General features: G+C 44.5%; 10 protein-coding genes across 14 annotated transcripts; 6 read left to right on the top strand and 4 right to left on the bottom strand.

Moving 5' to 3' along the window:
• Window positions 1–38,434: 38,434 nt before the first annotated feature.
• On the bottom strand, window positions 38,435–39,613 carry LOC115208753 (uncharacterized). Its single transcript, NM_001371228.1, has one exon. It carries the CDS (start codon window positions 39,445–39,447, stop codon window positions 38,725–38,727), a length of 723 nt encoding a protein of 240 aa, NP_001358157.1. The 5' UTR covers window positions 39,448–39,613; the 3' UTR covers window positions 38,435–38,724.
• A 928-nt stretch (window positions 39,614–40,541) lies between these two features.
• Window positions 40,542–43,670, bottom strand: LOC606423 (adenosine 5'-phosphosulfate reductase-like 8). The gene is made up of 4 exons (NM_001112298.2): window positions 43,411–43,670; window positions 42,044–42,225; window positions 41,838–41,962; window positions 40,542–41,300 (listed from the first exon to the last, which is right to left on the bottom strand). Exons 1-4 carry the CDS (start codon window positions 43,585–43,587, stop codon window positions 40,885–40,887), a joined length of 900 nt encoding a protein of 299 aa, NP_001105768.1. The 5' UTR covers window positions 43,588–43,670; the 3' UTR covers window positions 40,542–40,884.
• Window positions 43,671–43,990: 320 nt separating this feature from the next.
• LOC100282703 (elongation factor P) lies at window positions 43,991–55,294 on the top strand. The gene is made up of 11 exons (NM_001155610.2): window positions 43,991–44,260; window positions 44,760–44,790; window positions 44,882–44,895; window positions 45,011–45,061; window positions 45,185–45,254; window positions 46,033–46,099; window positions 46,205–46,272; window positions 46,629–46,752; window positions 51,336–51,375; window positions 51,891–51,958; window positions 54,955–55,294. Exons 1-11 carry the CDS (start codon window positions 44,060–44,062, stop codon window positions 54,959–54,961), a joined length of 741 nt encoding a protein of 246 aa, NP_001149082.2. The 5' UTR covers window positions 43,991–44,059; the 3' UTR covers window positions 54,962–55,294.
• Window positions 55,295–56,109: 815 nt separating this feature from the next.
• Window positions 56,110–58,947, bottom strand: LOC100281213 (uncharacterized). 2 transcript variants are annotated; one of them, XM_008676088.4, is made up of 6 exons: window positions 58,112–58,947; window positions 57,873–57,971; window positions 57,306–57,450; window positions 56,977–57,162; window positions 56,653–56,840; window positions 56,110–56,548 (listed from the first exon to the last, which is right to left on the bottom strand). In XM_008676088.4, the coding sequence occupies exons 1-6, from the start codon at window positions 58,804–58,806 to the stop codon at window positions 56,290–56,292; spliced, it is 1,572 nt and encodes a 523-aa protein (XP_008674310.1). In that variant the 5' UTR covers window positions 58,807–58,947; the 3' UTR covers window positions 56,110–56,289. The 2 variants fall into 2 exon arrangements, with proteins under 2 accessions (XP_008674310.1, NP_001147604.2); NM_001154132.3 differs by having other exon boundaries at window positions 56,126–56,548; window positions 56,977–57,168; window positions 58,112–58,906.
• Window positions 58,948–59,255: 308 nt separating this feature from the next.
• LOC100272252 (USP6-like protein) lies at window positions 59,256–64,060 on the top strand. The gene is made up of 9 exons (NM_001146747.1): window positions 59,256–59,418; window positions 60,095–60,285; window positions 60,712–60,907; window positions 61,348–61,518; window positions 61,606–61,722; window positions 61,987–62,184; window positions 62,879–62,938; window positions 63,027–63,125; window positions 63,802–64,060. Exons 2-9 carry the CDS (start codon window positions 60,143–60,145, stop codon window positions 63,961–63,963), a joined length of 1,146 nt encoding a protein of 381 aa, NP_001140219.1. The 5' UTR covers window positions 59,256–59,418; window positions 60,095–60,142; the 3' UTR covers window positions 63,964–64,060.
• Window positions 64,061–64,360: 300 nt separating this feature from the next.
• On the top strand, window positions 64,361–66,925 carry LOC100281867 (uncharacterized). Of its 4 annotated transcripts, none has more exons than NR_174937.1 (4): window positions 64,361–64,549; window positions 64,994–66,358; window positions 66,431–66,566; window positions 66,707–66,925. NR_174937.1 is itself a non-coding variant. In NM_001154787.2 (4 exons), the coding sequence occupies exons 1-4, from the start codon at window positions 64,454–64,456 to the stop codon at window positions 66,750–66,752; spliced, it is 333 nt and encodes a 110-aa protein (NP_001148259.1). In that variant the 5' UTR covers window positions 64,361–64,453; the 3' UTR covers window positions 66,753–66,925. The 4 variants fall into 4 exon arrangements, 2 of the variants coding, with proteins under 2 accessions (NP_001148259.1, NP_001388258.1); NR_174936.1 differs by having other exon boundaries at window positions 64,361–64,576; NM_001154787.2 differs by having other exon boundaries at window positions 66,304–66,358.
• Window positions 66,926–67,588: 663 nt separating this feature from the next.
• LOC542696 (uncharacterized protein) lies at window positions 67,589–69,709 on the top strand. Its single transcript, NM_001112212.2, has 5 exons — window positions 67,589–67,715; window positions 67,849–67,971; window positions 69,001–69,055; window positions 69,140–69,275; window positions 69,452–69,709. The coding sequence occupies exons 2-5, from the start codon at window positions 67,876–67,878 to the stop codon at window positions 69,486–69,488; spliced, it is 324 nt and encodes a 107-aa protein (NP_001105682.2). The 5' UTR covers window positions 67,589–67,715; window positions 67,849–67,875; the 3' UTR covers window positions 69,489–69,709.
• Window positions 69,710–73,587: 3,878 nt separating this feature from the next.
• LOC100194266 (putative acyl-activating enzyme 18 peroxisomal) lies at window positions 73,588–81,174 on the top strand. The gene is made up of 14 exons (NM_001359438.1): window positions 73,588–74,043; window positions 74,326–74,455; window positions 74,651–74,910; window positions 75,009–75,210; window positions 75,294–75,334; window positions 75,607–75,729; window positions 75,888–75,961; window positions 76,064–76,284; window positions 76,642–76,736; window positions 76,812–77,028; window positions 77,102–77,227; window positions 77,515–77,613; window positions 80,513–80,722; window positions 80,834–81,174. The coding sequence occupies exons 1-14, from the start codon at window positions 73,766–73,768 to the stop codon at window positions 80,945–80,947; spliced, it is 2,190 nt and encodes a 729-aa protein (NP_001346367.1). The 5' UTR covers window positions 73,588–73,765; the 3' UTR covers window positions 80,948–81,174.
• A 1,888-nt stretch (window positions 81,175–83,062) lies between these two features.
• LOC100217309 (uncharacterized) lies at window positions 83,063–86,054 on the top strand. Its single transcript, NM_001152891.2, has 8 exons — window positions 83,063–83,679; window positions 84,080–84,175; window positions 84,292–84,366; window positions 84,449–84,579; window positions 84,668–84,768; window positions 84,864–84,992; window positions 85,110–85,225; window positions 85,373–86,054. The coding sequence occupies exons 1-8, from the start codon at window positions 83,482–83,484 to the stop codon at window positions 85,784–85,786; spliced, it is 1,260 nt and encodes a 419-aa protein (NP_001146363.1). The 5' UTR covers window positions 83,063–83,481; the 3' UTR covers window positions 85,787–86,054.
• Window positions 86,055–86,653: 599 nt separating this feature from the next.
• On the bottom strand, window positions 86,654–91,088 carry LOC100381284 (putative serine/threonine protein phosphatase superfamily protein). Its single transcript, NM_001174183.1, has 11 exons — window positions 90,968–91,088; window positions 90,399–90,455; window positions 89,829–89,912; window positions 89,674–89,745; window positions 89,393–89,464; window positions 89,247–89,287; window positions 88,615–88,681; window positions 88,344–88,535; window positions 88,164–88,253; window positions 87,976–88,083; window positions 86,654–87,282 (listed from the first exon to the last, which is right to left on the bottom strand). The coding sequence occupies exons 1-11, from the start codon at window positions 91,040–91,042 to the stop codon at window positions 87,217–87,219; spliced, it is 924 nt and encodes a 307-aa protein (NP_001167654.1). The 5' UTR covers window positions 91,043–91,088; the 3' UTR covers window positions 86,654–87,216.
• Between the last annotated feature and the right edge of the window lie 18,749 nt (window positions 91,089–109,837).

Raw genomic sequence — 109,837 nt, 5'->3', positions numbered from 1 at the left:
GTTGTGCCCAAGTCTGGACAATTTATTGGTAAAGGCTATGATTGCGGAGGCTTGTTCCGCTTTTCTTTGTTAGATTTCAATAATAAGTCTATGAACCATATTTGTGCTAATGTTGATGATCTTGCGAGTATTTGGCATTCTCGTTTGTGTCATATTAATTTTGGCTCTATGTCTCGGCTTGCAACCATGAGTTTAATTCCGAATATCACCATAGTCAAAGGTTCTAAGTGCCATAGTTATGTGCAGTCGAAGCAACCTCGAAAGCCTCATAAGGCTGCTGAGGAGAGACACCTGGCACCGCTAGAACTCATACATTCTGATCTTTGTGAGATGAATGGTGTGTTGACAAAAGGTGGTAAGAGATACTTCATGACATTGATTGATGATGCGTCTAGATTTTGCTATGTATACTTGCTAAAAACTAAAGATGAGGCTTTAGACTACTTTAAAATCTATAAGGCTGAAGTTGAAAACCAACTAGAGAGAAAGATCAAACGTCTTAGATCAGATCGTGGTGGCGAGTTCTTTCCCAAAGTCTTTGATGATTTCTGTGCAGAATATGGCATTATTCATGAGAGGACTCCTTCCTATTCACCCGAGTCAAACGGGATTGCCGAAAGGAAAAACCGTACGTTGACTGACCTGGTGAATGCCATGTTAGACACTTGTGGTTTATCTAAGGCATGGTGGGGGGAGGCAGTCCTGACTTCATGTCATGTTCTGAATAGAATTCCTATGGGCAAAGAAGAGAAAACCCCTTATGAGAAGTGGGTTGGGAGAAAACCATCACTTTCATACTTGCGCACTTGGGGGTGCATGGCGAAAGTCAATGTACCAATTAATAAAAAGCGCAAGCTTGGTCCAAGGACAGTGGATTGTGTCTTTCTTGGATATGCTTCGTGTAGCATAGCATATAGATTTTTAGTAGTTAAATCTGAAGTTCCTGATGTGTATGTTGATATTATTATGGAATCACGTGATGCTACTTTCTTTGAACATATATTTCCAATGAAAGACATTCATAGCAATTCTAGATACTCTTCTGAGATAACTCCTGAACATAGTACACCTATTGAGAGTTTTGAACAACCACATGAAATTATCCTAGAGGAGGATGACAATGATGCTCCTAAAAGGAGCAAGGGACAAAGGGTTGAAAAATCCTTTGGTGATGATTTCATTGTGTACCTTGTGGACGATACTCCTACTACCATTGCAGAAGCATTTGCATCTCCAGATGTAGATGATTGGAAAGAAGCAGTTCATAATGAGATGGACTCTATTCTTTCAAATGGTACGTGGGAAGTCACTGATCGACCCTATGGATGCAAACCTGTGGGTTGTAAGTGGGTGTTTAAAAAGAAGCTCAAGCCTGATGGTACAATTGAAAAGTACAAGGCTAGGCTTGTGGCTAAAGGCTATACTCAGAAAGAAGGAGAAGACTTCTTTGATATACTTACTCACCTGTTGCTAGAATGACACTATTCGAGTACTACTTTCTTTGGCTGCCTCGTATGGTCTCCTTGTTCATCAGATGGATGTAAAGACAACTTTTCTTAATGGAGAGCTGGACGAGGAAATCTATATGGAACAGTCTGATGGATTTGTAGTAAAGGGTCAAGAAAGCAAGGTGTGCAAGTTATTGAAATCTTTGTATGGTCTGAAGCAAGCACCAAAGCAGTGGCATGAGAAGTTTGACACGACTCTAACGTCTGCAGGCTTTGCCATTAGTGAGACAGACAGGTGTGTATATTATCGCTGTGGTGGGGGCGAAGGAGTTATATTGTGCTTATATGTTGATGATATATTGATATTTGGCACAAACATTGATGTGATCAATGAAGTCAAGTTTTTTCTATCAAAGAGTTTTGATATGAAAGATCTAGGAGAAGCTGATGTGATTCTAAACATCAAGCTGATTAAGGCAGATGGTGGGATTACTCTCTCGCAATCTCACTATGTTGAAAAGGTTTTGAAGCGATTTGGCTTCTCTGAGTGCAAACCTTCTCCAACACCTTATGATCCCAGTGTGACACTGCGAAAGAACAAGAGAATTGGTCTAGACCAATTGAGATACTCTCAGATTGTCGGTTCACTCATGTATCTTGCTGGTGCAACAAGGCCCGATATCTCGTTTGTTGTGAGCAAATTGAGTAGGTTCATGTCAAACCCCGGGACGGATCATTGGCATGCACTTGAGCGGGTTATGCGCTACCTACAAGGTACAATGAGTTATGGAATTCACTATTCTAGTCAGCATGCAGTACTTGAAGGATATAGTGATTCGAACTGGATATCTGATGCAGACGAGCTTTATGCCACCAGTGGTTATGTATTTACTATTGGTGGAGGTGCGGTATCACGGAGGTCATGCAAGCAGACCATTTTGACGAGGTCAACCATGGAAGCCGAGCTAGCTGCACTTGACACAGCAACCGTTGAGGCAGAATGGTTGCGTGAACTCTTGATGGACTTGCCGGTGGTTGAGAAACCAATACCAGCTATCCTTATGAACTGTGACAATCAGACAGTGATTGCTAAAGTGACGAGTTCTAAGGATAATGGAAAGTCATCAAGACATGTCAAAAGACGTTTGAAGTCTGTCAGAAAGTTGAGAAACTCCGGAGTTATAAGTGTGACTTATATTTCAACAGATAAAAATCTGGCAGATCCTTTTACCAAGGGACTACCACGTAATGTGATAGAAATCGCATCGAGAGAGATGGGTATGAGACCCGAATAAAGTTGCCATGGTGGAAACCCAGTCTATGTGATCGGAGATCCCATGAATTAGGTCCTTGGAAGAACAAGCCATTGGTGAACTGAGGAGAGTAACCTTTGACCCTCTCTAAGTAAAGATGCAATACTCTCAAATGCTGTAAGGCAGGTTGGCTTTGTGCCTTAATGTGTTTAGTTGGCTTGTATTAGCGAAGATGTTGTCCTGCAGAACATTCTTTGAAAGAACACACCTATATGAGTTAGACTGTCTAACGTCGCAGTCTATGAGATTCGGGTGATCTCTAGTAAACTCATGAAGAGACTTTGGAGTACGACGTATATGCTCTGAAAGGGAATTAGCCTTACACCTAGTCCCTAATTAATTTTTGGTGGTTGAATTGCCCAACACAAATAATTGGACTAACTAGTTTGCTCAAGTGTATAGATTATACAGGTGTAAAAGGTTCACACTCAGCCAATAAAAAGATCAAGTTTTGGATTCAACAAAGGAGCAAAGGGGCAACCGAAGGCACCTCTGGTCTGCGGGCACCGGACTGTCCGGTGTACACCGGACAGTGTCCGGTGCACCACCGGACAGTGTTCGGTGCACCAGAGGACTCCAACTCGAACTCACTACCTTTGGGAATTTCTCAGGCCGGCGCGCTATAATTCACCGGACTGTCCGGTGTACACCGGACAGTGTCTGGTGCTCCAAGGAAGCGCGGCCTCCGGAACTCGCCAGCCTCGGGAACGCGCAGCAGCCGCTCCTCTATAATTCACTGGACATGTCCGGTGTGCACCGGACTGTCCGGTGCATCCTCGGGGCAACGGCTATTTCGGCGCCAACGGCTACCTGCGATGCATTTAATGCGCGCGCAGCGCGCGCAGAAGGCAGGCGCGCCCATACTGGCGCACCGGACATGGAACAGTACATGTCCGGTGTGCACCGGACATCCAGGCGGGCCCACAAGTCAGGAGCTCCAACGGTCAGAATCCAACGGCATTGGTGACGTGGCTGGGGCACCGGACATGTCCGGTGTGCACCAGACTGTCCGGTGCGCCATCGAACAGACAGCCTCCACCAACGGTCAAGTTTGGTGGTTGGGGCTATAAATACCCCAACCACCCCCACATTCATTGCATCCAAGTTTTCCACTTCTTAACCACTTACAAGAGCTAGGCATTCAATTCTAGACACACCAAAGAGATCAAATCCTCTCCAATTCCACAAAAGGCTTTAGTGATTAGCGAGAGAGATTTGCCGTGTTCTTTTGAGCTCTTGCGCTTGGATTGCTTCTTTTCTTTCTCACTTGCTCTTGTGATCAACACTCAATTGTAATCAAGGCAAGAGGCACCAATTGTGTGGTGGCCCTTGCGGGGAAGTTTTATTCCCGGCTTTAATTTGAGAAGAGAAGCTCACTCGGTCCGAGGGATCGTTTGAGAGAGGGAAGGGTTGAAAGAGACCCGGCCTTTGTGGCCTCCTCAACGGGGAGTAGGTTTGCGAGAACCGAACCTCGGTAAAACAAATCCGCGTGTCACACTCTTCATTTGCTCGCGATTTGTTTTGCGCCCTCTCTCGCGGACTCGTTTACATTTCTAACGCTAACCCGGCTTGTAGTTGTGTTTATATTTGTAAATTTCAGTTTCGCCCTATTCACCCCCCCTCTAGGCGACTATCAATTGGTATCAGAGCCCGGTGCTTCATTAGAGCCTAACCGCTCGAAGTGATGTCGGGAGATCACGCCAAGAAGGAGATGGAGACCGGCGAAAAGCCCACTACAAGCCACGGGAGCACTTCATCGGAAGAGTCCCGCACCAAGAGGAAGGAGAAGAAGAAGAGCTCCTCCAACAAAGGGAAGGAGAAGAGATCTTCTTCTCACCACAAAGAGAAGAAGGAAAAATCTTCTTCCCACAAGCCGCATCGGAGTGGGGACAAGCACAAGAGGATGAGAAAAGTGCTCTACTACGAGACCGACACTTCATCAACATCGACCTCCGGCTCCGATGCGCCCTCCGTAACTTCTAAACGCCAAGAGCGTAAGAAGTTTAGTAAGATCCCCTTACACTATCCTCGTACATCTAGACATACTCCATTACTTTCCATTCCATTAGGCAAACCGCCAACCTTTGACGGTGAAGATTATGCTAGGTGGAGTGATTTAATGAAATTTCATCTAACCTCACTCCACAAAAGTATATGGAATGTTGTTGAGTTTGGAGCACAGGTACCATCCGTAGGGGATGAGGATTATGATGAGGACGAGGTGGCCCAAATCGAGCACTTCAACTCCCAAGCCACAACCATACTCTTGGCCTCTCTAAATAGAGAGGAATACAACAAGGTGCAAGGGTTGAAGAATGCAAGGGAAATTTGGGACCTCCTCAAGACCGCACACGAGGGTGATGAACTAACAAAGATCACCAAGCGGGAAACGATCGAGGGGGAGCTCGGTCGCTTTCGACTTCGCCAAGGGGAAGAGCCACAAGACATGTACAACCGGCTCAAGACCTTGGTGAACCAAGTGCGCAACCTCGGGAGCAAGAAGTGGGATGACCACGAGGTGGTTAAGGTTATTCTTAGATCACTCATTTTCCTTAACCCCACTCAAGTTCAATTAATTCGTGGTAATCCTAGATATACTCAAATGACCCCCGAGGAAGTAATCGGGAATTTTGTGAGCTTTGAATGTATGATTAAAGGCTCAAAGAAGATCAACGAGCTTGAGGAGCCCTCCACGTCCGAAGCACAACCGGTGGCATTTAAGGCAACGGAGGAGAAGAAGGAGGAGTCTACACCAAGTAGACAACCAATTGACGCCTCCAAGCTCGACAATGAGGAGATGGCTTTAATCATCAAAAGCTTTCGCCAAATCCTCAAGCAACGGAAGGGGAAGGATTACAAATCCCGTTCCAAGAAGGTTTGCTACAAATGTGGTAAGCCCGGTCACTTTATTGCTAAATGTCATTTATCAAGTGACAGTGACTGGGATAACGACAAGAAGGGCAAGAGGAGAGAAAAGAAGAGGTACTACAAGAAGAAGGGCGGCGATGCCCATGTTTGCCGGGAGTGGGACTCGGACGAGAGCTCCACCGACTCCTCCTCCGACGAGGACGCCGCCAACATCGCCGTCACCAAGGGACTCCTCTTCCCCAACGTCGGCCACAAGTGCCTCATGGCAAAGGACGACAAAAGGAAGAAGGTTAAATCTAAATCCTCCACTAAATATGAGTCCTCTAGTGATGATAATGCTAGTGATGAGGAAAATAATTTGCGTACCCTTTTTGCCAACCTTAACATGGAACAAAAGGAAAAATTGAATGAGCTAATTAGTGCCATCCATGAAAAGGATGATCTCTTGGACTCCCAAGAGGACTTCCTAATCAAGGAAAATAAGAAACATGTTAAGATTAAAAATGCTTATGCTCTAGAAATAGAAAAATGTCAAAGTTTGTCTAGCGAGCTAAGCACTTGCCATGAGACCATTAACAACCTTAGAAATGAAAATGCTAAATTAATTGCTAAGGTTGATTCTCATGTTTGTGATGCTTCAATTCCTAGTCTTAGAAATGATAATGGTGATTTGCTTGCTAAGATTAAGGAATTGAATGATTCTCTTGCTAGCCTTAGGATTGAAAATGAAAAATTAATTGCTAAGGCTAAAGATTTTGATGTTTGCAATGTTACTATTTCTAACCTTAAAAATGAGAATGATATACTACATGCTAAGGTTGTGGAATTAAAATCTTGCAAACCATCTACGTCTACCGTTGAGCATGTTTCTATTTGCACTAGATGTAGAGATGTTGATATCAATGCTATTTATGATCACATGGCTCTAATTAAACAACAAAATGATCATATAGCATTATTAGATGCTAAAATTGCCGAGCATAACTTAGAAAATGAAAAAATTAAATTTGCTAGAAGTATGCTCTATAATGGGAGACGCCCTGGCATCAAGGATGGCATTGGCTTCCAAAGGGGAGACAATGTCAAACTTAATGCCCCTCCTAAAAATTTGTCTAACTTTGTTAAGGGCAAGGCTCCCATGCCTCAGGATAACGAGGGTTACATTTTGTACCCTGCCGGTTATCCCGAGAGCAAAATTAGGAGAACTCATTCTAGGAAGTCTCACTCTGGCCCTAACCATGCTTTTATGTATATGGGTGAGACATCTAGCTCTAGGCAACCAACCCGTGCCAAATTGCCTAGAAAGAAAACTCCTAATGCATCAAATGATCATAGCATTTCATTTAAAACTTTTGATGCATCTTATGTGCTTACTAACAAATCCGGCAAGGTAGTTGCCAAGTTTGTTGGGGGCAAACACAAGGGCTCCAAGACTTGTGTTTGGGTACCCAAAGTTCTTGTTTCTAATGCCAAAGGACCCAAGACCGTTTGGGTACCTAAAATCAAGAACTAAAAGTGTTTTGTAGGTTTATGCATCCGGGGGCTCAAGTTGGATTCTCGACAGCGGGTGCACAAACCACATGACAGGGGAGAAGAAGATGTTCTCCTCATATGAGAAAAACCAAGATCCCCAACGAGCAATCACATTCGGGGATGGAAATCAAGGTTTGGTCAAAGGATTGGGTAAAATTGCTATATCACCTGACCATACTATTTCCAATGTTTTTCTTGTAGATTCTTTAGATTACAATTTGCTTTCTGTATCCCAATTATGTCAAATGGGCTACAACTGTCTATTTACTGATGTAGGTGTTACTGTCTTTAGAAGAAGTGATGATTCAATAGCATTTAAGGGAGTGTTAGAGGGTCAGCTATACTTGGTAGATTTTGATAGAGCTGAACTCGACACTTGCTTGGTTGCTAAGACTAACTTGGGTTGGCTCTGGCACCGCCGACTAGCCCATGTTGGAATGAAGAATCTTCATAAGCTTCTAAAGGGAGAACACATTTTGGGACTAACAAATGTTCATTTTGAGAAAGACAGGATTTGTAGCGCATGCCAAGCCGGAAAGCAAGTTGGGACTCATCATCCACACAAGAACATTATGACAAGTGACAGGCCACTGGAGCTCCTTCACATGGATCTATTCGGCCCGATCGCTTACATAAGCATCGGCGGGAGTAAGTACTGTCTAGTTATTGTGGATGATTATTCTCGTTTCACTTGGGTGTTCTTTTTGCAGGACAAATCTCATACCCAAGAGACCTTAAAGGGATTCTTGAGACGGGCTCAAAATGAGTTCGGCTTAAGGATCAAGAAAATTAGAGGCGACAATGGGACGGAGTTCAAGAACTCTCAAATCGAAGGCTTTCTTGAGGAGGAGGGCATCAAGCATGAGTTCTCTTCTCCCTACACGCCACAACAAAATGGTGTAGTGGAGAGGAAGAATCGAACTCTATTGGACATGGCTAGGACCATGCTTGATGAGTACAAGACTTCGGATCGGTTTTGGGCCGAGGCGGTCAACACCGCTTGCTATGCCATCAACCGGTTATATCTTCACCGAATCCTCAAGAAGACATCCTATGAACTCCTAACCGGTAAAAAGCCAAATATTTCATATTTTAGAGTTTTTGGTAGCAAATGTTTTATTCTTGTTAAAAGAGGTAGAAAATCTAAATTTGCTCCTAAAACTGTAGAAGGCTTTTTACTAGGATATGACTCAAACACAAGGGCATATAGAGTCTTTAACAAGTCCTCAGGACTTGTTGAAGTTTCTTGTGACGTTGTGTTTGATGAGACTAACGGCTCTCAAGTAGAGCAAGTTGATCTTGATGAGATAGGTGAAGAACAGGCTCCATGCTTAGCGCTAAGGAACATGTCCATTGGGGATGTGTGTCCTAAGGAATCCAAAGAGCCTCCACATGCACAAGATCAACCATCCTCCTCCACGCAAGCATCTCCACCAACTCAAACTGAGGATAAGGCTCAAGTTGATGAAGGGCAAGATCAAGAAGATGAGCCACCTCAAGATGATGGCAATAATCAAGGGGGAGATGCAAATGATCAAGAAAAGGAGGATGAGCAAGAACCAAGGCCGCCACACCCAAGAGTCCACCAAGCAATCCAACGAGATCACCCCGTCGACACCATTCTCGGCGACATTCATAAGGGGGTAACCACTAGATCTCGTGTTGCACATTTTTGTGAACATTACTCTTTTGTTTCCTCTATTGAGCCACACAGGATAGAGGAAGCACTTAAGATTCGGATTGGGTGGTGGCGATGCAAGAGGAGCTCAACAACTTCACTAGGAATGAGGTATGGCATTTAGTTCCACGTCCTAATCAAAATGTTGTAGGAACCAAATGGGTCTTCCGCAACAAGCAAGATGAGCATGGTGTGGTGACAAGGAACAAAGCTCGACTTGTGGCCAAAGGATACTCCCAAGTCGAATGTTTGGATTTCGGTGAAACCTATGCACCCGTAGCTAGGCTTGAGTCAATTCGTATATTATTAGCCTATGCTACTTACCATGGCTTTAAGATTTATCAAATGGACGTGAAAAGTGTCTTCCTCAATGGACCAATCAAGGAAGAGGTCTATGTTGAGCAACCTCCCGGCTTTGAAGACAGTGAGTACCCTAACCATGTCTATAAGCTCTCTAAGGCGCTTTATGGGCTCAAGCAAGCCCCAAGAGCATGGTATGAATGCCTTAGAGATTTCCTTATTACTAATGGTTTCAAAGTCAGAAAGGCCGATCCTACACTCTTTACTAAAACTCTTGAAAATGACTTATTTGTATGCCAAATTTATGTTGATGATATTATATTTGGGTCTACTAACGAGTCTACATGTGAAGAGTTTAGTAGGATTATGACACAGAAATTCGAGATGTCGATGATGGGGGAGTTGAAGTATTTTCTAGGATTCCAAGTCAAGCAACTCCAAGAGGGCACCTTCATTAGCCAAACGAAGTACACTCAAGACATTCTAAACAAAGTTTGGGATGAAGGATGCCAAGCCCATCAAGACACCCATGGGAACCAATGGGCATCTCGACCTCGATGAAAGCATCTAGGCCCCTGGTTGGTTTTAGTGATTAATGACAACGTAATATTATATGTGACTAACGTGTGTTTTGCAGAGACAAATGGTAAGTTAGGTCGCATGACAGGTAAAAGCACTACAACATCAAAACAATCCCGGAGATAAGAACTCGAAGCGACGGCTAAAACGACGAAACAAAAGGTGAAGGTCTACGGAGTCCGAGTGTCAAGGAGATGTGGACACTCGCATTTTAGTTAGGTCTTTTATTCTTTTTTAGCCGTACTATAAAGAGGGGTTGTCGATGAGTAGTTTGACCAAGAGAGTTCTAGTGTAGTGTTGGTGCACAATCACACTCATATACAGTGCTAGGTGTCACTCTAGAACTCACACACAAGTTAGAGCGAAAACCGATTTGAAAATCAGCTGAAAAACAAGAGTTAGAGTTTCTGGCTTTGGGGCACCGGACTGTCCGGTGTGCACCGGACTGTCCGGTGCACCCTCTGCCAGGTGGGGCCAGGCTGGTCCGCGACAGTGTTTTCCCTTCGCAGAAACCCGAGAGCGCAGCGTTCAGAGTTGAATTTTAGTGGCACACCGGACACCGCACCGGACTGTCCAGTGTGCACCGGACAGTGGACTGTTCACTGTCCGGTGCGCCATGAGCCCAACGGCTCTCTGTCAGAACTAGCCGTTGGAAGTGACCGTTGGTGCACCGGTGGCGCACCGTTGGCGCACCGGTGGCGCACCGGACTGTCCGGTGCGCCATCGCGCAGTAAATTGCCTGTAACGACTAGTTGGTGGGTGAGGGCTATTTATACCCCCTCCACCCACCATATTCAATGTCTTGCACTCCACATTTATTCCAGCACATTGGTAGAGCATTGCAAGCACCAAAAGGCTAGTGAGGAGATTAGAGAATCATAATCCACGCTTGTTCCTCATTAGCGCTAGTGAGAGCCACCTAGAGCACACACCACTTGCATTAGGCTTCTCTTGGTCAAGCGAAAGTCTACGTCTTGTTACTCTTGGTGATCGGCATCACCTAGACGGCTTGGTGGCGTTGGGAGCTCGGTGATCACCGTGAAGATCTTGTTGGTGACCCGACTCAAGTTTGTAAGCGGTCTCGAGGGATCCACCGCGCCGGAGTGGCAAAGGATCATCTCGTAGTGAGCACTTGGTTCTTGCGAGGACCAAGGGGGAGCGATACCCTTGCGCGGGTGCTCCAACGAGGACTAGTGGAGAGTGCCGACTCTTCGATACCTCGGGAAAAATTGGAGGAGTCTTCTAAACTTTGCTTTACATTCCGCACTTAATTCAAGCACTTTACATTGTGTATTTGTTTAGCAAGTATTTGAAGTATTATCTTAGCTTTGTTACATTTCTAGTATTATATTCTTAGTGCTAGTTGTTGGGGTGAAGTTGGGCTCTTGTTTAGCTCTTGCTTAGGTTTTAATTAGTGTTGATTTTTAGAAAAGCCCAATTCACCCCCCCTCTTGGGCATCGTGATCCTTTCAATTGGTATCAAAGCCTTGTTGCTCATAGATTAGCTTAACCGCTAGAGTTACGATGTCCGGTGGGGATGGACCTCCTCCCATTTTTGATGGTGATGATTTTCCTTATTGGAAAATTCGTATGGAAGCATACTTAGAGGCTATAGACATTGGTGTCTATAAAGCCGCCACACAAGGGTTCCCCGAACCTAGAGATCCCACAAATCTTGTAGGTGATGAGTTCAATTATGAGAAATGGAATGCTAAGGCCAAAAACACCCTTTTTAGAGGCCTTTGCAAAGATGTGTTCAATAGAGTAAGGAATCATAAAAATGCTCATGATTTGTGGATGGACATTTGTGCTCTACATGAAGGAACTAGAAGTGAACGTGAGGAAAGATATCACATAGCCATGCGAAAGTTAAATTCCTTTGAAATGCTTACTAATGAAAATGCAAATGCTATGTACTCACGACTTAATATTCTTGTAGAGGAAGTCAATGGATTGGGGCTTACTCAAATCTCACAACCGGATGTTGTGAGGAAGATTCTCAGTGTCCTCCCAATAGACAAATATGGACACATTGTCACTATGCTACATCAAATGGATCTTTCAGTTACCACACCTACACAAATTTTGGGAAAGATCAATGCCCATGAAATGTACATGCACATCAACGACAAAGAAGAATCATCTTCCAAAAGAAAGGATTTGGCTCTCAAAGCAAATCATGAAAGAAAAGGAAAAGCAAAAATACAAGTTGAGGAAGAATCCTCAAGTGATGATGACCTTGATGCAAACATTGCCTTGATGGTAAGGAAGACCACCAAGATGTTGAAGAAGCTAAATAGAGAAGGCATCAAATTTGATTCAAGAAAGAAGAAGTTCTTTTCTAACAAAAGAAAGCCCATTTCTGAGATGGACTGCTACAACTGTGGTGAGCTTGGTCATCTTGCTCATCAATGCAACAAGCCCAAGAAGAACAAGTTCAAGGGCAAGAAGGAAGATGACAACGATGATGAAAAGAAGGAAAAGAAATTCTTCAATAGGAAGGATGGGAAGCAAAAGAGGTTCCACAAGAAGAAGAATGGAAAGGCATATATTGTTGGCGACTGGCTCACCGACATCGAATCATCAAGTGGGTCTTCTTCAAGTGAGGAAGAGAATGATGAAAAAGTTGCGGCCATCGCCGGGGACTTCTCTTCACCACCACCATCGCCATCATCCACTTCTCACCTATGCCTCATGGCTAGGGGTGAACGAAAGGTACAAAATGATATTAATATTGATGATGATAGTGATAGTGATAGTGATGAAGAATTTGCTTCACCTTCATATGATGAGTTAGCTGACTTACTTAAAGAATATACTCAAATCATTAGAAAGTCAAAAGCTAAATGTGATAGGTTGAAAAATGAAAATGAATCTTTAAATGCCAAGTATGACATAGTTATAAAGGCTAGTGATGAAATAAAAGAAGAAAATAAAACTATGTCATCAACTGTAAATGAGCTCACAAACTCCCTAAAAGATGCTAAGGAAAAATATGACAAATTAAATGAAGCTAATAGGGAGTTGCAAAATAGACTAGTAAAGATCAAGGAAGACTATACTCAAATTAAATTTGATCATGACAATCTTCTTGTTGAAAATGAACTTTTATCTTGCAAAACACATGAGGCTATTAACCCTGTTGTTAAGCTTGATGTAGCAACCTCATGTGATGATTTGATTCAAGAAGAGCAAACTAGTCTACATGCTGAATTGACTGAAAAAGTTGAAGTCCTGACTTTAGACAACCAAAAATTGAAGAATTACTTGACTGATGCAACTACTAGAGGAAAAGTTGCTATTGAGAACAATGATTTCAACAATGAGTTGGCAGTGGATAATCAAAGGCTTAAGAATGAGGTCAAGAAACTAAAAAGTGAAAATGAACATCTTGCAACAAGTGTGCAAAAGTTCAACAAGGGTCAATACCTCCAAAATGAGCTGCTTATGAACACTGTTATGAAAAATAACAAGAGTGGTATTGGATACAATGCTTTTGTGCAAAAGAAAGCTATCACTCAATACAAGCCAAAGCAGACTCACAAGCCTATAAAATGCTTTGAGTGTGGAAATGAAGGTCATTTTGCCCACAACTGCAAAGCTAAACCACCAACTCCCTTGCCTAAGCACTCAAGACCATTTGCTTTCAATGCTCACTATGTTCTAAGAAAGGTGGCAAATGGAAAGATTAAGGTTACATTCCTAGGTCCACCAAATAAGAGTAGACCTAGACAAATCTGGGTGGCAAAGTCCTTAATTGAGAGAGTCACTGGTCCTATGCAATATAGGGCTCTCAAAACTCAAGCTTGAATTGTCTGTGAATTTAGGTGAACTACAAGACCGGTGGGAGCCATTGGGTTATTGATAGTGGATGCACACAACATATGACAGGCAACCCACAGATGTTCACCTCACTCGATGAGAATGTTGATGATCAAGATAAAATCACATTTGGAGACAACTCAAAAGGAAAAGTGCAAGGACTTGGCAAGGTGGCAATCTCAAATGACTTATCAATATCAAATGTTCTCTTAGTTGCACCCTTGAGCTTCAATTTATTATCAGTGGGACAACTCTGTGATCTTGGACTTCAATGCTTATTCACTCCATCAGAGGTTATTGTAACAAAAATAGATGATGAATCAATGGTATTCAAGGGATTTAGATACAACAACCTCTACTTAGTGGATTTCACTTTAGAAGATGCAGACTTAAGAACTTGCCTCTTCACCAAAGCTTCTCTTGGATGGCTTTGGCATAGGAGGCTTGCACATGTTGGAATGAGCACACTCAAGAAGGTATTGAAGAAAGATATGGTTAGAGGATTAAAGGATGTGGTGTTTGAAAAAGACAAGCCATGCAGTGCATGTCAAGCTGGAAAGCAAGTTGCTAATACACATCCCACTAAAGCTTTCATGTCAACATCAAGGCCACTGGAACTACTTCATATGGATTTATTTGGACCTACAAATTATGTCAGTGCCGGTGGCAACCTCTACTGTCTAGTGATTGTTGATGACTTCTCAAGATACACTTGGGTGTTCTTTCTCCATGACAAATCTGAAGTTGCATCTATATTCAAGAAGTTTGCCAAGAAAGCACAAAATGAATTTGATTGCAAGATCAAGAAGATTAGAAGTGACAATGGCAAAGAATTTGACAACACCAACATTCATGAGTACTGTGATGAAATTGGGATCAAGCATGAAGTATCTGCCACATATACACCTCAACAAAATGGAGTTGTTGAAAGGAAAAATAGGACCTTGATCACCCTTGCAAGAGCAATGATTGATGAGTATAACACACCGGAGAGGTTTTGGGCCGAAGCTGTCAACACTGCTTGTTATGCATCAAACAGGCTATTTCCTCACCGGCTACTTGCGAAGACTCCTTATGAACTGCTAAATGGGAAAAAGCCAGACGTCTCTTTCTTCCGGGTATTTGGGTGCAAATGCTACATCTACAAGAAACGCCATCACCTAGGGAAGTTTCAAAGACGTTGTGATATTGGTTTTCTTTTGGGTTATTCATTAAAGTCCAAAGCATATCGAGTATTCAACCATGCCACTGGCATGGTAGAAGAAACATATGATGTGGAATTTGATGAGACTAATGGCTCCCAAGGATCACTTGAAAATCTTGATGATGTAGGTGATGAGCCACTTAGGGAAGCAATGAAGAACATGCCTATTGGAGCTATCAAACCAAAAGAAGATGAAGAAGAGGTGCAAATCATTGACAGGCCTTCTTCATCAAATGTACCACAAGATGATGAAAAAATGAGAGGCATGCAAATGAAGATACATTTGTCTCTCATGAACAAGCAAGGGTACAAGCCGAAGATGTTGATGCTCCAGGATCTTCTTCCCAAGTGGTTGACAGGAGAAATTCATCACTACTTCAAGCTCATCCTCAAAACCAAATCATCGGGAGTCCTTCACAAGGGGTTATTACTCGATCACATAGACATGCTAATTTTATTGAACATCACTCTTTTGTTTCTTGTGTTGAGCCTACTTGTATAGATGAGGCGCTACAGGATCCGGACTGGGTGAATGCCATGCATGAAGAACTTAACAACTTCACCCGTAACGAAGTTTGGACCCTGGAGAAGCCCCCACAAGATGCAAGAATCATTGGAACAAAGTGGGTGTTTAGAAACAAACAAGATGATCAAGGTGTGATTGTAAGAAACAAGGCAAGACTTGTCGCAAAGGGATTCTCTCAAGTTGAAGGCTTAGATTTTGGAGAGACCTTTGCACCGGTTGCTCGACTGGAAGCCATCCGTATCCTACTTGCATATGCATCATGCTATGATATAAAACTTTATCAAATGGATGTAAAAAGTGCATTTTTAAATGGCTTCATAAATGAACTTGTATATGTTGAGCAACCGCCTGGATTTGAAGACCCTAGATATCCTAACCATGCTTACAGGTTGTCCAAGGCGCTTTATGGGCTAAAGCAAGCTCCAAGGGCTTGGTATGAGCGTCTTCGCGACTTCCTCATCGAAAAGGGCTTCAAAATCGGGACCGTCGACACAACTCTCTTCACAAAGAAACATAACGGTGATATTTTCATTTGTCAAGTATATGTTGATGATATAATCTTTGGCTCGACAAATGACTATCATTGCAAGGAATTTGGTGAGTTGATGTCGAAGGAGTTCGAGATGTCAATGATTGGTGAGCTAACATACTTCCTCGGCTTTCAAGTCAAGCAAATGAAAGATGGTAACTTTCTCTCTCAAGAGAAGTATACCAAAGACTTGTTGAAAAGATTCAACATGGAGAAGTGCAAACCAATCAAGACCCCCATGCCTACAAATGGACATCTCGACTTAGATGAGGGAGGTAACCCGGTTAATCAAACTCTCTACCGTTCTATGATTGGTAGTCTATTATACCTTACCGCATCTAGGCCCGATATTATGTTCAGTGTTTGCATGTGTGCTAGATTTCAATCTAATCCTAAGAAAGCTCATCTTCGCGCTGTTAAGAGAATTCTTAGGTATCTCAGGCACACCACAAGCGTTGGTTTGTGGTATCCCAAAGGAGCTACTTTTGATTTAATTGGCTATTCCGATTCGGATTATGCCGGTTGCAAAATTGATAGGAAAAGTACTTCTGGGGGATGCCATCTGCTTGGTAGATCACTAGTTTCATGGACATCCAAAAAGCAAAATAGTGTTGCCTTGTCAACTGCCGAAGCGGAATACATTGCCGCTGGTGCTTGTTGCACACAGATTTTATATATGAAACAAACCCTTCTAGACTATGGCGTAGTTCTAGAAAAGGTACCTTTGTTGTGTGATAATGAGAGTGCTGTTAAAATTGCTAATAATCCTGTACAACACTCTCGCACCAAGCACATTGATATCCGTCATCACTTCCTTAGAGATCATGTTGCTAAAGGAGATATCATTTTAGAAGGAGTGAGGTCGAAAGATCAATTAGCAGATATTTTCACTAAGCCTCTTGATAAGACCCGCTTTTGCATGTTGAGAAATGAACTAAATATTCTTGATCTCAGAAATTTTATGTGAAATGTCAAATGGTGTTGTCAAGCTTGCATTGCATATTTAAATTCCTTGTATTGCATCTAGGACTTGTCTAACCTAGTTGAGATAACCGCCAACAAAACGAGTGAAAAAGCTTAACTCGGGTCAAACCTGACAAGTCTTAGTTTTTAAGCTTTTAGCACTTAAATTCTTACTTTTCATGCAATTATTGGTTCTTGAAATATGCATGAGGTACTGCACTTAGGGGGGAGTATTCAAAACTCAAATCACTCTTGAAAACCCCTAATGCAAGCCAAAATGCAAATTTCACCATTTGCCTATTTTCTCTAAAAATTATCTAGCCTATGGCAAAATATTTTGAAAAGTATATGAGGGTGCCAATACCTGTCCCAACAAGTGTTATTTTGTGTGATTATAAGTTGGGATTTGGTTTGGTTAGGAGTTAGATAGAAAAATTCAAAATTTTCCAAACCCCCCTCTGTCTGGGCTCACCGGACAGTCCGGTGTGCACCGGACACTGCACTGTGCAATGTCCGGTGCACCGGCAGCCGCGCGCTAAAATCCAATTTTCCTGTGCGCTGTCCGGTGGTTCACCGGACAGCTACTGTGCGCTGTCCGATGTGCACCGGACAGGCACTGTAGACTGTCCGGTGCGCCCATCTCGCGTTTTAAAAAAAGGCCTCCAGCCCGACCGAGCCAGAGGCTCCTTTTATTTCCCAGCCAGCGCCCGCTGCTCTCTGTCTCTGGCGATTTCCCTCCCCTCACCGGCGATCTTCCCCCATCGGCGTCCCTCCGGCGTCCTGGTGCCCTTCCCTCTCCGGTGAGCAGTCCTTTCCCCCTCTCCTTTCCTCTATCTTCCCTGCTCTCAGTTTTGAAAGGCAGTGAAGCCCCTCTTTCTCTCCCTTTGTGCAAAATTCAAATTCCTGTGAAATCAAATGAATCCAATTGGTGGAATGAGTTCAAGTGTCTCTATTGTGTATCCCTGCAAGCTTTTAGCTCCTTCGGGAGGGTATCCCCACCTCAAATGGTCGTTTCACCAAAACCCTAGCTCCCCGCACGCCACATGCTCGGTGAAATGCCCAAACCAGCCAAAAATGCTCAAATTGAACCCAAATTTTTCAGGCACCTTCACAATACTTCCAGTAACCTACTTGCCAAATTTCACGCCAATCCGTGATCCTAGGCTTAAATTTCACCAAAATTCCCGTTTTGAGCGATCGTTTCCGAGCCGAGTGCCCAAATCTCTTTTTCTTCGACTAAATTCAAACCAAGCACACACTTCACTCATATTCACCTATATAAACCTATTCGTGAAGTATTGGCTCCATCCCACATCGTTTCGTGCCTCAATTCGAATTCCAAACCTTCTATGGCACTATTTATCCGTCAAACATCGTTTTCACATCATTTGACTTCTTGATCGTCCCGTATCGTGCCATATCTCTCTGTGTATGTATTTATTCACATTTCATATGCTTATGACTATGTGACTAATACGTGCTCACCTCTTCTGTCATTTCAGTGACCTTGTGTGACCGTGTGCCGTCTCCCGTCCTGCCTGGATCGTCACCTCTCGTGTGAGCTTTCCAGGTAGTCATCTCATTCTTTGCCAAATCTATCGGTCACTTTTGCTCTGTGCTTAGTCTCTCTATCTCATTTGCAGACTTTAGTTCAGGATGCCGCGCACGAAGAATGCGTCGGCGTCAGGGGGTGGCGATGATGAGGACCCTCGTCGCCCTTTCAGGCAGGTGAAGGGCAAGACTGTCTATTTGGAGCAGCAGGAAGGCCGCAAGAAGCGGCGTACGGACAGAGAGGCCCGTGCAGCGGCAGCAGCTGCCGCAGCCGCTGCGCAGGCTGCCCTTGGAGATCAGCCGCATGTTCCATCCGATCAGATTGCATTCCGTGCTCGTCGTCTCACCTCCCGGTCTCGCTCCTCCACTCATACCTCCGCTTCCACTCCGCCACCCACTCTGCCTGCTCCCGTCACTCCTATTGCTCCATCCACCTCCACAGCCATACCCACTACCTCCACTACGCCAGCTTCCACTGCTTCCCCTGCTCCCGCTCCCGCTTCAGCTCCTCCTGTCCCTCCACCCCGCTTTCGGGAGCGTGATGAGACTGAGGTCCGTCCTCTGGTTTCGGATCCTCGTCTGTTTGATCTTCAGCGTGCTACTGCAGCACGGGTACGTCGGTTCAGGTACGTACCCGTGGAGTCCTGGCTACCAGCTCAGAGAGACCCAGCAGCAGGTGTTCTTTTCAGCACACGGATTCAGGAGTCATTCTTCAGAGCTCAGATGTCTGCTGAGATAGCTCTGCGAGTGCACTGCCTTTTGGATCTCCCAGCTTTTCTGCTTGCAACCGGTGCTGAGTCTGAGGCGCATCTCACCTATCTGCCTGGCCTCCTGACCCTTCTGACTATCAGCGGCAGATATGTTGAGGAGTGGGTCCGCGTCTTCTACGCCTCTGTTTGGATTGACCCGGATCATCACTGGATGAGGTTCCGCTTTGAGCGAGAGGATGTCACGATCACTGCCAGTCAGATCCGTCAGCTTTTTGGATTCCCAGAGTCGACGACTCGCCTTCACAGCCTCTGCTACGGCTCTTCTGACCCTCCTCGTCGCCCTCACGACGGTGTGGCTCCAGGAACAGCTCACGTCGCGGCTGAAAGGGAATTAGGCTTACACCTAGTTCCTAAATATTTTTGGTGGTTGAATTGCCCAACACAAATAATTGGACTAACTAGTTTGTTCTAGTGTATAAGTTATACAGGTGCTAAAGGTTCACACTTAGCCAATAAAAAGACCAAGCGTTGGGTTCAACAAAAGAGCAAAGGGGCAACCGAAGGCACCTCTGGTCTGGCACACCGGACTGTCCGGTGTGCCACCGGACAATGTCCAGTGCACCACCGGACATGTCCGGTGCACCAGAGGACTCAGGTTTCAAACTCGTCACCTTCGGGAATTTCCAGAGGCCACTCCGCTATAATTCACCGGACTGTCCGGTGTGCACCGGACTGTCCGGTGCTCCAAGGAAGGGCGGCCTCAGGAACTCGCCAGCCTCGGGTTTTCACTCCAGCCGCTCCGCTATAATTCACCGGACTGTCCGGTGTGCACCGGACTGTCCGGTGCATCTGCGGAGCAACGGCTACCTCAGGCGCCAACGGCTACCTGCAGCGCATTAAATGCGCGCGCAGCGCGCGTAGAAGTCAGAGTCGCCCATGCCGGCGCACCGGACAATGAACAGTGCATGTCCGGTGCGCCACCGGACATCAAGGCGGGCCCAGAAGTCAGAACTCCAACGGTCAATTTCCAACGGCACTGGTGACGTGGCGGAGGCACCGGACTGTCCGGTGTGCACCGGACTGTCCGGTGCGCCATCGAACAGACAGCCCAGCCAACGGTCATGTTTGGTGGTTGGGGCTATAAATACCCCAACCACCCCACCATTCATGGCATCCAAGTCTTCCAACTTCCAACCACTATACAAGAGCTAGCATTCATTGCAAAGCACACCAAAAGAGATCAAATCCTCTCCCAACTCCACACAAAGCCCTAGTGACTAGAGAGAGTGATTTGTTGTGTTCATTTGAGCTCTTGCGCTTGGATCGCTTCTTTTTCTTTGGCATTCTTTCTTGTGATCAAACACTCACTTGTAATTGAGGCAAGAGACACCAATCGTGTGGTGGTCCTTGCGGGAAGTTTGATTCCCAAGTGATTTGAGAAAGAGAAGCTCACTCGGTCCGAGGGACCGTTTGAGAGAGGGAAGGGTTGAAAGAGACCCGGCCTTTGTGGCCTCCTCAACGGGGAGTAGGTTTGAGAGAACCGAACCTCGGTAAAACAAATCCGCGTGTCTTACCTCATTATTCGCTTGCGATTTGTTTTGCGCCCTCTCTCGCGGACTCGATTATATTTCTAACGCTAACCCGGCTTGTAGTTGTGATTGTTTGTGAGAATTTCAGTTTCGCCCTATTCACCCCCCCTCTAGGCGACTATCAATTGGTATCAGAGGCAGGTTCTTCATTAGAGCCTAACCGCTCGAAGTGATGTCGGGAGATCACGCCAAGAGGGAGATGGAGACCGGCGACAAGCCCACTACAAGCCAACGGAGCACTTCATCGGAAGAGTCCCGCACCAAGAGGAAGGAGAAAAAGAAGGACTCCTCCAAACGGAAGGAGAAAAGATCTTCTTCCTCACACCACAAAGAGAAGAAGGAAAAATCTTCTTCCCACAAGTCGCATCGGAAAGGCGACAAGCACAAGAGGATGAGGAAGGTGGTCTACTACGAGACCGACACTTCATCAACATCCACCTCCGACTCCGATGCACCCTCCGTAACTTCTAAACGCCAAGAGCGTAAGAAGTTTAGTAAGATCCCCTTACACTACCCTCGTACATCTAGACATACTCCATTACTTTCCGTTCCATTAGGCAAACCGCCAACTTTTGACGGTGAAGATTATGCTAGGTGGAGTGATTTAATGAAATTTCATCTAACCTCACTCCACAAAAGTATATGGAATGTTGTTGAGTTTGGAGCACAGGTACCATCCGTAGGGGATGAGGATTATGATGAGGACGAGGTGGCCCAAATCGAGCACTTCAACTCCCAAGCCACAACCATACTCTTGGCCTCTCTAAATAGAGAGGAATACAACAAGGTGCAAGGGTTGAAGAATGCAAAGGAAATTTGGGACCTCCTCAAGACCGCGCACGAGGGTGATGAACTAACAAAGATCACCAAGCGAGAAACGATCGAGGGGGAGCTCGGTCGCTTTCGACTTCGCCAAGGGGAAGAGCCACAAGATATGTACAACCGGCTCAAGACTTTGGTGAACCAAGTGCGCAACCTCGGGAGCAAGAAGTGGGATGACCACGAGGTGGTTAAGGTTATTCTTAGATCACTCATTTTCCTTAACCCCACTCAAGTTCAATTAATTCGTGGTAATCCTAGATATACTCAAATGACCCCCGAGGAAGTTATCGGGAATTTTGTGAGCTTTGAATGTATGATCAAGGGCTCCAAGAAGATCAACGAGCTTGATGAACTCTCCACGCCCGAAGCACAACCGGTGGCATTTAAGGCGACGGAGGAAAAGAAGGAGGTGTCTACACCAAGTAGACAACCAATTGATGCCTCCAAGCTCGACAATGAGGAGATGGCTTTAATCATCAAAAGCTTTCGCCAAATCCTCAAGCAACGGAAGGGGAAGGATTACAAATCCCGTTCAAAGAAGGTTTGCTACAAGTGTGGTAAGCCCGGTCACTTTATCGCTAAATGTCCATTATCAAGTGACAGTGACAGGGATAACGACAAGAAGGGAAAAAGGAAAGAAAAGAAGAGGTACCACAAGAAGAGGGGCGGCGATGCCCACATGTGCCGCGCATGGGACTCCGACGAGAGCTCCACCGACTCCTCCTCCGACGAGGACGCCGCCAACATCGCCGTCACCAAGGGGCTTCTCTTCCCCAACGTCGGCCACAAGTGCCTCATGGCAAAGGACGGCAAAAGGAAGAAGGTAAAATCAAGATCCTCCACTAAATATGAAACCTCTAGTGATGAGGATGATGCTAGCAATGAGGAGGATAACTTGCGCGCTCTTTTTGCCAATCTTAACATAGAACAAAAGGAAAAACTAAATGAGCTAATTAGTGCCATCCATGAAAAGGATGACCTCTTGGACTCCCAAGAGGACTTCCTAATCAAGGAAAATAAAAAGCATGTTAAGGTTAAAAATGCTTATGCTCTAGAGGTAGAAAAATGTGAAAAATTGTCTAGTGAGCTAAGCACTTTCCATGAGACCATTAACAACCTTAGAAATGAAAATGCTAGATTAATTGCTAAGGTTGATTCTCATGTTTGTATTGATTCAATTCCCGATCTTAGAAATAATAATGATGATTTGCGTACTAAGATTAAGGAATTGAATGATTCTCTTGCTAGCCTTAGAGTAGAAAATGATAATTTGATTGCTAAGGCTAAAGATTTTGATGTTTGCAAAGCTACTATTTCCGACCTTAGAACTAAAAATGATTTGTTGCATGCTAAGGTTGTTGAACTAAAATCTTGCAAACCCTCTACATCTAATGTTGAGCATGTTTCTATTTGTACTAGATGTAGAGATATTGATGTTAATGCTATTTATGATCACATGTCTTTAATTAAACAACAAAATGATCATATAGCAAAACTAGATGCTAAAATTGCCGAGCATAACTTGGAAAATGAAAAGTTTAAATTTGCTAGAAGTATGCTCTATAATGGGAGATGCCCGGGCATCAAGGATGGCATTGGCTTCCAAAGGGGAGACAATGTCAAACTTAATGCCCCTCCTAAAAATTTGTCTAACTTTGTTAAGGGCAAAACTCCCATGCCTCAGGATAACGAGGGTTACATTTTGTACCCTGCCGGTTATCCCGAGAGCAAAATTAGGAGAATTCACTCTAGGAAGTCTCACTCTGGCCCTAATCATGCTTTTATGTATAAGGGTGAGACATCTAGCTCTAGGCAACCAACCCGTGCCAAGTTGCCTAGAAAGAAAACTCCTAATGCATCAAATGATCATGCTATTTCATTCAAAACTTTTGATGCATCATATGTGCTTACTAACAAATCCGGCAAGGTAGTTGCCAAGTTTGTTGGGGGCAAACACAAGGGCTCCAAGACGTGTTTGGGTACCCAAAGTTCTTGTTTCTAATGCCAAAGGACCCAAAACCGTTTGGTACCTAAAGTCAAGAACTAAAATTGTTTTGTAGGTTTATGCATCCGGGGGCTCAAGTTGGATACTCGACAGCGGGTGCACAAACCACATGACCGGGGAGAAGAAGATGTTCTCCTCATATGAGAAAAACCAAGATCCCCAAAGAGCGATCACATTCGGGGATGGAAATCAAGGTTTGGTCAAAGGTTTGGGTAAAATTGCTATTTCACCTGACCATTCCATTTCCAATGTTTTTCTTGTTGATTCATTAGATTACAATTTGCTTTCCGTTTCTCAATTATGTCAAATGGGCTACAACTGTCTATTTACTGATGTAGGTGTTACTGTCTTTAGAAGAAGTGATGATTCAATAGCATTTAAGGGAATGTTAGAGGGTCGGCTTTACTTGGTAGATTTTGATAGAGCTGAACTCGACACTTGCTTAATTGGTAAGACTAACATGGGTTGGCTCTGGCACCGCCGACTAGCCCATGTTGGGATGAAGAATCTTCATAAACTTCTAAAGGGAGAACACATTTTAGGATTAACAAATGTTCATTTTGAGAAAGACAGGATTTGTAGCGCATGTCAAGCCGGGAAGCAAGTTGGAACCCAACATCCACACAAGAACATCATGACGACCGACAGGCCGCTTGAGCTACTCCACATGGATCTATTCGGCCCGATTGCTTACATAAGCATCGGCGGGAGTAAGTATTGTCTTGTAATAGTGGATGATTATTCTCGCTTCACTTGGGTGTTCTTTTTGCAGGAAAAATCTCAAACCCAAGAGACCTTAAAGGGATTATTGAGACGGGCTCAAAATGAGTTCGGCTTAAGGATCAAGAAAATTAGAAGCGACAACGGGACGGAGTTCAAGAACTCTCAAATTGAAGGCTTCCTTGAGGAGGAGGGCATCAAGCATGAGTTCTCTTCTCCCTACACCCCACAACAAAATGGAGTAGTGGAGAGGAAGAATCGAACTCTATTGGACATGGCAAGAACCATGCTTGATGAGTATAAGACTTCGGATCGGTTTTGGGCCGAGGCGGTCAACACCGCTTGCTACGCTATCAACCGGTTGTATCTACACCGAATTCTCAAGAAGACATCCTATGAACTCCTAACTGGTAAAAAGCCCAATATTTCATATTTTAGAGTTTTTGGTAGCAAATGCTTTATTCTTGTTAAGAGAGGTAGAAAATCTAAATTTGCTCCTAAAACGGTAGAAGGCTTTTTACTAGGATATGACTCAAACACAAGGGCATATAGAGTCTTTAACAAGTCCTCAGGACTTGTTGAAGTTTCTTGTGACATTGTGTTTGATGAGACTAACGGCTCTCAAGTAGAGCAAGTTGATCTTGATGAGATAGGTGAAGAACAGGCTCCATGCATAGCGCTAAGGAACATGTCCATTGGGGATGTGTGTCCTAAGGAATCCAAAGAGCCTCCACAAGCACAAGATCAACCATCCTCCTCCACGCTAGCATCTCCACCGACTCAAAATGAGGATGAAGCTCAAGTTGATGAAATAAAAGATCAAGCAAATGAGCCACCTCAAGATGACGGTAATGATCAAGGGGGAGATGCAAATGATCAAGACAAGGAGGATGAAGAGCAAAGGCCGCCACACCCAAGAGTCCACCAAGCAATCCAACGAGATCACCCCGTCGACACCATCCTTGGCGACATTCATAAGGGGGTAACCACTCGATCTCGAGTTGCACATTTTTGTGAACATTACTCTTTTGTTTCCTCTATTGAGCCACACAGGGTAGAGGAAGCACTACAAGATTCGGATTGGGTGGTGGCAATGCAAGAGGAGCTCAACAACTTCACTAGAAATGAGGTATGGCATTTGGTTCCACGTCCTAATCAAAATGTTGTAGGAACCAAATGGGTCTTCCGCAACAAGCAAGATGAGCATGGTGTGGTGACAAGGAATAAAGCTCGACTTGTGGCCAAGGGATACTCCCAAGTCGAAGGTTTGGATTTCGGTGAAACCTATGCACCCGTAGCTAGGCTTGAGTCAATTCGCATATTATTAGCCTATGCTACTTACCATGGCTTTAAGCTTTATCAAATGGACGTGAAAAGTGCCTTCCTCAACGGACCAATCAAGGAAGAGGTCTATGTTGAGCAACCTCCCGGCTTTGAAGACAGTGAGTATCCTAACCATGTCTATAAGCTCTCTAAGGCGCTTTATGGGCTCAAGCAAGCCCCAAGAGCATGGTATGAATGCCTTAGAGATTTTCTTATTGCTAATGGCTTCAAAGTCGGAAAAGCCGATCCTACACTCTTTACTAAAACTCTTGAAAATGACTTGTTTGTATGCCAAATTTATGTTGATGATATTATATTTGGGTCTACTAACGAGTCTACATGTGAAGAGTTTAGTAGGATTATGACACAGAAATTCGAGATGTCTATGATGGGGGAGTTGAAGTATTTCTTAGGATTCCAAGTAAAGCAACTCCAAGAGGGCACCTTCATTAGCCAAACGAAGTATACTCAAGACATTCTAAGCAAGTTTGGAATGAAGGATGCCAAGCCCATCAAGACACCCATGGGAACCAATGGGCATCTCGACCTCGACACGGGAGGTAAGTCCGTGGATCAAAAGGTATACCGGTCGATGATTGGTTCATTGCTTTATTTATGTGCATCTCGACCGGACATTATGCTTTCCGTTTGCATGTGTGCAAGATTCCAAGCCGACCCTAAGGAATCACACCTTACGGCCGTAAAACGAATCTTGAGATATTTGGCTTATACACCTAAGTTTGGGCTTTGGTACCCTCGGGGATCCACATTTGATTTGATTGGTTATTCGGATGCCGATTGGGCAGGGTGTAAGATTAATAGAAAGAGCACATCGGGGACTTGCCAGTTCTTGGGAAGATCCTTGGTGTCTTGGGCTTCAAAGAAGCAAAATTCGGTCGCTCTTTCTACCGCCGAAGCCGAATATATTGCCGCAGGCCATTGTTGCGCGCAATTGCTTTGGATGAGGCAAACCTTGCGGGACTACGGTTACAAATTAACCAAAGTCCCTTTGCTATGTGATAATGAGAGTGCAATTAAAATGGCCGGCAATCCCGTCGAGCATAGCCGCACTAAACACATAGCCATTCTGTATCATTTTCTTAGGGATCACCAACAAAAGGGGGATATCGAGATTTCATACATTAACACTAAAGATCAATTAGCCGATATCTTTACCAAGCCACTTGATGAACAAACTTTTACCAAATTTAGGCATGAGCTCAATATTCTTGATTCTAGAAATTTCTTTTGCTAGTTTGCACACATAGCACACAAGTATACCTTTGATCATATCTCTTTTGCATATGCTATGACTAATGTGTTTTCAAGAGTATTTCAAACCAAGTCATAGGTATATTGAAAGGGAATTGGAGTCTTCGGCGAAGACAAAGGCTTCCACTCTACTCCACTACTCATCCTTCGCCGTCACTCCGAGCATCTCTCCAACTTTGGTATACTCTTCATTCATTTATTTTATGACCAAAGGAGGAGAAAATACTTCGAAGGGCTCTAATGATTCCGTTTTTGGCGATTCATGCCAAAGGGGGAGAAAGGTTGAGCCCAAAGCAAAAGGACCGCACCACCACCAATTTCAAAAACTTAGTGTTTTCCAAGAGTATTTTTCAATTGGTATCCTATTGAGTTCAAAAGGGAGAGAAAATAGTTTTTCAATTTGAATCATCAAAACCCTCTTGAACAACTAAGAGGATGATTTCATTTAGGGGGAGTTTTGTTTAGTCAAAGGAAAGGCATTTGAAACAGGGGGAGAAAATTTCAATTCATTTACCTTTGACTATTTGCAAAAGAACTTTGAAAAGATTTACAAAAGATTTTTGCAAAAACAAAACATGTGGTGCAAACGTGGTCCAAAATGTTAAAAATGAAGAAACAATCCATGCATATCTTGTAAGTATTTAATATTGGCTCAATTCCAAGCAACCTTTGCACTTACATCATACAAACTAGTTCAATTATGCACTTCTATATTTGCTTTGGTTTGTGTTGGCATCAATCACCAAAAAGGGGGAGATTGAAAGGGAATTAGGCTTACACCTAGTTCCTAAATAAGTTTGGTGGTTGAATTGCCCAACACAAATAATTGGACTAACTAGTTTGTTCTAGTGTATAAGTTATACAGGTGCTAAAGGTTCACACTTAGCCAATAAAAATACCAAGCGTTGGGTTCAACAAAAGAGCAAAGGGGCAACCGAAGGCACCTCTGGTCTGGCACACCGGACTGTCCGGTGCACCACCGGACATGTCCGGTGCACCAGAGGACTCAGGTTTCAAACTCGTCACCTTCGGGAATTTCCAGAGGCCACTCCGCTATAATTCACCGGACTGTCCGGTGTGCACCGGACTGTCCGGTGCTCCAAGGAAGGGCGGCCTCAGGAACTCGCCAGCCTCGGGTTTTCACTCCAGCCGCTCCGCTATAATTCACCGGACTGTCCGGTGTGCACCGGACTGTCCGGTGCATCTGCGGAGCAACGGCTACCTCAGGCGCCAACGGCTACCTGCAGCGCAATAAATGCGCGCGCAGCGCGCGCAGAAGTCAGAGTCGCCCATGCCGGCGCACCGGACAATGAACAGTGCATGTCCGGTGCGCCACCGGACATCAAGGCAGGCCCAGAAGTCAGAACTCCAACGGTCAATTTCCAACGGCACTGGTGACGTGGCGGAGGCACCGGACTGTCCGGTGTGCACCGGACTGTCCGGTGCGCCATCGAACAGACAGCCCAGCCAACGGTCATGTTTGGTGGTTGGGGCTATAAATACCCCAACCACCCCACCATTCATGGCATCCAAGTCTTCCAACTTCCAACCACTATACAAGAGCTAGCATTCATTGCAAAGCACACCAAAAGAGATCAAATCCTCTCCCAACTCCACACAAAGCCCTAGTGACTAGAGAGAGTGATTTGTTGTGTTCATTTGAGCTCTTGCGCTTGGATCGCTTCTTTTTCTTTGGCATTCTTTCTTGTGATCAAACACTCACTTGTAATTGAGGCAAGAGACACCAATCGTGTGGTGGTCCTTGCGGGAAGTTTGATTCCCAAGTGATTTGAGAAAGAGAAGCTCACTCGGTCCGAGGGACCGTTTGAGAGAGGGAAGGGTTGAAAGAGACCCGGCCTTTGTGGCCTCCTCAACGGGGAGTAGGTTTGAGAGAACCGAACCTCGGTAAAACAAATCCGCGTGTCTTACCTCATTATTCGCTTGCGATTTGTTTTGCGCCCTCTCTCGCGGACTCGATTATATTTCTAACGCTAACCCGGCTTGTAGTTGTGATTGTTTGTGAGAATTTCAGTTTCGCCCTATTCACCCCCCCTCTAGGCGACTATCAGCGGCTCTGTTCCGCCCGCCTTTTTCAGATGGGTCGCGGCGTTCTCCAGCAGACTTTACTACAGCAGCAAAGTACTTATATGAGCTCATCAGACGGACACTCCTGCCGAGGATGGGATACAGGGAGGCTACCACTCATATTCAGCTTTGGCTCCTTGGTGCCCTGGTATCCCACTCTGAGTTTGATGTTGTGGACTTCCTGATCTGTGAGATCGAGGACACTGTTCTGGATGGGATTCGTGCTCGTCGGCAGTTACCTTATGCTCACTACTTTTGCCACATCTTTGCGCAGCTGATTCTGCCACCTCGATTTCAGAGCACCCTTGAGGCCTCTCGCCTTGTTTTTGGATCTTACCGTCCTGCTCCTGAGATTCCAGTGCCAGCTTCTGCTTCTGTGTTTGACTCTCAGGCCGAGGATGCAGCTCTTCGACAGTTTGACACTCAGGGTACAGCAGCTGATGATGATGATGATGATGATTTTGGGGTTCCTCCTCCGCCTCCTATGCCTCCACGCTCACATGATCATGAGGCTGGGAGTTCTAGTGCTGCCCCTCCTCATCCTCAGGCTATGGACCCTGCTCTTGCTTCGATTCTCCAGACTCTCACCCAGCAGCAGGCTCACCTGGCAGCCGAGCAGGCCCGTTTATCCGACAGTATGCTCTCGATGTTTCAGAGCATGCAGGACAGGCAGGATGCACTTCAGCAGCAGCTCATTCAGGATAGGGCAGAGAATAGGGCATTCATGGCTCTCATGCTTCAGCATTCTGGTATCTCAGCACCTCCGGTTCAGTCTGCTCCGCCTCCTCCGCTTCACGCTCCAGTGGTGCCTTCGATCTTGTCTGGACCCCCTGTTGGTACCTCTCCGCTCCGGCCGGTCACTTTGGCGTTCACCTCTCCGGTTCTCAGCTCTGTCTGTCCGCAGCCGCCAGTGCCACCAGCATCTGCTGTTACCACTACCGCTGTGGCAGTATCTGTGACCACTTCTGTTCCGGTAGCTCCTGCAGCGCGGCCCCCGTCCGAGTCAGTACCAGCTCCAGCTTCTACCACAGATCCTGGATCCGAGACTGACTCTGACCCTCCATCGGCGTTTGCTCTGCTACCTCGACCTCGACCGGATGCGCCCCCGCCGCCTCCTCCTGCTTCAGATGTTTAGTTTCAGGTCCCTTTTGGTGTTTGACGCCAAAGGGGGAGAGATATGAGTTGTGAGAGCTAGGGGGAGTTAGAGAGTTAGTAGAGAGTCAGAGTCAGAGTCATTTTGATGTAATATATGTGCTTGCTACTCTCTGTACTAGCTTGATGTTTTTGGCTCACAAACTCGTCATATACTCTCGTTGCGTATGATTGACTATGTGTATTATGTTTTCACCTTATATCATATCACAGGTCTTCTAGCTCTTGTTTCATTAATTTAACTTCACTTTTATATGAACAAGAATCTTATGATGTGTATGCGCTCACTCTTATTATTATGGTACACATTCTTTCTGTCAAATATTACTGAGTATAACTAACCATTCTTTCTATTGACAGAATCTTCAAAACAAACTACTCTCACAAAACTTGTAGGGTTGTCATCAATCACCAAAAAGGGGGAGATTGAAAGCATCTAGGCCCCTGGTTGGTTTTAGTGATTAATGACAACGTAATATTATATGTGACTAACATGTGTTTTGCAGAGACAAATGGTAAGTTAGGTCGCATGACAGGTAAAAGCACTACAACATGAAAACAATCCCGGAGATAAGAACTCGAAGCGACGGCTAAAACGACGAAACAAAAGGTGAAGGTCTACGGAGTCCGAGTGTCAAGGAGATGTGGACACTCGCATTTTAGTTAGGTCTTTTATTCTTTTTTAGCCGTACTATAAAGAGGGGTTGTCGATGAGTAGTTTGACCAAGAGAGTTCTAGTGTAGTGTTGGTGCACAATCACACTCATATACAGTGCTAGGTGTCACTCTAGAACTCACACACAAGTTAGAGCGAAATCCGATTTGAAAATCAGCTGAAAAACAAGAGTTAGAGTTTCTGGCTTTGGGGCACCGGACTGTCCGGTGTGCACCGGACTGTCCGGTGCACCCTCTGCCAGGTGGGGCCAGGCTGGTCCGCGGCAGTGTTTTCCCTTCGCAGAAACCCGAGAGCGCAGCGTTCAGAGTTGAATTTTAGTGGCACACCGGACACCGCACCGGACTGTCCGGTGTGCACCGGACTGTGGACTGTTCACTGTCCGGTGCGCCATGAGCCCAACGGCTCTCTATCAGAACTAGCCGTTGGAAGTGACCGTTGGCGCACCGGTGGCGCACCGTTGGCGCACCGGTGGCGCACCGGACTGTCCGGTGCGCCATCGCGCAGTAAATTGCCTGTAACGACTAGTTGGTGGGTGAGGGCTATTTATACCCCCTCCACCCACCATATTCAATGTCTTGCACTCCACATTTATTCCAGCACATTGGTAGAGCATTGCAAGCACCAAAAGGCTAGTGAGGAGATTAGAGAATCATAATCCACGCTTGTTCCTCATTAGCGCTAGTGAGAGCCACCTAGAGCACACACCACTTGCATTAGGCTTCTCTTGGTCAAGCGAAAGTCTACGGCTTGTTACTCTTGGTGATCGGCATCACCTAGACGGCTTGGTGGCGTTGGGAGCTCGGTGATCACCGTGAAGATCTTGTTGGTGACCCGACTCAAGTTTGTAAGCGGTCTCGAGGGATCCACCGCGCCGGAGTGGCAAAGGATCATCTCGTAGTGAGCACTTGGTTCTTGCGAGGACCAAGGGGGAGCGATACCCTTGCGCGGGTGCTCCAACGAGGACTAGTGGAGAGTGCCGACTCTTCGATACCTCGGGAAAAATTGGAGGAGTCTTCTAAACTTTGCTTTACATTCCGCACTTAATTCAAGCACTTTACATTGTGTATTTGTTTAGCAAGTATTTGAAGTATTATCTTAGCTTTGTTACATTTCTAGTATTATATTCTTAGTGCTAGTTGTTGGGGTGAAGTTGGGCTCTTGTTTAGCTCTTGCTTAGGTTTTAATTAGTGTTGATTTTTAGAAAAGCCCAATTCACCCCCCCTCTTGGGCATCGTGATCCTTTCACTCGACACGGGAGGTAAGTCCGTGGATCAAAAGGTATACCGGTCGATGATAGGTTCTTTACTCTATTTATGTGCATCTCGACCGGACATTATGCTTTCTGTATGCATGTGTGCAAGATTCCAAGCCGACACTAAGGGAGCTCACCTTACGGCCGTAAAACGAATCTTGATATATTTGGCTTATACTCCTAAGTTTGGGCTTTGGTATCCTAAGGGATCCACATTTGATTTGATTGGTTATTCGGATGCCGATTGGGCGGGGTGCAAACTCAATAGGAAGAGCACATCGGGGACTTGCCAGTTCTTGGGAAGATCCTTGGTGTCTTGGGCTTCAAAGAAGCAAAATTCGGTCGCTCTTTCCACCGCCGAAGCCGAGTATATTGCCGCAGGCCATTGTTGCGCGCAATTGCTTTGGATGAGGCAAACCCTGCGGGACTACGGTTACAAATTAACCAAAGTCCCTTTGCTATGTGGTAATGAGAGTGCAATCAAGATGGCGGATAATCCCGTCGAGCATAGTCGCACTAAACACATAGCCATTCGGTATCATTTTCTTAGGGATCACCAACAAAAGGGAGATATCGAGATTTCATACATTAATACTAAAGATCAATTAGCCGATATCTTTACCAAGACTCTTGATGAACAATCTTTTAACAAACTTAGGCATGAGCTCAATATTCTTGATTCTAGGAACTTCTTTTGTTAAATTGCACACATTGCTCTTCTATATACCTTTGATCATGTCTCTTTCATATGCTATGACTAATGTGTTTTTCAAGTCTATTTCAAACCAAGTCATAAGTGTATTGAAAGGGAATTGGAGTCTTCGGCGAAGACAAAGGCTTCCACTCCGTAACTCATCCTTCGCCGTCGCTCCAAGAGACTCTCCATCTTTGGGGGAGAGAGCAAAAGGACTTCGTCTTTGGTATAATATTAACTCATGTATTTATGACCAAAGGGGAAGATAGTACTTCGTGGGCTCTAATGATTCCGCTTTTGGCGATTCATGCCAAAGGGGGAGAAAGTAAGGGCCCAAAGCAAAAGGACCGCACCACCACCAATTTCAAAAACTTTGTGTTTTCCAAAGATATTATCAATTGGTTTCCTATTGTGTTCAAAAGGAGGAGAAAGTAGTATTTCAAAAATGATATATCAAAACCCTCTTGAACACTAAGAGGAGGATCTCATTTAGGGGGAGTTTTGTTTAGTCAAAGGAAAAGCATTTGAAACAGGGGGAGAAAATTTCAAATCTTGAAAATGCTTCTCAAAATCTTATTCATTTGCCTTTGACTATTTGCAAAAGAACTTTGAAAAGGATTTACAAAAGAGTTTGCAAAAACAAAACATATGGTGCAAGCGTGGTCCAAAATGTTAAATAAGAAAGAAACGATCCATGCATATCTTGTAAGTATTTAGATTGGCTCAATTCCAAGCAACATTTACACTTACATTATGCAAACTAGTTCAGTTATGCACTTCTATATTTGCTTTGGTTTGTGTTGGCATCAATCACCAAAAAGGGGGAGATTGAAAGGGAATTAGCCTTACACCTAGTCCCTAATTAATTTTTGGTGGTTGAATTGCCCAACACAAATAATTGGACTAACTAGTTTGCTCAAGTGTATAGATTATACAGGTGTAAAAGGTTCACACTCAGCCAATAAAAAGATCAAGTTTTGGATTCAACAAAGGAGCAAAGGGGCAACCGAAGGCACCTCTGGTCTGGGGGCACCGGACTGTCCGGTGCACCACCGGACAGTGTCCGGTGCACCAGAGGACTCCAACTCGAACTCACTACCTTCGGGAATTTCTCAGGCCGGCACGCTATAATTCACCGGACTGTCCGGTGTACACCGGACAGTGTCCGGTGCTCCAAGGAAGCGCGGCCTCCGGAACTCGCCAGCCTCGAGAACGCGCAACAGCCGCTCCTCTATAATTCACCGGACATGTCCGGTGTGCACCGGACTATCCGGTGCATCCTCGGAGCAACGGCTATTTCGGCGCCAACGGCTACCTGCGATGCATTTAATGCGCGCGCAGCGCACGCAGAAGGCAGGCGCGCCCATACTGGCGCACCGGACATGGAACAGTACATGTCCGGTGTGCACCGGACATCCAGGCGGGCCCACAAGTCAGGAGCTCCAACGGTCAGAATCCAACGGCATTGGTGACGTGGCTGGGGCACCGGACATGTCCGGTGTGCACCGGACTGTCCGGTGCGCCATCGAACAGACAGCCTCCACCAACGGTCAAGTTTGGTGGTTGGGGCTATAAATACCCCAACCACCCCCACATTCATTGCATCCAAGTTTTCCACTTCTCAACCACTTACAAGAGCTAGGCATTCAATTCTAGACACACCAAAGAGATCAAATCCTCTCCAATTCCACAAAAGGATTTAGTGATTAGCGAGAGAGATTTGCCGTGTTCTTTTGAGCTCTTGCGCTTGGATTGCTTCTTTTCTTTCTCACTTGCTCTTGTGATCAACACTCAATTGTAATCAAGGCAAGAGGCACCAATTGTGTGGTGGCCCTTTGCGGGGAAGTTTTATTCCCGGCTTTGATTTGAGAAGAGAAGCTCACTCGGTCCGAGGGATCGTTTGAGAGAGGGAAGGGTTGAAAGAGACCCGGCCTTTGTGGCCTCGTCAACGGGGAGTAGGTTTGCGAGAACCGAACCTCGGTAAAACAAATCCGCGTGTCAAACTCTTCATTTGCTCGCGATTTGTTTTGCGCCCTCTCTCGCGGACTCGTTTACATTTCTAACGCTAACCCGACTTGTAGTTGTGTTTATATTTGTAAATTTCAGTTTCGCCCTATTCACCCCCCCTCTAGGCGACTATCATGCTCCACCCGAGAAGGGGACTACTGGTAGCCAAGTACTGGTTATGACTTCAAGTGAAACCCATTCACGCAAAACTTGCAATTCAAGGCATAGTCCATTGTCCAAGTTGTGGGTTGGTGTAGCTTGGAGTTCTAGGCGGAAGTTCAACTTAACAGTCTGTGCTGAAAAACTAGTATATTAAACAGTAGTGAACAGTGGCGAAAACTGCAGATGGGCATTTGAGATCTGGTGGGGGATTGTTAGGATTTATGGGCTTGGCCCAGTTAAGAAATTCTAATAAATCCCAGGAAAATCTCAAAAGCCCATACAAGTGGATGGCTAGGGAATTGGTGGAACCAATAGCACCATATTGCTAGTTCTAGTGGAGTAGAGCTAGCTTAAATATGGAAGCCACACTCACTCACCAAGTCATGGATGAGAGGAGAGAGTGTGGAGAGCCACACGCGCGCGCGCTCGCTCGCCTGGCCTGGCCTGGGCTGGGCGAAGGGCGCAGGCGCACGACATGCGCGTGAATGGTCCGCCGAAATCCGGCCCCTCGCCTTGCGGGGGCGCGGCTACCTTTTGCCGTTTGATTTTTTTAGTTTCTTGGCTGTTACGTTTATCCTAACCGATCACTATAAAATCTCAACTGATCGCAAGATTTTTGTGGGCGGATAAGATCGGGGGTCGCGGACTCGGCCCTATATAAGGAGCCCGACAGCCAGCCTCCAAATCATCCCAGTTTCGCTTTCGCCTCTCTTCATAGTTGAGCCGCCTTTTAGTTCCCTTCGTCCCGACCGCAGAGGTGCATCTGCGATTAGGAGAGCAGGTCTCCGGAACCCTTCGTCTTCTAGATCTTGCACCGGGAGAGGGCGAATAAGGTTTTTGGGAAGTGTCTTCACGCGACTGCTCGTGATCTTCTGACCTCGTCGACCCTGCTGATTTCGCTGCTTCGACATCGTCGATCCTGCTGATTCCGGCGCGCGCCATCTATCAGTAAGTCTAATCAGTACACATCATCTGATTTGACTTTTTATTTCAGTTCTTCTGATTTGGTCATGATTTATATTCGGAATTTAATTTGGAATTTGTCTAATTATTCAACACCGCCTGCTGCAGCCTCGACGCGAGCAGCTCGAATTCGATCGACTCTCGTGACAGTGGTGGAGCTGCATATCAACCGTTGGGTTCAGCTAACACCAATAATATTTTTCAAAATAAGGATTAGTATGTATAGTTTATTTGTTTGTACCTAACAAAAGTTTGGTCGTGAACCCATTGAGTCCTACTTGGACTCCAAAAGCCTAAAGGCTAAGCCCACTCCGACATGCATCCATATATTTTAATAGGTTAATAGGCCACCAGTTATGCAGCCTAAGTAAATTCAGCTTGTATACAACTCTTTGTCGGAGGTCTGACCGTGACCGCACCCTCTAGCTTCTCTCCGTTTTCGTCGCTTCAGCTTCTTGGTTCTTGTTCATCGTTGCACATCGTTTATTCTTTTCGTTCCACCGCCGGACTGTTGCCACTTGCCAGTACTACCTAGGCACCTAGCTGCTTCTGATTTCCTAAAATCAGGTGTGATCCTCTTCCCCTGTTTAATTGTTTAAATCACCTTCTCTACTAATCATCTCTCATAGAATCATTCTAGATTAGGGCTTTAACTTAAGTTTAAAATTGGTCTTAGTTTGATATTCTGATTTTTCCAGGTAAACCTTGAATGATCTAGGGCATCTCATGGAACGTTATTTTTTGAAAAGAAATAGATCATTAGATTTAGATGATAATACAACAAATACTTCAGGATCGGTCCTTAGACTGAAGCAAGCAAATGTTACTGGTGGCGTTCCAAAGCCTTCTGCCCAATATCAAAGAGAAATTGATTTAGATGAATTGCCTTATGACCTAGTTGATCGGAAGAGAATTACAGAGTACACTAAAAATCCTAAGAAGCAAGATGATATTAGGAGAAGTGATAAGAAATCTCAAGCACATCTGCACGTGGTCTTATAGCATATTTTGAGGCATTTGATTTTGTGTTTTATTTGCACATGATGCTCCATATATTGGGAAGTGCAAATACTTTGTCACAATCATTACAAAGGAAGGATCAAGATATCCTCAATGCAATGACATGTGTGAGGGGAACAAGAAATGAGCTGCAAAACCTAAGAGAGAATGGATGGAACTCACTCTTGGAGAAGGTACATTTATTCTGCGATGAACATCACATTGAAAGGGAAAACATGCATGATGAATATGTCAATAGGCATGCACCACGAAACAAAACTAGTAAGACAAACTTGCAGCATTACCAAATAGAAGTTCTTAATTATGTTATTGATTGACAACTTCAAGAGTTCGATGACCGTTTCAGTGAGGTAAATTCTGCATTGTTGGGTCACATGGTTGCTTTTAACCAAAATAACTCATTTCTTGCATTTGACAAAGAAATCTTAGTAAGGCTTGCTGAGTTTTATCCAGATGATTTTGATTCAAATAAATTGGATGATCTTAGCCTTGAACTTGTTATATACATTAACAACGTGAGAGCAGATATAAGGTTTGACAATTTGGATGGGGTTGTTGGTCTAGCTTAATTAATGGTGCAAACAAATAAGCATATTACTTTTCCATTGGCCTATCAACTTCTAAAGCTAGTACTAATATTGCTGGTTGCCACAACATCAGTGGAAAGGTGTTTTCAGCTATGAATATTGTAAAGAAAAAGTTGAGAAATAAGATGGGTGATCAGTTCATGAGTGATTGCCTAATATGCTACGTGGAGAAAGATATGTTTTCAACCATTAGTAATGATGAGGTGATTGATCTTTTTAGGAAGATGAAATTTCAAAGTGGGAAACTTTAACATGTGAGTATATATAGTATTTCAATTAATTGTGCATGATCAAATGTTCAAAACTTGTGAAAGTAACATGTTTTTTTGTTTAATTATATCAGGAATGAGAAAACTACATATACATTGGACAACATCAAAGTGGTTTTTTTTGAAACATGCAAACATATGATGGCAGAATTCTATTCAGCTGGTATGTTTTCACCCTTTAATTTATATAATAGCTATAAGTGGTATTATTATGATTTATAGTTATACTATGTGTATTCATGAATCATGAACCTATTAACAAAAAATTCTAGCTCCACTCCTTTTTTGAAACATGCAAACATATGTGCTCCCTCTTTCTCACTCTCTCTCTCTCGAGATCGGTTCTCGACTTCTCGTACGCACGCAGGTCTTCAGTCTGTCGCAGGTCTTCAGTCTATTCCATCGAAGCTGTCGCCTCTCTGTCCATTTTAGCGAAGTCCAGCCTGCGATGTTTTATAATCGTAAAAATCTCCTCCCTGGACGGGTCCCAGCCCAGGCTCCCCGCTCCCCCAGCCGTTGCTGTCGCGGAGCACTGTTCCAGGATGGCTATGGGCTATGGCTTGGCTTCGCTTCGTCGTCTGGTCTGGTGGACAGGGCACATGGATGCAAGATTTTCTTTTTCTTTTACTCACATTTTTTTTCTTTTTTGACGCGTGACGGTTTCTCAGATTTTTCGATGGGATTTGCGGGAGATTGGATCGAGCGATGGAGAAGATCACTGTCATCGGTGCCATGAGCTGTGCTAACCGACCGACCGACAGACATCCAGCGATGAACACTCGGCCACGCACTGACAAAAACCCTGACAAGGGATTTGGAAAAAATCCTTTGCTATTTAATTTTAAAATAGTCGCCAAATATGATCTGAAGCCCTCGAAAGGGAAACTTGAATGCATTAGCAATATCTCAATCAAGAACATGCCTACGAGAACCTATCATATGTACAAAGGCTCACTTCGCGCACGTATACACAAATTCAATTCGGACGCTTCATCTGTAACAACCAACAGCTAACATGTTCTACGGAAAACATCTTCCACGCTCTCTTTCCCTGCACCCAGACCAAGTAACGTGTTTCACACGAGGGAAGAGAGCCACGAACCTCATCGCGGGCATACATCTGCTGGAGCTGGATCCTGCCCCTTGCGCAGCAGTTGCTGCTGCTGCTGCTGCTTGCCACCACCGCCACCAATCAGGAAGACGCAGAAGCAGAACGTGGCGGCTGCAACTGCAACCCCGAACGAGCAGAGCGCGCCACCAGCACCGTTCACTCTCAGTCTCAGGCTCCCCACGCCAAAGCCAGCCTTGCCGACGCCCTCCTCCTCCTCCTCCTCCGGAGTGCACTGACTGAGACTGACGCCGCCGCCATCAGGCGCAGCAGCTCCAACCAGCAGCGCGTCGTCGTCCTGATCGGCCTCTTCGACGGACTTAGCCATCTCCTCCTCGTCCGCTTCGTAGATCAGTACCTCGGTCGCCTCGCTCACAAGGTCCGCTCGCTCTGGTTCGTCCGGCACGGCGTCAATGGCGATGCGACGATCACCATCACATTCACACGCATAGGCGTCTTCTGACGGTGGTAGCAGGAGCGGTTTCTGCTTGGCTTCCTCGTCTAGGACGCAGTGGTCACAGGGAGGAGGGTGAGAGTGAGACGACGACGACGACGTAGGGCCGAAGTGGTCCATGTCGATCACGACCAGCTCGGCCCCGAGCCAGAGCTGGTCCTTAACACAGCCGCCGACGCCATGCCTGCACTCCGCCGCGTCCATGAGGAAGGAGCTCCTGTGGCCAGGCAGGACCTCCCAGTCGTCAAGGCTGATGGTGTCCATGGAAACGGCCGGACGCGCTCTGCTCTCGTGCTCATGTGCGAGTTGAGTTTGGATGAGGGATCTATATAGTAGGACGTTCGCTTGCAGCGATGATACCTAGAGTGGTCAAGAATGGATGCTTCATGCTTCCCAGGAATCAAAACGAGGAGTGGAAGGATACTTTGCTTCCTTCCTTCGTTTTTACTCAAACCCATCTACTGATGTACGATCCAGTCAGGCCAAAAATGTGAAAGGTTTGGCCTCATTCATATTAAGAAAGTAGTCTTATACTATTTAAATACTACTCCACGACATTTTATTACCGATTTATATACTGTGTCCAAAGGTAAAAAAAAAGACTCATCAGGTACTCCTATTTCGACTGCCTTATAATAGTCACAATTTAGGCTGCCTTAAAATACTCCACAATATTTTATTTTCCATACTACTAAAACTTACCCTCTGGTCTATCTCACTCGCTATTTTAAACTTTACTCTGCAAAAAGTAAAATTTACATTTCAAAACAGTACTTTGCACTACCGGAGATGTCATGAAAATATAATATAGTTGCATGCTCCGTGTTACTTCCTAGTCGTGGTTAAACAACACAGCAAACTCATTCAATCTTTCTCTATCAGCAGTTGTCTTGTCAAAGTTAGGGTGCCACTGTCACTTAATCCAGATTCGTGTCCATCCTTTTGTCTTGTCAGAATTAGGGTGCTACTGCCTCCCAATCCAGATCCGTGTCCATCCTTCTCAAGGTACGTGACGTACCAAGAGCGTTTCCAGAATAATTTATGCACGTCAAATAAAATTCACAGTACAGCAGATTGACAGAGGCGCGTCAAACGGGGGATAATATGGACCGAGAAAAGAACAGCATACACACCAGGAGACACCCGCACCGCGTACTGAAGCTTCGGCAAAGACGAAGTGGAGATGTGGCCATAGATAGCGAATGCGTTCGTTCAAAAATAGATAGCGAATGATAATGGTCGACAAGGAACGTGCACGCAAAGATGTAACATGACCTTGTATCTTAAAAACATTATAGTGAATGAATGACCTAAAACTAAAGACCTATTGAGTTCTGCAGTGTAGGGACTAAGCTTCAAGCTCTTCAAATTGGAGTATAATAACGAAGTGAAACCAAGTTCTTTAATGAAGATTACAGTGTAAAGTAAAACAACACCACAAACAAGAGAGAAATCCTAAAAAACCCCTACAAAGATGTTCATGATACATTGCCAAATAACTCTGGTTAATAGACAGAAAGATTAGGCACCAGCAAATGCAAAGGTATTCCTAATATACAACAGCACATGATTTCCTCAAAATTTACATGCATGCAAGGTTTCCCCCCCTTCCTGACTGCACAGAAACAGTGGGGAGCAAAGATTAAATGGTTTTGCACAGAAACATGTGAGCAGCTACCCTAACAAACATCTCTAAGATGGCTAAGCTTGTCTTGAAGATGACGGTTCACCCAGTGAAACAGAAGGAAATGAGGAAGCCCACGCTCGAGCATTATTTGCTCCCTTCCTCAAGTCTGTTGCCTTATTGCTCAGCCTCAGCTTGCTCCAAAGCCTCCTTACATCAAGAACATTCAAGGCTCGTTCCAGGAGCTGGTTTGATCCCCTACGGATCCCTAGGTTCAAGTTTTGGACACGAACAACTAAGAAAGCTCTCAGATGAGACATGACAACAGGTATGAAGTGTGCTACAACCTTCACGATAATAAAAAGAACTGCAACTAACAAATACATCTCATCTTTGGCCATTTCACGAATAGAACGATCCCATGGCATAACTGAGCTCAAGCTTCCTGTGCTCTCTTGTTCAACAACATCAATATATGCAATTGGATCGAGACCTGCAGCAGGAAATCACCCTTCAAAAATATGTTTTCAGGTAATACAAGCAAACCAATGAAATAATTATCCACAAAGCCACAAACGTATCCCAATTGCCACATTTAAGTTGTTTGGAAATTGGAGTTATTGACCATGCCCAATTGCCCCACAAACTATTACACCATGTTGCTGGTGTCCACATAAGCATCAATCATTTAAAGACCTCAAAGGGTAAAACATCATAGTAAGATTGAATTCGTGGTATGGCCACATGTGGGTCAGGAGCATCATTAGGCTTATTCATTCAAGGGTGCAGCTGATTCACCATTACACAGCAGTGATAATTTACAAATAGCAAAGTGATAACTAAAAGGCACCCAATCAATTATAAATTTACAATAGCAAAGTGATAATTCTAAAAGTTCCAGTAAAGAGAACCCAATGACTATACGCTCAATCATAGTATTTTCTTAAGTCTCAAGTAAAGCATATTTGAAAGAATTTGTGATCATTTAATAAAGCTATGTATGCATGAACAAGGTGAACAAGAATGGTACCTGTAGTTTCTTTATAGAAATCGACCAGAGAGTTAAGATCTTTTGAACCCCGATATCGAACCATCGTAGTCTCATTTACAAGAAGAATGGCTGGGAAACCACGGACTCCATATCTTGAAAACAGGCTACAGCAAGGAACAATACAATGAGCTGTAGGAATCCACTGAACAAACAGTATAACGCTAACACTTTCAACATTCACAAACCTTGGTGTAGCAGAAGATTCTTCAACAGTAAAGTGATGTATCTGAGGGTACATAGTGCTGAGAGTTCCAAATATTGGTCGCAGTTTGCTAGAAAATGGACACCATGCAGCATAAAAGAGAATGGAGTATGAAGCACCCCTCCTTCGAAGGTTCAACTCAGTATCAACAGTCTCTCCTCTCACCTTCAGTAGAAGACAAGGTATATAAGAAACCACAACTTTCCAAATTCGCAATATAAACCATCCACATTCATTGCACCAGCAAAAATTCCATTTTATTAATCGATATAAAGGAACTTTGTCAAATCAAAATATGCCCAGCAGCGGCTAAAAGTAAAGATGGTTCATTGATCTGCAGAAAATTAGCAAAATCAATAATAAACAAAAATTGCAGGGTGTCACCACAGAAGTAAATAATAATAGTTTTAGGTTGACTTTATTTCACATTTCAGTGCAACAATTAACCAAACGTTAATTACACGTAATTTACCCATTCTTCTGACAAATCCTATTAAAATAACTATCACCACCAACCAACTATTGAAACATCATAAAATATCTAAAATATATTCCTCAAGTTTGGTGGAAATTTTCAAAATCCAAGCAGCCATCCCATATCCTAAATCACTGCACGTACAAGTAGGTTTTCATTTTCCTAAAATTTACATATATCTACTATGGTCTATTGCAAATAAACAAGTTTAAATTTAGAATCTTAGATATAATATGTAAAAAAGAAACAACTAATGCTCCCGGTGCGAAGCATGCGCAGGTAAAAAAAAATCCAGAAGTCAATCAACACTCACATATTTGGATCTAAGACCTGATTTCCAAATTTCAAACTTGGTGAAGCAAAAGTTTGCCTCACATATTCTTGATGACTCTCGTTCACCAGACCAATCTACTAGGCTGTACTTTCTAGCTCCACTAGTGACTAGCCTCCTTATGTTTATTATATTGGCAAATTGCATTCGTCAACATATTTTCCACAGCAAAAAGAAGGTTTGGTCGGAGACTGAATTCCTCATTTGCCATGGTTTGTTGCATAATTGGTTTCCAAGAGGTCCCCATATTGTTTCAGATGATAAAGAGCGAGCAAGGCACAAGATTCGCAGTCGCAGGCACCATGGTGCGAATATTTGTAGCCAAAATGAAAACCACATCATCTGTCTGTCTCACACTAATACCGCGCGGCTTAGCACGCAAATCGTATCTATTGACGGCGGATTATAAAGAAAAAAACAGCGCGTTGCCACTAGTTCCCGCGTTGACATGTAACGATTTTGACAGGGAGAGGCCGCGGCCGGCGAGCGACGCCGCGGTTTAGCCACGGGCTGGTTTGGCTCGCCGATTAGGCGGTGGACCTACCTCGAGAGGCGGGGACGGGTCGATCCGGACGAAGGGGCAGCGGGATCCGACGGCGTCGAGGAACGGCGGCGCGCCCCTCCGCGCGCACGTGCCCGCGGCCGGCGACCCCGCAGCGGTTGCGGCGGCAACGGCAGCGATGAGGGCGACCGCAAGCGCGGCGGCGGCGCAGCGCATCATAGTTTCTCGCGTTCTCTCCCCTCCCCTCCCCTCCCCTCCCGTCCCCTCTCTCTCTCTCGCTGTCGGAACTTCTTCCGCTTCGGAATTTTCTCCGCGTGTCGGTGTGTGGAGACCGGATTTGACGAAACCAAAAAAATCCGCTAGGTTATTTTGGGTGCGGGCGCGGGTAGTGGTTGCCGGTGGGGACGCGTGCGTGCTGCCGCGGTGCCGCCTGGTTGGCTTGGGCGCTGCAGCTGGGGGCCTGGCGGCTCACCTCGGGCAGGAGACAGCGGGACCCATGATGGCAGCGCTGCAGCGGCATCTTTCTGAGTTTCCGGGACCACCCAATCAGAAAAAACTAAAAAGTGGCTAACCAGACCCAGTTCGGTGGGCCTGAATCCGACCGAAATGTTGGGCTCGGCCCAGATGGTGTGCTGCTGGGTTCCTCTTCGCGAAGGCGCAAGAGCAAGCGGAAGCAACGCCGACTTTTGCGATGCAGATCCTCGGGCGGAAGGTTCTGGAGGTTTCCCGCCGCCTACCTCTCTTCTACGCTGCGCACAGCGGCCGCGCCCATGCGATCGCCACGCTTGCGGGCGCCGCCGCGCGATGGGCTCCGCCCGCTACCTCGGGCTCGCTTGCCACCGCGCCGTGGGCTGCCACCCAGCGCCGCGGCGCCAAGATGCTCGGCTCCGACGTACGCTCTGAATACTCTGCGACACCTTCCTCTCCTTTCCGCGGTCATTCTCGTTTGGTCTGTGTCGTGGGTTTAGCTAGGGTTTTATAATAGCTTTCGTTCAGAGGTGTTTTGGTTACACCTGTCCTGTTTAGTTCGTCAGATATGGTAAAGATGACTTGCTCATCATTTGTATGCGGATTGCAGGGTATAGCTGCGAGTTTATTACGGTACTCATCATCATACATCTCTATCGAGTTCATGCCATGGGTTGAAATGTGCGAATTGTGTAGATACACGGCACAGTAAAGTGCTGTGCCTCTGAAGTAAATTCACTACAGCTAGAGCTAGCTGTCAGTAGGAAGTCTTACAGCCTTACCTATGGGCAAAAAACGCATGTCAATGAATGATCGTTTTATGTAATACTAACATATGATGTCCTAATGCTTTGTTCAGTTCTTTTCTCTTTTCTGAAGCATTATGCGCTGATTAACTTTGGGGCTGTCTTCATATCTTGTAGGTGAAACTTGGAAATGTAATACAAAGAAGAGGTGTGAGCTTACATCTCTTGTGTTTTAATTTTTCTTTCCAGTATCATTGACTATTACTCATTTGTCTCTTTGGCCAACCTTAAAATTCAAGGCCACATTTATCAGGTACAAAGTTCTTCCTGTATTCATTGGTAGTCACTGTTTTGGTAGTTTGTACATACCTGTGTTCATTACCAGAAGAACCCTGTATGGTTTGCTGACTTGATTGTTTTCTGTTCAGGTAATAAAAGCACAACATTCACATCAAGGAAGAGGAGGGGCCACAATACAGGTCTGTCATTTTATTTGTTTTATCGTTATTTGCCGCAGGCAGTTGGCGCCTCATTCTTCAGTATCATAATTTCAAGTAGTCAATATTTATTTTGTTTTATTTCGAACACTTCGACTGTTTCAGGTCGAACTGAGGGATGTTGACACTGGAAACAAAATAACAGAAAGATTTCGTACTGATGAGGCCCTTGAGAGTATGATTTCTTTTTCTTACTTAAAACACAACTTTAACAGCTAAGATGTACCCATGCAAGCCTTCGTATTGTAGCCTACTTGCCCCCATGCATGTAGCCCCCCCCCCCCCCCCCCCCCCCCGCGCCCGCCCGAAATGTGCTTGATTATCTCATGTGATAGCCGTGACCAGTAACCTCTCAAGAATGCTGCAATTAGTTTGATGCAATAATTGTGTTATGTTTGCACATAAGTACACTATATTAATAGTATTGGAGAAAATATAAAAATAATCCAGTACTATATCTAATTGTTTTTTATGATGCCATCCAAAACTATCCGGTTTCACTACTACCTGAATCCTGGCTAAGTTTCAGCCTTCTTGTTTTGCCAACTTCCCTACACAGAGCCTGAGCTGATAGCCTTGTGTTGGCCTGACCACCATTGGCATTGGGAAAGGGGATAAGGCTGTGTCCAGCAGATCGTGCATATGGCCGTGCAAAACACTGTTTTGTACTGTGGATAGCACTGTTTACAAAGTGAAGTTTGAAATAGGAGGTGTGATAGGGAATGAGATAGAAAAGTTGTTGGAGATAGCCTAATAAACCCTGACTGACAACACAAGTGTCAGTTTAAGAGAATGAGATAGAAAAGTTGTTGGAGATAGCCTAATAAACCCTGACTGACAACACAAGTGTCAGTTTAAATCTTTGATAACATGTTTTCAGTTTTTTCTGTTTTAAATTAAATAATCATGTTTACAATGCTAGTCCAATTATTTAATACTCTGTCTGAACACAGGAGTTTTTGTTGAGGAGAAGTCATTCACATATCTGTATCAGGAAGGAGATACTGTGACTCTTATGGAGTAGGTTTCATTTTTTTTGTCATTATATATTCACATACTAAGTTATGATGATGTCGATATTCATTTTTATTCGTGATCTATAATCTGGTGTCTTTTATTTGCTAGGCCTGAAACGTTTGAGCAACTTGAAGTTTCGAAGGAACTGTTTGGCAAAGCTGCTGCATACCTAAAAGGTCCAGCTGACTACTAACTAACAACAAGAAGAAATTCAATGGTTTAAAAAATGTGCTTATGTTTTTGTATTCGTACAAGAAGCTTTTCATATGACTCCTTTTCTCATATCTGAAAGCTGGTGGTGCTGTAGCAGCATCATAAGGAGGATTTATTTACTAATGTAGAACTGTTTACTGTTTTTGTAGTTGCATTGTAATATTTGTCTTAATTTTTCGTAGTTTCCAGCCTTAGCGGCTCATTAACTTATGAAGATTTGCAATGTCCATGTTAATTTCGTCTTCTCAGTTTGGAAGTTATATTAGAATAATGCATTTGTTAAAATCCTTACACACTACTTTTTTCTTGTTCATAACAGATGAAATGAAAGTGAATCTACAATACTTTGATGGCCGGCCAATGTCTGGGACAGTTCCTCAACGAGTGACTTGCACTGTTGTTGAAGCACAACCAAATACAAAAGGGCTAACTGCTCAACCACAGTAAGCTTTTATATTATTTCATCATCCATTTGTTCTTATTAAGTTAACACTGTCTAATGTGAAGTGGTCATTGTTAGATTCTGAGGTGTCCAGGATCGATTCCTAAGCCCCTAGAATACCAATCCGTAACTGCAAATCCTCGATGACGAGTAGATCTGTTCTACTGAGAGGAATATGGTAACATACCTTCGTTGTTGTGTTGACGCGTCCTGGCGAGGTGGTGGTGGAGCATGGTCGTCGTCGCCGGCATCACATCCATTGCCCTTGCAGGGGAACAGCAGGCACCGAGATCTGAGCCGTCGTTGGTTGTTGCTCTTCTAGTCACTCCGACGCCTAGGTGATGGGTCATGTCTATGGATTAGGGTTTTGGGCGAGGTACTGGCGTTGGCTTTTCCTGCGACCCCTTAATCCTTTGTTTGGCCATGCTTCTGGTCTAAGAACTAACCTCAATAAGAGCTCTGCATTTCCAATTCAGTGCTCGGTGGAGGCAGTGCTCTCACTGAGGACATTCTGTCATGTGCTTCGAAGGAGTTTCCGTGGACCTATCTTGGCCTCCCGCTATCTGTTCGGAAGCCAACCAGGGAGTAGTTTTTGCCACTTATTGACAAGGTAGCTAATCATCTGTCGGGTTGGAAGGCATCATTGATGAATAGGGCGGGAAGACTAATTATGGTTCGATCAGTTTTAACAGCCACTGCCATTCATCATCTGATTGCTATCGATCTTCCAAAATGGGTCATCAACGCTATTGATAAGAAAAGGAGGGGCTTCCTTTGGAAAGGACAGGAACAAGCTAATGGAGGGAATTGTCTTATGTCATGGGAGAAGGTTCAACGATCTCTAGAGCTTGGGGGTTTGGGAATTCATAACCTAGAAATCCTTGGATGGGCTTTGTGGATCCGTTGGCTTTGGCCGCGTAGAACTGATCCCAACAGGCTTTGGGCAGGCCTCCCCATATCTGTGCCATCTAAAGCTAGGGCCATGTTCGATTCTTTTTTTTTCTCGAACGCGCAGGAGGACTGCACGTCATTATATTAAGAGAGGAAAAAGGTCCAAGAGGACCAAAGTACAATGCCCATAGGCCAAACCGAACACTTGACCACAATCTAGACCGTACTCATAATAGCAGGAAGACCAAAACTTGCTAGCTGCTTAGCTCCAGCCCTAACCCAGCAACTTAACTCATTCAGAAACAAATTTTTTACAGAGCTTAGGGAAGGGTTCACACCATCAAAAACAGCTCTGTTTCTAGTTAGCCATAAGCACCATGACCCCAAAATAATGAGACTGTTGAAGCCTTTCTTTCTGCTTTTGTGCACCTTCTTAATCACCTTCCTCCACCAATCAGCAAAGGAGATTTCATCAACAGCAGGAGTAAGAGCCCCTAGACTCAAGGGAAAAAGGACAGCATGCCAAAACTGCCTGGCAAAACTGCAAGTACACAGAAGATGTTGCACTGTTTCCTGCTCTTGGTCACATAGAACACAAACAACCGGGTGTTGCAACCCTCTCCTTCTTAGTCTATCAGCAGTCCAACACTTATTCCTTATCGCCAACCAGAGGAAGAACTTGCATTTTGGGGGAGCCCAGGATTTCCACAAACGTTTCCATGGCTCAAATGAAATGGATCCCATGAAAAAAGCCTTATAGCAAGACTTCGAGGAGAACATCCCAGAAGAAGAGTGCATCCAAACATGTTTGTCAGCATCTTTAGAAAGCAAAACTTCTCCCACAGTATCCCATAACAACAGATATTGCTGCAACCCTCTCAAGGAAAGAGGACCACGAATGTCACTGACCCAATGCCAATTGTCCAGAGCCTGTGCCACCGTTCTGGAAGAATACGCCTTGCGGCCAACCATACCCACCACCTCAGGGGCAATGTCCTGGATAGTATTCCCATGAATCCATCTATCCGACCAGAAGAGAGTAGTAGTCCCATTCCCTAAAATGGTAAAAACCGACAAGTCAAAAAACTGTCTAACTTGTCGCTGCACTGGGAGGGACAACCCACGCCAGGGTCTGCTCAGATCCGTCTTTTCCAACCATAACCATTTTGCCTGCAATGCCCAACTTTTGAATTTAAGGTTAGGGATCCCAAGCCCGCCAAGCTTCAGGGGCCTCGTGACAACTTCCCATGGAACAAGACAACTACTACCATTAACCTCATTTCTTCCTCTCCAAAGAAATCCTCGCCGAATTTTATCAATTGATTTAATAACCCACTGAGGGACATTGATTGCAATAAGAAGATAGGTCAGAATGGCCGATAGAACAAACTTCACCAGCGCAGTCCGCCCAGCCAGGTTGAGCAGTCGAGCCTTCCAGTTAGGCAGACGGTCTGCAATCTTCTCAATCTATAACTTAAGGTCACACTTCCTCAATTTTTTATCAGAGATGGGCAGCCCCAGATACATGCAAGGAAACGAAGCGGGACTGCATTGCAACACACTGCAGCCAGCAAGCACCTGCTGAACATCACATCTAATTGGAATAGCACTGCTCTTGAGCATATTGGTTACCAGACCGGAAGCTGAACCAAAACAGTTTAGTATCATCTTAGCACAATTCAGATCTGCATCAATTGGCTTTATGAAAAGAACCACATCATCCGCATAAATGGAGACTCTACTGCGGATATCAGCTCCCCCAAGGCTCTGCAGCAAACCTCTATTTTCAGCAGCCATGAACATGCTGCTAAGAATCCATAACCAGCACAAATAACATGGGAGAAAGAGGATCTCCCTGGCGAAGACCTCTCCGATGAAAAATATGATTACCAGGCGAGCCATTCAGGAGCACCTGAGTAGAAGAAGTGAATAACAAGTTGGAGATCAGATTACGCCAAACAGGTCCAAAGCCCAAATGAGTCAAAATTTCCAACAAAAACGCCCACGAGACTGAGTCGAAAGCCTTGGAAATATCCAGTTTCAGCAGTAAACTAGAGATCCTCCTCTTATGAAGGAACTTAATCGATTGTTGCACTAGCATGAAATTGTCGTGGATTGACCTTCCTCTAATAAAAGCACTCTGTTTAGCTGCCACCAGGTCTTAAAGATATGGCCCCAATCGATTAGCGAGGATCTTAGTGACCAACTTAGCAAAACTTTGAATCAAGCTAATTGGCCGAAAATCTCCAGCTGAAGAAGCATTGCCCTTGTGTCTGTTGTAGGGGATGGGCAATCTACCTTCTTCTGGACAGATAGGTGGTTGAATGGTAATAATATTGCTGAATTGGCCCCTTACCCTGTTCAAATCAGTCCCGAGGAGAATAACCAAGGTTCGAACTGTGGCTCATGCCCTCCTTAACAGAGGTTGGGTCTCTGATATTATAGGGGCTCTAACTGTCCAACTACTGATTGCTTTTCTTCCGATCTGGGATTTGGTGGATGGGATGGTTCTGCAGCCGGATGTTCCTGATCAGCATAGGTGGAAGCTTACCCAGTCTGGGAATTACATCAGCAAGTCTGCTTATTCGGCCTTTTTTGAGGGTTCTATTAAATTTGGACCATGGAGGAAATTATGGAAAAGTAGGGCTCCGTTGCAGTGTAAATTCTTCTTATGTCTGGCCAAAAACAACTGCTGTTGGACAGCGGATCGTCTCGCTAAGTGTGGCCTCCATCACCCGGAAACTATTCAACATATCTTGATATGTTAACCACATTCGGCCTTTGTGTGATCAAGCAGCTGAAACTATTCAACATATCTTGATATGTTGTTTTTTTCCAAACAAATCTGATTTTCCATTTTTCAGCCCTTAGGCCTGGCTGTCATTACACCTACAGTTCAGGACACTATGTTTTTTTATCTGGTGGACACGATCGGTCAAGAGAGTGCAGAAGGAGGCTAGAAAAGGACTCGATACGCTGATCATTTTGGTAGCCTGGGAGATTTGGAAGTTTAGGAATTCCTGTGTGTTTGAAGGATCTAAGGCAGACGTCCAGCTTCTCTTGTAGAAAATATGGGACGAGTCTCGTTTGTGGTGTATGGCTGGAGTTGCTGATATGCAGCAGCTCTTGACTGGGCTTCGAACATAGCCAGTTAGTTGCTAGGGGTCTGGTCTGTTTTTCTTTTTTGTTTTTCTGGTTGGTCCTATAGTGTTTTGATCTGTACTTGGGAGGACCTCTTGGTCTTCCTCGTTGGTTCCTCTCATTTTGGTTGCTTGGGAGATTTGGAAACACCGAAATGCTTGTGTCTTTAAGTGTATTGTCCCCTGCCCCCAGCAAGTTATGCGTGCTGTGATTGAGTGCTGTGATTGAGGAGTGTAGTGCTTGGTGCTTGGCTGGCGCATCAGCTCTGCAAGACCTACTCCTGTGCTAGCTCCCTAGGGGTCCTTAGCAGTTTGGCTGCTGTTTGTCGTTTTGGTCGTGGTGTTGCTCTGTGTGAGTGGCACGTTGTGTTATAGTGGAGGGGGTATTGGCTTATGGGCCTTTGTATTAGGTTTGATAAGTCTTGTCTCTTCTATGTTTTTTCTTCTTAATATAATGATGCGCAGCTCTCTTGCGTTTGTTCAAAAAAAAGATCCAACCCTCAGCAAATCAGCATTATACAATTAAATAAGCACATGCTTGTTATAAATGCAGGTATAAAAGGGTCTTGCTGGATAATGGTCTTACAGTGCTTGTAAGTTGCTGGCCACCATTCTGTAGTGTTCCTTACCTACAATTTTTGTCATTATGCACACTTTGTTGATATTGATCTAGTGTTGTTCTCTTTGTGGAACTGTGGGCAGAGTGCAGTATGCATGTTATTTGTAGATCATTTATATGTACAGAAACAGAAATGATTTGTAGTTGATTAATTGGCACAGCTTCCTACTTTTCTATATTTCTGTTTAAAGTTTAGTCATGTAAGCCTTATTCTCATGATTCATTCACCTCTCTGCGTCAAAAAAATCTTTCACCTCTTGCATTTTTTTCATACCTTTGTCGAGTAAATTTTGTTGCCACCATAATCTTTCACCTGGTCGGCTCGCTTGCTTGTTTTCATTAATGTGGTGACTAAAGTTACTTCTGTCCTGAAATTCATTTGGATGTTTAACCTAATTGTAATGATTGAAATTTTTTGAACATGGACCTTTATAGAGCTATTAGATTTGAACTGTCTCTTTCTAACATCACCTTTTGCCTTTATCTTAGGCACCACCTTTTATTGAAGCGGGTGAGAATATTGTAATCAGTACAGCCGATGATTCTTATATGACGAGGTACGTCATGGAAAGTCCGACCATTTCCTTATTTTTTTAACGATATATTGCTCTGCTTTTAAGAAAGCATATAACGTTCTGGTACATTCAAGTCACACACTCTACTGGGGTTCCCAGTTTACAGATGTATCAGCACATACTGAGCTAGAATAGCAACATGGAACAGAAATGGTCAAGCACAAAAGGACCACCTCCGACGAAACAGAAATCACCCAGAGTCTCGCCTCCTCTCTCACAAGACAATGACTGAAAAAACAGCAGCAGAAATGACTGAAAAAACATACACTCAGAGCACTACGATGTCTATCCCCTTCCCCACTGTTGGCTGAAATTTTTGCAACCAGCGTTTCACCAGCTCCATGATCTTCTCCAGCCTGCTTAGTTCCTCTAGCTTAAGAAGCACACCCCAACTCTGCATAAAAGATATAGCATCATACATAATCACATATGTACTGCTAGGGAATCTCTTTTCAATCGCCATCTAGTTTGATTTCGCCATAAAGCCCAAACCAGGCCTGCTAACAAAAATAGGCGAATAGATTGAGACATATCAGACTTATTCATATCCCTCGTAGCTTGCTCCCAGTCAAGGATATGACTCGTGCAGCTCCACATAAACTTCGTCCAAGTGTACTTGAGAGCACCCATGGAGACCTCTCTCAATTTGAATCTCATAATAAAACTGTTGAACAAATCCATAAGCCTCTGATCATATTGTGAAGAGTTTTTCTCGTTCACATTTCTGATGAGATTGAAATCATCCCCTATAATGATGGAAGAATTTCTTCCTCACTGTTAGACTGTGTGTGTGAGTGTGTGGGTCGGCACCACTGTTGGGTTGCCGGCCCATTAGGGTTAGGGCCCATTAGGGTTAGGTTAAGTCTATATATTGTACCCATTCTCTATGCAATACAACAGTTCACTCTTCAACATGGTATCAGACTAGGTTCGGTTAGGTTTTCTTTTCTCCCACAGCAGCCGGCTGCTCTATCCCAGCAGCCGCCACCCACACCAGCCGTCGCCGCCCCCGGGAGGCTCATCCTTCCCTCCCGGGGGCGGCCACATCTCCAGTCGCTGCCTCCTCCCCTTCCTCCCCCACATTCGGCCCCGGCGGCGTTGGCCCTGGCGCAGGCGCGCGCTACCCAACGCGGGGCGGCCACGGCGCAGGCTGGCTCGACGGCGAGCGGCTGCCCGGCACGCGGCCTTGGCCAGGCACGGCGGTGCGGGCAGCCCCGCGTGCGGCCCGACTTTCCTTGCGGCGGTGCGGCCCCCCGGCGCTCGGGCGCGGCCGGCCCTAGCCACAGCATGGCGGCCCGACCACGACGGCGCTTGGTCTCGGGCGGCCCCTGGTGGTGCGCGGGCGGCCCGGCTGCGCACAACCACACCGGCGCACGTCACTGTCGCCCCCATCCGGCGTGCACACGGGTCAGCCGCCGGCCCAGTGCGCGGTCTCCTCTCTCTCCTTGGCGGCGGTTCTCGACGGGACCTCCACCCGCACTGCCTGCGCGCCCTCCGATGGTGCTGCGGCGGCTCGGCTCGCCTGCCTGCGCGCCCTCCGGTGGAGCAGCGACGGCCGCGGTGGCTGGGCTAACCTGCCTGTGGCCCTCGTCCGCCCTCCAGCGCCGCAGCCCTCCACCGTCGAGGCAGCCCGAGCTGTTCCCCGCCCCTCTCCCCTGTGTCGGCGTCTTTGCCCGTGCAGCCCCTTGTCATCGCGCTAGCCACCTCCTAATTGCTCGCGTTGACGCCCCAGCAGCGCCTCCCACTTAGAGCTTCTCCCGTCGCCGGCGCCGTCATCACCCCTTGCCAGGTCCGGCACAGGCCCCTGTCCGGCTGGACCCGCCCCGCCGCCCACCCCCTTCATCGCCTTCGTTGGATCCGTCGCTGCCGCGGCCTTCCCCACCGGATCCACGTTGCTGCGGCCTTCTCGGCTAGATCCGCCATCCCTTTGGCCGGATCGCCGTCTTCATGGCTGGATTCGTCGCTGCCGTGGCCTTCCCGGCCGGATCCACCGATACCCCTTCTACTCTGCAGCGGGCGCGGACACCCTGACCGGCGCAGACGCGTGCGCTGCTGTCGGCCTCCCTGGCGAGGCTCCTTGACGCCTGGACGATCGAAGAAGCAGGAAGGTCGGCCTGCTGGTGCCCTTTTTTTTGTTGTGTCGCCCTGCCGATCGTTGACGCTGGAACGTCGACCCCTCCCGAAGATCAGGCTTTTGCTGCGCGTCTTCCGACCGCGACCACATCGACTTCGGCTACCTCGACATCTAGGGGCTATCCAGCCGCAACGGTCTCTACTCCAGCCGCAACATTCGCACCATCACGATGCTGCGACTGCGGGGGGATTTCAACCCGTCGGCTCCTACCTTCGGCCTCTACTCCAGTCTCATCGTGTGTGGTGCCCCCGTTGCGACTGCGGGGGGATGTTAGACTGTGTGTGTGAGTGTGTGGGTCGGCACCACTGTTGGGTTGCCGGCCCATTAGGGTTAGGGCCCATTAGGGTTAGGTTGAGTCTATATATTGTACCCATTCTCTATGCAATAACAGTTCACTCTTCAACACTCACAAATACCGGAGAGTTCCTCCATAAAGTCTCCGGAATGTTGATGATTAACGGGACCATACACTATAACCACAACCCATCGAAAGCTCAAACGTCTGTCTCTTATCACAGCTTTAATTGCGAAAGCATACAGATCCCAACTTTCCCTTGACTCCTAACAAAATCCCACCAGAATGGCCTTTACCAGGTAGCCACTGCCATTGAAACTTATTTCCCCCTACCAGCATTTGTAACTCTTTGTTCGTGAACTCTTGTTTAATTGTTTCTTGAATCCTGACAATATCTATCTTTTCCCTTATTATTATATCATTAAAAGAATCAAGAATACTTCTTAACTTTTATGATCTGCGCTGATTTGTGATTGCCATGTGCCTGCCTGTCTTTTGATATCTAAATTCTTGATGACTGATTAAAGCGTTTTATTTTTTTCATTTCAGAGCGTAAGGGGTATCGTGGATGACGTTTTGTTCTACCAAATGGGGATCGATTACAATGTGGCTACCAGAATAATTTTATTTACACTCAGTTGTGGAGTTGCCGTAAACAGTGAGCCTTGGCGGACACCAACCAAGAACTTTTAGTTCTTCGCTAATAACCCACACATTTTGTACTCACATGTCTTTTCGTTTTGTTCCTCACTTCAAATATTTATGCAACAGAATCCATTCATGGCAAACCGTGGAATCTTTTTTGGGGAAGGTGTAGGCTCTGTTTGTTTCGGCTTTTTGCAGCTTTTGGCCACCAAAAGCTGTTGCGGACTGCCAAACACTCAGTTTTTCAGCCAATTTCTATAAAATTCGTTTGAGTAAAAAGCATTCAAAATCAACATAAACATGGTTGAGACGTCGCAATAGTACTAATCCGTCACTTTATAGATCCTGAGCCTCATGGACAACTTTATCTTCTTCTGTACTTAATCCTAATGATACTCAGATTCTCTACACAGCCAGATTCTCTCTACAGCTAGAATCTCAAAAAAGCTGGTTAGAAAAAAGCTGAACCAAACAGACCCGTAGAACTATAGATACACTGAAATTATTTGTATTCTCTTGCATGGCCTGCTGTTTCGCAGAACCATGGGATTTGATTGTCTGGATTTCATGAAAAATAAATAAACACGAAGTTTGAATATGTTGGTTCGTATCTTACATATGAAATCCATCCGCCAGCCGACACGGCAAGAACACACATATACAATTGCTACCGTATAAAAAACTCTGTGCTTCCTACAAGTATCCAACTCCACGACCGACAAGAAGCTCAATCGAAGCTTTGACTGAGAAATGTCATAAAAGTTGATTCCTATGCTGCATGAGGATCCATACTCTATAGTTTGTATTTTTACTCGTGCTTTGAGCCCTCTCAACTTTTACACAAGAATCTGTCTTTATAGGTCAGACCATCTCATGTGCACATAATTACTGAAACCAACAAATGACTTTTTTTAACCTTAGTTTGAAATTCGTTTCCACTAGGATTCGAACTCAGGATTTAAAAAGTGATACTCATTCTATCTAACCAATTCAGGTAAAGACCATCTAACCAACTCGGCTAGAGTCGCCTTCCTAAGCGTTTCTAATTTACAGTTCCAGTAAACACAACTGAAGCCGCGTGTCTTCCGTTTTATTATCGATTATATGCATTATTATATACAAGTTAATGCAGTATAGATACTGCTTTCTACCCACCCAATTCTCCTAATAATATGCATTCACAGTAAAAACAACAATCTCCTAGCAACAAAAACCTTTAAAAACGTATTCATGAGCGTGTCACTTGTAGGCGTGGATGTAGTCTTGAAAGTAGAAGTTCTTCTGGATGAAGTTGGCAAGCCAACGGGAGGCAGCGAAGCACAGCACGGTCGCCGACACGACTGCGGCCCTCTGAACAGTTGACGTGAGGACCGTTCCCTTAGCGACGGCAAGGAACCCGACGACGGCGACCGAGGCCACCTGCAGGGCAGCCTCGAGCGCCTTCATGGCCTTGAGCGCCGCGTTGCAGCTCCTGCACTGCACCACGTGCGACCAGTACCTGCCATGGGAGTCCACAGTTACAGATGCGTGTTGCTGAATCCTTTGGCAGCCGTGCAATGGATGATTCACGACAGTGCGGAGATCACTGGCTGGCTTGTTTACCTCTCCATGAGCTGGTCCTTGGTACGCGTTGGTGGCAGCTGGTCGACTTGTAAGGTTGCCCAGCCGACCTGGTTCTTGCAGAATTTTCTGAACCAGTTCCTGAAGGCGACCACCATGGCGTCCGACGACGTCGGCACGTAACAAGCTCTCTGCCAGTTATCCAGCCCTGCCGCAGCAAATTTACGCTCCTGACAAAAGAAACTCAGCAAACAAGAGTTAGCATTAGCAAAAGCCTGGATCGCTAATCTTTGGGTATGGGTTAGAGCAGAGTATAATCTGGATGTTTGTCGTGTGCCTGACACTGACAGAACTTGAGCTATGTACCTCAACGTGGAGGAGGAAAATGTCTGAATCCAATATAAGGTTCTGGCCGACGTGGTACAGCCACCGTGGCGTGATATGGTGGAGCCAGACCCCGACGTTCCTCGGGAACGCCCAGATCACCCTGCTCCTGCCAGGACCGACCGGGATGCAGAAGAACACCAGCATGACCCGAGGCGCCTTCTTCTTCTGGCCCTGGTCACCAACCCACCAAGAGCAGTGAACGGTGCGCGTTCAAAAGAACAGTGAATGGCGCTTGTAAGTTAAGATGGTTCGACGGATTCATTCCGGTATTCACTTGCATTGACAGAGAGGGAGGGGGACTCACACACCTCCTGCACAAACGGCGTGCCGAAGAACGTGCAGGGCGCGACGAACTGGAAGTAGCCCCGCTCTTGCGGTGACACAAACCCTTCTATGTTTGCCTGCTCGATCTTCATCTTGACTGGACCGCCGCCCTCTTTATCGTAGTCGACTGTGAGGAAGATAAACAACTCCCAATCAGCTATGCAGAATGACAAGCAACAAGCATTGTCGTCCACTCCTTGGAGCAAGAGGCCAGAGTAATCCCAACTCTAACTAAGGGTCTGCTTGGATACATATGGCTTAGTTACTAGTTGGAGCTAAAAATCACGTCAAATTAACTATGGTTAGCTAGCTTGTTGGTTAACAACAACAATAGTTAAATACTTGTCTGAAAATTAGTCTACCTATTAGTCCTCTTGTTTGGGTGCGCTAGATCTAATTTAGGCTTATTTTTTAGCTAGCTAGCAAGCAGCAACTAGTCCTTGTATCCAAAGAGGCCCTAATTCTATGATATAGACTGAAACTCTGAAAGAACAACTTCATTAACAGTGATAAACATGAGAGATGATACTCATGTAAGATCAGGGACATATCTTCCAGGATCTTCCTTCTTGCGAATGCCACGCATGATCCCCTTGTGTGCATACGGGACATGAGCAGGGTCCATGAGGTTCTCAACCAAAATATCATACCTGCAATGCAACGCAAGAGTGCCACGAATCATGACTGAACTGCGAATGTCCAAATGCGCACTGCAGGCATGCAGCTGGATAGTGAATGGATCACAGATTCGGAAATCAAAACTCAGAGAAAAAAAACCTGGGTCCTTTACCCGTAAGGGAGGTCTCTGATGCCATAGACGGTGACGAAGTCCGGGTCGTCAATCTCAGGGATGAGCGGCGGGCGCTTCCTCTGCAGCACGTCGCTATGCTCGGGGTCAGCCCTCGGGTAGAACCACAGGATGTTGTTCTGCACCACGCAGGGGTACGACGCCACGCACGCCCTGCTGCTCGTGTGCACCGGCGGGCCGAGGGCGGGTGCCTGGGGGATGAACTTGCAGGCGCCGGCGCCGTCGAAGCACCAGCCGTGGTACACGCACTGGAGGCGCCCCCTGTCGTCGATCCGGCCCTCGGAGAGCGGCGCGAGGCGGTGCGGGCAGGCGTCGTCGAAGACGCGCCACTCGCCGGCGCCGCGGTCGTACCAGGCCACGACGCTGAGCCCCAGCACCGTCTTGCCGTGCGGCGCGCGCGGGTCGAGGTCGCACACGGGCGCCAGCGGGTACCACTGGTCCAGCCAGTCGAACCGCTCCTCCCCGGACGGCGACGGCTGCTGCTCCTCGGTCCGCGGCGTCTCGGTCGCCACGGCGAACACCGACAGCCCAGCGGCGCGGCGCCGTCGCCGCCTCCGAACGGAGCGCGCGCCGCCGCTTACGCTTAGCCTCGCGGAGACCAATGGCGCGGCGGCCGCGGCCAGGGGCATCGGTGGGCGCGAGGCGCGAGGGAGCTGCAGGAGGGAGAGGGGATCCATCGCGTGATGGCGGCCGGCGGCAGAAACCCGGGACAGGATTGGCGGGGTAGCGGGGGCCGGGGGAGCAGGGAACTCGTGGCTATGGTTTGGCGGGAGTCGTGGCGTCGCGGGGACGCCCGCTCCTGTGGGCCGGTAGCTGTTGGATCAGGTGATCAGCACTCGTCGCTTGGCAATGGTAGAAATTTTTTGCAGCCAATGATGCACACAGCACACAATTCTGAATTGCATTTCCACGGTAATTGCTCTTTTTGACGGCCTAAAAAGGTCAACAAAAAAGCCCGAGAGAACAAACAATCACACAACACAACCCGTTAACGGCCCAAAAAGGTCAAAACTGAACTCAGCACAAGCTCGTTAGTGACGGTCCAAAAAGGCTCTCATTTTGTGCAAAACTGCAGCAACAAGACGCAGGATCCCCGTCCCCCGTAACGGGCCACGTCACGTCACAAGCTCGCGAAGCACGGCACGGCCGCGGACACGACCGGGTCCCTTCCGCGTCCGGGTCGCGGTCGCCGAAGAACCCTCGCTCGAGACCGAAGAAGACAAAATCGCATCTCCTCGCCTCCTCCCCTCCTCCCGAGATCCGGGCAAAGCGCGCCGCGCGAGAACCAGGTCGGTCATCCCACCTCTCCTCTCCTGAGATTGGAAAAATGCACTGCTCGAGCTTCGTTTTTACCGGGCGGGGCTCCCGCGGGAAGGGAGGGCGATCGGTACGGCCGGGTGCTGGCGGCGCCCGATCCGAATGCTGCCGATGGCTTGTCGCGTTCTCGTCGGGGGCGTCGGGTCTCGGGGATTCTGTGTTGTCATGGTCCTTGTGGATTCCTAGGGTTGGGGTGGTTATTCGGCTGTGGGCGGGAGGCGCCCCTTCGCTTGCAAATTTTTTGGAATCCATGCTTGCAGGGAGGAGGGCTGAGGAGCGTAGGGCCGAGGGGGCATCGGGTAGGCAAATTGAGTAGCTATGGATTGTCAAGAGGATTGCGCTTGCGCGATCGGACTATCGGAGTATGCTTTGTTTAACATGTTCCTTTAGCTGATCCTTCCGGTCTTGGGGAAGGTGGGTTCCATTCATCTGTCGTCCTAAATCCGTGGTCTGTATATCCAGTGATAGCATGTGACACTAAAAAGAAATGTGATGCTGTTCTTCGATATCAGAAATTAGGCAAGGCTGTTTGTTCTATTTCCACTTCTTTTGTCTTCTAGTATCATTCTGCTTTATTCCGTGCTAAGTTCTTGTGGTAAGAAGCTAAGCACTTTAAATCAGTTGACGGTTTCTCGAAATAATTGGCAGGATATCGATTTAGGTATATGGACAAGGTGTCTGAAGGTACTAAGTGAGATGGATAAGAAGAAAGGGACCGATGGCACCGAACCAGGACCAGCTCCATCTCGTGCCGTCGACAGATTTGGTTTTATAAAGCCAGAACAAGGCAATTCACCTGATGGAATTCCAAAAGGCAAGTCTATACATGAGCGTGAAAGGTATGACCTGCCATACAAGATATGTATTATCGGAATGCAGTGGGCTGTATGATATATTAGGGTCGTTGTATCTTGTTTCTACCGATTTGATATGTTAGTCGATTCCAATAGGTGGTTGTTAAGACCATCCTAGATTCCATTTTCTTCTTTCTAGCAGCTCTTACTACATTTCTACGCATAAGATTGGATCTTAGCTTTGCCAGCACTTACTGGTGGAATGGTTCTAATACATTAGACTGCTTCACTGATAAACACACCTTTTTATTACTACCTTACTCATGCCTCCGACACCATATTACCATTCTTTCCCCCGTATCAGACTATTTACTTGTGTAAATCAGTTATTGTCTTACTTCACCTTCCTATTTCTCTAAATAAACTACCTTACAAGTGCTTTTATTCTATTTCTTTTTTATGTTGCTATAGGGAGGAAAGAAGGATAAGAAAATGGAGGAAGATGATAGGTGTTGGTGGTAATGACTGGAAGCATTATGTTAGAAGGAACCCTCATGTGGTTAAAAGGCGAATAAGGAAAGGAATTCCTGATTGTCTCAGAGGACTTGTTTGGCAGTTGATTTCAGGCAGTCGGGACCTCTTACTAATGAACCCAGGGGTTTACGAGGTACCCACAAGGATCCTTTTTTCTTCCAACTTCCGGCATTATATGATTGTGATTTGCCTAGTTATACCTGTTACTAGATTGAGAAACAGGGGAACAAGTGAACAGCACATGAAGTAGCATACATGTATTGTTGTTAAATAAATTATTGTAACTCTTTAAGGATTATATATACTTACATCAACATTGGACCTTATTGAATCTCATTCTTGAAGTGCAAGTTTGTACAATAACTCCACCATGCTTTATTGACTGCACTGAAGTTTGTGGCTAGTCTCTTAAGTCCTGACAGTTTTGAAGGAACTAATGTCCTATTTTTTATAGTTTTTTTATCTATTACAGTTTGCATTTATATTTCTTAATAAACAGAGTTCTATGTAGACTAGTGTTCTCGTTATTGATATATTAACCTTATTTGTATCATTGTGCTCTACTTTGGGCAGACACTGGTGATATATGAGACATCGGCCTCTGAATTGGAAATTATTCGTGACATATCACGCACATTTCCATCTCATATATTCTTTCAACAAAGGCATGGTCCAGGCCAAAGATCATTGTATAACATTTTGAAAGCATATTCTGTCTATGACAGGGATGTTGGATATGTGCAGGTTTGTTTTGAGTTCGGTGACCTATTTTTTCAGATAGAAAGATCTCTCTGGAATAATATTCTATTGTTTACACAATTCATTTTGCAGGGAATGGGATTTTTAGCTGGGCTGCTGCTTCTTTATATGAGTGAGGAGGATGCATTCTGGTTATTAGTCGCGTTGCTAAAGGGAGCTGTCCATGCACCAATGGAAGGCTTGTATCAGGTAATGGCTATTATCTTAGGATTGCATTGGGATTTCCAGTTATAATTCGATGGCTATATTATGGCTGTCTTTATTGTCTATCCTTATCTGACGTATATAAATTTTAAACTAGTAAGTAAAATGTTTTCCTGGCTACTCGTATTTCATCTGTATTCATCTTCAGTTTTGAGTGATTAGTAATGCTGGAGATGCAAAATTTCTTCTTTTCTTGCGTAAACATACATACTATAAATTTATACTGATCTGTTTTTACCCTTGGAACAGGCTGGTTTGCCGCTTGTGCAGCAATATTTGTCTCAGTTTGAGAAATTAGTTATTGAGCTCATGCCAAAATTGGGACAACACTTTGTTGAAGAAATGATAAACCCAAGCATGTATGCAAGTCAATGGTTTATCACAGTTTTCTCATATTCCTTCCCATTTCATCTAACTCTTAGAGTTTGGGATGTGTTTCTTTATGAGGTTAGAATCTTATCCTGCCATATGTGCATTTTGTGTTTAGATTGCACCTTGGGTTATTTGACTTTTCTTTATGCACTATTGCTTCATAAATGGTATAGTCTCTTATATTTATACAACTCGTTTCGTTATGAAGGTTTACATAAAGAGTTTTGACTCAAGATGTACTGCCTCTGTCCACAAAAGAATGCAATTCTAGGTGCAAATATTGGTTTACGTGTCTAAAGTTTGAACAAATATATAGGTAAAAATATTAATGTTTATGTCATATTAGTATAGCATGAAAATATATCTCACGGCAACCCTAATGGTACTTATTTATTATTATAGTATTGATTTTTTTCATTTATAGTTAGTCAAACTCAATATACTTCAACTTGTTACTGTGCTAGAATTGTATTCTTTTGTGGACGAAGGGAGTATATGAAACAGATTGTTGTGCTACTCTTAAATGGTCTTCTAACAACAAGCTGCTTGTTCCTTTTCTCGGTACCCTTTTCATAGCAACCAAAACCTTTTGGCTTGAAAGTTTATTTCATTTGATCAGGTTATTGTCTGATGTGTTTATTAATTTGCATTTTTAGGTGCTAATCTACCAATCTGTAATTGATGTAATAGTAATACCAAATAACATACTGATTATATTGTGCACTTTCTGATCTGGTTGCTATTCTTATTGCTGGTTGATACCTAACAGGGTATTAAGGTTGTATTCCAAGTTGGATTGGCTCTATTGAGACTCTGTCACGATGATTTAGTAAGTATTTTGTATTTTCTGTCACTTCCGCTTGAAACCATGTTTGAAACAAATATTGAGAAATACTGAATTTTTATCCTACCGTCAGGTCAAATTACCTTTTGAGAAACTGCTCTATGCCTTGAGAAATTTCCCTGAGGAAGCGACAGATCCAGATGTATTATTGCCGCTTGCCTTTTCATTTAAGGTAATTCACTTCTTATTTCGCAGAACTTGTGTTTACATGAGCGCTTGCTTTTGGATAAATTTGCTTTTACATGCGTTTTATTATGTGTTCCTTTTAATTTTCCCATCATCGCAAGAACAAAAGGTTGGCACGTGCTGTTTTCTGAAACCTTTTCCATTTTTGATTTTTGGTTTTGGGTTAGAAGGTTACCCCCCCCCCCCCCCCCACACACACACATTGTAGTAAGGCAGTAGTATGGTATAAATTAAAGGTACGATACTACTAGTATATGAATTCTCTTTGTTATAAAGTATTCTTTTAGCCTACAAGTTTGAGTAGTCTTCTTTATGTGGCTTTAATGTCGACGCATCTGTTTGCTAGCTAATATTCCCAATACTGTGGTGCTCGATTAGCTTGCAATATAGCATGCTGCATTGTCACCTTTGTATTTCGTATTTCGCTTTCTGTCACAATAGGCATTGAAGTGGCGAATTTAGGTAGTGTTTGGTTCCAGGGCCAGTTGGGATGTTGTGGCTCCGTACAGAAGATTTTGGGAGCCGGATGGTTCGGCATTGGACCAGCATGTTACCAGTATCAGTTCGTTACATTCAGACGTGAAGGAAATCTAGCAATAGATTCCATGGCATCTGCTTGATCTGGGTTTCATCTAAGTATCTAACAGTATTTTTTTTTTCAGGTATCGAGTCGTCTCGAGGAGCTTCAGAAGGAGTATCAGAAGCGACAGGAGGGCACCAGTGAAACTTCAAGCGGCGAGCGGCTACAGCCCCTCGTATCGAAGACGATGAGCAGGGTCGGTAGCCGTGTTGTGTCGAACTTAACGACCGCTGACAGAAAATGACAGACACGTTCTCTTGTTTGTTTGTAACTCGCATGTACACTGTACAGAAAGAACGGCCTTATAATCCATCCATCTAACAGTATTTGTTTTGCGTTTCTGTCACCATTGCATTTGCTTTTATAATCCTGGATCGCAGGAACAAAAAAGGAACGTATTTGAATTGACTAGCCACAGAGCAACGAATTCCATGATCCTAATCTCTTCAGTCAGCACGACGTCGACCGTATGATTAACCTATTTGCTTCCCAAAGCCGCCGGACCACCGGACGGCAATGTAAACTAGTTCAAGCCAGTAGTGAAAGCCGCCGGGCAGGGCGGCAGTATAAACTAGTGATAGCCACTAGTGGTAGTGGCGTCTGGGTCTCTATATATGTACGTCTGCCATCATCCCATCCCTATCCCCCCGATCACTCTTTCACTCTACTCCAACCACTCCGCGGAATCGTACCTTACCCAGCCTTCTTCCTCGTCGCCGGGCTCGCCGCCAGCCATGTCGGCGGCGTTCAAGGCGTTCCTGAATAGCCCAGTGGGCCCCAAGACGACCCACTTCTGGGGACCCGTCTCCAACTGGGGCATCATCCTCGCGGTACGTGCTCCTGTCGACTCCATCGGGGTTAGTTCATCTCATTCTTTGCCGGGCGTGCTTTTTGTTCTTACGACTTTGGCCTCTCCACTCGCTGCGACTCGAGAGAATTCTAGCTCCAGATCGTGAACCGTCTCCCTTCAGGCATGAGCGTCTCGGTCTGTCTCAGTCGCACTTGCTGAGTTGCTGGTGTGTTTTGAATCGAACAGTAAGTTCGGAAATGGATGCTGAGCATGCATGCCCCCTCCCCTCTATATACGGATCGAATCGAGTCCTGCTGGTCGGAATCCCACTCGGTCTGATTGGTTGCCTGCTTCTCGCCAACCTGGTTCTGCGCATGCGTTGACTATGCCATAGCTTTTGATTGAATGCTTGCATGAGAATAGTTGAGCCTGCATGTGTGGATGCATCTTATACCAAATCAGACTATTTTTGTTGCATGCGCAGGAACACAGAAAAATGAAGTCCGGCACAAACTAGGCCCGTGCGCGCCATGCGTGAGTTGCTGAGGCAACCAATCACGTAGACTGTGAATGAACGCTCACTACAGAGTACAGACGCACCATACAATAGCTCCACAAAACTCTGCAGCCCACTGTTGACACTTGACAGCGCCGACAGAATCTCTTCTTTTATTTTAATCCTTTTATTTTAATTCATCATCTCCTTTAATTTGCCTTCTTCAACAAGCGTCTTTTGGACTTCCATTATTACGTACCGTTTGATTTACATATTGGTAACGTAATGGATAATCTATCGACGAAACCAATTGTATATTATTTGATGAAATCACTCTCTTATCAAGGAACGAATTATTTGCTCATCCGGTCTGAAAGTATCTGACATCCAATCCAAAAAAGAAAAAGAAATAAAATGTTGTCCCATGCTAGGATGCAAGTTGCAACCCAAATAATAGAACTCCAATCATTGATACTCAGTCTGATAGCTCATATGTGTCTTACCTCTACGCTCTGTAAGTTGTTTTAGGGGTGGAACATGAAACAGGACATTTCTCCCCCCAAACCGTCCTCTTATCCCATGTAGATTGGATGAGATTGAAATAGATTATAAATGATTTTGACTTGGCTAGGATTTAAACATACTAAATCTCACCCAATCCATATGGATTGGGAGGAAAACGAACAAACCCTACAAAGGGCACTACCCCAAGTGTCTTTTAAACATCTTGTTTGATTTTAAACATACAAATGTAATATCCTGCATTGTTTTTAAATGTTATCTGGATTTAAATAAAATGAAATGGCTTTGCTAACTTTTCACTAAAGCTTCTAACTATGAAATAATTTTAAAAGCACAATATCTGATTCACACTTGTTTCCGTTCACTATTAGGTGTGTTTGATTCTCCTCACTAAAGTTTAGTCAATGTCAAATCAGGCATTTGAATGACGATTACAAATATTAAATATAGCCTAATCATAAAACTAAATATATAGATACAAGGTTAAATGATGAGATAAATTTGTTAACCATAGTTAATTCATGATTAGTAAATATTTACCAATTAGGCTTAATAGATTCATTTTACAGTTTAGTTCTTATCTATATAATTAGTTTTGTAATTAGAATATATTTAATATTTCTATCTAGCATCAAAACATCTAATGTGTCGTGGACTAAAATTTAGTGGAGTATCCAAACACCACCTCAGGATTTAACGCTTGGCGTTGCATTACAATTACACAACTAATGAACCCTGAGGATTTCTTTTAATATACATACATATATATTTTGCAGAGCGTGGCAGACACGAAAAAGCCTCCTGAGATGATATCCGGCAACATGACAGGAGGTATGTGAAAACACTTGGGGGGATGTCTCCTAGCTCTTCCATCGCTGGATGTTCATGCATGTTTCCGTGCAGTGTTGTGCGTGTACTCTGCGCTCTTCGTCAGGTTCGCGTGGATGGTGCGACCTCGGAACTATTTCCTCATGGTAACCCACAGCTGCAACGAGTGCGTTCAGCTCTACCAGCTGTCGCGCTGGGCTAGGGCGCAGGGGTGAGTGAGGCTTTTCTGGTAGCTTCTTCCATTCATAGCCTTTTCAAGCTCTTTACAACCTCGCAACAGCTAGCTCAACGTAACGAACATATTGTTTGCACTGCAATCCTCCATGTTTGGATATGCATGGTTCTGTGCAGGTTCTTTGAGAAGAAAGAAGAGGAGAGGCCCAAGAGCGAAGATTGACCGACGGCCCGGCCCTAAACCATACAATACTACAATGTGCTCGGTTGTACCACAAAGGCAATATTTGATGCATGTATTGTAACGTGAAAAAAAGCCTCGGTTATACATGTTGTAGGTTCATCTGCGGATATTGAACTATGAATTTCCGAGCATAAAGCATCAATTTCCACTGCCGTCGTTTCTCCCACATTTAAATTATATAAAAAACTAAAATTATACATAAATGAGGATTTGAATTATGACTATTGATTCTAAATCGTTCCTCCCACATTCAAGTTATAAAAAAACTAAAATTAGACATAAATGATGATTTGAATTATGATTATTGATTCTAAATCGACATTCATACAAACCTAGCCAGCATAACGTATATGTTTTTGTATTTTATATTTAAGCATAAATGAACTTTGCTAGTCAGAATGTATGTGCATCTAATGAAACCTTCAATGTTACATCAAATCTTAAATCTAAAATATTCGGTTCAGGACAAAGCTAATGCGCCCTACTCCCTCTGCCCCCCTGATTTAGTCGTTTTGGATTTGTCGTAAGTCAATCACTATCAATTTTGATCGATTATACCAGACTTAAAGTTAATAGATTTATCATAACATAAACTACCATAATATGCAATTCTTTTAGTTTAAAACAATTTAATTATATATATATTGTTGTTCAAAGTTAAAATAGTTTAAATTAGATTAAACTAAAGCGACTAAATTATGTGGACGGATAGAGTCGTGGGTAGAATAAATAAATTATGCAAGAATTTCCAAAAGATTGTTCGAATTTGTGTATGTTGTCCTCTCTCTCTCCACCGTTGGATGGCAACATACCGCCTATCCACCTGCGCTCTTCCCGTTCCCCAACTGCAACATCCTCTATCTCTCTCTCTCTCTCTCTCCCTCTCTACCTGCCCCGTTCCTCACCAGTCTCTTCCGCCGGCGTCGACGAGAGCTGCGCTAGGTATCCCTCCCCCTACGGGTTGGCGGATCTTGCTACGGCTGGTCACACGTCCTGTCGAGATCGCCCCCTCCCCGATTTCGCTGCTACCGTTGTTGAATTCGATGTGGTGATTCGGTATGCGTGGCATGTGCAGGTGATCTCGACTGCTTCCTCGCCCCCCATGGCGACGGCGCTCAAATCGTTCCTGAACAGCCCCGTCGGCCCCAAGACCACCCACTTCTGGGGCCCTGTCGCCAACTGGGGCTTCGTCATCGCGGTACGCCTCTGCGGATCATGCTTGGGCTCTTACGCAAACCTGTGCGATTCGTTGACTTAAACAACGCGCCGAACATAGTTTCACAATTATATCGATGCTGGCGGCGCTGGAGTTCTGTCAGCTTGAAAATTGATTCAATCTGTTTATAGGGTTTAGGGTGAGGGATTCGGAGCACCCGTTTTCTGTGTGATAAACGTTGTTAGGATTTTATTCTGGGAGCTAAGATGCTAAGGCACAAGGTTCCTGTTTTCTGTGTATTTCTCTTCTATGTGATTGGGCCTTCATTGGACTGACAACTTAATGGTTTGTTTGGGAGAAGGGGCTCAAGGGATTTTAGCCCACTCAATCCCCTTGCTCCAAACAAGCCCTAATTCAATAAGTGCACAATTACAGACGTACAGTCTTAGATGTCTTGTTCTAGGTATATTCCAAGGTGCCTGCGAATTGTATTCAGCTGAACTTACCAGATGGGTTAATATCGGCGTTCAAGCTATTGGGTACTAGGTTGCGTGGTGTAATCTGTTCTAACTGTTAATATTTTAAAGGGCCATCTTCCTTTTGTGTGTTAATACTTTGATAATGTTTGACTGTACCTTGGGTTACTCTAAATTGTTTCTTCTGGTGGTAGGGGTAAGCTAGCATAAAAATGCAGTGATAGCTATCATTCTGAGTTACTCCATGTTCAGCAACTATCTATCATCAGATTGTTTTCTCACGGGTGCTAAGTAACGAATGTTTGACCTGACCATTTCTCTTGTTCTAACTAAACCACCCTAAATTTCAATTAGTAAACTTGTTCACCCTAGCCTGCAAAAGTAATTAGATTTCTAGGTAAATTCCTGTGATGGACACATTAACTAAATAACCATACAATTATGTATATATTTATTACAGTTGGCATTTTACATTTAGATTCCATTACCCTCTAAGTTGTGTGTGCTTTCATTGAACTCTCTCTCTCTCTATATATATACATATCTTTTGCTTCAACTAAACTAGATCTCTTTTGATTCTGTATTTGGTTTGCAGGGTTTGGTTGACATGAACAAGCCTCCTGAAATGATATCTGGCAATATGACAGCAGGTAGGTGAATTACTAGGGATTGTCTCACAGTGCCTATTTGATGGGTCACATCAAACTGCTGTTGATACTTAAGTTTTTATGCAGCCATGTGTGTGTATTCTGGACTCTTTATGAGGTTTGCATGGATGGTACAGCCCCGAAATTATTTGCTTCTGGCATGCCATGCTTCCAATGAAAGCGTCCAGCTCTATCAGTTATCTCGCTGGGCTAGGTCTCAGGGGTAAGGCTTGTAATGTGAATTTGTTCCTTCACCATAATAGTTCAATGCCAAGTTTACTGGGCTAACTGTTTTCCTTCGAAAGCTTTTTTTTAGTTCTGATTCTTGTCCTATTTATCTTTTTGATAATAATGAAGCTAGCACATAAAAAAATTGATGTCAGAGTTTGATTTTCGCAGGTACCTGGAGAAGAAAGAACCAGAGGCCAAACAGTAAAGAGGGTATCCAACACTGCAGTCATTTGTTCAATAAAGAAAATATGCTGTGGAAAACATTCATTCTGTTGCCAATGCAGTTTTTTTTGTATGTTTGCAAAATATGCTGAGGAAATTTCATGATACCTAGCGCAGTTACAAGTGTCTGCTTACTTTTATGTGCATTTGTCAAGACACATTTGTTTTTTACATTGCTGCCTTCCTACTATTTGGCACTATTTATTTTACCTGGCTCATCCGCTCATGTGCCCAAAATGCTTAGTAAAATAAATTCATGTTCACTTATACAACACAATTCCAGATTTTATTCAAGTCAAGGAATATTTTGACGTTCTGTTCCTAGACCGAACGAAATACTTAGAATATAATATTCTAATTAATTCCTATTATACAAAAAGTCCAGATAGACTGAACAAAAAGGGCTTCATTTCTATTTTCCAATTTGGCAAATCACATATTTGTTTCCTTCGTATGAACAGAAAAATACAATGACTCAAAGAAGTTCCTACCACGAAGATCAGTCATTGCGAAATTTTGCTCCGGTCGCTCGGCAATGTCATCCTGGATTCGAATATATGTAAATATTGATTGAAAAAAAATCCATCTTTGGTCACAATGTACCTTTTAGACTTAGATAAAATTACAAAATTCAAGATAGAAATTGACAATAAGATGTTTGGTTCACCCCCTCCCCCCAGCACAAATGCTTGGTTTCTTCGGTTCTAAACTGTGTTGAGTTTTCTTTATACATAGTTTGTGTACAATTATGCCTAGGTATTAATTAAAAACTATGCTTTTAGACAAAAGCTTGGAATGAATAGAGTATAAAGGGCCCCAGGCTTGCGCTAGAGGTTGTGCTCTACCGATGACGGTTATTATGGGATTGTTCGAGTGGACAGTGGATCTCCAAAAAGGTTAGAGTGATCTTCCATATATTTCACGAACATTTAGATCCGAAAACCCCGGGTAGCTGTACTTTTCTCTTACAGGATGTTTGATCCCTTCATTTTATAGAAATTGAAATTTACTTAATAAAGTAACTTATTTAATTTTGAATTTGATATTCCACCGTTTTCCAAAGTTCAGATATAAGACTATCAAATTCATTGGGTTGGAGGATGAGAAATAATTTTACGCATTAGTAGAATTTGTTTCTATTCTGTAACTTACATGACATTCTTTGTACCACTCCTTTATATTAAAAATATATAACACATAAATATCTTCGAAATCTTGCTAATAATAGTATACACATATTTTACATAAAACTGAATTAGCTTAATTGATATATGCCTAAATTACTATTATTAGAATGAAATTTAATTGAACGATCCAAACGGGTTGTTAGGCTATTCTTAAAGCAAGTATAATAACATGTTGCAAACGAGCAAAATAGTGACATGGAGGCAGGCTAAATGCTAATGTAGGGAAGAGAAAAGAGAAGCAGATAATAAATTTATAGTTGGTGTAGACAGAAGAACCAAAAAACTTTATAAGTGGACCATATGTTAATAATTAAGAGCTAATACATGTGGGCTAAGTGGTTAGCTACAAAAAATCTTATAATCAGTAGTTGGTTGTATTATTAACCTTGCTTTTAGTGAGAGTTCCATACTTACTCCCTCTATCCTATAATATAAGGCATAACTATTTTTTTGCCTAGCAATATAGGTGCTCTCTACGTACATCAATGCAATAGCACTAGTGTTGATAAATAGAATTAAATACATTTTTTGTTCTTTAAATCTGATGTGGTTACGTTTTATATACTTAGATGAAAGAAGTATTAAACAACATGTCATATAAGCAAATAAGATGACGTATCGAAGAGATATGAAAGAGTTTTAGGCCTCCTTTGCAATACGTTTTTTTTTCATTTCTTTTTTTCTGAAAATAAATTGATTTTTATGAAATTCATGCATTCTAAAGAGGCCTTTATAGAAGATAAGAGAGTTTTATTATGAAGATGAAATACACTATTTTCTAGATAGATGTTTGACGTGGTAGCCTCGAAAACAGTACTGTACAAGAATCTATTTGTTGCGAATGTTCTTAGGGCATGTACAGTGGTATTTAATGTAGAAGCTTTTGAGGTATCTAAAGGGTTATTTACAAATCGTGGAACCATCTCTCCGTCTGAAGATATGTCTCTAACTCGTAATCCAAATAGCAACAGGCGCCCCACTTTCCACTGTAAGAATTAGTCGTCCATTTTATCGATCTGATGTTGTACAAGCGCATTTACTTCTGTATTTATTAATAGACTACATTTATACACTCTATTGTATAATAGAGTCTTTTAGTTGTCTCTTGTGCTTAGAAACACATAGGGCATGTATAATGGAGAGACACCAAAACGGTTCTCCAAGCACAAAAAACAATTAAGAGACTATTATACAATGAAGTATCTATAAATATAGTCTATTAACAAATATAGAAGTAAATGCGCTTGTACAACACTGGATCGATAGAACAGACGATTATTTCGTACAGTGGGAAGCGAGTCGTCTGTTGCTACTTGGGTTAAGAGTCAGAGACGCTTCTTCACAACGGAGATACAGTTCCACGTTTTTTTTTCTACAAATACCCTTTAAACACTTCATAAACCTCTACATTAAACACCATTGTACATGCCCTTGTGAAACTCAAAAGACTATCCAAGCTTGTCAGTTGAGCACCGATACCTACGTAGGGATGATAATGGATCACGATCTAAATGCTTCTTCATAAAATTGTAGAATTCTAAATAATTTTTTAGTTTTAAAAAAAGACTCAATTCTAATATAATATGATACTTAGATTTTATAGCGTAAAATTTAAAGCGTATTGTCACCTCTATCCCTACGTCTCTATAGTGGGGCCAGGCGGAATGGCGGATTGAACATGGCGGTAGCACAACTGTGTTGCTGCTCCATGCGATAGTGGCCGCCCGTACAGCCCTAGTAGGCAATAGCCACCACCATCTTGCGCCGAGATCGATTAGTTAGCACTTTTCTACTGAGTACTCGTCGGGTCTGTACGTGTGCCGGGAATGCTGGAATGGAGTTTGCTGGCTGCAACGATATATAAATAAAAGCATTAACGTCCTGTGCACGTGATGGCGCAGGGCCTGAGCCTCACTGTTTTCATCTCGCAGCAGCCAGCAGGCACAGGCGCGCCGCAGTCCGCTTGTCGCCTTTGCGCAGAGATGCCGCTGCCGCCTGCCGGGCAAATCTCCTGTCCATGCGGAGGAAACCAGGGCCGGCAGCCGCGGCCTCGCAGGGAGATCCCGAAAAGGCTCTCGCGTGATTCCTGAAACGAAAAGTCATGTCTCCTGATCCTGAATGGCTTGCTCGCTTGGAGATCGCTCGACGCTTGACAGCCAACGGCCATCGCTTTTAAACTTCTTTCGGCCCCAGGCAGCTGGACAGCACGGAGCGGCAATGGCGTCTCCTTTCCACCGGTCAAATATCGGTGCTACAATCTATGACGCTGAGTTCGGTGACACGTAGGCGCCACGGCGTCCGGGTTGTACCAGCACAACATATACCTCGGCGTCATAATTTATGGCGACGAACTGTGTTACTTTGGTGTTATATGCTATGAGGTCAAACAAAAAAAATCTAAAAATGACATTAAATTTTCATAAATCCAAACATGATTTTTTTCTCTAAAAAATGGCCAAGATGTAAAAAATTCGGCCACCATTTCCTTCTGCACGTCGTCAACGGGCGTGTTTGTTTCCGATTATAATCTGATCATCGATAAGAAAAGTGTGTGCCGACAAGAAAAGCCCGGCAAACGTCGAACACGTTTATTCTCATTGCGAAAGGCAAAGAAACGTATGTCAGAATCTTAAAACACCAGCGCCGGCTCGCTTCTTCAACAACGCGCGTTCGTTCAAATCAGAATTGAACCAACCAGCACCTGCAGTATCAGAACTTCAGAATGGTTGTAAATCAACAACTTTTTTATATAAGCTGAGTGATTGAGTAGTTTAAAACAACCTTTTATTTTGTTTTATGCATCCAATGGCGCCACGTAGTCAGCTCCGCACGCGAGCTCTACCGAACGGCACTCGGCCGCACGCGCCGGAGCTCATCTCCCAGTCCCAGACCGCACCTCCTACCTACTCGAACCCAGCCACCCACCCAACTGCCCGAGCCTGCGACTGCTCGGCTTCCGCGCGGCGCGCACAGAAACGGACGCTACAGGGGGGCAGCAGCGCAGGCGGCAGTCCGGCTGCAGAGCGAGAAACCCGCAAGAGGCGATCGCTAGCCGCGAGCGCGGGCGGCCACCATGGCGGCGAGCGCGAGGGGGAGCGTGTGGGAGATCCAGCCGCGCGACGTGGAGGCCGCGGGGCTCGCCGCAGCCGACGCGGCCGCGTTCCACGCCGCGCTCCGCTCCGCCGCGGGCTCGGCAGCCGCCTCCGGGGACGCCGTGTGGGCGGCCGTGGCCGCGGCGGGGGTGCTGCGGCCGGAGCACCCGCACGCGCTCCACCAGCTCGTCTACTACTCCGCCTACGCCGGGTGGGACCGCGCCGCCCGGGGCCCGCCGCCGTACTGGTTCCCGTCACCGTAAGTCGGTCGCCGGTCGCCCTCTTTAGTGATTTCGTGACGTGGACAAGGCAGCTTGATTTCTAGTAGCTTAGCTTGCAGTTGCACCCATCTGTTTGCCAAATTCGCCCAGCTTTACTGTTTGTGCGATGTGACTATGACATGCACTGCAAATCTCAAGCAGTACCAACTACCAAGCAGCTAGCTAGGCTGTCGATGCTTTTTTTTTCCAGTTTTTTTCTGTATCTAATATCGAGTATGCTGCATGTAATTAGTGGCATAAGTGTTTCTCGATTCTCGCAGAACTGACTGTAAGCAAACGAACCTGGGGAGATTGATGGAAGTAAATGGACCAAAGCTGTTAGGATCATCATACAGGGATCCTATATCAAGTTTTAACCACTTTTACAGGTTTTCCGTAGAGAACCAAGAGGTCAGTTTCTCTAAATCAGACAAATATGTATAAGTAAAAGCCAAAAAACACTTCAAGGATATTCTCTTTCTTTCTCTTTTTTTTTTGTTCTTTATTAGTACATCATAAAGTGATTATCTGGACTTAGTTTTCCTTTCTTATTTTATTCTGCATTCAACAGTGTGATCCTAGCCTCCTAGGTGATTTCCTTTTCAGGTCTACTGGTCAATGGTGCTAAAGCAACTCGCAGTCAAGTTTAAACAAGAACCAATGTCAATTCTAAGTACGTCAGATAGATCAAAGAAAGGGGGGACATGGCTTCAAGGTGCAGTGCTCAACATCGCTGAGTGCTGTCTGTTGCCTTGTCCTTCCCTGAAGAGGACAGATGACAGTACAGCTATCATTTGGAGGGATGAAGGCCTTGATGATTATCCAGTGAACCGAATGTCACTGAAGGAGCTTCGCAGTCAAGTGATGTGTGTTTGTCATTTCCAAACAAAGAGTTGAAGTACACTCTTTTTTCTGTAAATTATTCTTCATTGTGTCTTTCTGTGTTGCTATTTCCTTTCTTCAGAACTGTCGCACATGCCTTAGATGCCATATTTGAGAAGGGGGACCCGATTGCAATAGACACGCCTATGACATGCAATGCAGTCATCATATATTTGGCGATCATCCTTGGTGGTTTTGTTGTTGTATCTATAGCAGATAGTTTTGCACCTCAGGAGATTGGTAGTCGTATGGGTGTCTCCAAAGCAAAGGCAATTTTTACCCAGGTGAGAGATTAACAAAGACTTTCATGGTATATCTGTTTAGTATACTATATATGTGGGCTCATTCTGAAGTACACAAACTTCAGGATTTCATTGTTAGAGGAGGGAAGAAAGTTCCATTGTACAGGTATGACTGATCAGTTAGTTCAAATTCATGCTCTGGTAAATTAATCTGCCCATTTTTTTTTAAAAAAAGGAGAACTTGTGTTTTCCTATACAATTTTGTAGCTAATATGTAATTTTTACAGTTTGTAGTTAAATAAGATCTAGTCCTATGGAACCATCTGCTTACATTAGTTGGACATCTTTATATATACCTTATCCTTAACTGAACTAACGTACTTTGCATAATAATCATCACCACACATCTGAGCAGTTCATAATAATTCCATTCTTCAGCCGTGTCATACAAGGGACTTCATCTAAAGCTGTTGTGATTCCTGCAATTGGAGATTCTCTTGGAATTATGCTAAGGGATGGTGATATGTCCTGGAAAGATTTTCTTTCTCACGCTGCTGGAAGGTAGGTGCTCAATTTTCTGTCTCTTTGTCACACATGAATAGATGGATATTTGAGCTTTGGCGATCCTGAAATTCTTATTTCATAAAATTGAGCACAATTTCATTGCAAAATAAAGGCGATCTCTTCATATAAGGTACATATATCTATTGGGTTTGCAGGTCATCTTCATATTCTCCAGTTTATCAATCTGTGGATGCACTAACTAATATACTATTTTCTTCAGGAACAACCGGTATGTCCTAGAACCCTCTTCCTTTTCCCTTTTCTGCTTGCCGGCTTGCTCGCTTTTGAGGTTCACATTTGATATTTTATGTTCCATTTTTTCCTTGTGAAGGGGAGCCAAAAGCAATACCGTGGACACAACTTTCTCCCATAAGATGTGCATCCGATACCTGGGCACATTTGGATGTTCGTCCGTGTGACATAGGTTGCTGGCCTACTAATCTGGGCTGGGTTATGGGACCAATAATCATCTACTCATGCTTTCTGACTGGGGCAACTTTGGCTTTATACCATGGATCTCCACTTGGACGCGATTTCTGCAAATTTGTACAGGTATGTTTGGCATAGTGTGCACCATCATCTGTTTTTCAGCTGCTAAAAGGATCCACCCTTGCCAATGCCACTTGCATATATTGTAGTTCTGTAAGTTTTGAGGTTCAATATGTTATGTTCCATTAGTCACCTTGCACGTAGCATGGACATATCTTACTTCACATTTGTTTGTTGACAGATCTAGCATACCTCTACTGGATAACCACCCAACCTTAAACCTTGACACACTACTATGTTTTTTTTAAAAAAACTTGACATGCCTGAAAATTCTTTTTTCTTCAATGCTATATGCTGTTTTTTTTTTAGGATGGCTTTTAGCAAATGCTGAGCGATGAATTCCTCCAAAATATTTTGCAGGATGCTGGTGTGACTGTATTAGGAAGTGTGCCTAGCTTGGTGAAGTCATGGAAAGCTGGGAACTGCGCTGAAGGGCTTGACTGGACCAAAATCAGGTGAGTGGCCCAATCAGAATATATCCATCTTCATCACAACCTGGTAGAAGGACAGGTAAATTATTATTCTTGCAGAGTACTAGGCACAACGGGGGAGGCTTCTGATATTGATGACAACCTGTGGCTAACTTCGCGTGCCTCATACAAGCCCATTGTTGAGTGCTGTGGAGGCACAGAGTTGGCATCCTCATACATTCAAGGGAGTCTTCTGCGACCGCAGGCCTTTGGAGCTTTTAGTGGCGCATCAATGTCCACTGGGTTTGTCATACTTGATGAACAGGGAACTCCGTATGTAAGTATTGTCCCTTAAATTTCCGTTTTGTTTAATGCGTTCGAGGCATAACCAGCTAAATTGACTATGATAGCCTGATGATATACCTTGCTCTGGAGAAGTGGGTCTCTTCCCTTTGTATTTTGGTGCTACTGATCGGCTTCTCAACGCTGATCATGACAAGGTTTACTTCGATGGAATGCCCATTTATAAAGGAAGGGTATGGACTTGCATATCTTCTTGTTTGTATATTTATTAAGTAAGTGTTTCCTATTTGATTTTATTACAAAAACTGTGGATATGATGCTACTTGCCTACTTGGCTATCTAGTATATACTACAGTCTGTCATGAATTTTCTTTCACAGAACGTATACAATATCAGCATTGTTCACTTGTATATTTGTTTGCTGGACTAAATTGAAGTACTAAATTCAATGCATCCCATTGAAAGGTATTAGTTATGAAACAAACTGGTGAAATAATCTTTCTTTCCAATTGTGTTATAGCAACTCAGACGACATGGAGATATAATCCAGAGGACAGTAGGCGGGTACTATATTGTACAGGGAAGGGCGGATGACACCATGAACCTCGGTGGAATTAAGGTTGGAGGCCCCTCTTCCAAAGTGTTCAATCATTTAATATCATCCTTGTGTTACATGAAGGAAACCATAACCTGCCAACATATACCATTACAAATTAGTGGTTCTTTACCGAAAGGCATTTGAATAATTATCTCTACTTCTCTTCTCTACTACATACAAAACATCAGTTTCCACTGTTCCTAAACGGTAAAAAGCTAAAATTATACATAAATGAGGAATTGATGGCTCCAAACCATATTGACATCCACATATCCAATATAACACATATGTCTTTATATTTTATACTCTATACTTATAATATTTTGCTAGTATTTTATTTATTTCTAGTTTTCGGAAGAAAGGTAAGAGAAATGTCTTCTTTGCTCTTGTCGTCAACCTGTGGCACCGAACACCATTGGCCTCCCCTCTGCGCAGCTAACGGCTTCCCTTGGCCTTCACCTCACCCCTGCACTCCGCCGGCCACCGGTGCATCCATCTTCTCCGCGCTTGCCACGCCATGTTCTATACCCTCGTCGTCGCCTGCGGCCAGCAGGCACTGGTGTTGCCCCTGGTCCGACTGCGGCACGCGGAGATGCAGTTCGGCGCCAACAGGCAGCGAGGGCAGCCAATGACCTGCGCCCCTGTTGCGGCCCTGCACCGGTGGCTATAGGTGTACATTCGGGCCGCCCAGCAAGCCCGAAAAGACACGTATTGTTTGAATTTCGGAGCGTCCCGGCCCGTTTGAATTTCGGGCCGTGCTGGACCGTCCCACGGGCCTAGCCCTCGGCCTACGACCCGACACGTAATTGCTTAAATGTGTCGGGTTCATTTTGGGCGGCCCGAAATTCACATTAGGGTCTGAAATTCATTTTTTTGCCCGAAATTCACATCAGGGTCCGGAATTCACATCAAAGCCCTAAATTCAAAACAAATTTAATAAAACAAATAAAAGATAAGCCAAATAAATTTGAACAAAACAAACTTAATATTTGTATTAAAGTTACCAGAGCTATGCAATGACTAACTCGTTTACAAATCATTTTGTTAGAAGGAAAAAGAGTATAATCAGCTCTATACAAAGTTTGTAAGTTCAGTTTATTATCTAATATTCATAACAAAAGTAAAATTACATCACATACTCTAATTAAAAGCTACAAAAAACATCTAACTAGCATTATCTTTAGCTTTGTGTTCTTTATCAAGTACATGAAAGTGTGGTTTTAATAAATACTAGTCGGTTGCCCGTTCGTTGCAACGGTTTACAATAATACTCACGTAAACTATCCACCAAAAAAATCTCAAGATTTTTTATTGATTGTCTCCGCTCTCCGTATAATATTTTTTTGATTTGGCTAACTAATGTTATTGTTTACTCCATCCAATATGTCTTGGTACAACACGACCAATGAAGTGGGCGATTAGAAGAGAGTTCACAACGACTGACTGAACGAAAATAGATTATAGAATGACATAATTCCACCATACAGAGACCAAATAAAAGAAAGTTTGTGAGCTCAAGTTTCTAAAATAAGTCACATGAACTCAAACTTATAAAAAAGATAGATCAAAATATGGAGTGGTTGCTAAAGTCAGGCATCAATAAAAATTGGATGCGCTCCATATAAATTATGCTAATTCGTAGCAATTACTAACGTTTAAAACCAACAAATAACCTTCCATTTTACGGTTAGTGTGACAAATCATTGTTGCTCCATCCAATCCAGCAACCTCAAACACCATGGAGTCAATTGCGCCAATGTGGTATCAGAAACGACATAATGCTTGCAAGAGCCAAGAACGTCGTGTCGTGCTTGAGCTGTAGCCTCGGTCCATAATGCTGGTCAGGCCCGACACGATTATATATTTTTTATTTTACAAAAAACATATATACATATATACAATTTATATTCAATATTAAAAACATTTGAGCATGATGTTCTACTGGTTAGACAACTTCACCCAGTATCTCCCGCCCTTCTTCCATCAGGGCATAAGTTCAAACTTCACCTCCTACGCCGTTTTTTAACATTTTACGCTGATTTAATCAAATGGACCGACGGCCTAACGGGTCGGGCCGGCACAGTCAGCAAGTCGGCATGACGTGCCTGGGCCAGAGCTGTGGTCCGCGGGCATCTGGTCCATGCTGGGTTGCCGTTTAGCCATCTATATGTGGAGGTGTGTTTTGGGACGTGGATGTTGGTTGCGCGGACCGGACGCGCGTGTAACGGGTTAATTTGAAATAGCTATGAGGGGTTATTTATAAAAAGATGACGCGAGATGACCGTTGAAACTGTTGATTTAAGTATATTAGAGATATATGCCATTTCGTGCCTCTATATGGGTCATTTCGTGCCTACCTTAAATGGGCCATGCTCGTGCCCGCCCATGAGCCGCGATCTCGGTCCAAACTCGGTCCGAGATATATCGGGCCGTGCAAGCACGACACTAAAATATTTTGGGTCGTGTCATGCCTGGCCGTGCTTTTTTTACGTGCTTCGGGCTGACCCATCAGGTCCGGCCCAAATGTACACCTATACGGGTGGTCTCACGCCTCGTGGGGCCCCGCACCATATGCTATGTGGCCCCTTGTGGCCCTGTGCTGGTGGCCTCGCATGGCCCTGCACCCACCGATGCCTCCGGGCTCCGGCCGCCGGAGCCAGGCTTGCCCCGGTGTCAGTCGGCTGTCCAAACCAATGGAGAAGAGAGGTGGAAGAGGGTTGCACGGGCAACATGATCTATTCACGTGTCTTTCTTTCTCCTAAGCCACGAGAATGATTATTTTAATAAACAGTGTCCAGCGGCAAAGAGAAAACACGAATTTTATAATGGTACTCGACAAATTATCGGTTTAGTGGTGTGTTTCGGTCAATTACAAGTTCTTCAGCAAATTCTGCCTAACATGTATCTCCTGCATATGCAGACCAGTTCAGTAGAGATAGAACGGGTGTGCAACAGAGCTGACGAGTGTCTGCTAGAAACAGCAGCAGTTAGCATCAAACCTTCCGGTGGGGGACCAGAACATCTAGCCATCTTGGCGGTGCTAAAAGATAGATCGGCCCAGTACGACGTGAATCTTCTCAAGAGGAAGTTCCAGACTGCCATTCAGAAGAACCTCAATCCTCTCTTCAAGGTATACATACGACCTTCTTCCCCTTTCTGCCCCCCCCCCCCCCCCACTGACGTCAAATGATCTGACGAACATGTGTACCACTGGAACCATCAATTGATCCTTTACATACAGGTGAGCTATGTCAAAGTCGTCGCTGAGTTCCCGAGAACGGCTTCGAACAAGCTGCTGAGAAGGGTTCTGAGGGATCAGCTCGCGCAGGAACTCTCAAATCGCAGCAAGCTATGACCTTTGAGACTGTTCTGCCTTTGTTTCAGCATCAAAGCTATCGATTTTCTTGTTCCATTTCAATAAAGCACTGCTTCAATGAAGGAAGCATACCAAGATGATCCTACAAATTCCCCCCGCCCCTGTAAAACTTCAAATCTGGTTGTCCTTTTGAAAAGGGAACCGTAGTCCAGAGAACGTTTGTAAAGGTCTGTACATTTTATCTGATCGTTACAGTGCTGATGAACAAACTAGGCGCATGCATAGTTGTGTCACTTAGTATGTACCAATCGGTGGTAATTGCATCGAATCATTTGCTGCGATTTTTTTTTATCTTGCGAGACAAGTGGGAGTCAGTGCTTCGTTGTATCGTACTGTTTGAACGTCTATCACCTAGTTAACCTCGTTTGTGACATGTGAGAGGATATAGGTTCTGGAATGCAGAGCTGCTGTGAGCCCTTCTTCTCTAACATGTTTATCAGAACACGCATGGCGTGTCCAAGGAGCAACTCGTAGCTACTGTCTTGGAAGATGCAGGATTAAGTGACTATCAAACAACTGTCACTGTCAGCCAGGCAACCATCCTAGCTGTAGGAAGCGTTGGGTGGGGCAGGTAGCTAGCCAACCAACGCAGAAAGCCCCGTCCGTAATGTTAGGGAGAGGGTTCGGCTGCCGCTGGTATCATTCACAGTGGCTGCTCATTTCCATAGGCATAAAACACTGATGATACAGTAGATAGGATTGTTTTGGTCAGTGTTTTTCTTTCACTAACTAGTGATCTTCAAACATATCGTATTTCTTGAAAAAAAAAGAAAAAAATGCATGTCCAATTACTTATTTGCTACCCATACTTATCCTGCAGTTATTTTGGTCAGTCTCAGTGGACGTCGTGTGTAAATTTCATTTGTACTAAATAAATCATGTAAATTCTATTTGTGCTGAATAAATTGTTGTGTATGCATTTTTTATGATATAACAGTGTATTTAAGAAGAGAATGAAGGAGAATGAGCTTCATTTAGATGAAACATTCGTGACATGGTTACCAACCACGTGTGAGTCATAAATTTAAATGTCTATAAAACTATATAATGAAACTTTATGTCATAATAGTCTTAGAAGCAACGTCATGAAACTAAAATGTAATAAAACTGTAGGGACTAAGAATTAGTCAACCAAGCACCCGGGTACGCGGGCAATTTCTTCTCTAGACCTCTAGTCCTGCAGCGTACTCCTACGTACACCCAAACGAAAATGGCATTTGCATCCCTTACGTCATCACAAAATCATAACGCCCGCCCGACCCTTTCCAGCAAAAGAAGTAGTACTGGCCCGTATACTCTTCTTCTACAAAGAAATGCGCATCTGCATCTACCTACGCCATCCAAAATCCATAACAACCAGTCATTCTCGTGACCGGGAGTCAAGCAAACTTAACACGCAAATGGCCAGGCAATTTTCCCCCTACTAGCAGCACGCCTCAATTGACGAATGGGAGACTTGACAGAAATTCTTCGGCATGTACATCAGAGAGACGACGGAGTCAACATTACTGCACAAGACGCACACAGCGCACTGTTTTTTTTTTCATTTTCCATTTTTTTTCTTGTGCAAAACTAAGCCCGGAAAAAGAGCTTGAGACTCGCAAGCCGCCTCTCAGGCTTACCTTGAAGAGGCTCACAAGCCTGCGACAAGCCTAGTTTTGTAACTCGCTCAAATAACGAGCTGAGCCAGCTCGCGTGCCTACTATATCATGTAGTGTCATATTATAACACTATTACATTATTATTACATTATTATGTTATTTATTTATTTTCTTATTTTTTTATAAATTTAATGCTATATATAGTTTAAAATATATTTCTAATTTTCTGTACATATTTTTATTTTATATATAATAAAAATATACAATTTTATATTTTGAATTGGATTTGGTGTGACAACTCGCGAGCAGGCATGCGAGCCTGAACAACCTTGAGCCGAGTCTAGTCTCCGAGCTTACTATATGACCCAGCCGGCGGCTCCAGCCCTATGCAGAACAGTATCTGAACCTCTCAATCAAGCTTCTAAATTGCAAACATGTGCAGGTTTTGAAGTGCAACAGATTCACATATACAGTTCAATTCTTGCCAATTTCTGGGAGCGAAAATCTGGCACTCGAATGCCGAACGCACAAGCGTGTTTTCTTTTCCTCAAACAATAAGCGAGCGCAACAACGAAACCGAAACTACCACGGATCAAGAAGAAAGAAAGTCCCCGAGACCCAGAGCCGCGGTCCAGAGCGGGCGGCGGCCGGCAACAACGAAACGGGCCAACGCCACCACCTCCACCTCGTCCTCCTCGGCACCTCCCCCGTCGCGTCCAGCGTTCCAGGTCCAGCTCCCCCCGCGATCCCGACGACCCCGTCCGCCTCGGCCTGCGCCTCCCCGCTACAAGGGTCCGCCCGCGGGCGCCGCGGTACCAGCGAGCCCCTCCTCCTCCACACTCTGCGGCGCGGAGATCCTGTCCCTGTGCCCCGGACCGAGAGGAGCCAGACGCCGGCGTCTGGAATTCGGACATGGAAGCGGCGGCGGCGGTCGTAGGCTTCGGCGCTGGCGCGGGCCTGACCAGGTGGCAGGCGGCGGCGCTGTCGGCGGTGGCCGGCTGGGTGTGGGCGGCCTCCTTCTACGACCTCACGCGCCGGGCGCGCGCGCTCGTCCAGCCGTGGGTCACGCGCCGGGTGCACGCCGAGACGGCGGCCATTCTCAGGTTCCAGGTCCGTCCCCTCCGCGTCAATCTCTCCCCTCCTCTACGGACTACGGTTACGTACTTTCTACTCATTTCTATTTTCTCCGACGAACAAATTAACTGCATTACAATGCTTCGAATTGTTGAATCTATACCTGCTGTAATCGCATGATTGATGCCAGCCTTTTTGCTTGGCCGTCGCGTCCTTGGTGTCTATAGGACCGGCAGCTTTGTAGCAAGGGCCGGTCGATTAATTTAAGATGAACTCGGCTTCGGTTCCATTCTCTTACATCTAACTTGAATGGATTATCAATTAGCCTTAGCCAGTAAAACCAATATAAAAGTTTTGGTCTCCTGTAAATACTCCGGTGTCTTAGTTTTGTAGATTTACGTATCTCCGGTGTTTCTCAAGTGTTGAACCATTGCAGAGGCTGGAGCACAAGTTGCTGGACAATATCTTCTCTGTGCTGTCATGCGTTGTCTCCGTGCCCTTCTACACGGGATTCCTCCCTCTCCTCTTCTGGGTATGTCTTCTGTCCCGTGGCCCATGGCCACTGATTTGATTGCCTTGCTTTCTTTATTTTCTGTAACAATTCTATTTGATTCTGATTTTTTTTTTTTAAAAAACAATACTGTGTAGAGTGGACACGGCAGGCTGGCTAGGCAGATGACCCTCCTCATGGCTTTCTGTGACTACCTCGGCAACTCTGTCAAGGTTTGTCATCTGTTTCATAACAACAAATTGAAGAGATTGGCTTTAGTTTAACCGCCGACACTCTCAATCTTTCTGAGTGCAGGATATAGTGTCAGCCGCTCGGCCGTGCTCTCCTCCTGTAAGACGAGTGACGGCTACAGAAGACGAGAAGGAAAATGCCATGGAATATGGGCTTCCATCATCGCATGCTCTCAATACCGTTTGTTTGACGGGGTATGTGTGTTCCTGCTCTTATCTCGACAGGGGGAAGCTCCAAAGGAATTGCCGGCTAAACGCTCCTTCTAATCAATGTTCAATGCAGATATTTACTACACTACATCCTCACGTTTGGAGAACATGGTAGTGTTACAGTTGCTGCGGGTTTATCTCTAGCTTTCTTGCTTGTCATGCTAGTTGGCATCGGTGAGTTAGAGTTCTCAAGGCAACTGTTTTTTTTCTCTCTCTTTCTCTCGAGTTACCGAAACATACTGACGGTTTGGTTTACCTTAAATTGGCAGCGAGGATATATCTGGGTATGCACAGCTTGACCGACGTTGTTGCTGGAATTGGTTTTGGCGTCGTCATCCTTGCGTTCTGGTTGGCTGTTCATGACCGTGTCGATGCCTTCGTTGTCTCCGGGGAAAATGGTACCTCCGTAAACCTCAGCGCTTTGGGTGCTTCAAATTTTGTGGAGGAACACGACCACGAGGTGTGGCGTTGGAAATCGATCAAGTATCATCCTAACAGCTTTCCCCGCCTTGCAGTTGCGACCTTCTGGGCAGGCCTTTCTCTGTTGCTGTGCTTTGCGTACCCGAAGCCGGAGTTCCCTACTCCTAGCTTCGAATACCACACAGCATTCAACGGGGTTGCTTTCGGAATCGTAAGAGCTCTGTTTTCTGATTAGCGTTGCTTAATCCTGTACTTGGTTCTAGTCAAACTGAAGATACTGATGCACACATGGGTCTCTGCTAACCTTAGACTAGACTGACATCTCTTTCTGACTGACTAACAAGCAAACATGATTCAGGTGTACGGCATCCAGCAAACATACTTCCACTTCCACACCCCTGACGCCCCGGTCGTCTTCAGCGCCGAGCTGCCCCTGCTCACGTTCGCCGGGCGCGTCCTCGTCGGGATCCCGACCATCCTGGCCGTGAAATTCTGCAGCAAGGCGCTGTCCAAGTGGCTGCTGCCCGTGGTGTGCAGCACCCTGGGCATCCCCACCGTGTCGTCCTGCTACGTCCCGGCCCTGAGAGCCGACAGCGGCAGCGGCAGCGGCAAGAACAGGCAGGGCCCCGGGCACCTGCAGCGGCTGCTGTTCTCCCACTTCCCCCGGAAGGCGTACGACGTGGACACGGGCATCAGGTTCGTCCAGTACGCCAGCCTCGCGTGGTCCGTGGTTGACTTGGTACCGGCCATGTTCGCCCATCTGAATCTGTAGCCAGCTGCGTAGAATTTCTGCTTCTCTTTTCGATGAGCTCCCAATGCGGCCCCCTCCTGCTCGTAAGACATGGATCAGCTTACGAGGCTGTAAATCCGATTGTCTGGCTGGCTGGCTTCTCCTTCTCGTATCGTATGTACCTAGCTGTTCTCACCAGGGGTGTTGTTTCTATGCAAGTTTGTGTGTGTAGTAAGTAGCAACCAGTAGTATTGATTGATGATGGATAGCTGAGACATTCTTGACGTCAAAGGGATGCCTTTTCTTGCCTTGTGTGTCCTAGCACCAACGTCGGGTAGATGATGGATGCGATGCGAGCGCTCTTCGCCTCTTGCATGCACAGGGTGGCAGAATATACGTCGTCGTAGACTCATAGTGGTGGGATTGGGTGTGAGAAAACGATGTGTGACGATGCATTCTTGACCATCGCTTTTCGACGCCGAAGCCAGTAGCCCGGCATTAGCTGGTGGCGGCGACGTCGACGGCGACGCGAGAATAGCGCCCAAGCCCAACGAATCCCTGTTGTCCCGTGCGGCTGTTGCCCGCCTGTTGTTCCGTGGGCACGCAGACAGCCACGGCATTCGAGAAGCTGTATCCTGCTTTTTTTTTTCTTTTCAAAAAGGCAACAGTAAAATACTGGCACAGACCACAGGCTGTACAGACGCCGGCCTCAGACGGGCAAGGGCAACCAGGTAACACGAAAGCCAATCACGGATCACAGCTTCCATCCAGGTCACATGGACAACGTCAAAACATTCTAGCGTGGGCGTTAGTGCCAAACGCTAGTAAACCCACAAAAGATCCTTTCCAATTAGCAAATACGAGTAGTACACCAAGAGCACATCAGACCTCAGGGACACGACCAGGGCTCAGTTCAAAACTTCAAATGCTGATGACAGAAAATGCTACAGGTTGGCTAGTTGCGCTTAGAAATGTAATTCTATACGGCAAATCGAGGCAGTCAGAGAAAGAGAGTTAAAAAAAACTAATGGCCCAACATAGAACCATACAAGTGCTGAACTCTACAAGAATCACAGAGAAGGAAGAAATAAAAAAAAGAGAAGAAAATCAGATGAGGAAGAAAGGGGAACAAAATGAATACAACGGGAACACTTTCCTCCCATAATACAGATGGCTGCCTGATGCTTGAACCCCCCCACACACACACACACCACCGCAGCCCACCCTAAGCCAATCAACCAGTTAGAGACAGGTAAGAGCACGATCCAGTCCTTCCAGCTGTAGTAGGGTATACACTTGAACCACGATGCAGCAAAGCAGCCGGCGACAGCCAAGAGCGCCATGGGCGAGAAATAATATAAGAATAGCACGCGGAGGAACTCCAGCCAATATATATAGATATATATATATCTGCAACCAGGAAACTGCGCCTATCTATCAAACCTTTGCTGCAGATCCACGTCACTTTTGCATCACAGAAAATAGTCAGGTGTCCTACGGGTTACATCTGGCTCTCCCCTTCTCGGGGCTGGCTCGAACTGCAAGAATCACACACCAGAACCCATTAAAGACGCCACAGTAACCATGAAGCAAGATAGCAGACGAAGGAACAAAAATACGAAATCAATGTGCACACTGTCCCACGAGCTCTCAATGGCCCGGACAGAAAGACAGACTGTCAAAGGACTAATCTCAAGGGACTAGAGATCAAGACATGATATGAAAAGATGATAATACCTTAAGGGCTTGTTCGGTTAGCTCTCAATCCATGTGGATTGGGTGGGATTGGATGGGTTTGAATTCCCAACAAGTCAAACTTCTTCCTAATTTTTTACAATCCTATCCAATCCATGTGTATTGGGAATAACCGAACAAGCCCTAAGGTGTAAATAAACAGGAAATCCAGGATCTTGGCTAGAATTCGTAACAAAATAGCGAAACCAAAAACTTATATGTACTTTATTTGTACCAAACAAGTAGAGAGCACCGGTCGAAATAGAGTGTCATTTATACACGAATAAGTTTGGACTTGATTTCCTGATTTTGTTCTCATGTATCCTCTGAACGATCTTTTCAATGCCATTCAATCTTATCGATTTGATTATTTTGTCCCGCTTGAAGTGATGGTAACATTTTCTTTTCTTTTAGACAGTTTCTCGTGCAATTGGATACAAATATCACTGAGTTATAAATTATCACAACAAACAAGCTGATATAGCCAAGAACTTTACCTGGATGAAAGTATGTTCCCTGCAATCATCCACTTCTAGGATTGATGCCATGTTCCCACAGCGGTAGCAATAATTAGGTGCACTAAATATAGTCACGACCTTTTGCTCCTGTTTAATGAATAAAGGTATTGATCAAACTGGGCATGGGAACCCCAAAAAAGCTGCATGCTTCCAGAAGAAACACTTACATGAGCCCAATTGAAACCCTCCATAACCAATTGGTGAGCTCTAGCAATAAGCCTTAGGCTATTGGTATGGTTGAACTGCTCTGATATATCCTGGAACAACAATATTTGGTTGTGTCAATACAAACGGTGATACATGGCACACATCACTAAAATCTGTGGTGGACAAAATGGCTTATGTACCTGTCCAAAGGTATACCCAGCACCACGTGGAGAAATACCCCAACCACATCGATCATCTGGATCAGACCACAGAAGATCACACATTGGACCTTCATGAGGAACTTCTTGGACACGGTCGAAGTTGCGGATGTTGTCGAGGGTCTCAATGGATGGCGATAATCCACCATGCAAACAAAATATTTCTGACTCGACCTATGAAAAGAACAAACAAACTGAATGTAGTTTCACTAGATACGCATGCAAATCATCCTAGATAAGGGACAATACTCACCAATGCAGTCAAGGGGAAGTAATCAAATAGATCTGTAAATGTTTTCCAGACATTTGCGTTTCCATACCTACAAAATGGCCACATGACATATCTTGTAAACATATATGTTTCATGAAAAGAGGGTGGTATGGTCAATTTTGTTTGAACATAGGGCAAGCACAAAACAATAAGTTTCATAAACTATCACACAGAATAGACCATGGGCAGTACGAATCATGAAATAGCTTACATGGTAACTGGAAAATTAGATTTTTGTTTAAAAAACTATCCTTGCAATTGATCGATACTTTGGATCATCATAACAATATAGCAATCGTGACAAATGTAGCATTTCCCACAGCATTTGTCACAAGATAAAACTTTGAATACCCTCGTATCTTAAGACATACATAAGCTGCAGGCATGCAATGTAGGATATGGATGTCTTTAAATACTAGCTGGTCCTAGCAGAAATATTAACCTTAGGTATGCTCTGACCAACAATTTTCAAGGACAAAACGTGGTAATTTCTAATTTGGCAGTGAAGCAATTATTAAGCCCCTTACTAGTACTTCCAAAATCCTGCTTAGTGACATCAGTTTTTTTATAAAAAAATCCACACTATATACAGTGACCTAAGAGAAGACACTCACTTCCTTAAGCATTCGTCATAGAACCCATAAACTTGAGTAATCTGCAAAAAATTCAGTAAAAAAATTTAGTTTGTACAACTGATAACAGAGAATGGAGTAATGCAGCAAGAAAACATGAACAATTTGTCAAACAAGAAATTGTGTACCTGTCGGCTTTCATGGTTTCCTCTGAGAATGGTGATCCTCTGAGGATATCGAACTTTTAAAGACACCAAAAGCTGTTTGTTTGCAGTGGATAAAATTAGTGCCAATAATTAGTAAAGTTCTGCAATTTAGAGATTTGAAGTAGGAACAACAAAAGGCATGTATGATCAGGTTTTCAGTAGAGTGCAGTAGTGCACACTACACACCTATACTGCTCATGACCACTATGGGTAGATGAATATGCTGATGGTACTAACATAAAGCCATGTGAGTTTACACTTACTGTGACAGTTTCGACAGAGTAGTAACCACGGTCAACATAATCTCCCATAAACAGGTAGTTCGTATCTGGACACTGGTAAAATATCAAAATTTTAACATTTTCTTTATTAAATCAGAAAAGTGACAGAAGCAAATGAACAGAAAATAGTGAGGTACCTTTCCACCAATTCGGAAGAGTTCAGCAAGATCATGAAATTGTCCATGAATATCACCGCATATAGTAACAGGACTCTTTACAGGCTGCAACAATGATGACAAAACAAATCGTCTTAAGTCAAATAACATGACCAAAATAAGAGCTGCATCTGTGAATCCAGCATCTAAACGGCATAAATTGTCCGAAAGCGTCCATCTTATCTTATGGTATTTAAATGTTGGTTAAAGCTATACGGTTTGCAAGGTTCAGAGGGTGTTTCTTTCCCATCACCACTACGTTTTTTTATTAAAAAAACTTCAAAAAAGGTGGGTTCAGGAACCTTGAAGATGATGTGTGGGAATGAAGATGCAGTATAAGGTGTCATAAATTCACGCATTTAGTTAGCAAACACAAATTTAACTTGTGCAAGGTGGCATGGAGTGTCAGCTGGGGACTTGAAGCATTTTTTATTGCTAACTGGGTCAGGTCAAAACTTACGGTAGACATGAAGAAATGTTAAGCGAATCCAAACAAGACAATATCTCAATTCATAAAATGAAGTTGCTGATAATTTTAAGCAAACAACGAACCTGAACATTGCTTTCCTCCATCAGAATCTCCTTTGCCTTCTCACACAGAGCCCTTACCTGTACCATAAATTGCAATGGATCAAAACCTCCCTTCCCAACAGATCAAATCAAATGTGGATATTAATTCAACAGATCCATTAATCACAGGGTAGGATTTGTACACATCGAAGCAGGTCTAGGCCCCCTAGCATTATCCTTTTAGGATAAAATAAGGGGAGAAAAAAAGTTATGTGGCTACCAAAAATCATGGTGAAATGAGAAGATACAATTGTTTTCAGTTGACGCAGAGAAATTAACTCAACGTCGAAACGCCAGAGGAGGCTAAAAATTCTGTTTTTATCAAGTTTCTTCAGCCTAAAAAAAAGAGCAGAATCCCCAGCTTCCAAACGCCGAGGCCCAGCACCCGCCCGAGCAAACCAAACGCTCCCGCCAGCCATTTCCGCGCCAACCAGCATCAAAGAGCGTCCGGAAACCCGATCTCCCCGGGACCCGTCCCCGGCCCCGCAATTCCGCCAGATCTGGTGAAAAGGCACCTCGAACCGAGAAGAGGGCGACGGAGAAGGCGTTACCTCGGGCTCAGCGAGCGGCTTGCACTGCATGAGCCGCTCGATCTGGTCGTCGAGGCCGCCATGGGGGCTGCTCATCTTGCCCGCGGATGGAACCCTAGATCTGGGCGGGCGGGCGCTCGTGAGAGGGTGCAGGCGGAGGAAGCAGGGGGGCAAAAGGTCTGGAAAGTTGCAAGGGACGGTAGTTATATAATTGCGAGTTTGGAGGCTAGCTCTGAGGAGCGAGCGGATGGTCGGACGGGATGCTCGCCGTGCTGCCGAACTGGTCGTAGACTCGTAGCTGGAAGAAGAATGGGCAGTTTGTAAAAAACAAACTAAAATAACGTTTATTTATTTTATGGTCCAGCCGTGAGATTTAAAAAAAAGGTTATTGTGAGCTACGGGACGTGAAAAACCTTAGGATAAATGTTGTACAGCAAAAATATATATACTGTTCAGTTTAAATGGATATAAAACCGAGTCAAAAATATAGTTGGTTTGAGGTGTTCTCAAAGTGTCGCTAAAGTTTCTCAGAAAAATATACAAAAAAAGGCACGTCTATTGGGATTAGAACCATAATATATGAGAATAAAGCACTTGCGTTACAACTCACTAGTCGGTTACCGTGTATTGCAACGGCTCACAATAATACCCACATAAATTATCCATAAAAAAATCTTAAGATTTTTATTGATTGTCTTCACTCTTCGTATAATATTTTTTATGAACACACAGGTACCATAGACAACAAATTAGAGACACACATCCTTTGTCTCCCCCACTTCCAAGGTTTCGTAGAGCAATGGGGAAGGAAAGAGGCGGGCATACATGTTTGTTGCCGGAGAAGGACATGACGAAAACCTAGGCATCTAGAGGCGACATAGGTAGTATACAACTAGATATATAGGGAGAGAGCACGCAGGCGAAGAAAGAAGCCCAGCCGGAGCAGCTCCAGACCAAGAGGCACCCGCACCAGGCGTCAGTCCGAGAAGGGCGAGAGAATGCGAGTGTCCTTTCAGCCCTGGACTCGCCGAAGCGACACAATAACACCACCAACTCCGTAGCATATGTCGACTGCTGCCACGCTACGACCCTTACTTGTCCAATATCTCAGACCTAGACTCCTTGTCGCTAAGATAACCTAAGTGTGGCAGGCGCCACCATATCCTCCTCAACGACACACATAGAAAAAGGCCAGGAGCATGACCGACTCGCCCCGTACCCGCGTCGACGAGCGTCAGTCGACTCGCGACTGCGACCGTGGGCGGGGCAGCAGGTTGTGGAGGAAGAACATGGCGAAGGCCGGGAAGACGAACGGGATGTTCGATGATGGCGAACACGATGGTGCACGCATGATGTGAAACGTCCTCATGGACATGCAATAATCACTGCGCGAGTCGGTGTCGGGGTTGGTGTCAGACGAATACGGGGAGGAGGTGCTTGCTCTTACGCCCTCTGCCGAGAATAGGATGGCACGGAGGTGGAGGCATGAGGGGAGAGAGAAAAGAAGTAGGAATGGCGAACGAGGTGGTGGTAACTGAGGTGAAGACCATAATTATCGTGCGGAGGTATAGATGGTCAAATGGGTCGTGTCTAGCGGGCCGGTCCGAGGCACGACCCATTTAATAGTGCCTGGGCCAACCCGACACGAGCGTCGTGCGGTCCTTGGGTCGTAGCCTCGGTCCGTAGTGCTGGCCCGGCCCGGCACGATTATTTTTTATTTATGTACAATTTATATTCAATATTATAAACACCTGACCATGATGTTCTACTGGTTAGACAGCTTCGCCCAATGTCTTCCACCTTTCTTTCATCAGGGTGTGGGTTAAAACCTCACCTCTTGCACGCTTTTAAACATACCCCACCTGCTGCACCGCTTTTTAATATTTTACGCTGAGTTGATTTGGAAGAAATGTAAGATTTTTTGTAAAAAAATGACGCGGGACGACCGTTGAAACTGGTGCTTTAAGTATACTAGAGATAGAGATGTTAATTTATGTTATACAAATAAAATCATATATGATATATAGAAATCATAGCGATGCATGGATAACTAACTATTACTTTTTTAAAAAATGCAAGTTAGTGAATGGACGGTTGTAGGCCACCAGACCTAACGACAGCGAAAGAGCATGTTCGTCTAGATTGGGTGTAGCAGGGGCGAACCCAAGTAGAGCCGAGTGAGGGCATATGCCCTCCCTTATTTTTTGTTTCAAGTACTAGAGTCTTAATTTTTAGATGAGGTCCCATACTCAGTCTAATTTAGATGCCTCTGATCTAGAATTTTGGTGTTCGTTCTTACAAGCATGCCCTCAGTCATATTTTGTATTGGGTCCGCTCTTGGGGTGTTGCATTGTCTCTAGCAGCTACCTTCAAATTCGTCTTCTATTTCAATCTCTATTTTGTAAATGTACACTAGATAATGCAAACAAGTGTTTTGTATAATCATATAGATGGTCTGGTGAATACATCTAGTGTTGACGAAATTAAATCTCGACGAGCAAGCCAACCGTCGAGATGCCTACACCTAACACCTATCATTCGGTGGAGCCACGATATGGTGTGGGTGACTCTGAGCCTTTGTCAAAAATCCGTAGGTGTTAAACTTTGATATTATTGTAAATGGCCGTTCATGTTATTTTTGAAAAAATGGGGTTGTATGGTCATTGATCGTTGACCAGAGGCTCGCACACCTCACCCCACATATGTTTTATTGCCATAGATCACATTCTAGGATACCGGGTGGAGACCATTTCTTGGTCAATAATCCGTAGGTGTTAGCCTTCAATATTATTGTAAATGATCGTCCATGCTATTTTCGACAAAAAAGGGGTTGTGTGGTCATTGATCATCGACTAGATGCTCGTACACCTCACCCCACATATGTTTCCTTGCCATATATCATATTCTTGGATTCTGGTGGAGACCATTTAAGTCAAAAAACCATAGGTGTTAGCCTTCGGTATTATTGAAAATAGTCGTTCATGGCTATTTCCGACAAAAATGGAGGTTGTGTGGCCATTGATCATCGACTAGAGGCTCGTACACCTCACCCCACATATGTTTCCCTACCGTAGATCACAATCTTGGATTTCTAGTGGAGACCATTTCTTGGTAAAAAAATCCGTAGATGTTAGCCTTCGGTAATATTGAAAATGGTCGTTCATGCTATTTTCGACAAAAATAGGGGTTGTGTGGTCATTGATCATAGACCAGAGGCTCGTACACCTTGAAAGTCGCCTAAAGGGGGTGAATAGGCGGAATCTGATAATTATAAACTTAAGCACACACTACAAACCGGAGTTAGCGTTAGAATTATATCCGAGTCTGAAAGGGAGGGAAAACAAATCAACCAAGAAATAAAGCGGATGAACACGGTGATTTGTTTTACCGATGTTCGGTTCTAAAGAACCTAGTCCCCGTTAAGGTGGTCACAAAGACCGGGTCTCTTTCAACCCTTTCCCTCCCTCAAACGATCACCTAGACCGAGTGAGCTTTCTTCTTACTTCTCACGGGTCACTTAGACCCCGCAAGGACCACAACACAATTGGTGTCTCTTGCCTTGCTTACAAAGAACTTGAGAGTAACAAATGACAAGAAAAGAAAGTCAAGCCAAGCAAACAAGAGCAACTAGGAACACAAGGGATCCTCTCACAAGTCCTAATGCGCTAGAGTTGAATTTGGCAGTTTGAGCAGATCGATCACTTTGATTGTGTCTTTGGAGTGAAGTGTATTGCTCTTGTATTAAATGCACTATTCAGTATGCTTGGGTGGTTGGAGTGGTGGTGGTTAGGGGGTATTCATAGCCCTCAACCACCAAAAAACCGTTGGGGCAGGCTGCTGTCGATGTGCGCACCGGACACTGTTCGGTGCGCCAACCACGTCACCCAACCGTTAGGGTTCTGGAGCTTTTGACCATTGGAGGCTTTGTCCTCTAGTGGCACCGGACAGTCCGGCGCCACACCGGACATCCACTGTTCATTGTCCGATGTGCCTCTGACTCTGCCGCGCACTGTTGCGCACTGTAGCGTTGCAGTCGACCGCTGCGCTGGATAGTCGTTACTCCGTTGGCACACCGGACAGTCCGGTGAATTATGGCGGAGAGCGCCTGAAGAAACCCAAGAGTGGCCAGTTCAGCCCTGTACGGTCTTGGTGCACCGGACATTGTCCGGTACGCCAGACCAGAGCACACTCGGTTTCTTTGCTTCTTTGAATTTGATCCCTAACTTCAATCTTTTATTGGTTTATGTTTAACCTTTATGCACCTGTAGAACATATAATCTAGAGCAAACTAGTTAGTCCAATATTTGTGTTGGGCAATTAACCACCAAAATTAATACTGGAAAAAAGGTTAACCCTATTTCCCTTTCACACCTCACCCCACATATGTTTCCTTGCCTTAAATCACATTCTTGTATTTCTGGTGGACACCATTTCTTGGCCAAAATCTGTAGGTGTTAGCATTCAGTATTATTGAAAATGGCCATTCATGCTATTTTTGACAAAAATGGGGTTGTGCGGCCATTGATCATCGACTAGAGGCTCGTACACCTCACCCCACATATGTTTCCTTACCATATATCATATTCTTGGATTTCTGGTGGAGACCATTTCTTGGTCAAAAATCCATAGGTGTTAGCCTTCGGTATTATTGAAAATGGTCGTTCATGCTATTTTCAACAAAAAATAGGGTTGTGTGGCCATTGATCATCGACCAGAGGCTCGTATGCCTCGCCCCACATATGTTCCCTTGCCATAGATCACATTCTTGGATTTCAGGTGGAGACCATTTTTGGTCAAAAATCCGTAGGTGTTATCCTTCGATATTATTGAAAATGGTCGTTCATGGCTATTTTCAACAAAAATCAGGGTTGTGTGGCCATTGATCATCGACCAAAGGATCGTACACCTCACCCCACATATGTTTCCTTGCCATAGATCACATTCTTGGATTTCTGGTGGAGACCATTTATTGGTCAAAAATCCGTAGGTGTTACCCTTCGGTATTATTAAAAATGATCGTTCATGCTATTTTCGACATAAATGGGGATTATGTGGCCATTGATCATCGACCAGATGCTCGTACACCTCATCCCACATATGTTTCCTTGCCATAGATCACAATCTTGGATTTCTGGTGGAGACCATTTCTTGGTCAAAATCCATAAGTGTTAGCCTTTGGTATTATTGAAAATGGTCGTTAATGCTATTTTTGACAAAAATAGGGGTTGTGTGGTCATTAATCAATTACCAGAGGCTCGTACACCTCTCCCCACATATGTTTCCTTGCCATAGATCACATTCTTGGATTTCTGGTGGAGACCATTTCTTGATCAATAATCCAAAGGTGTTAGCCTTCGATATTATTGAAAATAGTCGTTTATGGATATTTTCGACAAAAATGGGGGTAGCATCGACCAGAGGCACGTATACCTCACCCCACATATGCTTCCTTGCCATAGATCACATTCTTGGATTTCTGGTGGAGACCATTTAATGGTCAGAAAACCGTAGGTGTTAGCCTTCGGTATTATTGAAAATGGTCGTTCATGCTATTTTCAAACAAAAATATGGGTTGTGTGGCCATTGATCATCGACTAGAGGCTCGTACACATCACCCAACATATGTTTCCTTGCCCTTGATCACATTCTTGGATTATTGGTGGAGACCATTCCTTTGTCAAAAATCCGTATGTGTTATCCTTCGATGTTGTTGAAAATTGTCGTTCATGGCTACTTTCGACAAAAATGGGGGTTGTGTGGCCATTGACCATCGACCAGAGGCTCATACAGCTCACCCTACATATGTTTCCTTGTCATGGATCATATTCTTGGATTTCTGCTGGAGACCATTTCTAGGTCAAAAATCCGTAGGTGTCAGCCTTCGGTATTATTGAAAATGGTTGTTCATGCTATTTTCGACAAAAATGGGGGTTGTGTGGCCATTGATCATCAACTAGATGCCCGTACACCTCACCCCACATATGTTTCCTTGTCATAGATCACATTCTTGAATTTCTGGTGGAGACCATTTCTTGGTCAAAAATCCATATGTGTTAGCCTTCGGTATTATTGAAAATGTTTGTTCATGCTATTTTTGACAAAAATAGGGTTGTGTGGCCATTGATCATCGACCAGAGGCTCGTACACCTCACCCCACATATGTTTCCTTGTCATAAATCACATTCTTGGATTTCTGGTGGAGACCATTTCTTGGTCAAAAATCCGTAGGTGTTAGCCTTCAGTATTATTGAAAATGGTCGTTCAAGCTATTTTCGACAAAAATGGGGTTGTGTGGCCATTGATCATCGACTAGAGGCACCTACACCTCACCCACTTATGGTTCCTTGTCATAGATAACATTCTTGGATTTCTGGTGGAGACCATTTCTTGGTCAAAAATTCGTAGGTGTTAGCCTTCGGTATTATTGAAAATGGTTGTTCATTTTATTTCCGACAAAAATTAGGGTTGTGTGGCCATTGATCATCGACCAGAGGCTCGTACACCTCACCCCACATATGTTTCCTTGCCATAGATTGCATTCTTGGATTTCTGGTGGAGACAGTTTTTGGTCAAAAATCTGTTGGTGTTAGCCTTCGGTATTATTGAAAATGGCCGTTAATGCTATTTTCGACAAAAATGTGGGTTGTGTGGCCATTGATCATCAACCAAAGGCTCATACACCTCACCCCACATATGTTTCATTGTCATAGATCACATTGTTGGATTTCTAGTGGAGACCATTTATTGGTAAAAAATCCGTAGGTGTTAGCGTTCAGTATTATTGAAAATGGTCGTTCATTCTAGTTCAAAAAAATAGGGGTTGTGTGGCCATTGATCATCGACCAAAGGCTCATACACCTCACCCCGCAAATGTTTCCTTGCCATAGATCACATTCTTGGATTTCTGGTGGAGACCATTTCTTGGTCAAAAATCCGTTGGTGTTAGCCTTCGGTATTATTGAAAATGGTCGTTCATGGCTATTTTCGACAAAAATGGGGGTTTTGGAGCCATTGATCATCGACCAGAGGCTCGTACACCTCACCCCATATATGTTTTCTTGCCATAGATCACATTCTTAGATTTCTGGTGGAGACCATTTCTTGGTCAAAAATCTGTAGGTGTTAGCCTTCGGTATTATCGAAAATGGACGTACATGACTATTTTCGACAAAAATAGGGGTTTTGGAGCCATTGATCATCAACCAGAGGCTCGTACACCTCACTACCTTGGATTTCTAGTGGAGACCATTTCTTGGTAAAAACTCAATAGGTGTTAGCCTTTATTATTATTGAAAATGGTTGTTCATGCTATTTTCGACAAAAATGGGGGTTGTATGGCCATTGATCATCGACCAGACAATCGTACACCTCTCCCACATATGTTTCCTTGCCATAGATCACAACCTTGGATTTATGGTGGAGGTCATTTCTTGGTTAAAAATTTGTAGGTGTTAGCCTTCAGTATTATTGAAAATGGTGGTTCATGCTATTTTTGACAAAAACGGGGTTGTGTGGCCATTGATCATCGACCAGAGGCTCGTACACCTCACCCCACATATATTTCCTTGCCATAGATTGCATTCTTGGTCAAAAATCAGTAGGTGTTAGCCTTCGGTATTATGGAAAATGATCGTTTATGATAGTTTCGACAAAAATAGGGGTTGTGTAGCCATTGATCATCGATCAGATGCTCGTACACCTCTCCCCACATATGTTTCCTTGCCATAGATTGCATTCTTGGATTTCTAGTGGAGACCATTTCTTGGTCAAAATCTATAGGTGTTAGCCTTCAGTATTATTGAAAATGGTTGTTCATGCTATTTTCGAAAAATGGGGTTGTGTGGCCATTGATCATCGACCAGACGCTCGTACACCTCTTCCCACATATGTTTCCTTATCATAGATCGCATTATTGAGTTTCTGGTGGAGTCCATTTCTTGGTCAAAAAATTGTAGGTGTGAGCCTTCACTATTATTGAAAATGGTCGTTCATGCTATTTTCGACAAAAATGTGGGTTGTGTGGCGATTGATCATCGACCAGACGCTCGTACACCTCACCCCACGTATGTTTCCTTGCCATAGATCACATTCTTGGATTTCTGGTGGAGACCATTTCTTGGTCAAAAATCCATAGGTGTTAGCCTTTGCCGTTATTGAAAATGGTCGTTTATGACTATTTTCGACAAAAATCGAGGTTTGTGACCATTGATCATCGACCAGAGGCTCGTACATCTCACCCCACATATGTTTACTTGTCATAGATCACATTCTTAGATTTCTGGTTGACACCATTTCTTGGTAAAAAATCTGTGGTGTTAGCCTTTGCTATTATTGAAAATGGATGTTCATGGCTATTTTCGATAAAATGGGGTTTTGTGGCCATTGATCATTGACCAGAGGCTCGTTCACCTCACCCTACATATGTTTCCTTGTCATAGATCACAACCTTGGATTTATGGTGGAGACCATTTCTTGGTCAAAAATTCGTTGGTGTTAGGGTGAGGTGTACGATCCTCTAGTCGATGATCAATGGCCACACAACCACCATTTTTATCGAAAATAGCATGAACAACCATTTTCAATAATACTGAAGGCTAACACCTATGGATTTTTGACCAAGAAATGGTCTCCACCAGAAATCCAAGAATCTGATCTATGGCAAGGAAACACATGTGGAGTGATTTGTACGAGCCTCTGGTTGATGATCAATGGCCACACAACCCCCATTTTTGTCAAAAATAGCCATGCACGTCCATTTTCAATAATACCGAAGGCTAACATGTACGGATTTTTGACCAAGAAATGGTCTCCGCCAGAAATCTAAGAATGTGATCTATGGCAAGAAAACATATGTGGATGAGGTTTAAGAGCCTCTGGTCGATGATCAATGGCCACACAACCCCCATTTTTGTCGAAAATAGCTATGAACGACAATTTTTAATAATACTGAAGGCTAACGCCTACAGATTTTTGACCAAGAAATGGTCTCCACCAGAAATCCAAGAATGGGATCTATGCCAAGAAAACATATGTGGGTAAGGTGTATGAGCCTTTGGTCGATGATCAATGGCCACGCAACCCCTATTTTTGTCGAAAATAGCATCAACGACCATTTTCAATAATACCGAAGGCTAACAACTATGGATTTTTTACCAAGAAATGGACTCCACCAGAAATCCAAGAATGCAATCTATGGCAAGGAAACATATGTGGGGTGAGGTGTACGAACCTCTGGTCGATGATCAATGGCCACACAACCCACATTTTTGTCGGAAATAGCATGAAAAACTATTTTCAATAATACCGAAGGCTAACACCTACGGATTTTTGACCAAGAAATGGTCTCCCTAGAACTCCAAGGATGTGATATGTGGCAAAGAAACATATGTGGGGATAGGTGTACGAGGCTTTGGTCGATGATCAATGGCCACAGAACCCCCTTTTTGTCGAAAATAGCATGAACGATCATTTTCAATAACACCGAAGGCTAACACCTTTGGATTTTTGACCAAGAAATGGTCTCCACCAGAAATCCAAGAATGTGATCTATGGCAAGGAAACATATGTGGGGTGAGGTGTACGAGCCTCTAGTGTACGGGCAATGACCACACAACCCCCATTTTTGTCAAAAATTGCCATTTACGACCATTTACAATAATACCGAAGGCTAACACCTACAATTTTTTGACCAAGAAATGGTCTCCACCAGAAATCCAAAAATGTGATTTATGGCAAGGAAACATAAGTGGGCATGGTGTACGAGCCTGTGGTCGATGATCAATGGCCACACAACCCCTATTTTTGTCAAAAATAGCATGAACGACCATTTTCAATAATACCGAAGGCTAACACCTACGGTTTTTTGAAATCTAAGAATTTGATCTATGACAAGGAAACATATGTGGAGAGAGGTGTATGATCCTCTGATCGATGATCAATAGCCACACAACCCCCATTTTTGTTGAAAGTAGCACGAACGACCATTTTCAATAATACCGAAGGCTAACACCTACATATTTTTTTACCAAGAAATGATCTCCACTAGAAATCCAAGAATGTGATATATGGCAAGGAAACTTATGTGGAGTGTGGTGTACGAGCCTCTGGTTGATGATCAATGGCTACACAACCCCCATTTTTTTTCAAAAACGGTCATGAACGACCATTTTCAATAATACCGAAGGCTAACACCTATGGATTTTTGACCAAGAAATGGTGACCACCAGATGTTGGTCACTTGTTCTCAGATGTTGTGAATCAAGAACAAGGCAACACAATTGTTAATTATTAAAGACCTTCATCTTCCGAAGCATTATCTCCCCATGGATATTATGATCATCCGACGAAGGTCATGAAGGGCATGCCTTCATCATTCAATATGTAAGCAAGAATACAAAGAAACAAAGGTAATAACTATATCTGGTTAATCCATTCATATTTGCATTCTATAAAACATGTATGAATATCAACATAACTCATATTACATTGATACCTTCGGCTTGCTCGAAGGTGAGGACGCGAGAGAGTGATTACAATTCAGTGTGAACAGTACGGTGCTATTGTTCATCTATTTATAGGCACGGGACGCAGCCCGGGTAAAAGTACATTTGTGTCCCCAATATTCACCCTTAATTGTAATACAAGTCATTAAGGATTAAGTAGTATTTTCTCCCTTCGGTAGCTTCGGCGTTTACTATTATCATCTTTAGATCCGTCTTCATCTCGTATGCCTTCATCATGAGGAAGAGACTTGCATCCTAAAGACGAAGCTCCCTGTAATGTCTTATGCTGAAAACAAATGGTTAATTATGTTTTTGAGGACCTTCGGAAGAGGAAGGCCCCCAACAGTAGCTCTCGTAGTATTAATTTGTTTTATTGTAATAAATTCAGACTGCGACGTGAACGAAGGCCTTTAGCCGAAGGTCCAAAAACACCTTCCCTACGCTAGAATAGCGAATCATTCTGAACCGTGGGACCCACAGAGCCGTGGGACTTTGAGTATATATATAGAAGGTTGTGTCGCAAATATTTTTCGTGCCATCTAGCTTTCGTGCTTTAGTTGTTATTTAATTTTCCTATTCTCTAAGTTCAATTGGTTTCGAGCTTCAGTTTTTCTGTTGTGACCATCACCGAAATGGCTGAAGACAAGAAAAGCACTGATCCCACACTCGCTGGCTTCTACGAAGCCATGGAAAGGACCAATGTAGAGAAGATCACCAACAAAATATTAGTTGTGCTATCTGGTGATTCAAGCGATAGTGAAAGCTTCGATATTGAGAGTGAGAATGAGAATGTCGAAGATCGGCCGTGTGGACCTAGCCACGTTGTTTTCGGGAAGTCTACAACCAAACAAGGTAAGGTTTGAAACAATGAAAGGCAAATTCTTTCATGATGTGTCTATAGTGAGGGTTGGAGGAGAAGACACAATTCCGCTGCCGAAAAGTGATGAAGTGGTAGTCTTCAGAAGCTTGATGAAAGCTGGTCTTCGTTTTCCACTCCATAAGATGTTGGTCGAGGTTTTGAAAACATTTGAAATATACCTTCATCAGATTACCTCCGAAGCTCTTATTAGAGTGGGAGTTTTTATTTAGGCCATGAGGAGCCAAGGGCTGAAGCCAGATGCAAATGCTTCTGCAATATTCATGAGCTGTCCTATGAGACGAAGGCAACCGGGAAAGAGCAGTATCATAACAATTTTGGTTGTTACAGCTTCGTGCCTCGATCTGAGGCGAATTACCTTGTGCCCACGTTTCGGAAGAAGTGGCTGAGTTCTTGGATGAAGGAATGGTTTTATGTGAAAAATGACCTGGGTCAGAGGGAAGAAGTGAAAGGAATTATCGAACGTTCTATATGGTCTCGCTTCGGCATTAGAAGGCCATCCACTGCACTTGGGAATGATGTGCAAGCGTGCCAAGCTACTTTCAACACCGTGTGCATATTGCCACAAGAGACTTAGTTCAAGAGCATATTGCTTACAAATTATGGCCCCTTGCGAGCGTATGAGAAATGTCGAAGGAGGTCGCCGCTGGCTCCAACCAGGGTGGCCTGGTTTATCTGAAGTATACTTTTCAGTTCAGAAACCAGTTTGATGAGCCAAATGATGATTGGTTGGATGCTATAGAAGCAACAAGTGATGAGATACTTGAGAGCACCTAGAGGGGGGGGGGTGAATAGGTGATCCTGTAAAAGTTCAAAACTTAAGCCACAAAAACTTGTTAAGGGTTAGCACAAGTATGGCCAAGTGGCTAGAGAGAACTCAAAACACGATAACCACAAGAAAGCAATCACAGAGTTGACACGGTGGTTATCCCGTGGTTCGGCCAAGTACAAAACTTGCCTACTCCACGTTGTGGCGTCCCAACGGACGAGAGTTGCACTCAACTCCTCTCAAGTGATCCAATGATCAACTTGAATACCACGGTGTTTTTCTTTCCTTTGATCTTTTCCGTTTGCGAGGAATCTCCACAACTTGGAGTCTCTCGCCCTTACAATTGAGTTCACAAAGAAATACGGAGTAAGGTGGGAATGAGCAACGCACACAAGACTCGAAAATCAGAGCAACAACACGCACACAAGTCGCAACAAGAGCTCGCAACGCAACACAAAGAGTTCACAACTCCACAAGAGCTCTATATGCTATCACAATGAAACGAATGCGTGAGATTGATGTCTTGGTGCTTAGAAGAGTTGTAGGAATGCTTGGTGTACTCCTCCATGCGCCTAGGGGTCCCTTTTATAGCCCCAAGGCAGCTAGGAGCCGTTGAGAACAAATCTGGAAGGCCATCTTTGCCTTCTGTCTCGTGGCGCACCGGACAGTCCGGTGCACACCGGACACTGTCCGGTGCCCGATTTATTTCCATAAACAGCGAAGTCGACCGTTGCCGACCGTTGCAGATCTGGCGCACCGGACAGTCCGGTGCACACCGGACAGTCCGGTGCCTCCTTCCGACCGTTGGCTCGGCCACGTGTCGCGCGCCGATCGCGCGGCCGACCGTTGGCCCGGCCGACCGTTGGCTCACCGGACAGTCCGGTGCACACCGGACAGTCCGGTGAATTTTAGCCGAAGTCGCCGGAGAAAAACCCGAGAGCGGCCTCTTCGGCTGGGGCAGCCTGGCGCACCGGACACTGTCCGGTGCACCACCGGACACTGTCCGGTGCACCACCGGACAGTCCGGTGCCCCAGACCGAAATAGCCTCTTGGCTGTACACAGCCAAGTCTTCTCTTCTCTTCTTCTATCTGTTTCTAACACTTAGACAAATATATTAGTACACAAAACCAATGTACTAAGGCTTAGAAACATACCTTTACTTGTGATTTGCACTTTGTTCATCCTTGGGCATATTTTCACATTTAAGCACTTGTGTTTGCACTCAATCACCAAAATACTTAGAAATGGCCCAAAGGCACATTTCCCTTTCAATCTCCCCCTTTTTGGTGATTTATGCCAACACAACATAAAGCAACTAGAACAAGTGCAAAATCACTTCAAATAAAAACTAACTTTGAGTTTTATTCAATTTTGGCATATATGGATCATCCTTTGCCACCACTTGGTTTGTTTTTGCAAATCAAACTCAAATCTCTATCTCTAAGTCAAACACACATGTTGAAGCATAAAGAGAGTCATTCCAAAAGAGATTGATCAAAGATTTCAAAAACTCCCCCTATTTCCCATAATCAATACTTCTCCCCACAAGAAGCCAACTTTTGACAATAGAGACAATAAGAGACAATAAAAGCTTTTGACAAAACAAAAACTCTATCCTACTATTTTCAAAATCTCTCAAGTGGTAGCTGATCCATTTCTTGCTTTGGCCTTTATTTTCTCCCCCTTTGGCATCAAGCACCAAAACGGGATCAATCTTGGCCTTTTAACCCCATTGCCTCACCAAAGTCTTCAATTAAGAGCAAATGGCAATAAGATTTCATGAGATGAACTTGGAATTAGTTACCCTCTCATCGGAGTGCAGTGGAAGTCTTTCATGGTCCAAGTCCACCTTTTCCCTTTCAATCCTCCTTCGAGACTCAATCAAGCAAACTCAAGCAAATGGTTAGTCTCAAAGGGTCAAGTTGTAACACATCTCCCCCTAAACATGTGCATCACTTTGCAACGGACTTGTGAGGTCCAGGGAGTGTTGGTACAACTTGAGCACCACAATAAGCAACAAAATGCAGAATGAACCTGATCAAATGCATAAACACATGTATGCTACAATTCAATCCAAGTTCCGCGAATCTAAGACATTTAGCTCACTACGCAGCCTGCAAAAGGTCTTCTCATCTAGAGGCTTGGTAAAGATATCGGCTAGCTGGTTCTCGGTGCTAACATGAAACACTTCGATATCTCCCTTTTGCTGGTGGTCTCTCAAAAAGTGATGCCGGATGTCTATGTGCTTTGTGCGGCTGTGCTCAACAGGATTCTCCGCCATGCGGATAGCACTCTCATTATCACATAGGAGTGGGACTTTGCTCAGATTGTAGCCAAAGTCCCGGAGGGTTTGCCTCATCCAAAGTAGTTGCGCGCAACACTGTCCTGCGGCAACATACTCGGCCTCAGCGGTGGATAGGGCAACGGAAGTTTGTTTCTTAGAATTCCATGACACCAGGGACCTTCCTAAGAATTGGCACGTCCCCGATGTACTCTTCCTATCGACCTTACATCCAGCATAGTCGGAGTCTGAGTATCCAACTAAGTCAAAGGTAGACCCCTTTGGATACCAGAGCCCGAAGCAAGGCGTAGCAACCAAATATCTAAGAATTCGCTTCACCGCCACTAAGTGACACTCCTTAGGATCGGATTGAAATCTAGCACACATGCATACGCTAAGCATAATATCCGGTCTACTAGCACATAAGTAAAGCAAAGAGCCTATCATTGACCGGTATGCTTTTTGATCAACGGACTTACCTCCTTTGTTGAGGTCGGTGTGTCCGTCGGTCCCCATCGGAGTCTTTGCGGGCTTGGCGTCCTTCATCCCAAACCGCTTTAGCAGATCTTGCGTGTACTTCGTTTGGGAGATGAAGGTGCCGTCCTTGAGTTGCTTCACTTGGAACCCAAGGAAGTAGTTCAACTCGCCCATCATCGACATCTCGAATTTCTGCGTCATCACCCTGCTAAACTCTTCACAAGACTTTTGGTTAGTAGAACCAAATATTATGTCATCGACATAAATTTGGCACACAAACAAATCACCATCACATGTCTTTGTAAAAAGAGTTGGATCGGCCTTCCCAACCTTGAAAGCATTAGCAAGTAAAAAGTCTCTAAGGCATTCATACCATGCTCTTGGGGCTTGCTTAAGTCCATAGAGCGCCTTAGAGAGCTTACACACATGGTCGGGGTACCGTTCATCCTCGAAGCCAGGGGGTTGCTCTACGTACACCTCCTCCTTGATTGGCCCGTTGAGGAAAGCGCTCTTCACATCCATTTGGTACAACCTGAAAGAATGGTGAGCGGCATATGCTAGCAAGATTCGAATTGACTCTAGCCTAGCCACAGGAGCAAAGGTCTCCTCGAAATCCAAACCTGCGACTTGGGCATAACCTTTTGCCACAAGTCGAGCCTTGTTCCTCGTCACCACCCCGTGCTCGTCCTGTTTGTTGCGGAACACCCACTTGGTTCCCACAACATTTTGCTTCAGACGAGGCACCAGTGTCCAAACTTCATTGCGCTTGAAGTTGTTTAACTCCTCTTGCATGGCCAACACCCAGTCCGGATCTAGCAAGGCCTCTTCTACCCTGAAAGGCTCAATAGAAGAGACAAAGGAGTAATGCTCACAAAAATTAACTAATCGAGATCGAGTAGTTACTCCCTTGCTAATGTCACCCAGAATTTGGTCGACGGGATGATCCCTTTGAATCATCGCTCGAACTTGGGTTGGAGGTGCCGGTTGCGCTTCTACCTCCATCACGTTATCATCTTGTGCTCCCCCTTGATCACACGCCTCCTTTTGATGAACCTGTTCATCGTCTTGAGTCGGGGGATGCACCATAATTGAGGAAGAGGGTTGATCTTGATCATCTTGTTCCTGTGGCCGCACTTCTCCAATCGCCATGGTTCGTATAGCGGCTGTCGGAACATCTTCTTCATCTACATCATCACAATCAACCACTTGCTCTCTTGGAGAGCCATTAGTCTCATCAAATACAACGTCGCTAGAGACTTCAACCAAACCCGATGATTTGTTGAAGACTCTATACGCCTTTGTATTTGAGTCATAACCTAACAAAAACCCTTCTACAGCTTTGGGAGCAAACTTAGAATTTCTACCCTTCTTCACTAGAATGTAGCATTTACTCCCAAATACACGAAAGTACGATACATTGGGTTTGTTACCGGTTAGTAGCTCATACGACGTCTTCTTGAGGAGGCGATGAAGGTAGACCCTGTTGATGGCGTGGCAAGCAGTGTTAACGGCTTCCGTCCAAAAGCACTCGGGGGTCTTGAACTCTCCTAGCATCGTCCTCGCCATGTCGATGAGCGTCCTGTTCTTCCTCTCTACCACACCATTTTGCTGTGGTGTGTAGGGAGCGGAGAACTCGTGCTTGATCCCTTCCTCTTCAAGGAACTCCTCCACTTGAAGGTTCTTGAACTCGGACCCGTTGTCGCTCCTTATCTTCTTCACTTTGAGCTCAAACTCATTTTGAGCTCTCCTGAGGAAGCGCTTGAGGGTCCCTTGGGTTTCAGACTTATCCTGCAAAAAGAACACCCAAGTGAAGCGGGAAAAATCATCTACAATAACTAGACCATACTTACTCCCTCCTATGCTCAGATAGGCGACAGGTCCGAAGAGGTCCATATGCAGCAGCTCCAGGGGTCTTGAAGTGGTCATCACGTTCTTGCTGTGATGTGCTCCTCCCACTTGTTTACCTGCTTGACAAGCTGCACAAGGTCTATCTTTTTCGAAATGCACGTTAGTCAACCCTATCACGTGTTCTCCCTTTAGAAGCTTGTGAAGGTTCTTCATCCCCACATGTGCTAAGCGGCGATGCCACAGCCAGCCCATGCTAGTCTTAGCTATTAAGCATGCATCTAGACCGGCCTCTTCTTTTGCAAAATCAACTAAATAAAGTTTGTCGTCTAATACACCCTTAAAAGCTAGTGAACCATCACTTCTTCTAAAGACAGACACATCTACATTTGTAAATAGACAGTTATACCCCATATGACATAATTGACTAACAGATAGCAAATTATATCCAAGACTCTCTACTAAAAATACATTAGATATGGAGTGCTCATTAGAAATTGCAATTTTACCTAAACCTTTTACCTTGCCTTGATTCCCATCACCGAATACAGTTGAATCTTGGGAATCTTTATTCTTGACGTAGGAGGTGAACATCTTCTTCTCCCCCGTCATATGGTTTGTGCATCCGCTGTCGATAATCCAGCTTGATCCCCCGGATGCATAAACCTGCAAGGCAAATTTAGGCTTGGGACTTAGGTACCCAACTCTTGTTGGGTCCTACAAGGTTAGTCACAATTTCCTTAGGGACCCAAATGCAAGTTTTATCACCTTTGCATTTTGCCCCTAACTTCCTAGCAATTACTTTTCTATCCTTTCTACAAATTGCAAATGAAGCATTCAAAGCACAATAAATTGTAGAAGGTTCATTTGCTATTTTCCTAGGAGCATGAATAACATTCCTTCTAGGCACATGATGAATAGCATTTCTTTTAGGAACAACATTTCTCCTAGTAACATTTCTATCATACACATAAGAGGAACTAGGAGCAAACATGGCATGAGAATCATAAACATATGAATCAAAAGCATCATGACTTACATTTCTAGTTTGTCTTCTATCATGATACAAAAATGCATGGTTCCTTTTAGCACTAGTAGCCATAGGGGCCTTCCCTTTCTCCTTGGCGGGAATGGGAGCCTTATGGCTTGTTAAGTTCTTGGCTTCCCTCTTGAAGCCAAGTCCATCCTTAATTGAGGGGTGTCTACCAACCGTGTAGGCATCCCTAGCAAATTTTAGTTTTTCAAAATCACTTTTGCTAGTCTTAAGTTGAGCATTAAGACTAGCCACTTCATCACTCAATTTTGAAATGGAAACTAAGTGTTCACTACAGGCATTAATATCAACATCCTTACACCTAGTGCAAATTTCAACATGTTCAACACAAGAGTTGGATTTATTTGCTTCTACTAGTTTAGCATTTAAATCATCGTTTATGCTCTTTAAGTTAGAAATAGAATCATGGCATGTTGACACTTCACAAGCAAGCATTTCATTCCTCTTAATTTCTAATGCAAGAGATTTTTGAGCCTCTACAAACTTATCATGTTCTTCATACAACAAATCCTCTTGCTTTTCTAAAAGTATATTCTTTTCATTCAAGGCATCAATTAATTCATTAATTTTGTCTATCTTAGATCTATCTAAGCCCTTGAACAAACATGAATAATCTACTTCATCCTCATCACTAGATTCGTCCTCACTTGAAGAAGCATAGGTAGAATTGCGAGTACATACCTTCTTCTCCTTTGCCATAAGGCATGTGTGACGCTCGTTGGGGAAGAGGGTTGATTTGTTGAAAGCGGTGGCGGCGAGTCCTTCATTGTCGGAGTCGGAAGAGGAGCAATCCGAGTCCCACTCCTTGCCTAGATGTGCCTCGCCCTTTGCCTTCTTGTAATGCTTCTTCTTTTCCCTCTTGTTTCCCTTTTCCTGGTCACTATCATTATCGGGGCAGTTAGCGATAAAATGACCAATCTTACCGCACTTGAAGCATGAGCGCTTCCCCTTCGTCTTGGTCTTGCTTGGCTGCCCCTTGTGACCCTTTAGCACCGTCTTGAAGCGTTTGATGATGAGAGCCATCTCTTCATCATTAAGTCCGACCGCCTCAATTTGTGCCACCTTGCTAGGTAGCACCTCCTTGC

The sequence above is a fragment of the Zea mays genome, chromosome 1 (assembly GCF_902167145.1).
Source record: "Zea mays cultivar B73 chromosome 1, Zm-B73-REFERENCE-NAM-5.0, whole genome shotgun sequence".
In the NCBI taxonomy this organism is placed as follows: Eukaryota; Viridiplantae; Streptophyta; class Magnoliopsida; order Poales; family Poaceae; genus Zea; species Zea mays.
Note: the sequence above shows the minus strand (reverse complement) of the source record. Positions and strands in the feature narration are given on the sequence as shown.

Excerpts from the sequence above, each read along its gene's own strand:
- LOC100381284 (NM_001174183.1), bottom strand. The coding sequence starts at position 91,042 with ATGAGCAGCCCCCATGGCGGCCTCGACGACCAGATCGAGCGGCTCATG. Across the intron at positions 89,913-90,398 it reads TGGAGGAAAGCAATGTTCAG|CCTGTAAAGAGTCCTGTTAC; the intron begins GTTCGTTGTTTG and ends TCATTGTTGCAG. Across the intron at positions 89,288-89,392 it reads GAAACCATGAAAGCCGACAG|ATTACTCAAGTTTATGGGTT; the intron begins GTACACAATTTC and ends AATTTTTTGCAG.
- LOC100281213 (NM_001154132.3), bottom strand. The coding sequence starts at position 58,806 with ATGGATCCCCTCTCCCTCCTGCAGCTCCCTCGCGCCTCGCGCCCACCG. Across the intron at positions 57,451-57,872 it reads AAGAAGGAAGATCCTGGAAG|AGTCGACTACGATAAAGAGG; the intron begins ATATGTCCCTGA and ends TATCTTCCTCAC. Across the intron at positions 57,169-57,305 it reads GCACGCCGTTTGTGCAGGAG|GGCCAGAAGAAGAAGGCGCC; the intron begins GTGTGTGAGTCC and ends GTTGGTGACCAG.
- LOC100282703 (NM_001155610.2), top strand. The coding sequence starts at position 44,060 with ATGCAGATCCTCGGGCGGAAGGTTCTGGAGGTTTCCCGCCGCCTACCT. Across the intron at positions 44,261-44,759 it reads CCAAGATGCTCGGCTCCGAC|GTGAAACTTGGAAATGTAAT; the intron begins GTACGCTCTGAA and ends CATATCTTGTAG. Across the intron at positions 46,273-46,628 it reads AGCTGCTGCATACCTAAAAG|ATGAAATGAAAGTGAATCTA; the intron begins GTCCAGCTGACT and ends TGTTCATAACAG.
- LOC542696 (NM_001112212.2), top strand. The coding sequence starts at position 67,876 with ATGGCGACGGCGCTCAAATCGTTCCTGAACAGCCCCGTCGGCCCCAAG. Across the intron at positions 69,056-69,139 it reads ATCTGGCAATATGACAGCAG|CCATGTGTGTGTATTCTGGA; the intron begins GTAGGTGAATTA and ends GTTTTTATGCAG. Across the intron at positions 69,276-69,451 it reads CGCTGGGCTAGGTCTCAGGG|GTACCTGGAGAAGAAAGAAC; the intron begins GTAAGGCTTGTA and ends TGATTTTCGCAG.
- LOC100217309 (NM_001152891.2), top strand. The coding sequence starts at position 83,482 with ATGGAAGCGGCGGCGGCGGTCGTAGGCTTCGGCGCTGGCGCGGGCCTG. Across the intron at positions 84,176-84,291 it reads TCCTCCCTCTCCTCTTCTGG|AGTGGACACGGCAGGCTGGC; the intron begins GTATGTCTTCTG and ends AATACTGTGTAG. Across the intron at positions 84,367-84,448 it reads ACCTCGGCAACTCTGTCAAG|GATATAGTGTCAGCCGCTCG; the intron begins GTTTGTCATCTG and ends TTCTGAGTGCAG.
- LOC100281867 (NM_001401329.1), top strand. The coding sequence starts at position 64,454 with ATGTCGGCGGCGTTCAAGGCGTTCCTGAATAGCCCAGTGGGCCCCAAG. Across the intron at positions 64,577-66,303 it reads CTCCTGTCGACTCCATCGGG|AGCGTGGCAGACACGAAAAA; the intron begins GTTAGTTCATCT and ends TATATTTTGCAG. Across the intron at positions 66,567-66,706 it reads CGCTGGGCTAGGGCGCAGGG|GTTCTTTGAGAAGAAAGAAG; the intron begins GTGAGTGAGGCT and ends GGTTCTGTGCAG.
- LOC100194266 (NM_001359438.1), top strand. The coding sequence starts at position 73,766 with ATGGCGGCGAGCGCGAGGGGGAGCGTGTGGGAGATCCAGCCGCGCGAC. Across the intron at positions 75,730-75,887 it reads CTTTCTCACGCTGCTGGAAG|GTCATCTTCATATTCTCCAG; the intron begins GTAGGTGCTCAA and ends TTGGGTTTGCAG. Across the intron at positions 77,029-77,101 it reads ATGAACAGGGAACTCCGTAT|CCTGATGATATACCTTGCTC; the intron begins GTAAGTATTGTC and ends TGACTATGATAG.
- LOC606423 (NM_001112298.2), bottom strand. The coding sequence starts at position 43,587 with ATGATGCGCTGCGCCGCCGCCGCGCTTGCGGTCGCCCTCATCGCTGCC. Across the intron at positions 41,963-42,043 it reads GAATCTTCTGCTACACCAAG|CCTGTTTTCAAGATATGGAG; the intron begins GTTTGTGAATGT and ends TCCTTGCTGTAG. Across the intron at positions 41,301-41,837 it reads TTTCTATAAAGAAACTACAG|GTCTCGATCCAATTGCATAT; the intron begins GTACCATTCTTG and ends TTCCTGCTGCAG.
- LOC100272252 (NM_001146747.1), top strand. The coding sequence starts at position 60,143 with ATGGATAAGAAGAAAGGGACCGATGGCACCGAACCAGGACCAGCTCCA. Across the intron at positions 60,286-60,711 it reads TCTATACATGAGCGTGAAAG|GGAGGAAAGAAGGATAAGAA; the intron begins GTATGACCTGCC and ends ATGTTGCTATAG. Across the intron at positions 61,519-61,605 it reads GGGATGTTGGATATGTGCAG|GGAATGGGATTTTTAGCTGG; the intron begins GTTTGTTTTGAG and ends TTCATTTTGCAG.
- LOC115208753 (NM_001371228.1), bottom strand. The coding sequence starts at position 39,447 with ATGGACACCATCAGCCTTGACGACTGGGAGGTCCTGCCTGGCCACAGG.